This window comes from Colius striatus, chromosome 1 (genome assembly GCF_028858725.1).
Source record: "Colius striatus isolate bColStr4 chromosome 1, bColStr4.1.hap1, whole genome shotgun sequence".
NCBI classification, from domain to species: Eukaryota; Metazoa; Chordata; class Aves; order Coliiformes; family Coliidae; genus Colius; species Colius striatus.
In genome coordinates this window covers 70,780,061-70,924,239 of record NC_084759.1, presented here as the reverse complement: position 1 = coordinate 70,924,239, position 144,179 = coordinate 70,780,061, and the positions used below count along the sequence as shown (strand labels likewise).

Genomic DNA, 144,179 nt, shown 5'->3' with positions numbered 1-144,179 from the left:
AGATACTGTGCTGTAGCAGCAGCCGTTGTGCTGAAATATTTGGAATGGTTTCAAGTTGACTGAAAATAAGCTCACAGTCCAGTCTAACAGCTGTCTGCTTTGGGCATAACTTGACCAGGTACTGTACTCCTTCCTTCTGAACTTGGGAAATGCTTGTGAAAATGTTAATGGGCATTTGGAAACTTTTTTTTTTTTTTTTTAGCTTTTGTAGGTAAAAATATCTCTAGTAAGTTTTTAAAAGGCATCTCTCTCTACAACAACTTTACTCTCATACAAGCCTGTGTATAAAGAGCTTCAGGCAACTTGTTATCATGAGTCTGGCTTATACATTATGTTTATCAAATCTACAAAGTACGAATTTTCAAAATATAATTTCACAGAGTGAACAGTACCAAATTGAACTGAATTACCGTAAGACCTTTCACTGATGCCACAAATGGGTACTGTTGTTGTGGAAGGTATGTCTGAGTGTATCTAAAATTACTAATATTTTCTTCTCTGCAAACTGGGATTGTATTGGGATTTCAGTATCTTCTGAGTATTTTAACAGAAAAGTAAAGACAGATTACAAAATTTCAGTCAGTACAGGAAAATGGTGACATATGAAAGATGTGCAAGCTATATCTCCCTGGATTATTAAAATAGATGAAGAAAGAGATAGAAGCTAAATTAATTTGGGCTGGTTAAATAATGGGAGAGGGAGGAGTTTCGCTTTAAGATGAGTTCAATTCAGATAGCAAAGTGGGCAGTTTGCTTGCAGCATGGCTTAAGTGCCACTTTGGCAAGACCCAAAAGAGGTCTCCAAAAAGGCATTCTCTGAACTGTTGGTGGCTGGATCAGGCAGGCACTTGCTGCTGACCCAGCTGCCAGAGCAAGGACATGCACTGCCACGGGGTGACCTGGGTTTCCCCCTGACTTCTCAGGAAGGGGAGGAACAGGATCATCTGCTTTCACTGTCCCTCTCCCCACCCAAACTGCTAAAGTTTCTCTGACAGATTGCCATCACCTATCACTAAGGAAATGGCTTGACAGAGGATAATACCAGTCAGTGTAATAACTGTTTTCTGTGTATTACCAGCTATTTGACAGGCAGCTTCTGAGGAAACTCAGCCTTAAGCTGCAGTCAGTGCTTTGAATTAGTGTCTCATTAGCGTGAAGTACAGGCAGTTAGAGACAACAACTTACACAATTAAATTCACATATTTCCAACTCATTTATTTCAACTTTTTTGGAGGCACGTCGCATGTATTTGTAAAAGATGGCTGAGGTGTCCTCCAGTATCTTCCCCATACCAACTCAGAATGCAGCAAAGACACAAATCCAACTGCAGGAAACTAAGTCTGAGTGTCTGTAGATAGTGATGATACATCTGCATTTGTGCTTGTAAGCAAATGTTTAGAGCTGTTTGAATGCCAATTTCCTAAGCACAGAAATTTAAATTCTCCCATTGAGGCCTGTAGTGTTGACAAATAAAATGTAATGAATATTAACTAAGCTGCTAAATACTATCATTTCTGGAATACAAAATGTGAAAACAACATAATTTATAAAATTGAGATGCTCAAGATAGTTCAACCAGACATGGGATACATTTGAAAAGAATATGTTTTAAAGCCTTTGAAGCAAGATCGTTTTGCCCTTACTTCAAAGCCTTTAAGGAGTTTGTCTTGTCCTGGCAGTGAAAGAGAAAGCCTCAGAGGAAACATTACAGAAAGTTCTGCAGAGAGGGGGCAAAGAGTATCACACCCTGAAATCTGACATACAAAGAAGGAAAAGGCTCAGCTCAGAATCAAACAACAGGAGGTCAAAAATTCAGTGTCTTGTAAGGAAATGCCGTCATTGGAAAAGGAACGAAAGATATCTCTTACAAACCTGAAAGGAAACTCGGCACAGTTTGTGAAGAAGCAGTGGGCTGCTACTGTCTCTGTGATTACAGGAAAATAAATTATATTGAGGATTGGATTTTAAAAAACTCTTCTCTTCTGAACAGTAAGTATTTTTCACACAGCTGAGTTGCATAACAAAAGCGAATTATTTTGCTATTTTAAGATAAATATCTCTATACAAAAATAAGAATTCCTCTAAGAAGTGAAGAAGTGCTAGCAATAAAAAAACCCAAAACAGTAACGCCTTTACTCTTCTTCATTTAGGGTCTAATCTGAGGTGCATTGAAGTTTTACTAAACAGAGAGAGTGTTGATAGATTTTTATTAAGTTTTTTATCTATTTCTATCACAGTGATTACTAGGAAGATGCAAAAAGCCTCTCTCTCTTCATTTTGCAGGATCTGAATGCTCCAAATGTAGAAATGATTTGGCAACTAACATCTTACTGGTAAGAAAATAGTTCAGTAAATATTGTTTCATCATACTTAGATCTAAAGTGAGCAAAGTTCAATATCTTAATACTATATTATAAAAGAGTAGGGTTATTTGTGTAGAAAGTATCCTCATAAAGTGATTTTGTTTGTTTTTCTTGTTCTTCATTCTTTCATTACACAAAGGTCCCAGTCTGAGAGAGAGGATGTCAGAGGAAGTTGGTTACATTCTGTTCCCTAGATCAACTTCTGAAAAACATCATAAGCCACTAAAGCAAAATAATTTACAAGCCATCTATCATATGTAAATAACCAAGTGAGACTGCTCATAGGAAGTCTGGAAATAATCAGTAAATGAAATTTTCAATTTATGCTATTGACTTTTTCCTTTTCATTACATCTTTTCATTTTTTTAATCAAAATTTAACATAACCTATATGTCTGGGCAGGGAGTGATCTGGTCTGCAGCCAATCTTACGTGAATGGGTCTTAAGCCACTTGGAGTGGGAGTGATGAATGACCAGGCCACTGGCTTCTTTCTTTCTATATTTCAGGACATCCCTGGTCACACCCCTGATTTTTGGTCTGGTTTTGCAGTCGTCATTGACACAGCTTTCAATCATCACAAAGCCAAACATTGTCCTTCTAATGGCTGATGACCTTGGTATAGGAGATGTGGGTTGCTATGGGAATAATACTATCAGGTAAGGAAACTAAGCATAACAGTGAACAGAGCTGGTGTGTTTTTTAACATAAGACTGCAATTCCCTGCCCATATGGCCACCCAGAGGAGGGCCACAAAGATGATCTGATGGCTGGAGCACTTCTCCTCTGAAGACAGGCTGAGAGAGTTGGTGTTGTTCAGCCTGGAAAAGAGAAGGCTCTGGGGAGACCTTGTAGGAGCCTTCCAGTACACAAATGGGGCCAACAAGAGGGGAGATTTAGATTAAATATATGGGAAGAAGCTCTTCACTGTGAGAATGGTGAGGCACTGAGACAGGTTGCCCAGAGGGACTGTGGATGCTCCATGCCTGGAAGTGTTCAAGGCCAGGCTGGACAGGGCTATGAGCAACCTAATCTTATGAAAGATGTACCTGCCTATGTCAAGAGGCTTGGAACTAGATGATCTTTAAGGTCCTTTACAACCCAAACCATTATATGATTTCATACCATCATCAACCTAAGCTATCTTCATTTCCTGGAGAAATGGGAAGTTTTCCCATGGGTGTCATTAATAGTAAATATAAAGCACTACCAGGATTATCTCACAGCTTAGAGGGCATTCCCAGCCTACTCTGCAGTCCTGAGCAGCTTTATGTGGGAAATCCCTGTCCATGATGGCCCAACATTCAGAATCAATTAAGCTCTTGCATATACATAAAGAAAGAAGTGTTGTTGCCTCTTTCAACAAATCAGGCCTCACAACTTCATTTAGTTCTATTTTGCCATTCTTTCTCAGTTTCATCTCAAAATACAATATAAATCGCTGCAACAAGCTTTTACTAGGAAATACTCTCTTTTTACACCCAAGGACACAGAATTTGCCTTCTATTTGAAAACCAGTGAGCAGTATTGTCAGCTGGCTTCCTACCAGCTTGTCACTTCTATAAAGAAAACAAAAATTGGCATGATCACTTCCTTATCCGGTCCTTAGAACCTCACCTTGACAGGTAGTTGATAGGGCTTTGCATGGCCAGGCCTCCGCTTCAGCGTGGCATCATCCCCAAGAGATAAGTTCCTTTCAAAGAACAGTGGGGTACATTTTTGCACAGGACTTGGGAAACAAGAAGGAATGATTGGCTTGAAATTTATCCAGATAATGATGGTTAATGAAGAATGAAAAAAAAAAAAACCAGTATTTCCCCATGACTTGAGAAAACTAAAACAAAATTTAAAAATTAAATATGTCCTGTCCATATTCAAATAGAAGAAACTTCTCAAAATAAAGGTAAGTAAATTATTCCTCATCCCCATTCCCTTGAAGACTTTCTGAATGAAATCTGATGGTGTTGGTTGCATTTTCAGGACCCCAAACATTGATCGCCTGGCAAAGGAAGGAGTGAAACTGACCCAACACATTGCTGCAGCTCCACTTTGCACCCCCAGCAGAGCAGCTTTCCTCACTGGCAGATACCCAGTTAGATCAGGTTTGCCTTGCAAAACCAAGCAGCCTTTTAACACTGCTTTATTGCTCAAGGGAACAATGTTGTACAATGGGCACGAAAGAAGTGAGAGCATATAAATAACATTGCAACCAGAATGGAGTTAGTATAAATTGCTACATTCAAAAAAGCCATTACACAGAACATGAATAATAATAACACTTTTCTAAAGCACTAGGCACATTAATCTGTCACAAGTGACTTCTTATCAGATATTAGAAACAGTTCAGCCCTGAAGGGAGCAGAGTAGATCTATGCAGATGTGCATCCATTCCCTCCAGTCAAGGTGCAGAATAAATAGTTTACTGGAAAGCTTTGTTACCTATGTGTCAAAATACATCTGTCCTACAAAATAACAGCATGACAGCTATATTATTTTTCTCAGTTCTGTTTTTGAAGAAAAAATACTATCCTGTCAATATGCATCCCTGAGATGAAGAGATATGAAAAACAAATAGCTCTACATGGTTCTAACAGCAACTCTAATGCCTCTTCTATTGCAAATCATCTTCAGTGCCTTCATTCCCAAGGTATTTTGGAGCTGACATGTCATCCTGCTTTTATCATGACAGTTTCCACTGAGAGAGAGAGCTTGAAAATGCACGTGTGCCTATACAGACTCTGTCCCACTATAACAAGAGGGCCAGAGACGTTTAGTGCTTCCATGAAAGGTTCCGCTTCACATCATGTGTGATGGGGTTATGACAGTATGTAATGCTAAATAATGGTGTAAACTTGCAGTTGAGAAGACCGTGGTGCTAGATAGCTACTCCGTGGGTTTCAGAAGTCAAATACCAGCCATGTCACTATGCAGAGAAATCATGAGTTCCCTGGCAGCCTTATGCAAGCTGGAGTTCAAGGCTGAGAGGTGGCTGAATTCTCCCTACCCTTCTCCCTATCCTCATCCTCAGAGCAAGTGCACTTCATACAGCCTGGATGCCACTATGACATACACAATTGTGCCATTCCAAAGAAAATGTCTCAGTATGACACACAAAGAAGAATAGATGTTACATGATAAGGAAACTTAACTCTCTTAATCTTGTCCAGAGTCCTAGATTCACTTCTGAAAAAAATCAGCTTTAGGATAGACATTTAATTATAATGTCAATGAAACCAGGAAAACAGAAATTATGTTTGATAAAAGTACTTTACCAGTTATACATACCAAGATTGTTTATTACTGTATTTTTAGGAATGGATGCTACAAACAATTACCGTGTCATTTTTTGGAATGGTGGCTCAGGAGGGCTTCCGCCAAACGAAACCACTTTTGCCAAGATACTGCAGCAGCAAGGCTACAGTACAGGACTGATCGGTATGGGGACATTCTCAAAGATGGCATAGAATATGTTTCCCTTGCACATCTCAAAACATTTGTTTCAGTGAGCAACTGCTTATGCCTCTGTTGTAATATTTTTATTTCCTGATTTAAGAATATCTTGTGAGAGGAAATCCTGACTGAAAAAAAAAATCTCTTAAAAGAACAAGCACCTGATGAGGAGAACAATCTTTACTGTGGACCTGCTTTCAGGCACTGCTGTGATTGCTAAAATGCATACTGGAAAATATGTTAATATCTCTCTAATACTGCCCTATCAGGTATATGATAATTATTTCAATGCTACTTTGTAAAAACCAAAAATGTGTGCCATTTAAATATGCATGATGATGCTTTACACAGCTCAGAGCAGATTTGCAACAAAAAGGAACAGATGCTACTTGACACGATAGAGCCAGTTCATAATATCACAGGATGTGGCCTTTCAAAAACAGAAACAGAGCAATTATGTTCTCTTTAATTACAGCATGTCACTATAGTTCACTGAGATTTTGGTGCAGCCCACAAAACACCACCTCCTTCAGCTAATATGAATTATATTTTACTTCATATTTTATAGAACTAATTATTTTGTAAAGTTGTAACTTTTGGTCATGATCCAGTTTCTAACAGTTATTTATCTTAGATATGTCACAGAGTTCCACAAACAGATAAAAGTTTTCAGCTATTTTCCCTGCCTCATCTGAGTATCAAAATGACAATATCCAAAATCTATGTATGACAAAAAATATTGGCTGCACAGTTAAACTGAATTTACTAATAAAAGTGTCTGCAGGAATGGATTTGTATTCATTCAGCAGAATAATTCTAAACCATGGAGAAGAATACTAAATGAAGCCATCCAAGCTTTTGAAGTTCTTTCTTAACAAATCTTCTCCTGTTAGTTTTGTAGCAATATTATTTTAGTTGTTTTAAGCAGATCATAAAAAAGCCAATGTCTACTAGCCATGTGCTTCAGCTTGGTTTCGGCATGTAATCACTAACAAAACAATCAGATTCATCTCTGTTTTGCCAAAGGAATTGCCTTGGAGAGAGATTGTGCTGCATATCTCCTAGAAGGTACTTAGCAAAATCTGCTGGCATTTTTTTTTCCCTATGGGCATCTCAGCTAAAAATCACACTACAGGTGTCTAGAGCATTATTTGGTTTAACCAGATTGACAGATTCTGATTAATTGCACCATGGGGGATGATGGAAAGCACTGGTGGTAAGTGACATGAAAAAAACAACCATCAGAACAACTTTACATTCAAGTCATGAAGCAAGAAATCTTACCCAACAAATCTACCCACATTGCCACACCTGAATCAGCATTAAATAGTCTCACCTGAATGGTTTGTGATTGCTTTGCTCTGAGGACAATCAGTTTAATTGCAAAGTTAAATCCTGTTAACAATCTGCAGCTTGATGTGATAATGAGACTTTTATTTTGGAAATTGCAGATTCTTTCTAGTCAGAAAGCCAATGTTGTATAACATATGTCCTCAAAGATTAATTTATCTTAATTATACAATTTTGTAGAATGTTAGATGCCTTTATTGACCTCATATGAAGATTTAGGTGTTGCAATACATTGGAAGTCCACAGATAATTTAGCTACACCTTTATTTATGACCAATGCATCCCTGTATTGATTACAAACCTGTTTCATTCTATAGCTGGCTCTAAATATGTCAAGAGGTAAATTGAGTAGATATTTTGCTTGAAAGCAATTCATTCACCTAGAATAGAACTTATTCTTTCTTTATATCCAAAAAGCAAAACTTTTTCTGCTCCTACTGTAAGGCACACCGTTGAAACTTATTAGGAGTTGGCTGCTAGTATATGTGTTGCTAACATAGTGAAGCATTTGTTTAGGATAATATCCTCCTGTAAGCACACAGTTCCTTACTCCACAAGAAGAAACAGGGTTTTTTTTCAAGTAAAATTCTAGATGTTAATTTTGATCTATACAGATCTGGTATCCAATGTCTGCATTACACCAAAGGTCATAAAATGCAATTAAACTACATGTCTCTCATGACAGGTAGGTTTCAGTTGCTTGATTCAAATATTCACAAGCCTCCACGTTCAGGTCAAATGAGCTAATTTGTTATGTCTTCATGTAAGCACCTAACCAATCTGTTTAAACAGATGGGAAGGAAAGCAAAGGCATGATTTTAATATGCTTTTCACAGTAATAGTAGACACATGTTCTTAATAAAGAGCAAATAGTGTTGTAAAAAGTCAAGACATGTTCCTTTTGAGATATATGAAGACTTCAGTATTAAAAAAAAAGGTGGCTTTAACTTTTAAAAATTTGATGCAATATAAATAAGTGGTAAAAATATTTATAAAATGAAGCCTTTTACTCTCATCCAATATACAGATATTTTATTATCAGCAAAGCTCTTACATATGTACAGATCCATGAGAAATCCTGGTCACAAGTTCTTCTGGATCTGCTATTTTGTCTGTCAAACCCACTGCTAAGCCACCAGTTACTTAACTATGTTCTCCATAGCTTCCCTTTTCAGTCTGGCATCAACACGTCACCTAGTGTTGCAATAGTTCTGACATCAAGCTGTTCAAAACTTTCCAGAAACAAGTCTGCATATCACCTTGAAGGTTAAGAGACAACAGGGCAATGTTGTTTTGCCCTGTGTTTACAAATGGGCATCTTCCTTCTATTTCATACCTAATCGGTCTTCAGGAAGTCTGTACATTTTTTTGCTCGGTTCTGAAAATCCAAATTTTTCTCATTTTTAGTTCCCTTTATAGTCTTTTTCCATATTTGATCAAAGCATGAATATATGTACAGAGCACAAACAACTCTGTTGAAAATTTCTAACTTGTAGGGGTCTACTTTCATTAGTCCTTAGATATATCCCATTATATCACTACATACTCAGTACATATGTGTAGGATGAAGAAGTTATCACAATTAGGAAAGAAACCAACACTTTTTTGAGAATGTTTTTTTTATTTTTGAATGAGGAAAAGCCTGTTTTAAAATATTGCCTCTTTACATTTTAATAATCTATCTTTTCAGGAAAGTGGCATCAAGGTGTTAACTGTGAGTCCCGCAACGACCATTGTCATCACCCTTTAAATCATGGGTTTGACTACTTTTATGGGATGCCTTTTACGCTAATAAGTGACTGCCAACCAACAGAAACACCAGAGATGGACAGAGGCTTTAGAAGGAAGCTCTGGCTTTACACTCAGATGATCTGCCTCCTTACACTCACCGCTGCCCTGGGAAGACTGACCGGCTTGATTTCAGTTCGCTGGAAAACGCTGACCTGCCTTGCTGGGTTTAGTCTTCTGTTCTTTGTGTCCTGGTTCTCAAGTTATGGGTTTGTACGCTACTGGAACTGCATTATGATGAGAAACCATGATGTTACTGAGCAGCCAATGGTGACAGACAGGACTACTTCCCTTATCTTGAGAGAGTCCATTTCATTTATTGAAAGGTAAAGTGTTTCCTTTGACCACAATTTTTCTGGTTCTTGCACATCTTGCAACTTTTAAATGGCACTTACCCATGTGAAGTTTTTGTAATTGTTGTAGTATTATATAGAATGATAAGTATTATTATGCCTGTAAAATATGAATACTATTAATAATTATATCAATTATATATTATATGTTGCTTAAAAGTATCTTTTATCCTTAGCTTTGCTAAAGCTTGTAACATTTCAAAATTTCTAAGGTTTGGATTGAATATTTCTAGGCCATATTGAATAAATATATATTTCTGTCAATAAGACCCATGTTGAAGCTTTAAGATATGGCAGCTGATGGTAGAAATGCATGTGTGGGCCACTTATCATCCAGACTGATGTGAGTGCAACATCTAGAAGGTGATGAACCTGCTGTCCTCATTTGAGAAGCACAGAGGTGGCTTGCAATAACAGAAGGTGTGGCTTCAATCTGGAACTTTTCTATCTATGATTTAGTGAAAAAAAGACAGTAATTGTATATAAGCCAAACTTTATTTTATCAGGCAGATCCTAGTCAGTGAGGTTTAATACCTTACAAAGTAAGATGTTTCTGAAGTGATTTTTGAAGTAAGTGTATACACAGATGATAATACCATTTTCCATTATGATTGGCATTTACGTATGTTGCGAACCTTCCTCCCAAATAACAAAGTGTTGTTTTCTGGGTTTTTTTAGAAATAGAAACAAACCATTCCTCCTCTTTCTTTCCTTTTTACACTCCCACACCCCTCTCCTCACCACAGAGAAGTTTCTTGGGAGGAGCAGGCATGGTTTATATGGAGACAATGTGGAGGAGATGGACTGGATGGTGGGTAAGTTACCATAGCAAATAATACTGTTTCCAACTACCTAATATCTAGGTCTGAATATGTAATAAAAATGTAGTAAAAAAGAACAAGGAAGAGAATTAAAAACAAGAAGAAAAAAAGTTCCAGGCTTTTAATGAATATCAGTCAATCTTCTATGAGAATTGCTGCCTTATAGCACTGGCTTTTTACTTTGTCCTCTCTTGAACCAAATGAGGCTTTCTGTTCACTCAGGTGTTTTGGTCTAGTGTTTACCAGTTTTAACTATATCCCCTTGGCTCCCATCAAGGAGCTCTCCTGCTTTTCTTACTAAATCAGAGTTATTTAGTTTTCTGTGATTATTAAATATCAGATAATTTCAGCCTTTTATGGTCATCTCTTATCTATGTCTAAGTAGCACACATCAGAAGGTGATAAAACTGATAGGCAAATTAATTCCAGTTGTAAACCAATGGGCTATTTCTCTGTGACTACTTCATTCAGTAGAGTACTGAACATTTTTCAGCCCTATTCATTAATCCAGAAATGTTCAGAAGTGTTAATTGGCACATCCCCTGAAAGTAGATTCATGTCATTTTTTAACCTGTTTTCTGGAGGAGGAGAATTATTTATGACCCAGTCATAGCACAGGAAATTTGGTCATATTTGTAAAATGGATGAGAATCAGGTAAGCAAATAGAAAGAATCAGTTTTCAAACCTACCTGTCAAACATTTACACACCATAAATAAAATTAAGAAGATCAGGAACAGCTCAAGAACTACTTTAAAATAAAAAATAGCTATATTATTAATGTATACAATATCCAGCCAGTAATTTAATGTAAATACTGTTATCTAGACAATATAAGATAAGATAAGATGACTTTTTTTTCCCCTCATTTCTCACGTTGGCTACTGCTGACGCAGAACCTAATTTTTTTTTTGGGGGGGGGGGGGAAATCACACTTTCTCTACATATTTTTACAGCACATGGCACTTCAGCACTTACAATTCAGGCTTCTAGTATGTGACTGTGGTTCTTCCACCCCTTTGTTATAATATCAGTAACAAAAGAGTTACAGCACATTACAAATTTTGCATGCTTTTACAGACAAATTTCAACTCTAAAGAATGCTGCAATGAGCAGCCTTAGGTAGATAAGAATTTGTATTGATAAACACTCACAAGTTAAAGGCTAAAATTTATGTTGTATAAGCGATATTTTTGCTTTTAATACACATCTATTCCTATGTTTACAGGTAAGGTTATAGATGCTATTGACAGGGAAGGCTTGAAAAATACTACACTAGTTTATTTTACCTCTGATCATGGTGGATGGCTTGAAAGACAAGAAGGTAAAAGGCAACTGGGTGGCTGGAATGGAATATACAGAGGTAAGAGCTGTCAGAAATGGTGACAACCCAGCAACAACTAGTAAAATACTCAGCCCACTCTCAAAGCTTAGACCAGACTATACGCTCCAGAAGTAGCGATATTTTATCACTGAGAAGAGAATTTGTCTCATTCTAATTAGACATTTAAAAATGTAGATAGTTCTAGCCTGTACAGGTGTTCTTTATAAGCATAAATTCTCAAACTGTAATTGATTCATGAGGCAACTGATCACAAGTTTATATTTAGTAAGGTTGTGCAACTTCTCACTAAATATTAGTTGCATCTTACACCTGAACTCTTCCTTTAGCTACAATAGGTGTGTTACAAGATTATAAAAGAAAGATGAGATCTAGGCAGGGAAATCCCTTTATGCCTGAACATTTTATGCATTTTGAGTTCTCAAGGGGCAATGTGTTTCTAAAACAATGGAAAGAAGTAAGTGTGTAAGGTCACTTGAGGGGTTTGATATAGTGAACACACATTCATTGATGCTGAGGGGAAGGAGCCTAGCAGCAAAAACAAAAGGGTAAGGAAGGCACATAAAGGTAACACTAGTTTATGATAATACAATAACATTTGTCTAAATTTTCTCTTTATTTTAAATGAAACTTTTTTTGTTTTTAAATGGTAGGTGGAAAAGCTATGGGAGGCTGGGAAGGAGGAATCCGTGTCCCAGGGATATTTAGATGGTCAGGAGTGTTATCTGAAGGCAAAGTTATCGATGAACCTACAAGCCTTATGGACATTTATCCTACAGTAGTTCAGTTGGCTGGAGGGGCATTACCCCAGGACAGGTACAAACACAAATGTCTTTATGCCTCCTTCTCTGACAAAAATGTGGGAAATCTAGTTCGGAAACACATTCTGAAAGTCTCACATTTCCCTTTCCTCAAAATGTCAGAAAATCCTCTTCTTTTTTAGACACATAAAAGTTACCACTGCTGAGTTACCTCTTCTCTACATTTGAGATTCAGTGTCTACCTGCAATCTTCTACAAGCATCTCCCTCCTTCACAGTTTCCAGTTTCAGTACGAGATGTGCAGAAGCTGTACAGTTTATCGCAACTTGATGGTCTTTGCTTTTTCTCCCAGGGTAATTGATGGCAGGGATCTGATGCCTTTACTGCGAGGAGCAGCTGAGCACTCAGAGCATGAGTTCCTGTTTCATTACTGTGGTATTCACATACATGCTGTGCGGTGGCACCAGAAAGACAGTAAGTACAGAACTGGAATCACAGAATGATAGAACCATTTCATTTGGAAAAGACCTTTAGATCATCAAGTCCAACCACTAACCTAACACTGCTGATCCCACCACTAATCCACGTCCCTCAGCACCTCATCTATGCATCTTTTAAATATCTCCAGGGATAATAACTCCACTACCTCCCTGGGCAGCCTGTGCCAGTGTCTAACAACCCTCTCAATTAAAAAGTTCTTTGTAATCTCCAATCTAAACCTCTCCTGGCACAACTTGATGCTGTTTCCTCTTATCCTGTCACTCATTACTTGGGAGAAGTGACCAACTCCCACCTCACTACAATCTCCTTTCAGATAGTTGCAGGGAGTGATTAGATCTCCCTTTAATGTCCTCTTTTCCAGACTAAACAATCCCAGTTCTCTCAGCCACTCCTCATTAGACACGTTCTCCAGACCCTTCACCAGCTTTGTTGCTTCTTTCCCAAGAATTACATTCAATCTACAGGAGCACACATTTTTCTAACATGTCTTTTCTGGGATTGCAGCTTTCCAGATAGTTCCAGGTGAAAGATAGTAAAGACCTTATTAGCACTGCCTGTATTGTATAACACTGAGAGTTTGTTTGTGGTTTCAAAGGCATGTGGCATACCAAGCAGGCTACTGGAGCTCAGATGGGTCTCACCCACTTCTCTGAATGCAAGGCCTGGGGAGTCCACACTGGCCTTGTCTCATAGGGAAGTTCTTGCCTCAGCCATTTGTCCAGCCTTCTGCTACCTTAACAAGGACGCAAGCTATGGAAAACACAAATGTTTTTTTCCATGTCTTCATAAAAAAAAACAAGCGGGCAATAACTGATACTTGCTGAAAAATTCGGAGCTATTTCAAAATGTCAGAAATCATTTTACATTATTGATCTAGTTCAGTGGCACTTAATTTTAAATGAAATTACTATACTATATCAACCAATAAGTGCAGAGCTGAAGTGCAAACAGAACTGAATTCTAGGAAAATATTCACTCTCTTAATGCCTTGTGATAACCACCAGTATCCTTGCAAACCTTCTTTCTTTCTTGATAGGTGGAGCCATCTGGAAGGCTCATTACATGACCCCTGTCTTCCGTCCTCTTGGATCTGGGGGTTGTTATGACAGAGGATTTTGCCCATGTTTTGGGGAAGGTGTGAACCATCACAACCCTCCACTGCTGTTTGATCTCTCACGAGACCCTTCTGAAGCCAAACCTCTGTCAGCTGACACTGAGCCACTCTTTAACACTGTAATAAGTAAGATTGGAAGAGCCACAGAAGAGCATCGCAGGACACTGACTCCAGTCCCAGAGCAGCTCTCCGTGTACAATGTGGTGTGGAAGCCGTGGCTGCAGCCATGCTGTGGCACTTTCCCATTCTGTTGGTGTGATAAGGAAGGTGACAATAAACTTGCCGACCTATAAAGGAAAGAACTGGTTATTTCCTCAAAAGAGGGTTTTGAGTGGTTTCCTTTGGGGGTGTTGATTGGTGAGTGGGTTGGTTGGTTGGTTTAATGGAGTCTTTAAAAGACAATTGTTTCAGTGAATGGCACAGTATTTGGTAAAGGTAGCTTTAGGCTGGACACTCAGGAAGAAATCAAGACAAAATGATCTGAAGAGCATGTTTGAACTTCTGTCTGCTGACAACTGGATGAATAGTTCAAATGCACTGAAACAGGCCAAGATTAGAGCTGTAAAGTAGTGATGTATCAAAACTTAGGTTTTGTTGCTTATGAATGTATACTTAGAAGACTTTTATTCTGAATTTCTAAGTGATTCTTGGACTGAAGTCTCCCTTAATTTTGTTTTCCTTACTGGTCAAGTATATGTCTCTACAATAAATTTTTGCAGACTACTGCTTCCAAATAATTTTAAAAAAAATTTTTTGCCACATTTCCACAGAAAATCTTCTTTAAAATTAGCTTTCTTCTTTCCTTGTAGCTAGTCCTTTCAGTAGCTGATGACAGCTGATTAGCCTGGGGCTTCTGAATCACAAGAAATTGCCCAGGTGAGGTGTAAAGCTTAGAAACATGACAAGCTGAATAATGACTGAAGGATGGGACTCCCCTAATTGGGGCCAGCCACTGTTGATGGAGAACACAAAACAGAAAGAATTTTCTCTTTCCAAAGTACTCATTGCACCAAGTTCCCTAATGAGCACTGGCAAGGGCATAGTGACATTGATAGCCACAGAAGTGTCACACTGATAACCAGTTCAGTCATTCGGGCGCAGGAATGCACAGTTTACCTTGCTGTCCATATCAAAGTCATAACTGGTTCCTGCTAACAAATAGTAGGTTCACAAAACTATGAAAAAAAATGAAATCTAATTTACTGTGAAAGAAAAAATAAATGAAGAACTAAGGTATTTCTTGTTTCATGAGTTACATTTTTATCCCTATAGAGTTACTTAGATCTGTCTCTTTGCTACTGTTCTTTCTTTTCCTTCATTTCTTTCCTTCTTTGTGTTAAAATAGTTGTTCTTATTAAAGTGGCCTTGCAGGTAACACTTTTCATTATAGAATACAAGTTATATCTTTTGACATAGATACACTTAAGCTATCATATCTGAATATGTAGGCATCTGAGAACAGAATTTGCTCATTTACTCATTCACATGTTCTTTACTGTTTTCTAACTACTGTGTTAGGACCTATTTCTCTTGTTTATTTGCACTGATGAATGTTTGGTTTGGTTTTGTTTCCTCCCTTGCTTCCCACAATTCAGCCATCAGGAAATCTGTAGATAAACAAAGCCCTACAGCTTAAAGCAAACTTTTATTTTATGCTGTGACTTCATGTGTTTCACATACTTACCCAGATGCTCCATCAATGCTATTGATGAGAAAGAAACTCAGTTTTACCAAGAAAACTTCAAAAAATTAAGTGAATCCATCACTTCACATGTACTGGATTGTTACTTAATTTCCTCCTTTTCCTCTATTGTTAGGAAAATGTGTTTTATTTCTCCTTTGAATGTGTTATGTTTCCCTTGGATGTTCTTGGCTAGATTTAAAGGTTTTATCATATTCAATATGTGTTGGTTTTTTGATCTGAAAATATTACCATTTTTCAATTTTCTCAGTCATTTTTCAATGCTCAATCTGCTTCTGATTGTGGCAAGTGAGTCAGGAATTGTGTGATCAGATCTGCACTGGGGCAAAAGGGCCAGAACTAAATCCCTACTTTCTTCACCAAGTCTTTGCAGAGCGGATCCTTTCCTTCAGTCTTGGTCTGTAACTCAGGAGTTTCTTGCTGCTTCCTGTGTTGCACCATTTCCACCTAGTTCCTTCCAAGTACCTCAAAAAAATATCTTTCTCTTTAGTATTTCCAAAACTTTAATATCTGCTCCTTGATGCACGAAAGCATTTTTCCTCAGGATTGTCCTTGTCCTAATTTGAGCTGAAAGCTCCTTCCTTCCACTTTCATTTCTTTGTCCCACTCTTTGAGCTTCTACCATCTTTGATTACTTCTACCCATTACCTCTTTGGGCAGTTCTTAGTTCTTGAGGAAAATGGTGCAACTGCTACTGCTATATCCAGATAAACATAAGTCTCTAACGGTCTCCTTGAGACCTGTGCACTGAAGCTACTGATGATACAATGAATCTCACTGTATCACTATTTCGTATTTATCAAGATCTAGTTAATAAGTTCTGTATAAACATTGTATTGTATAAACATTTCTTTTGGCCTCTGGGAAATAGTATATCTACACTAAAAATCTCTACCTTTATTTCTGTCTCTCTTTGAATAAAGCTCTTATATAGAGGATTATAGCATGACACAATTGTATCTTCTTTTTAAACCACCATAAGCAACATAACCAGTAAAAAGAGGGGTCAGTGTCTCCATGGGCCTGCAAAGCTGCATGGCAAGCCAGACTGTGCAGCCATGAGTATTGGCACTGGTACAGGGTAGAACTCACAGACAGAGGAGCTGTAATCATATAATGGGGGATTAGCCAGGCTGCCAGAGTTGATATGTATATATCAATGGGGCTACTTGGCTCACCCTCTTCATTACCACAGCTATCCTGCTCTGTCCATAGAGCAGTTCTCCACACAGGCTGAGTTAACCTACAGCCTTCCTGCCTGTGGTTTATGATCTTCTACCACTCTACCACTAAAGCTCTTTCTATTGGACATAGAGGAGCTGTATTTCTAGTTTCTACTTTAAAATAGTTCTTCCTTATTCAACACTTGCTACTTATTCAGTTCTCCCCTGCAGGAGGCAGGATTAAATGCCTTGGGCCAAGTTTTTAAAGGAACTGACACCCACCAATTGCTCTGACAAGAATATGTAAGATGTGCTTTTGAAAGCCTCTCTTCAGAAGCATAGACCAGAAAGTCTGAGACAAAGAGGAATGTGCAAATAACACTCCTGCAGTAAATGAAGTTAATAAAAGATTAGGGTTGGGGTTTTTTTTTTAATGTTTTGGGGTTTTATTTTTAAAAAGTTGCCTGGTTTTCCTTTGGGGATGGCTCTTTTTTCCCTCATACCTCAAAGCTGATTTTTTTTGCTTGTTTGTTTACTTGTTTTAGCAGGGAATTCATTTGCTGGCCAGCCAGCCCTGGGGGTTGCAAGGCCAGTACTTCACTGGATAGCTTCTAGCTCAGTTCCCATGGGGCATTACTGGGAAAGAGGGTTGAAATGGGGAACTTTGTTCCACAGAGGTTTGCTTTCCATGGGCAGCCTCCTGACTCTACTATTACATCTTCCCCTGCTAACCTCTGGCTGTGGGGACAGCCTGGCCCCTGCCTGCCAGTGGAGCTGATCCACCAGGTCATCAATAGCAAAAATGTCAGAGGGAATTAGAGTATGGGTATGGGGGAAAGACAGGGAGTTTACAACAATTAACAATCTCAATTTTCCTTCCTCTCTTAGCCTTTTAAACCAAACTTGGAGGGTTAGATGGTGAGTGGTAGGTATTATGCTTTTATATTTATTGCTAGAATTACTGTGGCATACAGAAAGCATAATTTGCCTCCCAATTGCTTCCATGTGATCTTCACTGTTTCTTTAGCCACCATACTCCTAGTTGCCCCTCTTTTTGTCTCATTTGCCTTGTTTCTGTGTCCAATTTTCTACCATCATATCCTAGCCTTAAGGAAGAAGAAAAGATTTATGTTCCTAGCTGAGTAGTTTGAAGCCAGAAAGCACAGCTAGATCATTTAGATCACAGAGTGTTAATCATGATGTAAAAATGCATGAGCTAATTTAAGGCCTAGGGCCAGACCACCCCTTCTGATGTTGCTCTGAAAGCAGGGTGCTGCTGTGCAGCAGCAAGGCCAGAAAAGGGTAGCCATAATAAAGTAAAAAATTCAAGTTGCTTGCCACAAAAGTTTAGTTACTAACAATGCACTACTTTAAGTGGCAATGCAATGCTACAATCATGGTAACATAACAAGGCTTGATATTAGCTGTGTAAGAACTGTATCTCCACAATGAGCACTACTGCAGTTGACTCCCTAAGAGTGCACAATTAGAAAAAACAAAAACAAACAAACCACTGAATATCTCCCGATTCTTAGCTTCTATATCTCTTGAAAGGACATCCATTTTCTTTTTTTTTTTTTATATATCTGATGAACAGCAATAAATCTGGCCTACCAGCTGCAAGCACTGAACAAATGATTGCTCACACCAGCTGGAAGCTCTTTCTTCCTTCATTCATTTGTTACTTGCTGCTTCTCCTTGATATCTAGATGCACAGAAGCTATGGGAGAGAGAGGAAAGGAGGAAAAAAAAGGTGGGATGGTATTTTTCTCTCAGAGACATAATGTGAGCTGAAACTAGCATTTTTAATTACACTTTAACATACTGTTGAGTGTGATTAACCTGTTGTGTAGTATATTTTCATAGAGTGGAAAGCAAGTGTTTGTTTTTGGCTAACAATTAAGCAGCCACATGTCTCCACATCTTATTTGAAAGCACTTGTCCTAAAACTTGCTCCTGTTATATTTGAATAGTTGAAAGAGTTTGGAGGTTCATTTTCACTTTGTTTCAGTGTGCAAATAATTTCTTTCAGTATCTGAAGTTAGATGAGAAAGCATATTTCTTTTGCTATGTCCAATTGCTCACTTTTAGCTTAACTGACAAGAGCTTATTCTGGTTTTTTTGGTAGTTGTTGGAGCTGTACTTCTCTTAACATTCTTAAAAATGCAAAGTTCCTCTCAACTTTAGTGAATTCCCATAGTGAGTGGTGGTGTTGTCAGTCTTCTGAGGATGAAGGTGAAACATAAGGTATATTTGGCTTCAATAAATACTTTGGCCATGGGCAGGTATTTTTGAAGCAGAGGTTTGTCTTTTTTTTTTTTTTTTCTTCTGAGTAGGAATTAAAGAAGGAATAAACTCTAAACTGGGAATATATTCAATGAGTGAAATATTTGGAGGGAAGCTGCCTAGAGCCAAAACTGGAGGGTGGGGAAGGGAAATAGGGGCTAATTTTTGAGTAGTTTCAGGCTTGCAGATTGCTTTCTGTAAAACAAAGTTGAAAAACATCCTGGTGTCTGCACAAGGCAGCTGGCTAGAAAAAGCTGTATAACATTACTTGGAGTTTTTGCAAGTCCATTTGAGTTACATCCACCTAATTCATCCACTTAATAAACAAAGCAAAAGCTGATTTTGACAAATCACTTCAAGTGACTGGTTGAAGCAGCTGCAGGCTTTGTAGTATTCCTAGCTGGCCGAATGATTTGTGTTGTAACTGGAGTAATCCTTTGTTTGGAGTAAACAAATTTGGAAGGGCAGACATGTAGTATCAGCTGCAGAAGAAAGTTTTGCATAAGGTTTACAGAGACTTGAAAAGGCTTAACAAAGGGAAGTATGCCTGCATGAAGTTTCGCCAGCTAGTTCCTGCTGTTCATGGCTCTGCAGGATGTGGCCTCATTTTGCAGATATGTTTAGACTGAATTATTAGAGTCTTGTGACTTTTTGTGTGGAGGTACTAGGTTGAATAAATGATGCTTTGTACTTCTGATTGTAAATAAAATAACCTTTTTAGTTAATAATGACATTTGAACTCATTTGAAAATAAGTAGCAGCAGCAGCAGTGATGAATTGCAAGGCTGCACTTGCTATCAGCTTGAAAATAATTTGCTCAATTAGTCTTTGGGGAATTCACAGTTGCCTCCAGTGATTCTTTGCTTAGAGAGGCTTTTTCTTAAGAGTAACTTAGTATTATCACATATACTCAGAGTCCCCTTTGTTCATGCAAATTTTAATCCACCTATAGAATTAGTATTTTAAGATTACTATGGGTCTAAGGTGCCAGGCTCTTCAACAGATATAACTTCCCTGTGAAATCTTGCAGGAGAAGCAGATTTATTGAACAGAAGAGTGCTATAATCTCGTAATTCTGTAAGTCCCTGGAGTATGAAACTAGGCACAACAGTATCACCTTAGGAAGTAATTCTAAGGCAAGTACAGGCACCAAATTCTATAGCCCAGTAATGTTTTTTTTCAACATTTAACTACCTGTGACAGTGGTTTCTAACCTATCCTCAGAAGATTGTCAATAAAGCTATGGAAGCCCAACTATGGCTTATATTCATATTAAGTCTTGTAAATAAAAGTTGCATAAATAGTGGCCTGTATTTCCCTGATGTTTTGCATGTACTTGACTCATTATCAATGAATCAGCAGGGGAGTTGGACTAGATGATCTCTAAAGGTCCCTTCCAACCCCTACCATTCTATGATTAAGCAGATGTTGTAAAATCACTTACTAGTACTAGTTGCCAAATGATTTTTAGAACCATTAAATAAGTATGTAGTTAAGATGCTTGGGATATTTTCCAATAACAATATCTCCCAAGTGGAAGTCTCTGGGTAATGCCTTTGACATTACCATTTCCAGAAATAGTTGTCTAGGTAATTCTGAAAAGGTTTGCACATATATCTGTGCATGTTTGTGTTCTATGTTATTTCAATCTTACTGCTTTCACAATTTATTGATGTTTGTTTAGCAACTAAACATTGTTGCTCTCTTCCTCCATATAGCGCTGAAAGATGACCAGTTTGAGCTCTAAGTGTGGTTATTTTTTAGCCTACAGTAATGGATCTGTAAGGTGTAGGTTACCTGAGCTGGAACTTGTCCATGACCATATCCTAGTCCACAAGTAGGATTACCACAGGGATCAACAAATATCCAGCACTTAACACCATGAGAAAACAAAGTGCTAGAATGCTGCTGCAGACATTGGTAAAAGCTGGTTTTATGTTTTTCTTTCCCTTTTTTTAATGCAACAGAAAGAGATAGGGAGCATTACTGTGTACCCAACTAGGAAAGAGGAATGCCCAAGTGATTGAAATGAGCTGTCAAGGGCTACTTATTTCTAGAGTTCTTTGGAGACCTTTACCTTTCATCTCTAACTGAATGTATTAGTGCTCTGAAAAGATTCATTATAAAGTGTAACATCCTGTAACTCTTAGGAGATACAACATTGACAACCAAAACATTCCTCTTTCCTTCAAATAAGTAACCCAAGTATAGTGATAGAAGTTGCTCATACTTCTAAAGCAAGGTTTCACTACAACTCTGTAAATCGCTGTTGTAACTTCATACTAGTCTGTACAAAGAAAAACCAGCTGGAACTTCGGTCTTAATTAAATCCCCATAGCCACTGGTTACTTATTTACATTTGGGAATTCACAATCATCTTGACAGAAAGTCCTGAGTCTTGTGTTTGTCTGATAGAGGTGATGACTATTTGTTCATTCAGAATCATGGGATTGTATACAAGATATACACACCAAAACTGCAAGTCCTGCAATGATTTGCAGGAGCTTTTTTTGTTAGCCTGTTCTAGACACTTGGTACTGCCCATGTCCTGCAAAATTAGTACATCTTGTAATGATAACTCTGTCCAAGTAAAAAAAATTAATCCAGAGTTAGATTTTAAGACTATTGATTAGCAATTAAAACTCTGTTTTCTGCAGAATAAATATAGATCGTGCTGATATGCAGCTTGGTTGACATCTTGGAACAGTAATAGAGGAGATGACTTCAAGTTGAAACATTTTTAAGTTGGAAAGGGGAGTACGTTTAGGATTTTCCACTTCCCTTCCAAATATAATTAAAATTACTTTATTCACTGGAGACAAAATGTCCAGAAAATGTCAGAGCAACTTTGGAACACAATATGAATCCTCAGAGAATTTATGAGACTTAAACATTAATTTTTCTCAGCTCTTTGAACTTTTTGCTACATTTTGAAATCTGTACAACTGATTCAAGGTGAATATTCCTGGGTCAAATGAATAAAATTACAGTTTTCTCTTATGTCTTTGCTGCTTGGGCTCTAGAAAGACTACTGCAGCCTCTCTGGCTAGAGTGATCTAGGTGGTAGAGATCAAAGATATGGAATCGGTAAAGCCCTCCTTCTAACTAAAATGGGGCTAGGAAAAGAATTTTTCTATTGTTTTACGTTTCATGCTTCACATCTGCTAACAGAGGGCTCCCATCACTCTCTAACCCTTGCAAGCCATATATATGAGAAGTGGTTGTGTACCTCTTAATGGCAATGACTTCATATTTGTTCTGGAGCACATTCAGCTTGAGTGTAGCTCTGGACTCCAAACCCAATGTACTTCTGTTTCTGGCTGATGATCTTGGCATTGGAGAAATAGGTTGTTAGGGGAGCAATACCATAAGGTAAAAGATCTCTCACAGCAATATATTTAACACTTTGGAACACCCATCCTGGATAATTAAGGCTAATTACAATATAAGAAATGCACTTAATCTCTTATTCCAAAGCTCTAGTAATTGTGTATTTAATACTTGCATACATTCACAAGGATTGGGGCCTAAGTAAACTATGTATAATAAAAGAAAAAATTACTGTATTTTCAGTTTAGTTTTTAACTTCTTTATGGGAATTCTTCCCTCTCTGTCACCCATGTGTTAACTCTTCAGTCGTTCTTTAATATGACAGTTACTATTTTCTCACCTTCTCATGTATGAATCTTTTCATTCATTTTCATGCACAGTTAAGCCTTATTCTATCCACCCAGTGCTTTCCCAGAATACCTCATCCATTTGCTTCTCATGTCCTCCAAAACACTCTGACCCACATTCATGTGGACTGAGTCATGTAATTTATGACATGATTATGTGCTTTCAAAGCTAGTGATTGCATTTTTAGTTCTGAAAGAATGTAATGCAGAACTGAACGGGCATTGAGACCACATCTTGTAAACCTTCACTTATGTACTCCAAGTGGAGTACAGATGTTTTGTTGGCATGCTCTGGTTGCATCTCCCTCACATGATGATGGTGGGATTGTACAGAGAAATGGGAATGTACTCGAAGTCCCAAAGAGGTATGATACAATAGCTGGTTCCTCAAATGAGGTGAACATGCAAAGGTGTCAGGGAAACACTACTGCAGAGCACTGTCCCATCAGAGACTTTGATCAGACCTCAACAGTTTCAAGATCCATCATTCTTTTGGCAAATCTCTCTAAGATGAACTGACAAAGTTTCTACTTTTCTCTTCCCTTTGTGGGCACTTCTCCAATGGATCCCTTCACATGACTGGGCAGATAGCATAATCACTGTGTCCCTTAAGGCCAGAAGATTTGGGGCAAGCTGTGGTAAGAATAGAGGTGGCTACGGTGTATTGTGACCTAATAAAGTGTAGTCCTCTTCATTTGAGTCTGTAATTACTCTGTTATCATATAACCCAGAAAAATTCAGTGTCTTTTGATTCAGCACATTTTCTAAGCAGAGAGCAGCTTTGGCCTACTTGATCTATTTTGTAAAGCAAAAAGTTGCTTTACAGCCTTTTCATATGGAGTAGTGTCATGCCTGAGAAATCCTCTTCCCAAGTCTGGTGAACAAGGTATCTATTCACATTGTCCAAAAGTTTACTGAATCTTCCAGTAAACTTGTAATATTACGTTACAATTACTTTTCAAGTAAAGAACTGAAAGTTAGGAAGGCAATATATTAAAGCAGAGAGTAAGTCAATAGAATCACAGAATCAAGTTAGGATACTTTAATTCCCTGAACCTCATTTAATCCCCTGATCCTATGATAATCCCACCCTTATGTGCCCTTCAGCTGAGTAGCTGAGCATCTTGAAAATTTCTGTTTATCCCACAGTCATTTGGGGTTCACCCATTATGGTATGAGATTCACCTGATAAGGCATTGGTTTCACCCAGTAGCCTTGTGTATGAGGAGAATGCAACAACACTTCTTTGAGAAACAGTGACTTGCTGAATTCCCAAACAGATGCTTATGAGGTTACCTTAGGCTCCTTTCAAGTTGTCTATCTTAATGTTCTAATTTCTTTCATGCTTTAAAATCATTAGGAAAGTGGCATCAAGATGTAAACTGTGAATCCTTCAATGAGCACTGTCACCATCCTCTCAATCATGCGTTTGACTGCTTTTATGGTATGCCTTTCACGCTTCTAGATAGCTGTCAAGAAAACAAACCCCCAGAGCCAGATGTAGCCCTTCAAGCTAAGCTCTGGCTTTACAGTCAGATAATTGCCCTTGCTGCATTCACTCTCGCTACTGGAAAACTGATGGGTTTGATTTCCATCCGCTGGAAGATAATTGCCTGTTTTGCTCTGATGGGCAGCATTGTCCTCATTTCTTGGTACTACAGTTACAGCTTTGTGCAGTATTGGAACTGTATCGTGATCAAGAACCACAATACCACTGAGCAGATGATGAGGTTAGAGAGGATTGCTTCCTGTGTGCTGAAGTAGGCAGTGCCATTTATCAAAAGATAAATGATTGTCTGTAGCGTTCTTTAAAGAGTCCTGGATGTTCTGGTCATTAAAAGTACTTTTGTCCTCTAACCACTTGTATCCAAATTCTCCATTTAGAAACCTGATGCACATAAATTTTAATTGCAACTGTCTCACATTGGAAGCTACAGCAAGAGTGGTGGATTTTAACCAAATGATACATAACCATCTCACTAGCCCTGTAATCTGCAATTACTATATTTGCTTCAAGATTATCCAGCTATTTTTTACACTTCACTTTACAAGACTCATCTTGGATAAAACCTACAAAACACCTAGATAAAATGTATGTGATGTACAAAATTATTTCATGTGTCAATATCCAAACATTTTTAATCTACTCATATAGATTAAGAAGGGAGCAAAGTAAGATCATTCATTTTCTAGATTCAAGTTCTGCCTGCACAGCCTTTTGCAATACATCCGTGCATCATGATTCTTTCTATAAAATGAGGAAAAGAACTATTCTTTTCTTAAAGTTTGTGAAAACAAATATACTGAAAATTACAAATGACCACATCAGAAAAGCCACATGAATATTAAAGTATGAGACTGTATCCAGCTGCATTTAATTAAAAAGACATCAGAGTTAGGCATCTAATTTATTTAAGCACTGTGCAAATTCTATCCCTGTTTACACACAGGAATTTGAAAAGAATCTATCTGAAAAGTATCTTCCTTTCCCACATTTTATGCAAAAATAAAAATGTCAACTGTGACCAATGGGGATGCAGTAGATGTAGGTAGAATCTAGATTTAGTGTGCATGTCCATGCATAGATGAACATGAAACCTTTCAAAATATCCCAAACACACACAAAACTTTATTTATTTAATTATTTGTTTTTAAGAAAGAGGCACGGACTATTCCTCCTCTTTGTTTCCTTTTTGCATGTTCACACAACCCTCTTTACCAAGACAAAATTTATTGGGAAGAATTATCATAGTTTATATGGAGACAATGTAGAATAAATGGAATGGATTGTGGGTAAGTATTCCTCATGAAGGATTTGCTTCAGACACGTACACTTGTGAATTTTAAAGCAGGAAAATTTAGGCCAAAATATCTACAGAAATCTAAGCTATTAAGAACTTCTTATAGCCATTTGAAAATTTTATTATTGAAACATTATAAATGTGGTTTGATCTTTCTAATTGGTTAATTGGAAACTTGTCTCTCTCCTTAAACTTAAGGCATAATTCTGAATTCACTTGACAAACAAAGTTTGAAAAACCATACATTCACATACTTTGCCTCTGATTATGGAAGGCATTTGGTGGCTCAGGATGGATCTGCCCAGCTAGGTGATTGGAATGGTATTTACAAAAGGAAAACACTATGACTTTACCTGGATGTTAGAATCAGAAATAGAATTAATCTATCTGGCTGAAGTTATCAAGGTTGGAATGAGTTGCACATTTAGCTCAAAATACAGGTGACATGCAGAGGTCAAGTCTTTAATCTTCAAGTCACCTTTTCTTTCAGTAAAATCTAAGCATTAATACACATTTTCTTCACAAAGGTATCAAGAGAGACTATATCTGTAAATTATTTGATACTCTCAAGTAAAAGGCATTGTGAAAAACATGTGATAGATTCCTATACTGAACTCTCTCAGGCATGTTTTCCTCTCTCCACAGTAGGAATATTTCCTGATTCGCTTGTTTCTTTTTCTCATTATGTTCCAGAAACCATTGCTGCCCAGCAAGTCAATACAGAACAGAGTAAGGGCACATTGTTTCATGACTTGTAGCCACATATTTTTCCTTATATACATTTATCTTCCACCCAAAATCAGTGATTGGCATAAAATCCAAACTCTTTACCTACTGCTTGTCCCTTTCTGCTGTGAATCATCCTTCAACTTGGTGAGCAATGCAGTGGCTTTTCTTCAAGCCAAAAGGATACATCCATTGTATTTTCTCCAACCTACCCCAAGAGCTCTGTGTCATCAGACAGCCACATCCTGTGACCTGCCATGAACATGTCTCAATAAATGTTAAGACTTAGACTCTGTTATCACTACAAACCATCCAAGTCTTGTGCAATTTTTTTGGTTTTATTTTCATAAAATACATTTCTTCCATTCCAAAACCTTCTTGAGCTGTTCCACAGGGCATAGCATGAAATTTTGGTTCCCATGAGATGGATGCTTTTCTGCTGAGCAGTGGAAGTTGTTGGCCCTTATAAAAGGGAAGAACTTTCAGTTAGTCTGTTCATCCTCCATCTCCTTGTTTTTGCCTGAGAAGGTACTTCTCTTTGTGGAAGAAAAGACTGATTCATAAGCTTGATTGAATCTAACAAAGCCCATGTTATCCACACACTGAGTATATGAATTAAAACAGGTTTATTTGGGAGGAGTTAGGTAAATAATATCTTCATATGCCCAGCATCGGATACTTTATTAGGTTAGTTCCTGTTAGTAGCAGATGTTTTTCTGCTATTCGAAGTAAAGCTTATATCGTGTGATTTCATAGGTTCAGATTTTTTTCTTCTGAACTAAGAGATGTTACATTAAGCGTTAGGAGAATCGAGTCCAAAACTCAAAAAAGGAAGAGATGTATAAGACATATGGAAATATAGTTGTTAAGGATAAATATTTTTTAAAGGAATCCATGACTATAAAGAATCTATTTATTTTTATTATGTTTATTTACCTATTTATTAACGTAGGCTACTAATCAGTAAGTCTTATGTAGTTTTAAATATCAAGTATTTCTTTAGTCTTTTGAGTTCTTCCAGTTTCCTCTTTTCTTTTGCTGGAAAGCTCTTCAAATGCATAGAAGAACCCATGAAATGGAAGATAACAGAAGGTTGAAGCTGCTTTCTTGTTGCTGAGAACAGGTTTTCAAAGAGAGATGTATTGCTCCTATCCTCACTTGTGTTCAAATTTAAAATAGACATTGCCTCTCCCTGTCTTTCTAGGATTGTATGAGTTACATGTCACATTTTGAGGCCTTCTAAAGTATGTGTAGTCCAGTGCAAATGAAGAATCAAATCTGTTGAATAAGCAGTGAATTGTTGCATCTTTTTGTGTACATTCAAAAACAACAAGCCACGACAGAAGTTTATTTTGGTCTCTGAACTGCTGCACATTGATTAATTTCACTGCAGATGTAAAAGACATGGCAGACTGGGAAAAGAGGGATCCGTGTGCCAGGAGTATGTAGGTGGCCAGGAGTGTTACCTACAGGCACAGTTATTGATGAGCCTACAAGTCTTATGGATATTTATGCCACAAGTCTTTATCTGTCTGGAGGAATATTGCCAAAGGACAGGCAAGGAGATGTTTTCAACAGGAGAGATTGATAGAAGGACTAACTATTAAAAATGTACTGTGTTTCCTTTAATCCTGGAAGATCCTACAAATGCTACATAACCTCAGGCTTAGTTTGTGATTTTAATCCAGTGAGCAAACTCTTCCACATATACCCACATGTACGTTCATGGTCAGAGGAGTTGTTCCAGCTAAAGACCAGGTCCTAGTTCAAAACTTATATTTAGCCTCATTTAGGAAAGAAGTGGTGTCTCAGGTTGTTTTGGTACTAATTGATTTGATTTATGTCTATATATACAAATACCTTCTAAAGTCATTAAATCCACCCTTGCTCAACAGATTTCCTCAAGGTCATTTGAAAATTGCTAAATGTAAACAATTATGAGATTTGGTATTGATTTCCTCAATAAATTACTTTTTTCTGCTAGACCAAGCTCTAGATATTGTTTGTGTACTGCTAAATGGAATGAGTTGACCCAGCTATTGATAAAAAATGAATCAACAACTATCTAGAGATTCAAATATTGTCTTGGGAGTGTTCTGGCTGCTCTGAATCTATGATCAAATGATTCTCTTGTCTCAAGCTCTGGTGCAGCGAACACAAAGACAATGGTAAGTATGCAGTTCACTGTCAGGTTTGCCTTTGCCTGAATACACTTCTCCCCATTACATAAGGGTGACTGATAGGCAAAACCTGGTGCTTTTATTGTGAGGAAAAGCTCAAAAGTCAGAGCATGAGTTCCTCTTTCACTGTTGTGGATCTTACTCGCATGTAGTGTGGTGGCACCAAAAAGTGAGTATAAATGTTTGTTCCATGGTAGCTGCAAAACTACTCTTGATAGCCATCTTGCTAATTGACAAATTTATTGCATGATGGGTATTTATCTGTATTGATCTCTGAGATTCTTGAAATTATTGTGTATGACATACCAGTGACTGGCTAGCTGGATGTGTCTTACAGCAAAGAAACATTTGTAAAGTGGCAAACCTATAGGAAGTTGCAGTGAGGGAATACAGGCTGTCTACTATTACAATGGAAATTTAATGTGGCTCTCTTCATATTTCTAGTGTTTTCCATCTTCAGAGTCAGCAATCCACACAAAGAATCTGATTAGTGGTGATAGAGGTGCCAGGGTACATGACAAGAAGTCTCCTTAATAAATAGCCATGGTTCTATTGCTTGAAAGGACTCTCTATTTTCCTCTATTGTCTTCTAGTTCACAGAATCTTAGAATGGTAGGGGTTGGAAGGAACATCTAAAGATCATGTAGTTCAAATCCCTTGCTCAAGCAGGTTCACCTCGATCAGGTCACACAGGAATGTGTCTAGACAGGTTTTGAAAACCTCCACGGACAGAGACTCCACAGTCTCTGTAGGAAGCCTGTGCCAGAAGTCCCTCACCCTCACAGGAAAGAGTTTTTCCTTAAGTGGAGCTTTTTGTGTTCCAGCTTTTGTCCATTATCCCTAGTCCTATTGCTAGACACTACAGAATTAAAACGACTGCTCCATCCTCTTGACATACACCTTTTAAATACTTAATGAGGTTCCCTCTCAGACTCCTCTTCTCCAAGCCAAACAGTCCCAAGATCCTGCCACTGTTCCTCATAAAAAAGATGCTCAAGTCCCTTGGTCATCTAGTTGTGACAAAAGATTTCTTTCCTGTTGGGTGGAGTCACCTGGAAGGCTCATTACGTGACCCCTGTCTTTCATCCACTTGGTGCTGAGGCCTGTTAGAGAAAAGGAATTTTCCCATGTTTTGGGGAAGGTGTGAACTGTCACAACCCTCCACTGCTGCTTGATCTCTCACAGGACCCTTCTGAAGCCAAACCTCCGTCAGCTGACACTGAGCCCCCCTTTAACACTGTAATAAGGAAGATTGGAAGAGCCATATAAAAGCATCACAGGACACTGAGACTGGTCCCAGAGCAGCTCTCCGTGTCCAATGTGGTGTGGAAGCCGTGGCTGCAGACATACTGTGGGACATTCCCATTCTGTTGGTGTGATAAGGAAGGTGGCAGCACATAAAGTTTGTGAGATAGATGTCTGCTAACATGTCCTGTGGTGCTGAGTCATCTGCTAACAAAGATTTTGGCAAATAACTGTATCTTCCTCTCTCTGAGAAGAAAAATAAATGAAAATAATAACAATAATTAAAAAAAGGGAACACTGATCAGAGATTTTCCCCTTCCTTCTTCACCACTAGCCGAAGGTCTAACAAAATCCTCTCTGGTGTGATAAGGGACTTGAATGGAGGCTGGTTTTGCTAATTTGCTATAGAAGTATATGCCTAAACCCTGTCTAATTTATGCCTGATCAAGTAATCCTTGAATAATAATCCAAGAATTATGCAGAGAGCCTAGTGTATGGTGCTGAGCAGACATACACAGAACTCCAAATGTTTGCAGTTGTGCTCCTGTAGTCCACAAATCATGGTCATACTCTACCCAAATGTAGTAGTTTGTGTCATTATTTCATCCTATACTTTATCTCTGCAGTAATCTTGTTGAAATGTTGAGCAACATCTGAGACAGACTGATTTAGTGAGGTGTCATGGTTTATAGCAAGGAGCTGCTTTTGCTTGGTAATGGGGAGCAAGCTGCAGTGAAGACCCGGTAAAGAGTTTTTGGACTCTCCCCTGGCTCCTGGGTTCACACCCACCTCCAACCCACTAGGCCAATCTACTGCCTCTGCTATCACTGTTTAGGGGTGGGAATTTGAAGTGCTTGGCAGGAGGTGTAAGAGTGATACAAGATGGAAGCAACCATGCGGACCCCACAGTAAAAGAAAGAGGAAGGAAGGAGGAGCACCAGACCAGAGACCCCTCTGCAACCCATGGAGGGTAATGGCAAGACTGAGAGCCACTCGCAGCTCCATGTGAGTGCACCTGGACAGGTGACAGACTGTGTGAGGAGACAGCCATGGTGCAGGCCATGCTGGAGAGCCTGTGCACCGCAGAGCAGATCCACGTAAGAGGCAGAGAGGAGCTGCAGCCTTTGGGATGAACGCACATCGGAGCAGCCCATGCAGTGCTGCCATGTGTGTGAGGTACCTCACTGAGGTGCAGGGAGAACTGGTGCAGACCCCGCCTGCCCTGAGGAGAGACAGAAGGTATCAGGAATAGACTGACTGAAATCCCCATTCCCTGCCCCGCTGGGCCGTTCAGGGGTGGAGGAGATAAAAACACTGGGATCAGGACTCTGATCCCGGGAAGAGGGGAGAAGTGTGGAGAAGATGGTCTTAAAGGGATGGTCAGACTCTTCATCGTTGTACCACTCTGTGTTGTTTTATGTTGGTTGTGGTTTTGGGGTTTTATGGTTATGCTTTAGTTGGTGTTGCATTAAATTGTTTTCTGTTTTCTTCCCCAAGCTGAGTAGCCTGGTCTGTTTTGTCCTGGACCTTAAGCGGCAGTAAAGCTCTCTCTGCCCTTTGGCAATCCTCAGGTCTTTAGTACTTGAGGCTAATCATGGTCTTTTGTTCCCTGATGGGCCTGAACCACTGCATGAGGGATCATCCTTATGTTGTGAATATCTTTTTAAAGAGATCATGCAGCTTTACCCGGGTAATAATAACATATATCACAAAAAAGAAGTACACAATCTTAAAAGTCCAGTGTAACTCTGCAACAATCAGAAAAGAGAGGGAATAATATTGCTCTTCAGAAAGAGGTCCTGCTGCATACTAATTTGTTAAATAGTAATTTTATTCACTATAAGATGTTGATAAAAATGTTTTGGATTAATAGCTTGCACAGTTTCTATGTCCATTCCAGAAAAAACAAGGTTCATTTAAGTTATACTGGAATTAATGCTCATACATGGGTTTGCAAACTACAACTTGTTAAAAGGAGTCTTGTCAAGACAAGTTAAAAAATGCCAACCCACCACACCCTCCCCTAAAAGAAACTGCAAACAAAACAAAAATCCTGCAGTGATGTGACCCTAGACATGTCTTTGCACTGAGATTTGCCATGAACTTGCAGAGATTTTAAGGCCTCAAGTTTTATTAATGGCTGGGAGGTTTTGCACAAATGGATCTGTTTTGGTGATTTAAAAAATTTATTTAATTTTTTATCACCAATCTGTTTGTGATAAGTATGCTACTAAAACTCTAAAGAACTTGAGGGTTGAAGCAGGTAAATAGAAATATTGTTTAAGTTTGGTGGTTGTCCCTCTCATCCTTTCCCCCCCCCCCCGTAAGGAATACCCCTGAAAATGTTTTGCTTGCTCAGCCAGTCTAGTTGATTAATTTCCTTTTTCTCTTTTAGTCTTTTTTCGTGTGTCACATAGAAAGGATTTTACAAATTTCTATTTGTGTCATTTCAATATTTATGTTCTTCACTCTAAAAGCTTGTCAAAGGTAGAAGACTATATGAATGCTAGCGTTTGCTTTTAGTACTCAGACGTGCAAAAAAACAGCTAGAAAGTGGCAGTATAAAGCACACAATGACTCAAAGCCTGAGTTTTTCCTGGCAGAGATTCTGCCTGTATGCAGCCATGACTAAATAGCAGCTTCCTGTGCTTGGTTACGCACAGTGAAAAAAGAAGTAAGAAGAGGAAACCGTGCAGGACTCAAAATGTCGAGATAGAAATCATCTCCTTTTTACTTCATTTTTACAAAGCTCTTTTTCAGACCTAAAAAAAAAAAAAAAGTCTTTGGTTTAAAGCTTAGTTATGCTGAACATAATGAGTGATTGCAGCTGTTACCTCTGTATTGGGTCACTAATAGAGTGTTGAGGAACACGATGCAAGATCTGTGCTGGCAGAATACCTCCTCTGCCTCCAGATAGTTTTGTTATCAGGGAAAAATAAAAACCTATGGGTGTTTTGGGTTGAGTTTTGGTTTAGGGGGTTTTTTGCTTGGTTGTTTTTTAACTCATGCTAGGAGCAGCATGGGCACATCTTCAATAGTGATCATATGGTGACAAAGATATAAACAGTCTAAAAAAGCTAACAGAAAAGTTTAGTCATAATTTGGACCCAAGACAGGTGGAAATTAATACTTGCATTACTGGCAACTTTTGAAGAGCCATCTTTCCCAAGGCATGACATAATTTTTGAGAAATACTTTTTTTTCAAGAAAAACCTTTGCACCAGAAGCATCCCAAGCTGTTAAGTAATCACACAAAAGTAGTACAGTCCAACAGACACGAGTAAAAGCAGTTCAATTTGAAAACTTTTATAAAAATAACTATGTTCATAAGTACAAGGAGGACAGCAAATAAAAATTGCTTCCAACCACAATTTCCCCTGATGTGTATTACATAAAACGGATCATTTACCACCTCACTGACTCCTATTGACTTCTCTAGAAGAGTGTTAAATTCAGCATTCACTGTATTCAAGTAATCCAGAGAACTGAAATCTCAACAAATGAAGAGACAAGAGCTCTTCTAAGTATTTGCTTATTTATTATAACAGAGTTAAGTTCTGAAAGAACACACACACTAGCAGTTTTTGGGGCTGTGGGAAGAAATTGCTATTAATATATTCAGCACAGGTAGGCCTACCTTTCCTGAAAATGCAGTGAAGAAGAAAAGACAACATGACAGAAGAAAAGGGTACTACAAGCTAGTACTATTCTCCTGCCTGGAATGCTGGTAAAAGTATGGTGGGAGAAACAAAACCCGGGGGCTCTGAGTGCTGTGTTATTATTATTTATAGCATCTCTTTTGAGGCATTGAAGCAGGAAAGTGACAGGCTTTATACAAATCTGCACAGAATTAACTGGGTAGGGAATTTAGCAAAGGCAGTAGCCATGTTGTGCCAATGTTTCAAGAATAAGGACTTTGTACTCTGCCTGGAATTAAAGTAAAACTTGCACAGCATTTCCAGTTTGCTGGCAAGGATCCCAGGTGGTTTCTGTGCTGGAGACTGGGGGAAGGGAGATTAAGAGGCAAAGGCACAAGTCCCAGCCTGCTTCCTCCCATACACATGGCTTTGAATATCAGGACTGCTTAGCACACCACAGAGCAAGCGAGATTTCAGAGCAAGAAGAATAATTGAGACAAGGGTTCGTTTTCCACATTTTTAAAAGGGGTCGGTGTTTTTTAGTAGTATTGATCACTTACTGTGGTGTATTGGCTTACAGAGGGAAGTGCTAGGTGATGTTTTCTCAGATATATGTGAGTTATCTGCTGATTTTTAGAGGCTGATGTTAGATTTATGGATTAATACTTTTTTTTTCCACTGAACAGCTAAGGGAACTGTCAAGCCCGAGGACCCAGTATTGAGTTGGTGACACAGATTGCAATGTCAGTGTGAGCTCTGCTTTCAAAAGCAATCAGCCCCTAACAGAAAAACATTTATATGCATAATTAAATAGTCATGGTTTGGGATTTTTTTTAAAGTTTTATATTTCTTCTCATCCCTTAACAAGTTTAGTGGTCCTTAAATGGCTGTAATGGTCCTTAAATGGAGTGTAGGCTGAGAACATTTTCATTACAATAGTTTTAGCTTAAAACTATAGCTTACATTGCAATAGTTTTAGCTTTTACCCTGAGCCCTTTTAAACACAATGGTTTAAAAGCCTTATGAGCTCTGCCTCCATTGTTAAAGCACCATAAAGAAGTTCTCATTATAGATAAGGACCGGAGCTATTGCTAGTTCTTTCTCTCAGGTTAATGCCTTCTTGTACATTCCTGATCACCATCTTAGCTCTGTCCTATGGGGCCATAGTTCACTGAGGCTTTGGGTGAACTGCTGCCAGGCTGCCATTCTGAGGCAGTATCGCCATACAAGTAAAAATTTTGAATTCCTAGCAGTGAATCCTTTGTTTCACATTAATACAGCCTGGTTTTCAAAGCATGATATTAGGCTTCTGACTCTACACTCACAGCAAGGCCCTGCTTGAAAGAGCCAATGCATTGTGTCAGAGGGATCTTGCAGCTTACCTATTAGTTTCCAACTCAGCCAGTGGTCAGGGGGGATGAGGTCTCAGTACTGTATTTCAGGATCTTGCCAATAGAGAAGAGAAGCATCTTCAACCCTGTGGAAAATTCCACATCTAATAGAGAGCAAGCCTTTAAAAATTTATTCATTTTTATTTCCCCTCTAGTCTCAGCCATATCCAAACAAGCACCTAGATGTTACTTGGGAAATATCATCCATGAAATCCAGGTTCTGTTTGTATACTATTTGCCTGGTGAGAAGAAACATCTTTCCACTTAAACATAAGAAAAAACTATTTCACTGTGAGGATGACAGAGCAGTGGCACAGGCTGCCCAGAGGGGTTGTGGAGTCTCCTTCCTTGGAGGTCTTCAAGACCCAGCTGGATATGTCCCTATGCGACCTGATCCAGGTGAACCGTCTTCTACAGGGGGGTTGGACTAGATGATCTCTAAAGGTCCCTTCCAACCCTACCATTCTATGATTCTATGATCTGCAATGTTCTTATGTCATGTCTCAAACTTTGAAATGCATAAGGCAAGATTACACTCTGCTCTGGACAGTTTTGTTTTCCTCAGACATTCCAGGTGGATATCCCAAGCCATTCTTTGTCCAAAGCAACTAGATGTGCTATTTCAGCAAGCATAGGAAATTGCTTCCACTCATAAAATTTGGCTTTTCACAGAAAAATAAATATTTAGAAACTGAAAGGTTAGTTTTAGATTTTTAAAGTCCAGAGTTCTTAGACTTGACAGGTAGAAAAACTGGTTTGTTAAATTCATAAATGGCATCAAGCTTCTAAATCCTTTAAAAAAAATAATCATAACGATATTAACATTTCTGGACAGTTTTTAGTAACATTCAGATAGAAACATCATCTTGAATGTACTCAGTGTCATCCAGACTTAATAATGTTACAGTCCCTTTCCTGAGAATTGCACTGCAAATATTGGTTTTCAGGATGCCTTTTCTTTGAGGTACTTTCTTCCTCAAAGGCTTGGATTTGTTTCTTGGACATTAGAGATAACTTAAAGTTAAGTAAAAAAGTAAAAGTGGGATACTAGTGTTACATATCATTACTTTGCTTGTAAAATAGTGACAACTTTCCTTTTGGTAAACACCAACAGTTCTGTGCACATATGGAATCACTGACACCTTTAACACTAGTCTAAAGACATAGGCATTCAGCCTTCTTGCCAAATGCTCACAAGTTCCCCTGAAGTTACTGGCAGCTGTGTACAGGCCAGATCTTGTCAAACTGTCTGCTGTGCTCTCTGACCTTAGTTGTCCTCAGAAGTGTCCTTTCTGTCTTGCTGTGTCAGTCTGCCATGGTTTTGCCCAGCCAGCAATGAGGCACCACGACAGTCATTCGCTTGGTGCCCCCCATCCACCTCCACCCTTGTTAGGATGGTGGAGACTCCAGAGAGATGGAAGGAAGAAAAGATAAACAAGGTTGTGGATTGAGACAAGGGCAGGGAGGGCTTGCTGCCAATTACAGTTCTGGGCAAAACAGACGCCAGTACTTGACTTAGAGAGGAAAGTAGGAAAGTTTATTCTACAAGAAACAGAACAGAACAAAAAGCAAAAAGAGATCGGGACGATGACCAACCCTCCCCCATCCCTCCTTTCTTCCCGGGCCCAGCTCACTGTTCCCGATATCTCTACCTCCTCCCCCCTCAATGGCTCAGGGGGGCAGGGAATGGGGGATGTGGTCAGTCTCTCACAGATGGGCTCTGCCCCTTCTCTCTGCTCAGAGGAGGACGACTCCTTGCATTCTTCCCCTGCTCTGATATGGGTCCCTCCTACGGGTCAGAGTCCTAAACAAACTTCTCTGGTATGGCTTCTTCCCAGCAGCTGTGGCTTCTGCCAATATAGGGTCCTTCACACAGTATATGGCCTCCTCTGGGCATAGTCATTGTCCCTAGCACGGGTCTTTTACAAAATGCAAACAAATCACTGCTTCACCAGTCCTCTCCACAGGATGCAGGGAGGTCTCTGCTCCAGCACACCTCCTCCTCTCTTCCTTCACTGACCTTGGAGTCAGAGCTGGGGAGAGTTTTGAGCAACTTCTTACAGGAGACATCTTTACAGTCCCTTGCGCATTACCAGAAACGGCTTCATGTCAAACCATGACACAGTCCAACAGAGCTCTACAACCACATGTTCTGGAATGTAGGGACAGTGTAATCAAGTGTGTTGAGCCCACCTCTGCTGCAGCCAGCTGCAGGCGGTGCCAATGTGACTGCAGTAATTCAAGCCAGTTAATGATCAACCTCATAGATCAGGTCACCAGAGCTACTGGGCTCTGATCTACTGGACTTTTTTCTTTTTTCAACAGATTTTATGTGACCAACTATGTACCTGTTTCGTACAAGCGGAAGCCATGAAGATTACCAGGGAAAACAATGGTAAGAAAAAACATTTGCTGAGAGTTTTTCCAGGCTTTTAAGTGTTGTGCTTAAGAAAATGTAAACAGATCTCTCTCTTACTCCTCTCCCTCTCCAAAACTCATTGAGAATCTAAGAGCAGCTAATACAAGTTAAGATCTCTTGGTATTTCAAGGCCTTTTACCCTACTTTTACAGGACATGGAGGGTTAGAAGTGTATATCATATATAGTATAGTTAGTATGCATTTATCACACTGCAGTATCTATTAATGAACTAGCAGTTGGTGGGTATGTTCTAGCATATGTATTTTACTTCAGGTGAACATCTTTAAGCTGCCTCTTGCAAACACTTTGAACAGCTAAGACATATGCTGAAGTATTCTTAGAGTCTTCTAGGAAGATAACCAAGTTTATGAGGAACTTTCCTTGTGAGGAAAAGGTGCAGGAACTGGGACTATTTAGTCTAGAGAAGCTAGTCTAGAGAAGCTATTTAGTCTAGAGAAAATAAAACTGAGGGGGGATCTCATTAATATTTACAACTATATAAACGGTAGATGTCAGGAGGTTGGGACATCCCTTTTTTCTGGTGTATCTAGCAACAGGACAAGGGGTAATGGGATGAAGCTGGAACACAAAGAGTTCCATTTAAACATAAGAAAAAAACTATTTCACTGTGAGGATGAGGAAGTCCTGGCACAGGCTGCCCAGGGAGGTTGTGGAGTCTCCTTCCTTGAAGGTCTTCAAAATCTGCCTGGATGCATTCCTGTGTGATCTGAGCTAGGTGGACTTGCTTCTGCAGTAGGGGTTGGACTAGATGTCCCTTCCAAACCCTCCCATTCTATGATTCTATGAAGTTTAAGCCCAATGCTGTAACCTTGATTTTGCAGATGGTCTCCCAGCTGAAGGAGCACTTTCCAGTTGGTGTATATAGCACTGGATGCAGTGGGTGCAATAGTTAAGCCATTGCCATTGTGACCAGTGTGCCTCCACACCAACCATCTCTGTGCTCCTGTTCCACTCATTCCAGGAGCCTTAGCAGTAGTGTCTCACACTCCAGTATAAGGGGTGCCTCAGGAGACTTTCAAGCACCCAACCACTCTTTCTACAAGAAATACCTGCTGAGATCAGTGAAGATTTCAACAAAGAAGTGCCTATACAGAATTCCTGTGCAACTGATAAAAACAATTACTGTTTTTAGAAAACTCAAGAACTTCTGTAAATATTCGGGAGCTCCATCTGCTGGCAGTATTTGGTAGCTGTTTGCATTTAAGTCCTTATAAAACATTAAGCATAATATTTTAAAGTCTGTTGTAAAACTTGCAAAAGCTTTTATTATTCCAGGAGCTGCCTAAACATTTGGCTAATTTTATGCTTGTTTCCAAGAATTTGTGTATCAAATCCTTCAAAACCCAATATTTTACTGATACTGGCTGATGATCTTGGTATTGGAGATGTGGGCTGTTATGGCAATGATACAATCAGGTAAGAAAGTATTCTGTGAAAATAACATGATCCCTTCCTGGTGAATTTCACTGGAAAAGCATTCTGATGACAGCATTAGAAAATTCATTGTTATGGATTAGTTTATCTAGATATGCTTTTTTTTCAAAACATGTACGAAATAAAAGTTCTACAATAATTCCTACAAGAGTAATAATTATAAAGACTTACTTGAGCAACTTTCTTGGACTTCTGATTTTCAGAATATAGAGTCATAACTTTGCAAATGTGTTCCTGCACTGCATTTGTCACGCATGCACATAAGTTACATGTTTCCACAACTCCAGGGTTGAAATATCAAGGATTGATAACAACCTAATAACCCTAGCAGGCTTCTTATGAAATGGTAGCTCAGTCTGTATGATATATTTATCCTTAGTCTTTATATAGGTTGACTGATAGAATGATTTTATGTATGTCCTATGTTTAACCTACTGCAGTCTTAGAAATTGTATTGTCATCTATCTATTAGTGGAATCTTTTTCAGTGTGCTGCTCAAGCTTTTGATATAGGATAGACCTGAAATACTTTTTCTTCTTTTTTCTTTTAGTTAGTAATTAAAATATATTTATCCATGGAAAATTCATTTCTAAGGAGTCAAAGTATCTCAAAAATATGTACATAACTCAGAGCTTTCCTAGTTGATTATCCCAGTAGATAAACAGAGAGCTTTGTAAATTTGATGATGATGTCTTTGACAAAATTAGGAGATGTGGGATTCTCTGGAGGTTTTCAAAAGCTTCCTGGACACATTCCTGTATTTAGCACAAACCTGCTTTAGCAGCGGGGTTGGACTAGATGATCTCTAGAGATTCCTTCCAACCCCTACCATTCTGTGATTCTGTGATACCATGAACTTCAGTACAATACATTTTTATCCAAGATGGGATTTTCCTCTACAGGACTCCTAACATTGATGGTCTGGCAAAGGAAGGAGTGAGACTTACTCAGCACATTGCTGCAGCTGCTGTCTGCACTCCGAGCAGAGCAGCTTTCCTGACTGGCAGATACCCCATCAGATCAGGTTGGGCTTCTCTCTAATGGTTCACTGCAGTTTGTCTAGCCATTATTGCTATTAAAAGTCCCCTTAAATAAACTATTTTAAAGACTAGTTAATCTAAGGATTTGGGATCTCAGTGAGATAAGCAAAAATAAAGATGGATAGAGTAATTGATTTCTATGGGAAAATCCCCACATAAAGTAGATTTTATGTGGCTAAATGACAACACGGAAATGGATGAAAATCCAAGCAGCACAAAGCTCTCAGAGGTAAAAACATGAAGAAAATAATAAATGTGAACACTGTATGTTCAGTGGTATTAACATTATATTAAGTGTAATGTTCTGAGTATCCTGGCAAATTTTTCCACCGTGAAAGGTGCCACACTATAAGACAGTTCCCAACTATAATCTTTTAAAGCAGGTTTACTTCAGTCATTTAAATTCATGACAGAAAACTTCACCCACCACATATAGCAGTAATAATCAGTGTAGCTCCTTTGATGTGATTCAGACTTGCTAAAGGAGAAATGTAATCATGAACTATACACTTCTAGAAGTGTGTACCTCTCTGTAAGCTTTTTTTCTATAGAAAACTTCTTCCCACCCCTTTTATGTTTTTTAACATAATATTTTAGTAGAACTTTGTAAGTCATTGTCTAATGTCCTAACATAAGCATCTTAGTAGACTTGTAGACATCTCAGCATAGCTGAGGCATCTGCATTGGACTTGGAGGAGATATCATCCTGAAGGTCAATTAGAGTACCTTAGGGCATACTAAATGGCTTATAAAAGGGCAATTAAGCTTAGGCAACTACGTCTCATTCATTAGAAAGAACAATCTGAGAAAACTGAAAATCTGAAATCTTTCTTATTTTAAAGCCTGTTATTCCTCTCTAGGCATGGCATCCAGCAATCGGCAGCGAATTCTCTTTTGGAATGGGTGTTCTGGTGGGCTCCCACCAAGCGAAACTACTTTTGCCAGAATACTGCATGAGCAAGGTTACTCTACAGCACTTGTAGGTATGTTACATGTAGAGACATGTAGAGAGCATGTAGGGGAAGGAGACCTGAGGATCTTGGTGGACAGCAGGATGAGCATGAGACAGCAATGTGCCCTCATGGCCACGAAGGCCATTGGCATCCTGGGATGCATCAAGAAGAGTGTGTCCAGCAGGTCAAGGGAGATTCTTCTCACTCTCTACTCTTCCCTGGTGAGGCCTCATCTGGACTACTGTGTCCAGTTCTGGGCTCCTCAGCTCAAGAGGGACAGGGAAGTGCTGGAGAGAGTCCAGCACAGGGCCACCAAAATGATCAGGGGAATAGAACATCTTTCATATGAGGAAAGGCTGCGGGAACTGGGGCTGTTTAGTCTGGAGAAGAGGAGACTGAGGGGAGATCTTATTGATATTTATAAATATCTAAAGGGTGGGTGTCAGGAGGTTGGCACACCCCTTTTTTCTATAGTAGCTAGCAACAGGACAAGGGGTAATGGGATGAAGCTGGAAGACAAAAAGTTCCACTTAAGAAAAAACTATTTCACTGTGAGGGTGACGGAGCCCTGGCACAGGCTGCCCAGAGGGGTTGTGGAGTCTCCTTCCTTGGAGGTCTTCAAGACCTGCCTGGACATGTTCCTATGCGACCTGATCTAGGTGACCCTGCTTCTGCAGGGGGGTTGGGCTAGATGATCTCTAAAGGTCCCTTCCAACCCTTACCATTCTATGATTCCTCTCAGTGATGTCCAATGATAGGACAAGGGACAATGGGTATAAGCTGGAACATGAGAGGTTCTAAAGAAACATACAGAAAATTTCTTCACTCTGAGGGTGATGGGACACTGGAACAGGCTGCCCCGATGGGTTGTGGAGTCTCTTTCTCTGAAGACATTCAAAACCCACCTGGACAAGTTCCTGTGTGACCTAGTCTAGGTGGTCCTGCTGTGGCAGGGAGGTTGGACTAGAAGATCTTTTGAGGTTCCTTCCAAACCTTAAGATTCTGTGATTCTGTGAAAAGTGTCATGTACTTACTTGTAATTACTGTGATTCTCACACCTCTGCTCAGCTCTGGCACAATGAGGTGTTGTTCAGTCCCTAAACTTATGTCTTAGTGAGGTACAGACCTTGCAGAACCCTGTGCAAAGGAGTGAAGCTTCCCTAGCTCACTGCAGTCTGGTACAGCTTATCCAGTAAATTGCACTCATACTCACAAGTGCAGAGATGGTTAACAGCTCTCAGAAGTTATTCGTCTAAGAAATAGCCCCTAAGCCCATGGTTACAGAGTGTCTGTCCTTCAACATCAGGTTAATTACACTGCTCTGTAATATGACTTCATTAAGGGTCATTATCAGTGTATGACCTATTCTGGTATGTCCAGTTGTACTAGATAATTGGAATGGCCTATTTTTGCAACACAGAGTCAGTATTCTCCACCTTCTTCCTGAAATTTGCTCCTGGACTGTGAAGGTCAGATAAAACTTGTGTGTAAATTAGTTCATAGTTTTGCACTTAGTCATTTCTTTTGGCACAAGAGTTTCTCCAATTTCTCTCCACCAGGCTACCTATTAATAAATGGCTACTTTATCATGTGGAAAATAATAGGCACCAATTATTGCAATCCCTTTTTTTCCTATTCAGGGAGGTGTCTGAGCTGGACCATTGTTCTATGTGGAATTTTGACAGATAGGTGAGGAAAACCATCTGTTCTAAGCAGATAAAGTGACAACACAGGATTGCTCCCTGGGAGCCTCTCCCCATTCCACACCAGCTCCTCCCTTGGCTGCACCTCAGATGAAGAGAGCAGCCACCTATTAGAACCATGGGCAGACACATCCAGGAGTAATGATGTTGAAGATCTTTGTTTTATATTTTCAGGGAAGTGGCATATGGGTGTGAACTGCGAATCCCGCCATGATCACTGCCACCATCCTTTAAATCATGGCTTTGGTTATTTTTACGGCATGCCTTTTACCCTTTTGAATGAGTGTCAAGACACAGATGACCCTGAATTGGCCAAGTCTTTGCAAGATACATATTGGCTTTACACACAGATGATTACCTTTGCAGTGCTCACTCTTTTGATTGGAAAACTTAGCAACTTATTCTCAGTAAACTGGAAAATAATCGTATGTTTGGCCATCTGTGGTCTCCTGTATTTCATCTCCTGGTTCTCCAGCTATGGTTTCACCAAGTACTGGAACTGTATCCTGATGAGAAACCGTGATATCATTGAACAACCAATGAATCTAGAAAAAACTACTTCTAATATGCTGAAGGAGGCAGTTTCATTCATTGAGAGGTAATCCATAAAACTGTACTTTGGTTTAAGTATTTTTAAAACATAATGTGACTACCTCATTGAGCACCGCTAGGTTAGGCAGCTAGCGATGCTGAACTACCCATCCTGGTGCTGGCCAGTAATTTGCTGGTTTTTGGCATCCCCCTACCTGTCAGCATCCTTCATCTGGACATAGCTTGTCAGCTCTTCAGGAAAAGGAAGGCAACTTTTTTTCGTTTTGTTCACCAAACACAAAGGAGTCTTGGCCAAGGACTTGTCCTGTTCCTTCTGGCAGCAGGAACAGAAAAAATATCTCAGCCTGATGAATGGACTGTCATAGAAAGTGTCACATAATGTTTTACAAACAGGAGGGTGATAGTGAGTTTTGGTTTATTGTTGGAGGGTGTCCTTCATGTACAATACAATGAGTAACCTCAATGTGTGTTGAAAAAAACACTAAGTCGTTAAAAAGATTCACATATCAAGTCTGCACATATCCCTGAATAAGACAACACTATTTCTGTCAGGGTTTTATAAAGGAAATTGAGGGTAAAATAAATCTCTCTGTAAAACTCTGAGCAAGGAAAATCTCAGCTTTCCATGGTAACTGGCCTGGACCAACGTTAATAGGAAATGGTTCGTCTGTGAGTGCTGTGTCATACCTGCCTCCTCCATGAGGATGTCTCAGATGCTCGGTGACACTCATGTTAATTTTCAGCAAGTGACTCCTATTCTCCTTGTCTCTGAGAGTGTGTCAGTCTCTTGGCTACAAACTTTTTTATTTATTTAATGCTCTATACATAGCTAATTTAGAACAGAAAAATAAGGGTCCCACTATTATTTTGGTCTTAAGACAATCAAAATCTTTGAGGAGTATTTTAATCCCATCTCCCAAAATTTCAAAACTGAAAAGACACAAAACATTTTTAAAAATTTATTTTAGACCCCAATAATAATTTTTGAGATAGACACTACCATGCAACTGTTATATTTTGGGATAAGTGACAGTTTTCAGAGAAATTACTATTTTTTCTTTTTTTTTTTTCAGAAACAAGCATAGACCATTTCTTCTCTTTGTTTCCCTTTTACATGTTCACACTCCTCTCATTACCACAGAGAAGTTTCAGGGAAGAAGCAGACATGGACTATATGGAGATAATGTTGAGGAAATGGACTGGATGGTGGGTAAGTGGTTATCTCATAGTAAATCCTCTAATTTATTTGAAGGTGGAAAAGGAGATTAAAGAGGTGGTCACAGAGATCCTTTTTTCCATAAGATAAAAATCAGTAAATTTGTCTTGGATGCGCAATTAGCTCCAGAGACTGTCATTCCATTACCATACCTCTCTTTCTTTGTTAAGATGAAAGCCTAAACTTTTCTTGTGAGGATTTGTTCTTTTTGGTTTTTTTAATTGACATAATTCTATGCTGCAGTGTTAAATGTCATCAAATAATCAAATACAGAGTCACAGACCCATGTTGTTAATCAAAATGTATGACATTTCTCCAGCCCTAACTAGACTCAGAAGATATAACTGGTGCTGCTGCTGACTATTACATTATACAGTCATTGTTTTATTTACTTGTTCATTTTTATCAAAGAATAACTCTTGGAGCAGAAACTAGAACTCCCTCCTAGGCAGTTTCACACCATAGATTGTGTGAAGTCAGTATATCATGAAGACTCATTTAGGGCCTAAATCTAGGCTTAGAGTATCGGTTAGCGGCCAGAGTCTAGATCTACAGAGTCTTGCTCTGTAGTTCCTTTCTGATTCAATGAGAGGGAGAAGATAGAGAGGTAGGCCTTCTTTATATTTAGTCAAAAGTGAAGACCTTATTGACAAAGTATTTGCCTTCTGTTCAGGCCATGATTCAATCCCTGAACCTTTTCCTCTTCCAATAAACACGTTTATAAAATTCTACTTCGACAGGAGCCCCATTGTTTCTTATGGGTAGGCTGAGAACCTTTGTGAGATCCACTGAAACCAGAGGATTCTGCTGTGCTACTCATGCAACCTTTTGGGACCAGTCACCTTTAGGCACAAGCTACAGAAGCAGAGATGGATAGCAGAGGCCCAACGGCATAAGGAACGTGCTTTGTATAGGCAAAACAAGAAGGCTGCTAGTGAGGACAAAAGGGCTGCGTGATTAAGTAAGAGATTTGGGATCTAAGTAAGAATCAAAATGCCTAGACACAATCTAAAGTCTTTTGAGGAGCAGGTCTCTATTTTTAGGTAAGGTCAATAAGTAGTTTGACCAAGGAGACAGAGGAATTCTGTAAAAGATAAGAGGTTGAGCAAAAGATCTGATCTTAAGCTTTTTCCTTACATACTTCAGCTTTTGCTGCTGCTTCTCTTTTTGGTGAATACATTTGATGCAGAAAGTGATGAGGATAAACAATCAAAGATAAATCATATTCTGTGTAAACATTTGATGCTATCAGTACCGAAAACATTCCTTATGAAGTTATGCTTGGATTGCACTCTGTGGAATTTTCCCACTGACATCAGGAGATTTTAGTTGATAGTATGCAGCCTGATCTCAGGTTTCTGTTCAGTTCCTGGTGAGACACCACAGTTTTCTATGATTAGGAATGTATGCAGCAGTACTGCTTGAAGTTGAGTCAACATAACGAAGATAATCCTTGACTCAGAGAATTTACAGCATAAAGCTGACAGAGTATTATGAGTAGTTTGAATAAAAGTATAATTCCCTTAAATTACTTTCCAGATGGTATTATTTTTTTATTTTCCTGGTTTTATAGACACTAGAAACAAAATTTGGACACATTCAGCAGCTTTCTGTTGGGTTCATTATCCATTTCACTGTGGTAGCTCTTAACAGAACTCATTCAGGCAAAAGGAAAGATTTGGTCTTCACTGAATTTTGAGTTGAGGTCTAAAAAATCTGAATTTCTGGACATAATTACATTGTTTTGCTTTGTTTATAGGCAGGCTTCTGGATGTTATTGACAAAGAAGGCTTGAAGAATACCACATTCATTTATTTTGCATCTGATCATGGAGGATCCTTAGAAGCTCACAGAGGAAATGCTCGGTTGGGTGGATGGAATGGGATCTATAAAGGTAAAATTTTCTTAAGGTACATGCATATGACTTCCTTTTAAAAAGAAACTGATAGAATAAAATACATTCAGATAGACTATACATACTAAGCTCGATGTTGGAATGACAGCCTTGTCTTGTAGGGCTGAAGTAACTGCAGAGCATCAGCTATTCATCTTTCAGCCCTCAGACAGGATCACTTTCACCACAGCAATTCCTGACAGCTATATTGCCTAATTTACTCTTAAAGACCGTCAGTGGCTTCCCAGATAATCCAGTTTTCACTCTCTGTGCTACTGGAGGATTTTCCTGGTATTTACCTTGGATTTCCTTTCTGCAGTTTAAGCAACAGATCTTGCCCTATTCGCCAATCTACAGAGAAGAGACTCTTCCTTCCTTCCTTGCAATAGCCTGTTATTACAAGGTCATCGTGTATTTCAGTGCTGCGATGCTCCCCATCATTCATCGTTTCTTTAGACTCCAGTACACTTCTACCCACTTCTAGTTCCATGTTTCCTTTACATATTGTAAGCATTCTGTCTAGCACATAACCCAAAGCACCACTTGAAAATGTTGTAATTTCCCAGAATTATAAAATATCTCAAGTGGGAAGAGACCCATGAGGATCAAGTCCAACTCCTTGCTCCTCACAAGACTACCTAAAACTAAACCATATGACTAACAGTATTGTCCAGCTGCTCCTTGAACCGTGACAAGCTTAGTGCCAGGATCTCTTCCCTGGGAAGCCTGTTCCGGTGATCAACCTCCCTCTCAGTGAAGAATCTGTTTGAAATGTCCAATCTGAACTTCCCCTGACAGATCCAGAACACACTGATTGGAATCTCACTTGAAACATCATGCTATTTCTCACAGTAGACAATTATCTATGTCAACACTGCCAGATGGCTATTTTCTTGATATGATTCTCTAGTTTTTCATCTGTCATAGAGGTGTTTCATCTAGGCTCTCTTTCTGTGACTGGCTTGCAGCAGTGTCAACAGCTCTGTGGAAATGGAAGATTTAGAGTATTTCTTGTATGTGCTCCCTCTAGATTGCTAAGCTTCAAAAAGCCACTATGATAGCTTGGGCAGCTTGGCACTTACTGTATAATGAAGACTGAACACTGCTCCCATCACTTATTTCCCTACAGAAGATTCAGGTGTCTTGACCACGCTCAGCATCAAAATGCACTTTGTCTAGCAGTAAGCTGCTTGATGAGCCACACAAGCAATATTTGATGCAGCTGAAATCTCATCCAGGAATAGTCCTAAGTGCTGAATTAGCTTTTGGTTCTGGATGTGAAGTTTCCATACCAGTAACAGATGCAAAAAGGCCAACAGGCTCACTTGACTAGATCAGAATCTAACTTACGGAATTCACTTCTACGAGCTTAACTCAAATCCATCAGTGTCTGGAGAGGAAAGGTGGATGTGATTAGGCAGAGATTTCAATGTAAGAGGACAGTGATGAAATCGTGCCTGCTTAGAGGATATCAGTTTAGATATTAATAACAGAAATGCATCCCCATTCATATCCACAAAGAGCAGAACAGGAGACAGCTGAGTGAAACTAACTAGCAATGACTAAAAAAAATTTAAATATTCATTTTAATTCATAAATATCCACAGAACTCACGGCTGCTGTTGTTAATAGGATATTAGAAACAAGACGATGGATAAGCCATGCACATGAATAATGAGAACAGCTGCTAGTGAAAAACAAAACATGAGATGCCATTATCTTACACAGCACAAAGGTTATTGCACAAGCAGCTGGACTTGCCCTGTGTATAATCCATCTTGCCACTCCTTACAATCAAGCTCTGAGATCCTGGGCTCTCAGCTGTAGCTATGAGCACATCTCCTTCTTAGCAAAGTCTGGCACTACTTAACAAAGCCAGAGGCTGGCACAAACTACTGTTCAGCTGCTCATTTATTAGCTGAGCTAATAAGCTCGCATCAATTTGTGTTTGCCAGTTTTCCTACAACACTTTCCAGCAATGCCTTCTGATTTCTGCCCTTGATAAGGAACAACAGAGCAGAGGTGATACAGTTTCCTGAGCTTCAACATTTTGCAGTTTTTGTTTTCTACCTGGACGTTCAACTTGGAATTCTGGCTTCAAACCACATTGTTTCATAAATATCCCCATCCTTGGCATCTATAATTCATATCTGTAATTAGTTAATGATTCTCACTTTGAAATACTATTCAAAACAGTGAATGTTTTGACTTACAAAAGTGCTAATGCATGGAGGAGAGAAACTAGAGCAATGATAGAGAAACCAAGCTAAGAAAGACTATTTGGATTACCTTAAGATAACCTTCACAGAAATGTAGGTGGAAAATCTTCATCACTGCAGCATATTCAGAGCACTCCTCTCTCTACTGCACAGGTTCTGCATCCCTAGGACTGCAAACTCCTGGAGAGTAATCAAATATTATCTCAATTCCCCTCACTGCTCTCCAGAACTGAAACTCATTTTGAAATGTTTCTGCTGCCTCTGATTGTGAACTGTCTGAACAACCAAGTTGGCCTTCTGTTAATCCCCCTTCCTCAGGCACCAAGTGGGGCTGCAACCTCTATTCCATTGACATCAAGTCAGATTTTGCTTCTTATTATTAACAGACTTTTTTCTTGGGCATGTTATTAGGGAGTGTGGTGATTACTCTCAGACATTACATTAACTTAAAATTATGAGTTAGAATGTCTTCTCAGAGGGTGGAACTATTCCTCTTCTGCCAAAAATACTGCCTACTAGTGGGTTGCTTTATGTGCCACCCAAGAAAGCAATGTAAAATGAAGCTCTGCAGTTAATAATACTTATTTTTGAAGAAAAGAGTTTGCACTGTAATCACTCTACTGTTCCCTAGGATTTAGCACATTTTCATTAAAATTATTTAAGTATTCTAAAGTTTTTTAAACTTTTATTATGGATGCATAATAAACATCTGTTAACTCTCATTCTGTCTTTTTTGCTACTTTTCCCCCCTCTCTAACAGGTGGAAAAGGAATGGGAGGCTGGGAAGGAGGGATCCGTGTCCCAGGAATAGTTAGATGGCCAGGAGTGCTGCCTGCAGGGACAGTTACCAACGAACCAACAAGCCTCATGGACATTTTCCCAACAGTAGTTCAGCTGGCTGGAGGAGTAATGCCTCAGGACAGGTACAAAGGTGTCTTCATAAACCATATTTGCTTCCTTTTCTTGATTTAGACAGAAGCTGGCAATGTATGTCATGCATCCTAACAGCCACAAGTTAAATTATGTTTGTTTCTTAACCAGGCAGTTCTCTAGCTTTCTGTATAGCTTTCCCCATCTTGTCTGCTTATATGGAAAAGGCAAAGGAAAATAGTGCATTTTATCAAGGGTAATTTAGCTAATTCTGTTTTCTAACCACTAAAAGGCAAGCTGGTTGATTTGGGAGATTGGAATGACTGTAAAAAAATCAAACTAAAACAAATCCCTACAAACAAAAAACCACACACAAACAAACTAAAAGACCCTTCTTTTAATCTTTGGCTGAAAAAATCCCAGATATTCAACATAGCTTGTTGGTCCTGTTAGTTTACGAGGACAGGCCCTTTCTAGGACTAGGAAGGCCAGTTCTTCATGAGTAGGGACAGTGGAGCAAATGGCACATGGCCAGCATTTGGCTGCCAGTGACAGTGAAGTAGCATCTTCAAGAGTAAACAATTTGTAGCACCTGTGTTAGACTCCTCTAAAGAACACAAGAAAGTGTGAGTGGCTAAGCCATTTCAGTAAAAGCATGAAAGTATTGGTGGTGTGTAACTAAACCAACTGTTAGTCAATTAGGTAAGCAGCTGCTTTCTGTTTGTTTTAATGAAGCCTCAAGCTCACATTGCTATCAGTGACTAACATTTCAGGGAGAAAAATTAAAAGCCATGAGCCATGCCTTCACTATGGTTATCACTTACTCCCAGGAAAATTACAGTAAAGGTAATTTATCTCCCCAGGCAGGATGTAGGAACAAACTGTAATTGCAAAAACTGCCAGTTACTGCTAATCATTGGTCTCCACCCATCCACACAATTAAAAATCTCAGGGCTCATTAGCTAAACAGTACCTTGGTTTAGAAATGACACTTGAAAACCTAATGCTGCATACGTAGAGAGTGAGTGCTGCTCATGCTCCAGCTGCAGATTGAAATGCTGAAGCTACCTGGTGACTCCCACCCTCTCCCTCAGGGTAATCGACGGGCACACCTTGCTGCCTCTGCTGCGGGGGACAGCTCGGCACTCTGCGCATGAGTTTATGTTCCACTACTGCGGTACACTTCTGCATGCAGTGCGCTGGCACCAGAAGGATAGTGAGTACAAACATCCCTCACTCCTGTAGAACACAGGTGATGGGATGACTTCTAGTTTCCAACAGAGTATTGTGTAATAACATCCCTACATGTATCTGAAGTTGGTTAATTGCCTCAAACACAATTTGGCTTTGTTGTTAGCTGTCTGACTTTGCCTGAGATGAAGGGTTTCACTTTCTGGGCAGCACAGCTTCACGAATCTCCCTGTCCTTTCAATGTTTCTACCATTTTTGCTGTGAAAGCATTTAGGATCGGCTTTAGTGCAAGACTGAAAAAAAAGGAATGGCACAAACAATGTCTTCAGCAGTAGTTCATTTGTTTGCAAGAGCCTTCTCCTATTCATTTCATTTTGCAGCTGTGGCATTAGACAAGCTGACTGCAGCTGTAAGGCTCTCCTGAGTTTACAAGCACCCAATCTTTGCTGATGTCACCCTCCATCACCGTGTAAAAGAGAACAGGCCAGTGACTGGTAGCTATTATTCCTTCTCAGAAAAGGACAGAATTTGCGTGACCAAACACAGGTGACTGGATCTGAGACTGTCATTTTATAGTAACTGGAGAGACATAGATCCTTTCAGCATGCAATTCACCTCCTTCTGATGATTACATCTCAGCTAGATCAGCCTTTCCACTGACTAAAAAGGGAGATGAGGCTGACCATATCAGATGTAAAAATCATCCTCATGTTAAAGTTAGTTGAGAAGACTTGTACCTTCTGGGGATGGATGATATGACAGTAAGTGTAAAGCTGATGAATTTGTGGTGATGCTGTACTTTTTTTTTCTGCACATGTAGTGAAACGCAGGAGCGGATGAAGCAGGCTATGCCTACTCCTCCTCTCATCCTTTAGAAACCTGAATGAATCCCTTTAGTTTTTGTTTTGCTTTCCTGATCTGCAGAGAATTATGGACTTCTTGAGAGACCGCAATCAGATAATAGTTACAGGTACTAGGGCATTCCACCATCAGCAGCTGTTTGCTTTCAGCAAGTGTGTTGACAAGGAGCTGACTGTTCAAGGAGCACTTTGTTTGCTGATCGTGGGGTGAGATAACCTTAGGTGCCTGGTAGGAACTTCTTCTTATGTCACAGTGTGAATTGGGTCATCTTTCTCATGCCTCTTTCAATTTTCTTTAAGATACTTTCTGATGCAGTGACAGTATCAAGTATAGATAGCATCAAGTCAAGAATCTGCTTGGTCAGTGAACACTTTAAGTCTATAAAACTCAGTTGTACTGGCAAATATTTCAAAATTAACTTCTCTCTTCCTGTAGATACTCTCAGATGCATGTGTTTGTTGGGGTAATGGCTGAGAACTTTGCTGTCTTTCTTGTTGGTATGAATAAATACATACCTGAGTTGCAACACCAAACCTTTAGTCATGCTGACAGTTTAACCTTGAGGTCGGTGCCCCTGTTATCATATCGCATTTGACAGAAGCATGGCTCCTGGGCAGGAAGTCACAGTGCTCAGGTGACAGGAAGCACAGAGGACAGGGACTAAGGCTGAAATGTGAGGGCATGGTGGCACATGTTGCAGTGGAATTTTACTCTTAGGTTCTTGATCCCCAAAGATAAATCTGGGTATTTCATTCAAGGAAAAATGTGTAAGCTATACCAGCCATACAGTATCTGAGGAACTACTGCCTTCAGGCTGAGATTCAGAGCAAGTCATGCACAGCTGAAGGAGCTGTATGGTAGAAAATAAGTACAAGGGTGTTTCATAAATACAGTTCTTCCACAGAGTGGAGCATCTTCAAGCCCTCCATGGAAGGTTAGGAGTTTGGGGTTTTTTTTCTTGGGAGTCCTCATTTTCTGTTTTATCTGGAGGGAAGATGCTGATAACATTTTTCTGCCTTGTAGCTGAGTGGTAGGGCCTTCACAACCCTAGCAGGGCTGCTGCAGGTGGGCAGAACTGCTGCAGAGATGGTGCTTAGTGCAGCCATGAGCAGGTGGTCCTGGTCTCAGCACCTCACTTTGCCCCTTTGAGATGGCGGTTTGGATGACCTGTTACCACCGTGGCTATGAAATGAAGTGATCTCAGTAAGGGAACCACACTTACAGTGTTGAAAGCCAACATTCTGGCTCTCCCAACTAATTACTTATCTAAGATGACCAGGACTCAATTCCTTCCTCTGTCTGGACATAGTCAAAAATGTATCATCTCTCAGTGACACACAAATCAACCACCCTGCATCCTTGCTCTTCCTGTGGAAACTGGGCCAGTGCAGTAGTTATAAATCAAGATTAGTTGAACCAACCTCATAACTGAAGGCTTTAAGAATCAGTTGCAGCTAGAGGTTATCCCCCTCTGTCGCTGTCACAGTCTCTTTTTTATTAAGCTTCCATAATGTGATTAAAACATAGAAAAACAGATAGCAGGGGAGCAGCTCTCTCCCTGGTAAGCGCTGCAGGGAGCAGGCTGGCAATGGACCGAAATGCCTAGCGGGGGAAATGCTGCAGGCGGAGTATTGCGCAGCTGCCGACTCCCCCACATCCCGCTTCTTTGCCCTCGTCCCGCCCGAGCCCCGGCAGCGGGGGCCGGGCAGGCGGCTGTGGGCTCGAGCTGTTCGCCACAGGGCTGCGCCGCGGGGCCGCCGGGCGCCCACGCCAAGCCAAGGGGCCGCCAGGGGGCAGCCCGGCGCCGCCGCGCCGCGCTCGCCCGCTGCTTCAGGAGAGGAGGCCATAAAACATCGAATCGAATCGTCTGCCTGGGCTTCGGCTCTTCTTTTTTACATCTCGGCGTGCTGTGTATGAAAAGCCATCCGTACCTGTGGACGTGCAGAGGGAGGAGCGCGGCCAGACAGCCTGCGGGCTGCGTCCCTGAGTGCTGGAAGGGTCGGGGAGCTCCGGGCCCAGCCCGGCTGATAGCGCCCGGAGCCCTCGGAGTGCGCAGCGGCTTCATTTCTTAAGTGGTGTCACGGCTGGTGCGCAGCTGAGCCGCCGCCTACCCTCACGGCCGGAGGCTGGAGCCGACACACACCACAGGAGCCTTCACAGACAGCACCTGGCAGGAACGTGGGAGTGGCCGCTAGGAATGTCCTATTGTATCCAGTAATCAACAGACCGAGGCGTTAGAGACTGACAGTGCGAGTACAGCTCTTAGAGCTGCTACTGGAGATCAGCTCACCTGAAACAGACTGGTGCTACCCGGAGCCCATTTACCTGTTCGCATCACCTAAAGTGGAACAGCAGTCAGAAACTCAAATCTCCTATGCCTCTCAATTCATCAGTGTTCCTGGAGATCTTTTTGATTCTTTGTAAGGCATATTTTTTTCACTTCCCTAGTGAGACTGAATACATATACCATACAGAGGATGTGTTTGAAGAAGTACTTTTCAGGTTCAAGGATGGCTGTTTTCCTTGCCTCTCCTTCACTCTTGCTTTCCTAGGTTAGTAAGGTGCATCTACATGACAATTTTACTTAAGATCAGAAGTGTGCTCTTGAAGCAAACCCCTCTTAAGCACACCCACTCATTGTGCTTTCAGTTACATTGTGGAATGGTCTTGGAGATGATCATGATACTAGTTTAGATGAAGCTAAACTGTAAAATAGGTTCCAGAATCATGCCTAATAGGTTCTAATCACTAAAAAAAGGCGTAGATGGTACCAAACAAGACTTAACACCCAGTAAAACACCCCAAGATAAATACAGAATGGATTTCAAACTGTAACTGTCCTGCTCTACAGTTCAGTTTCTAATAGGACACACTGCCTGTAACATAAACAGATACAATATGCAGATGCAAGGTGTATCTTTTGTTCCTGTGAAGCCACCTGCACAGCTAGATTTCTTATGCATGCCTTTCTGTGATTTTTCCCATTGAGCCACAACTGCTCATGGCAAAGGAGTAGAAAACAATGGGATGTTCTGCATATGAAAGACTCAAATATTACCACAGGACTCAACTTTCATCCAAACCAGAATGCTCCAGAATGCTTTGCTCCAACTGCCATTACTTCTGACTGGGCTGACAGAATTTTAACAGTCTGTTTTAGCTCATTTACAAGTATATCACATTCACCATACATATTTATTGTCTGTTTACTTCTATCTCCTGGACAGGCTAGATACGAAGTCATTGTGTCACACAGGCAGGACTCATCAATTAAGCCCTTCACTGAAGCCAAAAAAATCCTTTGTGTGCTAAAGAGTCCTTTCCTCTACCTCAGCACAATAAGGCTTATTAGTGACAGTCCTTTCTTCCTGCTTGTTAAACTGATTGATTGTTACCAGATGGGTTGGAGAGATGTGTGGATTGAAGAAGCAGGTTTCCTTTCCCTTGGACATATTACATTAACATGTTGCCCTAAAATTCACACACATCCTTCAATTTCTGTTAGAGCTACTTCAGCAGCAAATTGCATATCCCACTTTTCGTCTTGGAGGTGACTGAAACCCCTGCTGCTTCCATCAGCACTGATTTCTACCACTTTTTTTCTTTTAATCCCTCTGTAACCCAGCTGTCTGCTCAGCTCACCAACCCAGGTTAATTACAATCAGCCTCACTGTATCCTTCCAAATGAACTAACAAGGGGCTGGCTCTCTCCCACTCTGCAACTCCCATAATTATTTGCAGCTGTGAAAAGTGAATGTTAAAATGCTGCAGAACGAGAACAGTTCTCCTTAGACACTGTACATTCACTTCTCTGAACTGCCCTGCAAGTGTGTAAGTTACAGGGAGTTGAGCTCAACTATTTATGCAAAAGGGAGACTGCTGAGTTTGTTTTTTCTGAACATTGATCGTATAAATTCCTATATATAGCTAGATAAGTCTACATGTCCATCTCCTATTTATCTACTCAGTTGTTGTTGTAGTAGTATCACGATAGCACTCTGACTAGAGCCAGCTAATCAGAAAAATACATATGGCCCAGACAGTATTTAGTTCACTTCTTCTAACAACTATCTATCTATGCTATTTGACTGACAGACGTCAAATCTCGTGCTTAGAGAACCCTGATATGGCAGAGGCTGCTTGCATTTTTGTCACAAGGCAAATGCTGTTTCAATCACAAAACAGGGAAAAGTAGGAGGACATGAAGCACATTCCAGCCAGCAGCAAAGCACACACCCAAACAGAGCTAAGGGATAAGTCATCAAGCAGTAAGCCCATTTCCTTTAAGAAATCCCACTTCAGCAGCTTTTCTCTCACAATTTCAGAAATGCAGATATCTAAAATCTGTAATATTTCTAACTGCAGTATGCCAAAATATTTGAGAACCCCTGAGACATCATCCCTCCACAGAAGTGCAAACGCCTAGCATAGTGGGACACGGAAATTATGAGGTGGAAATAAACAGATACGGCCAGCCAAGCAGCCAGCAACTAGACATTTAAAGCTAAACATTTTTTTTGTTTTAATATCTGTTATTTGTTCCCTCTCACCTTTTAAAAAAAGTGTTAAAATTTCATTTACTAACAAAATACGTTCTAGCAGGAGTGACATGACAGAGACAGAAGACTAAAGTTGCAGACTTCCATGCATGATGAACAGCTCCAGGGACAACAGAGGAAGGAAGGTCCAGCTGATTCCGTTGAACCAAAAAGAAAATGCCACGTAGGGACAATGCAGTTGTCAGCTATTCATGCTTAATGTTGCAGAAGTGGTTTCAAGTGTTAAAGATACCGCTTCTCCTCTCCCTTTTTCAGCCATAGTATCTAATTGCCGTCTTCTTTTTTGAGCATCTCTGAGTGCACTGTAGTGCCTTCTAAACTCAGGGTGGGCAATAGGGGAAAAAAGGATGAGAGAAGGAAGATGAAAATCTCATGTGTAACTGCATTCAGATTTAGTCCTAATAATTTGTCATTTCTTCATTACAAGTTACAGATCTGTGCTTTTCCAGCAGGCAGTACAATCACTTGATAAAGTACAAGCTCTAAAGCTGCAAACCAGTTGCCTCCATTGTTAACTAAAAAACTGCACTCCAGAGTTTACTGTTCTCGTGGCCTGCATTTACCACATTTGAAAGTGTGCTGGCAAGTGACCATGGAAATGAGCTGTTACCAGTTTCTGCCCAGGTGCTCTTTGTGGCACAGATGTAGAGAGCCAAGACAAGAACCACTAACCAGTACCTGTACATAGAAATCTGAGTCAACATTGTCCATTTCCTCCCCCCCCCACCAAGAGGCACGTAGAGAAAATAAGCGGAGATTCCCTCTGCACCCAAAATATTAGACCTAAAGATCCACATAGTGCAGATGTACCCATAGCCCAAGTGTGCCCATGAGCCATGAAAACCATTCTGAATTCCTGCCAGTTCCCGAAAGAGCCTTTCACCTGTATGTGACAAACATGACATAGGCTTGCCCTAGGACCAACAAAGTAGGTCCCTTAAAACATAAGCACACCTTTCAGAGACCTCCCCTGGCTCCTGATGCCATTAAGCTGTCCAATTGTGCTGTTTCTGTGACAGGTGGCACCATATGGAAAGCTCATTATGCTACTCCAGTATTCCATCCGGAAGCCTCTGGGGCCTGTTTTGGAAGAGGAATTTGCCCATGTTTTGGAGAAGGTGTAAACCATCATGACCCTCCTCTGCTCTTTGACCTCTCTCAAGATCCTTCGGAAGCAAATCCTCTATCAGCTGACATAGAGCCCTTGTTTGACACTGTAACAAGGAGAATAGGAAAAGCTGTAGAAGAGCATCGCAAGACGCTGACTCCAGTCCCACAGCAGCTGTCTCCCTACAATAATATTTGGAAGCCATGGCTGCAGCCGTGCTGTGGCACTTTCCCGCTCTGCTGGTGTGATGAAGAAAACAGCAAAGCTGATGGCACACATTAATACCAAAATCAAAGTACTGATAGCTTTAAAAAAGCAGATAGTTTTCACATTGATGTGACTACAGTCCTACAGAGATATGGGTGAAATCATGCTGGAATAACTGGAAGAGACGTTATTGATGCTTTTAATTCAGCCTTACTCACAGAAATTGAATAAGCCTGTAGTTTAAACAAAAAATTAAAAATGCTTGAAAAATATTCCACCTATGGGTCACCTATATAATCTATCCCTCAAGTGCACAATTGTCCCAAATAAATGAAGAACTCCTTTCTTTTGTGATTTTCAGTTCAAGTAAATGATGAATGATAAAAAAGCCAACCTTAGTTGCAGCTGTTTGTACAGGTAAGACACTTGTTAAGGCAACAGGACTGAGTCCAAGGGGAGACATAGAATCATAGAATTATTTCAGTTGGAAGATAGTTTTAAGATCATGGAGTCCAGCCTTTGTCCCAGCCCTATCAGCCCGAGACCATTTCCCTAAGTGCAACAGCCAACCATCTCTTAAACACGTCCAGGGACGGTGACTCCACCAGCTCCCTGGGCAGCCCGTTCCAATGCCTGACAACCCTTTCAGTAAATAAATTCCTCCTCATATCCAGCCTGAGCCTCCCCTGGCGTAACTTGAGGCTGTTTCCTCTTGTTCTATTGCTTGTTACTAGGCTGAACAGACCAATACCCTGCCTTGCTACAAGTTCCTTTCAGGTAGTTGTAGAGAACGATAAGGTCTCCCCTGAGCCTTTTTTTCTCCAGGCTAAACAGATCCCTCAGCTGTTCCTCACAGGAGATGTGCTCCAAATCCTTTACTAGCTTGGTAGCTAGTAAACTATTCAGGCCTTATTTTTTTGATTTAAAAAAAAAACAAACCCTGTCCTGTGTTTAAAAACACAATTGCACATTTAATTTGGAAGCATACCAAAACATATCAACCTCTAAGAAATAAACACCTACTAATCACAGTGATTTTTTTTTTTGCCTCATCTGCACTGTCATGTATCTATCATGTAAGAATTCCCAGTAAAAACTGAGCTGACAAGTACATTTCAAAAATTAGGTAGCTAAACTTACCAAGCTCTGCAACAAAGTATAATAGCTATTCCGAAATGCTAAACCACAGCATTTCCTACTGACATGCATTTTCCACCTTAAGTCATCTCACTTGTGAGAGCATTGAAAATCATCACCCACCTGCCTTGACAAGATAGCTCCCAAACTACACAATCTGCAAGACCGATTCGTAACTTGCACGTCCCGCTTGAGTGACGGCACTTCTGATTGCATAAATGCTACTATGCCCCATGAAACCAGGCTTTTTGTTTTGTGTGACAGCACCATGTTACCAGCAGGAGGTGTTAAAAAAATTCACCGCACAGACAAATCACTTTAGTGTACAGGTCATCTTCTCCAAGCCAAACTAGTGTCAGCACTCAGTAGAGTCATTAGGGAAAGGAAGGGAATTAAAGTATCTAATCCTCTCTCACTGCCCTCAGATTAAATAAATTCGTCTCTCAATATATAATCCCAACCAGGCCCTTTCAGGGCTTTATGTCAAATTAGATTTTTAACCAGAGGTTCCTGCATTTTATGCTTCAAAAAAATTACACCGTGTGCCAGAGACTCAGACACTTAACTTCTAAGCCTTCCTGGACACTGTATACTCACTCCTACCACACAGCTAAAGGTCACCAATGTTTCAAGAGTAACAAGTGGCAGTAAAAGCAGCACATCAGGTGCTTCAGGTGACTTCTTTCCTTAAAGCTAGCCAGTTCTAGCCAGTTCAGGACAACGTTGTCCATGTGTCTTTTTTTTTTTTTTTGCCTTTTAAGAACAGGAGGAGGCAGTTGATAATCCCAGAACAGTGCACAGCTCTCAGCTCCTGAGCTGTAACAGCAGGTCCAAGCCCTTTCTCTAGCCTCAGGACAAAGCAATGTGTGCCTGGACTATGCACCTTTTGCAGTGTTTTCAGGCAAGCTCCTGACTTATACTTCTGCCGTGGTATCAGTGTGATAAGTCACTGTTTTATTTTTGCTCTAAGAAGCACAGGTTGTGACCGTGATGCTGCACCAAAAGCAAGTCTCTGAGAAGCTGGGCAGGCACTTCTTCAGGTTATTTCCTGTTTTGCCTTTCCTCTAGGTCACCAAGCAAGTTATGTGAAAATTATTCCACATAAATCAAAGGGCTAATCTGACAGTGAACTGACAGGACACATCAATGTCAGACTTGACAGAAGTATCTAAAAATACATTTGTCCTTACTGCTTGATAGCATTTAAATCCACATCAGCACTGCTTAGAACTTGTCAGAAGATTTGACATTTTTCTGTGGCTGACATAGATTGAAACCAGAACAGCTGCATTCTGCTGGATTCATGCAGAAAGAAAAGAACAGAAAAGAACATGCATTTTAGAGCCCATTTGGCTGATTAAGAGATGGAGGAGAAATTTTATTGCTCAATGGAGGAGCAAAGCCAAAAGCTGTTCTCAGGAGTCAAGCTGGTCACTTCAGTAACATCTACATTGTCAGTTAAGCGTAAGCACAAGCTTTTTCTCAGTTCACCTCACTGCCCTCCTCACTTGCCCACCCCATTTATACACGAGAACATGTCCAGTCACAGACTAGGCCATGGTTAGAGTGTTTACCAGTGGATAGGAAGGAGTTCAAGCACCCATGCAGCATGTAAGCATAGGTTCAAGCTCCTGTTGACAGATTAGGAAGCCCAGTAGTACATCAGCAAAACCCCTGATCTCCATCTGTGAGCACAGCGTGAACACTTTCAACCCAAGTTTAAAGCCAGGCTAAGAGCTAACAACATGAGCAGAGTGCATTTGGATTGGCTTATACTATGTCCATCATATGCAAGCCTGCCCTTCACCTCACAGGAAAAACATCACCCCATATAAAAGTAAACATTAAACATTTGTGCAACACTTCACTCTTCTGAAAGGTAAATTTGCTAAACTCTCTCATATAGAGTCAGAGGCTAAGGTCTCGCATGAATATACGTCCTGCCTTCCTGATACCCAAGCACAGATAATTTCATCTTGGATGATATCTATGGAAAGCTAGAGGACTTTTGGGCGGGGTGGGGGGAAGGTAACAGGCCTGGCAGTATACAGTAACTGGCTTTTCACAGAACCATAGAATGGTAGGAGTCGGAAAGGACCTCTAGAGATCATCCCATCCAACTCCCCTGCTACAGCAGGTTCACAGAAATCATTTTGCAACGGAACACATCCCGATGAGTTTGAAAACCTTCAGAGGAGACTACACACCCTCCCTGGAGAGCCTGTGCCAGGGCTCCCTCACCCTCACAGGAAAGAAGATTTTCCTTAAGTGGAACTTTTTGTGTTCCACTACCCCCAGTAGTATCACTGTACACTACAGAAAAAAGTGTTACCTCATCCACTTGACATAGACATTTTAAGTACTTGTGTTAATGAAACTCCCCCCTCAGTTTTCTCTTCTCTAGACTAAACAGCCCCAGTTCCCGCAGCCTTTCCTCATAAGGAAGATGCTTCAGTGCCCTGATCATCTTGGTGGCCCTGTGCTGGACTGTCTTTAAAAGTTCCCTCTCTCACTTGAGCTGGGGAACCACTAGTGTCAAGTAACTGTCAGAGACCTCAAACAAGTGTAGCGAAATGGGCCTTTCCAATATTGAGAGAGAGGAATAGGGCAGACTGCCCGCACAGAGGTAATCTGCAGAGAGTTAGGAGAAAAAAGCAATGGGAAATCACTGAGCAGGATACACAATGTCAGTTCAAAATACATGAGGAGAGAAGGCTATTCTCAGTTCTAAATTCCTATCATTGTCTAAGGCTAAATCTATTTTAGAAGACGCAGATTTGGAGGAGACAGTGGTAAGCAGGGGAGTTATCTATTTTACCCGCTTCCTGCAGCTCCTAGTCATGGAGTGGTGCAGATCTATCTGTATGCACTCTAACCAGAACACACAAGCTCTGCATAAGCTATTATCTCGATCTCCTGGGAAACATATATCCCCCACAATGCAGGTGAACCCAATATTACACTTAGGAATTGTCTTGGTGCACACTTCCACATAAAATACACCAATAGGTAAAAAACCAGGTTATAAAAAATTGTTTGCATTTGAATAATACTGAAATAAACAAACCCCTGTGAGGTACCCAGGTTTGCTTAAAATATATCAATATAAGAATAAAAGCTAAATTATATGCTTTCTCCCTCTTTTTCTCACGGTCTCTCCCTTCACGGAAGGGGCCAAGCATCACATAAAATGGTCTGTTGGGAAAACCTGAGGCAACTTGCACATCTCCAAGCCAGTGTTAACCACAAGAAAATGTTCCTACACATGGTTAGACGTAGATACCAGGCAGAAGGAAGCATTCCCTGTAACAGATAAAAGTTTGTTTTTACAGAAAGTGCTGAACCGTATAAATGGTTGACCTTCATGTTTTATGAAGATGACTTCTACTTAAACAGTTTGACCTTTATTAAGTTACATTTATAATAACTGCATTAGACTGACTCAATGAAGTAATTGTCAGGTCTTACAGCAGTGAGACAACAAGCTTCTAAGGGACCTCACTTCACCATGTTCAGATATCCCCTTCTGGGACCCAAGTGCATGGATCACAAGATTCTATCACTTGAAGATGCAAAATAATTGTGTAATAGATAAACTGAGAATGGCAATTTAAGATCAAAGTTTATCCTGCTTTAAATTCACGAGGATTCTATTTGAGAAGCATTTACATAAATGACCAAAAAAATGAGTAAATATCAGAAAAACACTTTTGCTCTCTGCCAGACTGTAGGTTAAAATACACTCATATATCTATATATATATATATAGTGTTGAACTGAATAAAATACTGAAGGATTTTTCCCTTCCAACCCCTACCATTCTATGATTCTATGATTGTAATGTTACATGTGAACAACTCTCTAAAAATAAAATTCATGAAAAAACTAGTTTCTTTTTGAATTACCATACCACTGCACTATTACGATTTTTTGAAAGCAAGGAAAAAAAACCTCTAACCTCACATGTGTGAGATATATGGGGATAGAGAAGGTTCCAAATAACTCTGCCATTTGTCTGAAAGCTGTGAAGTTAAAGTTTTGGAAACACACAACTCCAAAAAAAAAAAAGGGGGGAGGGGATTGGAAAAAAAAAAAAATCTTTAAACTTAACAAAACATAAAACAGGTACAGTTTTGTCCCAAGTGTTTAATACCATGAGAAGGCTTAGAAAATTCTATTTCTCTAAAATAAAGACACTCACCTGTTTCTGATATTACATATCTAAAGGAAAACCACCTATATTTACCATGGTGCAGAACACTGTACAGTACAATAAAAGGAAACACTTTTCCAATGCAGTTAACATCATGCCATTCTTAAGTGGAATAAGTGTTAAGATAATCACTAGTCAGAGGCAATCTCTCTTGGAATTTTCTTTTTCTATCCAGTTTGTTGAAGTTGAAAAGGTTCTGACAACAAAGTAAAATTCAAGAGAAATCCTTGGAACTGTATTTTTTCCCCTATTCCTAGTACATCATTGTCAGTCTTCTAACATTTTTTATAATGTTGATATTAATTACTTATAATTTTATTAAGTATCTCTGCTATAATTATGGCATGCAGTTGTTAAAAGCTCAAAGTTTATACCAGGACTCAACATATTGCTTGAGTGTCATCCCTTTTAACTGTCAGCACCAGAGAAACTTTTATGAGCCAGACAAAATGAATAGAATTTCAGCTGAAGCCCTTTTTAACCAATATGCTGAAAATGCAGAATGTTTCAATAACTAGCACCAACTTACATCTGGTTTTGCAGGCTATTTAAGAATTGACTGCTCATTTAATCTCACCTATAGGGCTGATCTAAAAAATGGAAAAAACAAAAACATTATCACAGAAATAAAATCCAAAAATGATGAAGAAAAATCTCAGCAGGAAAATATATAAATCAAATATATAAAACTTTTTTTTTCCATATACTGACTTAAAAACCTTTATACAAAGATAAAAAACACTAGAGATGCGAATTAAGAGAACAGGCCCATCTCATGTTATTTTCAAAGTCATAGGAAAGAAAGTAAGTTTAGATTAGAAAACCACCAGACTCAGATCCACTAAGGAATATATAGACATGCTGCAGACTTCTTTCTGTGGAACAAGTAGATGGTTTCAGAAGCATGCAAATGTATAAAGCTGCCTGCTACTAACCCAGACTCCCATTCGTAGACAAAAAAAATCAAGAGAAAATAATAACTAGGCATTTTTTTCAGATACCAGCCTTACAAAACAACTGATGTGAGCAGATTGAACTAGAGAGACAAAAGAAAATTTTGTTGTTTCCCACAAACAACCCAGTTGGAAAGGTCCTGACAAGACACCAGGCAGCAAATAAAGTGGTATTTCAAGAACTACAATGTCCTTTTCCTGCAGGCTAGGAAAGTCCAGTAGCCCACATGTCTAATATTTTCAAGAATTTTTCTTGTGGTACACCCACACTATTCCCATTTATACATGAAGAGCACCCAATAAAATTGTTCTAGGGCAAATAAAATTACCCTCTAAGCCTAGCTGTAAATAACTCTAAGCACATGACAGATGAAGAATCAGCATGTTTTGTTTTAAATGCAAGTGATGCTGTTTAAATAAAATACAGAATCTGCCACACAGCAACAGGTCACAGTCTTGCCTTTCAAAATCCTGACAGCTGTTTTTCTGATCATCAGGGTTTAAACAAAACTGATAACACTCTCAGTTACACACACAGAGGCACGAACAGAACAGCTGGTAAAAGTTCTTCAGTGGTTCCTATTTTACCATGCCATTTTTTTTCCCTTTACATTTCATTGAGTTTATTATTCTACAGCACCTTCCAAATAGCTTAAAAGTCAAAACATATCTTGTTTAGGGAGAAATGCTGCCACCACAAAGCCTGTATTTCTTAACTTCCTTTAATCTAAAAATACCTGGGGTTACACCACACTTGAATGTGGAAGAAATTACAGGTAAAGCTTGCTGCACCGTTTTTTCTAAGTCATGTTTTGACTTGGCAAACCTCAGCCCTGTGGTTCATGGCAACATGCAGCCCATAACATCCTCCAGACCTGCTTGTGGCCCCAAGATTTCAGTATGATGATATCTGTAAAAGCAGAGAATGCTGCCCAGAGCACAGCACTTACAAATTCTGGATCCGCTTGGGAGATTCTTCCTTCTCACACTTTGGTGACGATGGTACCATGATGGAATCCACTGTGACACTACATTACTTGCAATTAGTTCAACACATTCTGTGTTAAAACAGTTCACAAAAACTCTGCCAGAGTTTTTAGCCACAGCTATACTTATATAGCTACTGTTGTGCTAAGAGATCCTGAAGCTTTTAATTATGTATGTCTGTAGGAATAGTTATAACAACTCACATTTTTTAATTCTGCTCAGGTAGTATTGCTAATGTCTCAAAAGCAATTTAATAAAATTTAAAAAACATATAAAGTAACCAGTCAGTCACAAACAATACTCTCTGGCCCAACACAAACAACGTGTAACCCCGCCATCATCTGATACACACATCACTTCATATGTCCTTTCCATTTCTGCTTTATTTCTGTGACATTCATGTACTACATTTCTTTACAAAACATTGTATAATCCACACACAGTAGCATTTGACATGTTAGCACTTTTAAATATATTCCATGACAGTTCCTTTTACTACTTTCATATGGCTATTTTAAAACCTTTTCTTTACTGATTTCATGTCAGTATTTTTTCTCCCATCATCTATTTAATGTGCCCAGTAAGATCCAGCAGTTACTATAAAAATTACAGTCGTCCAAAGCGTGAGTTCACATTGTTGACTACAGTTTTATATAGTCTTCAAAAACTGTTTGAAAGAGATGAGCAATAATGCTTATAAAACAGAAACCTCTCTCAGAAGTGCACTAAGAAACAAGAATAACCAGCAGATCAAATACCACAGGAGTAAGAGTAGACTACAGCTGCTCCGATTTGCACATAGGGCTGCACTGGGCCACACACAACAAGAGGCAGAACATACCTCCCTGTGTTAACATGTGAAGGTTACCTGCCCAGGAAAGGCAGGCTATCAAGGGTCCCTTTATGATCAATGGAGCAACTTGAGAAGAATCACCTAGACATTTAGACCTCTCTCTTGTTGGCTTAAGAGACTCTGAACATCTAACTTGAACTAGAAGCTGGAGTTCAGAGGAGCCAGCAGAGATTCCCAGATTATTCTTATATTATCCTATGAGTGTTTGGAATAAATGACAAATAAAGGACTAGATAAAATCAGAAATACCCCACAAAAGTAAAAGCAAATCCACTACTGTGATTGTGTAATTCTATAATACTCAAAGACAGGTATTCTTCCTTTAAGGGACCTTTTGTCTCTTTCATTCTTTTCCTTATTTGTGCAAGTTATTCCCTATATACTCCATCTTTTTTGGTGGAAGAAAAAGAAACAGAAGTTCCTTCCCTCCCACCCTGCTGCCTCTCCACTGGCATCTATGGCAATCCCGCTGACGCATAACATTACATTGCTGCTTTTTAAACAGATTTCTCAAGTTATTTCATTGGCTGTAACATAATTGGTGACATAACAAGACTGAAATATGTTTCAAGTCCTGCGTCAACACTGCAGAATTCTTACTTTAATACTGAGCAGCATTACAAATAAGTGTGTTAGGTCTGTTATCATATTAACATGCCTGTCCAGCTCCTTTCTTTCAAAATGTTTCTTTTTCCTTGCTTGTTAAGACAATTTTGCTAAGATTAGTTAATTCAAATATCCAAATTCACAAAGCAATCTCTCTTAAGTAGCCTCAAGATAATGGAGTCTCATCAGTAGATTTTTCTGGAACTACACTCTACAGATTTATTAGTTCCCACACACAGCTATTGTTTAAAAGATGTTAAAAGGGCCTGTTTACTAAAACAAGTGCCAACTGTGTTTCCAGTTGCAGTCAAGCTGCCTGCAATGTGGGGCCACTATGCTAAAGGAGAAGAATGCCTCTGTCAGCTCGCAGTCTGAATTACTGTAAACAAATCGATACAGAGCACCAGAAGGTTTACACTCTAGTGTCAGCATTTCTTCCTCTGAATATGCAATTGAATATGCACTATTAAAAAACTCCAGTTATTCTATAGCAACAATACAAAAGGTTAACATACATGATCAGTCTATGTTTAGAATTACACCACTTTTCATCACTTCAGTGATGAATCTGAGTAGCTTCCTATAAACAGGCATAACATCCACTATTGATCTCAGACATAGTCTGAATTTCTTCTAACCCTAAATACAGCTAAATTAAAAAGGTTTGTTGCAGACTGCTATGAGGGCAGCATTTCATCTCCTCACTATTTTCTCATATGGAACTCTACACTAGGGATGCCCTTGAAAATATTAATTTGCTTTGAAGAATAAGGTTTTCATGTTAATAGTTTTATAGTATCTTCTAAAATTACTTGTGAAATAATATCAATTTGTGAAATAATCTCTACTCCCAACATATTTCATGCTCATGACGGTTTCTGCAGAATGCTATGAGGAGGAGAAGGGAAGAGTGATAAATATGAGAGTTCAAACTCAGAAGGTATCATTCGTTGTACTTCAGAAGGCACTATGGGAGGAGAATGAAGATGAGACAAGTGTAACTAAAGATAAGGCACACTTAACAGTTAAAAAACCCCAAGAGTCTGTATCTGTTAATCTTCCCCTAAAATACACAAGGATCCAAATCTACCTGTTTAACTTTGGTGTCAAACTATGAAGGTAGATAAGTATTCAAGAAGAAATATATTGTCATGGCCATTACAGTACGCTCCATCTTAATGTAAAAATGCATCCAATTTCTTTTTGATATGTTCAAAAGCATCTTTCCCCATATAGTCCATGCGCCCTTCCTCCCATTTTCTCCGTTCATCTTCTGGACTTGGTTCTTCTGGTTTGAAGTGAATTGACAGCTCTGAAACAGAATGTGCAATCTCATTCTGTGGGAAGGAGCAAAACAGTGGGAAAATGGTTACTGGGTTGTTCTCATTTCAGTGCTGTGAAATTAAACCTTAAATATCAAGCTTCTGTTTCCCAGTTAAAACAATAAAACACACAGTATTCAAATATTCATTCTTGTTTTGGTAGCGTGATCTCATTTTCCCCATGCTTTTAGTATTTGTCATATCATTTTTGCACACACCAAACAACTATTTTGCTTGTCTTAACTCATGCCTTGGCATACTCATCAACAACACAATGAGAATAATTCAAACATGGCTTGTTCAGAATAGAATATCTCCTACAATGTGTGACCATGTATCTGTGCAAATTTTTACTTCAACAGGTTTTCACGTGAACATAAGTTCCTAGAATTTTTGGACATTTGTTTTCTCTGATCTCCAGTGAGATCAGTAATATATTATACAAAGTAATTCAAATTATTGACACTATTCATTATACTGATAACTAGTTCTTTTTGAATGATGGTCCAAAACTGTGAATCTTGGTTCACCGTAACAAATGTGCACAAATGTAAGACACATAATTAGTGATAATTTCAACCATATAAAAGAAAAACTGTGTCCATGATTGACCAATACCGGTAAAACTGAAACATTACAACAATTAAAACCACTAATAAAGATGAAATATAACAAAGACTAATCAAGGCAGCTACTGAAAACCTGCTTTCAGTACTGCTCCAAGAGTTGAAATCAACGAGAACAGCCTTCCAGTGAACCCTTTGCAAATACAATATGAAAATGTTTCAGAATAGAACTTTATGGACAGGTATCAGCAGCTTAAACTGCATAAGTGCCACAGAATATCCATTACATCTACTGATCTGAGGCAGATAAAACAGAGGCGCACAAGACCTGCACCTTCAGACAAAGTAAGGTGTTTATTTCAAACACCCAACACGATGCCAAATGCTTAAGCAGCTGCATCCTTTCATTTCTATCTCCACCCAGGTTCTGCTCTGTACATAACTTTAAACATGAATAATTCTCTGAAGAGCATGCTTCCTCCCTATATATGCAATTATGCAACAATATTTGGCATTTAAGTTTCAAGCTTTGTATAAACATAACTGCAGTTATGCATGAAGATTCCTTTCTTTACCATTGGCAAGCCTCATCAACAGCTTTGGATGCCATTAACAAGAAGACAGAAATAACTATGTTTTTAGAAATGAAGAATTTTAGCTAGTGTCCAAATAATCTTGGCTGCATGAGAGCTACAGTTCACTAGAATTTTGTTTCTCAGTCTTCAAGAATTTCACTAAGTGCTTCAAAACGATACAAAAGGCCTTGTTAGGAAAATGGCTGTGTTGTGTACCTTACAAGACATTGCACTTGAGCAGTGCAAAGTCAGAAAGGTAAGGCTAGTAGCTTAGGGTCTTATGCCTGACTCATTGTACATTCAGTTTTCACTTGCTTTGAAACATCACCTTGGCAGGTAAAAAAACCCAACAAAACAGAAAAAACAAAAAAATCCAAGCTCCACACAGCTTTGCTTGGATTGGAGAGATGAAATCAACACCATGCATTTTTTCACATGGGGGCTAGCACAGTAAAATATACATTAGAAAATTAGAAGTTTTAAAAAGAAAACTAGGAGGGGTCATATCCCAGTATTGGAAGCAGTTAAAGAATTACGTAGCTGAATGATTAAAGAATTTATTTGCACATTGCAACATAATTAGTTGAGATTTCACAAAATGATGTCCACAGCAGACATGCATGCAATTATCAACAGATGTACAATGCAGAAAGCTACATGTACCAGTTCTGAGGTTTCCTGAAGCTCTGGATGAAACATAAGTTGTTCTGAAGGTCTGTCAGGCTCAGAGAGATGGACGTTAGAACGGCTTTGTTCAACTTCACATACAGGTTGCTAAAATACAGCCACTGACGTTTTATTAGGAGAACATTTTTTCATAGTTTCCTTACCAAAAGAATTCATACAATGGAAATCGATTTCAGTCTTGGTGTGGGAAAAAGCAGTGGATGGGAGGAAAAGGAATGAAACACTTCATCATCGAGTATAAAATTCATCTCACCCAGCTTTAGCTATCAAAATGGCATTGAATCCAAGATCCTACTATAATCAATCTAGGATAAGTACCTCCACAGGGCAGCTCATCTCATCCTAAAATAGGTTCAAGAGTAGCTGTCATTCTTCAGTGATTACAGAAGAAGCCTGAAAAGCTTACTTACAGTAGATGCCCACTATTCACAAACTTCATCAAGAAAAATCTCATTTTAGGATAACAGCTTGCTTTTCATATACATAGAATGGAGAACATAACAATATATTCCAAAACACAAGTGAAACAGATTGCCCAAAATGTTTGCCTTTGCCAGGTATCAAACTATATATGAGAAAACATCCTGAAGTATTTGCCACCAAAAACAAAACAATTCCACAAGACTACTGAAGCTAAGCAACAAAAAGTGGAATGATGATGTTCCTAAGTAAGAAGAGAATCAAGTTAACAATTTCTGATTAGTATGATCTTCTGATAAAGCAATCCTAGTAATTAAAAAATAAAGTAAATTTAAATTTGAATGACACTACTTTAAGTAAACATTATGACTTTTTTTTTCAAGAAACAAACATCTTGAAAACGTGTCCCTGTTTTGGTCTGAGCATTTCAGATGAGTCAGATGTATGAGACACACAAGATATAACAACTTCTGAAAATAAAAATAATTTATGGAGCTGGAATGTTTGCAATTTTCCTTCACCCTCTCCACACTCAGGGTGGAAAAGAAAGGAAGGAAAACTACAGTTTTATTTTATGGAGTAACTATTGTCTAAAGAGATGAAGCACTGGATATAATAAAAACTGTTTTCATCTAACTAGAGAGTAAACCACAAGTTACAATAGCAAATGACATTAGAACATTAATTTGATTTTCTCCCAGTTGTACTTTCCTGTAGCATGGCTACATCATATCATACAATGCATAATGACTTACAGGTGCAGAAACACTGAGTTGTTATAGCCAAATCAATTCCTGCATTAAATAAGGGGAGTCAGTGCAATAAAAACCCCCAAATACAAGAAGAGTGATAAAGGATCCAGGACCCATACAATGATTCTCAGTGTTCTTTTAAGATACTCCTTGTTGCTCAAATCACAAAAATCTGAGGAACATTTTTCCACATCAACACTCATGGGGAAAAAAACAATCTAGAGAGGAACGATACAGGATTCTAGTTTTAAAAATATTAACAAGAGTATTAATATGCAAAAGATTAATTTAGTAACAGAATTTTTTAAAATAACACCCTTTCTAAAGTACTTAACAACTTTCAGTAAGTAATCTTTTCAGAAAATTCAATGCAAACTTTTTCAACCTCCAGACACAATCATCTATGCAAGACTACAGATTAAAGAAAATAGATACTCTTCAGACTGTTTCTGATGCTAGCAAGAAAATTCAACAGCTACAGCTAAATGGAAGAAGAGATAATCTTCCAGATCAGAAGCATAATTTAAAAAATCTCTTTCTAGTGTATCACTTTACTTTGCTACTGTATATGGTCGTATACAACATACTCACAGCTTTGAAAGCGGGTTCCTCAGGTGAACACGCTGTGGGATACACTTCATGTGTGTGCTCTGGAAGCACAGGCATTTGCGGCGAATTGGCCATGTAAGGATTGACCTTTTTCAGTGTAATTTCAACTCCCTTGAAAGCGTGCTAACAAAAACAAGAACATCTCACCACTGAAACACAATTTTGTCAATATTACTATCTCATTTACAACAGTATCACTTCCTTACAGGGATCTCAGGATTAAAGGAATAAATTAACTAACTAAGTTTGTGGTCCTGGATTGGTGGATGTTGAAGTTCAGATTTTGCACTTTAAGTATGGCAGCACTACCAGGACGTAAATCTAACAGGTATTCCCCCATCTATGTTGCAGTGACTAAAGTATTTATTTACTGCATAATTTCTTAAAGAATGTTAAAGAATGAGATCAAAAGCTACCCATTCCTTCCTTTTCTAAAGAATTTGTCCTAAGTCTAAAGAATCGAATTCCTGAGGCGTGGTGGCAGTTGTCCAGCCAATCTTATGGGACTATGCAATTAGTTTAATGATGGTAATGGTCTAATATTAAAGAAAAAACAAATTGAACACATTTACATATGAATAAAAGTTATCTAAATTGTCATGTCAGGATACAAAATTAAAAATCATATTTCTCCTACTCGTTATTTTATGCTGTTGGTCTCCAATAAATCACCTCTTTATCAACAGGTTTTTTTTCTATTCATGGAAACCATGCATTACTGCCGTACTTTTGACAAAAAAAATGTGTGAAAAGCTCAGTAAATGCTTGAAGACATACAAGTACTCAATATAAGACACTAAATGCAATTCACACTGCCTTTGCAAATCCGATTTATCTGTTATGGCCCTCATAAAACAAGTTATAATGCAATTCTGAAAAGGTAGATTTTACTATAGTTCAAGAGCTAGTTTGATGGTCTACATCAACCTATCTCTAAAAGTATGTTGTTTTCACAGCCAGATTATCACCTTCTCTGGCTAATTTGTATCATACCTTATGTTTAATTTTCAGAATCTATACACATACATTTTCATACAAACTCTTCATCAATTAAGAAGGGGGCTGGGGAAAAGCTCTGCAAAGCCCACAGTACCGAAAATCCTTCCTAAAGTGCTAGCTTAAATGCATCTAGAAATAATCAGTGTAATCAACAAATAAGATGTATTTTCCTGTAATTTCTTCCTCTAGCAAAAACATATCCATCAGAATTTTTGTGGTGATTCTAGCATATTCCCACTACTTCCCTATTAGTTACCTTGCATTCCTCCGATTCTGACTCTTCCATCTCTTGAAGTTTTAACAAAGGCAAGATACTGGCACTGTATATATTCCACCAGAGGGCAAGAAATGACAGCTGATGAAAAGATCCAGAAGTGGTGGCATCCTGCATAACTCTCTTTGTTTGAAGGTTGTATTTGTAGTTCCAGGGCTTTGTTGATCCCAAGAAGTGTATAACTTTGGCATCTCTACCAAAACTGGGAAGATTAAGCATACAAGTCTATACATTAAAGATATATATTTTTTAGCCTTTATAAACTGCTAAAGAAGCATGCCTACTCTCACTAGTGAGGTAATTTCCACATTTTGCCACAGCAACACTTTCAGTGTGAGTGTGTATTTAGTATTTTTTTAATCTTATCAATTTAAAGTATCTCGTCGGGCATAGAGAAACCAAGAGGCTGCATTGCCATTTGCTTCCAGATACCAGTTCCAGTAGATCATGAAAGAAAATGACAGCCTCTTGCAGCAGCATTTCCAGTTTTCCTGCTTACTCTGTTTACACACAAATAAACATCATTTCAAACACTGAATAAAAAAAAAATGCTTATTACATATTAAAAATTACTAATAAAGATATCATCCGAAGTTCACCTTCCAGTAAGAGCATTTTGTGCAACTGGAGGAGTAACTCATGACAACGTAAATCCAACAAGCCTTCTGCCAGAAAAGTTTCCTAACTTCATCGTCTGAAGTCATATAATTGCTAGCACAAATTTTATTTCACAGAGAAACTAAGCAATGATTTAAAAAAAAAAAAATTAATAACCCAACAATCAAACAACTGTTTCCCATAAAACTGACTGGAAAAGAAGGAAAAAACATTAAAAGCAAAGATGTCAGAACCTAATGCTAAAGTTATCTATGTCTTTTCAGATACAAGAAAAGTTTCTCTGAAACAATGGACAAGACAATGTAGCCAACTCGGGGACTCTGTGTCCAGACTGGAGACATTCATCTTGCATTTGAGCTTCTACTGCATGAATTTTACATAACCCTATTTCTGACTGCTGTAATTTATAATCAACAGAATATGCTATTATTATTCTCTCTTACAATAGAATGTTTGTGAACAAACTACTGAAGTTTACAGTCAGTCAGGTCTTGTTACCACTTACTGATTGAAAGCAGGAACATAGGTGTATACAGCACTGCTGCTTAAGTTATAGAGGAAAGGTAAGTGTTTGCCAATATCTGCTGTTGCCCAATTGCTGAAGAAGCTGTTCAACAAGCCTTGATCACCCCCTAAAGAATATAGAAAACAGTATCACCATATTTATGATTGTGCTCACATTTATGTAAAAATTTCACATCCAAGGATGGGAGTGAGACTGGTGTGTTCATGGGACTGCAACTTGGACTTGACAATACGGTTATGTGAGCAGGTAGAAGTGAATAATACCTGATCCACTCTGATGCAAGTTCAGTGTAAATGGAGTCCTATTGTAATATATGAGGAAAGGAGTAGGAGAGGGTTTTGGTCTCCCTCAGAGCAGAAGACTGAAGATCAGCTGTATTTCTCTCTCCTAAACCAGACAGCAAAATTAAAACTTACTGAGGAAGGCTCAGACACAATGTCTTTCTGGGAAGCACAGTCCACAATTAAGTCAAAGGGTTTTAAATACAGTTTCAGAGGCAAAGGTCTGCACCTTACATTTTTGCAGAGGCACAACTACCTAAAGTACAGAGAACTCCTGCCTCCCTCCATGCTGCCAGAAAGCTATGGAAAAAGAGCTTGCTGACAAGCAATCTAATGTCTTGCACTTCATCCCTTCTGCCTTGACCCTTACCATCAAAGCTGCCATGTTCAGCAGCAAACTGCAGCAGTAGGTTGTAAGTTTTCAAAGAAGGTCGGAACACAAATACACCACTGTTAAAGCAGTCAGGCCAGCCAGAATCAGGGGCTGCTGAAAACTCTTCTCTATCAAACAGTTCATCAACATTGCAAAGCACCTTAGAGAGAGAGAATAAAAAAGAAAAAAAGTTAGAGCAAATGCTTTTCTAGAACATGAGCAACTAAATCAGTACAAACAGAGCAAATTGCTAGTTTGGACAACTATATAGTTTGCAGAGCAGAGAAGCAGTGGCAATGCAAAACATGCTAGAGGTGAAAACCTCTATTTTTACTATAATAAGGTAACACTGATTGTGGTTCTCCACGATCTCTCGAGAAAAAGTATAAACTCTGTGAAATTGCTTCCTGAACCTTGGAGATGCTCCAGAAAGCCGAATACCATAACGTACCATGAAAAGACACAATTTATTTCTTCCTTAGCTCACCTCCCCAGAGTCCACTATTCTCAGTAACTGCAACAGAGCTGAATGAAAGCTGTGAATCCAAACAATTTGAATTAGCAACAGACTGACTAATAGAACCACAGAACAGTTGGGTTGGAAGGGACCTTAAAGATTGTTCCACTCAACCAGGCTGCTCAAAGCCCCATTCAGCCTGGCCCTGAACACTTCCTGACATGAGGCATCCACAGCCTCGCTGGGTAATCTGTTCCAGTGTCTCACCACCTCCAGAGCAAAGAACTAGCAGAAAAACTATCTCTTGTTACCAGTTTTCTAATCTAACTTAAAATCGGAGGTTTGGTTTGGCTTTGGCTTTTAAGCTTCACAAAGAAGTGGGAAAAATCAATCAGGTTACATCCAAGGTCACTTTCAAAGTTGGTAGAAAGATAGTCATGCAGTCACTAAAAGTCTAGACTCTACCCACAACTGTGCTTCTGTGAAAAGCAGCAGAAAAATTTTTTTAGGAGAAAGATTATACCATTGATTTTAAACCAAAACCAAATATTTGCCTTCTTCCTCTAATGTAAAGCAGGAAATCATCAGCTTTCCCACATCACCCCTGAAAAGAAGAATGTCATTTAGTTTCTAATTCCAATATAATCCTAATAAATTAAAATGCATCCCAGTCTTCTGAAATGAGCCATGTAAGTGCAGGGGAAGACCGACACATTATTTTCCCTATCAAAATTATGGCTATTTTAATCTCTATATCTCAAAAAAATATATTTAAATATATATATATATATTTCTGTGGCTATATTCTTGTTTTTCTCCATTTTAAAGCTGGCCTGCCTTCCTCACCAGAATATTCGGAATGAAAGTAGATGACAGAGATCTATTTAAAACATTTTTCAGAAACCCATTTTCATAGAGTGCGTTTGTGAGGTGTTTTGAGGACAGTCCTGAGGTTACTCTGAAAACAGGATTTATTTCTATGCAGTGGGGAAAACTGTAAGCATTAACCAAAAATGTGCTGCTTTTCATATATACCAAAAAACCTCCAAGGTTCTATATATAATATTATTAGAAATAGATCCAAAATCATGAACCTGCTTTAGCAGGAAGGTTGGGCTAGATGATCTCTATAGGTCCCTTCCAGCCCCTACCATTCTGTGATTCTGTGTGATTCTGTGATCTCCTCCAGCCTTGTGACTACCAGTAGTTCAGGTCACTCCACAGGCCAGCAGGCTGCCTGACAAGGAAACACCCCACACTCTGAGTAGCTCTTTAAGACAGACATAACATTTCCATGGTTCCAACTCCACTCACCAAAGTGTCAGCATCCATGAAGACACATTTGCTATAATGAGTAAGAGTCCAACAGTGAAGCTTAGTGAAGGTTACACCCAGCTCTGGCCTCTGCATCACAGATAAATGGACTGAGTCAGCACTGTCCAGCACATCCACCTCAATGACTTCGTCAAACACACTGTGGAGGACAGACCTACCAGAGCAAGCAGTGGAGAGAAAGAAGGGAATTTACAGATCTTCATGTGAGGTCACTTCTGTCATGAAAACAGCAACACACAGTACCATGTGATGATGACAGTAACAAAGATTAGACCGATTGGTTAAAATGAGAAGTCAGAAGTGAAAAGGCCTTGCAATCAGTGTGCTGAAGTGACAGCTGTCCATCAGGCCTTCAACCATGGTCTCTTCCATTATGTGGAGACAAACTCAAGAGCTACAGGTGCTGTAAGGAGGAGAAACCAATCCTTACTTTACTTAACCTCCTATAGAAGCACCAACAGAATTTGAAGTAGGTTTCTTCATACATAACTGTGCAGGATGGACATCACCATATGGTGTACCCTGTACATTGCACTGGCAGCACAGTCCTTTGCACCTATTATGCTCAAGTACACACAAATTCAAAACTTCATCTTTTAAAACAGACAATATATACTTGCTCACTACTACAAATCCTCTCAAATGAGACTTTTAGGAAGACATCTTTTTTCTGTGCATATTTCTCATGTGAATTTTATAGGCAATACCAAAGTATGTAATCTCCCTTCAAGACACAAGAAAAGAGTCTTTTAAGCACAGCTTATTTAGTTACATTACACTACTAACTACAAAGTCCTAGATGTCAAACATAGAAAAAACCCTGTGGTGATAACCTACATTTTAGAGTCATTAGCTTCTCCCTGGCTGATCTTCAAGGGACAGGAGTTAACTGGGAAAGAACTAAGAGTAGCTACAGATTTTCATAAACATAGTTCATTGATGTACTTTTAAAAAGGTGCTACTCTTGAATAAAAAATACATTATAGATCTTTTCCCCCCACTGAATGGAGATGAAAGGTTATAGTGTTCTGACAAAATCCATACTTTAAAATATCTGTAAAAACAGAAGTCTGTATATCTAATCACAGCAAAAATGGGAAAATATGTTTCTTGAGGCAAAAGCATTGGAAATACTTCCACATGGCATATATAAATCTAGAGTTCTTCCTAAGCCACAGTAGAACTAACATTGTAAATAGCTCTGGCATGCTGTGTTCCTTCTAAGAAGCAACACAGTCCTACAAACAACAGGGCTTGAGTTCAAGAGATCTCATGAGATTTCTGTACACACAGTTCTGTGGTGTCTGTATGTCACAACTCAATTTGGGAAGTGATTTTTTATTAATAAAAAGAGGGGAAAATAAACTAGTTTCTTATGATAGGTTGTGCAGCAATACTTTAAGAAGATTATTCATCTGAAACCAAGCCCCTAAGGTTTTTGGAGAGTTATGATGACACAGGTAATTATGTATCTTGCTCTTTCTAAAAAACAAACACTTGGGTAAAAAAACAGTAGTGATTTTATTTCGGATCGAAAGCAGGACACCAAAAACTTACTTTACAAACTTTCAGCTTATGTTCCCAATTATAAATTTAAGACAACTGTCAGCCACAAGGTCTACATCTGTAAGTGAATTCTTATTAGGTTTACAATCTTATCATGGATGTTATTTGGGACTCTTCTCAGAAATCGCTACTCAAGGGGGAATTTCTAGACATAACACTGTGAAATCCACAGGAAGCCTATTAAAATCTTTCACACTGTTGTTTATTCTTCCAAAAATGCATGAATACTTACCTCATCCCACTGGAAACCTCTGGTGTAATTAGCACTACCAGTTTTCTAGATGTTGTATGGTTCCTCAATGACTGTCCGAGAACCAGAGCACCTTGACAGTACACATCATCGGTAGCAAGGGTCACAAAGGCTTGATCTGTTACTGTGAGTAAATATTCAGAAGAGTCACTTTACAGCTTTAACATAAGCTCTTTAAGCAGGTTCCTTCTTCCTCCAGCTAACCATCAGGCTGCAGCTTATAGCAATCTGCAGTCCTTGTGATAAGCAATTTTCTCTCCCAAACTCCCCCAGAAGACATAACTGAAGAGAAAATCCAGTGAATGCAACTGCAGAATTTAGGTTTCTGAATGTTGTTATTTTTTGTTTGCCCAATTTACATAATAACAGGTACCAAGGTTTTGGAGTAGCCTTAAACAAATAATTCCCTAAGTTTTGTTGTCTAAATATAATGTCAATCAAAAAAGTCAATATGTAAATATTTAGATTTTACATTTAACTAACATAGTATAATACAACTGATAAGGAAAACATTTCTGTTTATACAGTGATAAAAGCAAAAGAAAAAAAACAGGATGTTAAGTATTAGCCAGAAACATCCTTCATTCCGTAACCTCACTGGATCAACCCAACAGGTAATAATTACTCTTTGCTCTGGAGGTGGCTGAAGAAATGCATAGAAAATGCTGCTGAGATACCTCCGAGAAGCTAAGGATCCCTATCTCGAGTAATTCCAAGAAAATTGTGCTCTTCATTGTCAAAAAACACATGGGGAAAAAGTTGCAACAAACAAAGTAAGTTACATTCCTGCACAAGAGCAGACACAATGTACTTTGTACAGACAGGACAGGCCTGTGGCAGTATCACCAGGGGCTGCTTCTTCCACTCTGCCCTCTAACAGAGCCACTGCTATCAGGGTTCTCCTGGGTGGAGACAGAACCTACAGTTCAGTAAGGTGAAGTGCATCCTCAGAGCTGAAGGGAGACCTCAGCTTTCTAGGCTGCAAAATTAACCAGACCAAGACGAGTTGGTCACAGAGATGCGGGAAATTCCATTCTGCTGTACAGAGCTTCAATAAATACTGCGTTGAACAACTTGTTTAAAACCACCATCATCTTAAGGGACAAGCAATTATGTTAAATAAATTAAAACAACGAAACAATAACAACAACATAAACACCCTGTCATACAGTTTCCAGGCTCTGTGAGAGACACTAGGAAAGAATCTCACAGAACTAGTTGCAAAGAACCCAAGAAATGACCTCATGGCTGCCTCAGCCAGCGGCTGTGAAAATGCGCAATTTCAAACTTTTAACTTAACATGAAGTATGCAATGAAGTATGAATGGTGCTAGTGACAAGCATCTTTCATGTCCTCCAAAACCAGAGCAAAGCACAGATTCACTGGTGTGCTGCTCTGTCCTCCCCTTTTTGCTCTACCTTTCATTCATCTCCAGTCAGACCTGAATTTGAATGAAGTACATACACCTTATGTTAGCTGACATTGCAACAGATCCCTGAACTTCAGGAGAATCCTCATAGTGTAAAACTTGGCAAAAAAAAATTGAATCATGCATCCAAACTTAAAAGAGTTTGCAGATCCCTCAGCTAAACAAACTCCAAAAACATTTTCAATCACAATTTCCAGAAGAAGAAAATGAAAAAAGGATCTTTCAAGTCTCCCATTATTATAACAGCTCAAGCGAGTTATGAGTGTTCCAGAAAATAATGAGTAAGGAGTAGCTCACACAGAGTGCTTTAAAAGGACAGCTGTGGAAGTAAACTTCTCCCATTGCAATTTTCCAAAAGTTTAAATGAATAAATATAAGCAGAAAACAACACAAAAACCATAAAAACATGAAGACTTACTTTAGCAATGAAATTATTCTCAAAAGACAAAGAGGCAACAAAGAAAAGCACTTTTGTGTTAAGCATCTTCAGCCAAATAAAGGTAATAAAACAACTACTGAGAGGAATGTGGGAGGTAAGTTCATACAAAAAGTAAACTGTGAAATGAGGGGGAGTTTAAATATTAAAATGCTGGTTTAAATAATAACCACAAAACTGAACACTTAAGCTTCTTACTGCTTCTGCAAATTCTTTTAGCTACAGAATCTTTACTTAAGTAATACATCTAAAAATACATAAGCTACTCATCAAACAGTCTGGCAAGCTGGTATGGCAAATTACCACATCCTACATATGCTTTCATGCCCTGTACCTTTGAGGCAAAAGCTGTGGTCAGAACTACAAGGAAGTAAACCGTCAAAGAAAAACAGCTTCTAAGAAACTCTTTGTTAATACATCATGCAGAGAAGAATCCAATTGTCTGTTTCGCAAATTACATATAGGATACACGGGATGGCCTTCTTAATAGACTGAATAATTACAGAGATAATTAAATACATAATCAAACTATTGGTTGATGCCATGCAACATCAAAATATTTCTAGTGCAAAGACAGACGCATGTTCTACCTTTTTGAAGTCATACAGAGGTATCACTAATCTGTTAAGGATCCATAGGGGGTTTAAAATCAAATTTATCACTATTTTTTCTATGATTTGTGTAATCTCTGTTTTCAAGTAAGAACCATTACTTGTCTTGCCTTGTTTATGCTCTTTGGAACATTGTCCCTATAAGTAAATGGTTTATTTTTTATAGCTAAACACTAAGGATCAGACTTTCACATAAACTTGTGAAAGTAAATCATTGACCTGAAAACTCCCATTTAACTGAAATCAAGGACAGCTCTGCATTAAATCTAATGTGCACAGGGTTTCACTCAGAGGCTTTAAGCTGAAAAAGATTTGATCTTTTAAGTTTGAAAGCCAAAGGTGGAGGTATTTAAAATTTACTTCAACTGTTCATTTTTTTTAAGTGTCAAATGCACCATCATGCATAACAGTCAGGGTGATTTTACATGAAACTTATTCGTTTTTTAGTCAAGATCACCAACTTCTTGTGCTACTAACTCATAGCAACAATACCTCTGACACTGCCAGAAGCAAATGTCTTCAACAGGCCTGAAAGACAGTTCCAGGGCAGCTAAAAGCCTTACTTAGAATGCCCACCAGCAAGCAGACAGGGTGGTTTTTGCTTTGATGTTCAAAGAAAAAAGAGAGAGGGGATGAAAAAATGGCAGGTCCTCACTGAGAATCGGGAGTGGCTCACACTGAATGAACCATATGCACCTGCCAGCATCAAGACAACTTTAAGCAGAGTAAGGGTTTTTTCCCTAATCCACTAGATATAGCTTCCAAAATATATTTCAGTCTTTCTTATGACAGACAGAGAAAGGATAAATGTGCTCCACCTGTGGCTCTTAGAGTAACAACTGAAGTTGCCCAATACATAATGGCAATAGGAAACCAGAAACTCATATGCTACAACTTTCCCGTGAACATACTCTAAATAACACATTGTCATCTCATGCATAAAAATGAGAGCAGATAAATCAACAGCTAAAAGCCTCCAACAGGCTGATTAGTTCCCCGGTATATACTGCCACTTGGTACCATCTGTTGGTCTTTCTTCACCTCCCCCCTTCTACTTCAGACACAATCTGCAGGACAGACAGGCTGGACCTGCACTCGCTGAGCCCAAAGCACCTTTCTGAAATCCTGAGCAACAATGATGTAATATAGCTCTAAATTGCATCATGTTTTCTAACAACAATTTTGTTACTCCCCCCTCTCACACATAGTCCTCTATGCATCCTCCTCCAGAAGCACATCTCAGTGAAGCTGTGTTAGACTACTGAAAAGATAAAGCCACAGGCCTTTTCACTTCTCTGACCTAGCACAACCGTATCAGAAGCATTTGGAACAGAAAGCTCTGCTTCATCTGACACCCAGAACCTTAAAAGCAGCGAAGATGCCAGACAATAACTTAGGTCAGACTATCAGAATTTACCATGAAAGTTTTTAGTAAAGAGGCAGTTCATGCCCATGTAAACAGGTGACAGCTGGCTATTTTAATTCCCCTACTTCCTCCATTGGCAGTCAATAGCAGAAACATTATATTACTGATGAAGGTGGCACAATCAACACTACTCAGACTTTTCTAAGAGGGACTATAAATTGACATTTGACAGCATGCAGTATTTCTCTTGGTCTAATGGATTTCCACCTGATCCAAAACCAGTTTATCTCTTAGTCTTTATTAAAACAATACTGAATTTTAGTAGACAGGATAACTGTTACCTTGGACTTGTTTCTCATTTTATGTAGCCTTTATCATATACCTTTCAGTTAAGAAAGTTAAGTTACATTCTGCTTCAAGATGCTGCAATTTTGTTAGTCAACAGACAGAATAATCAAATGTAACAATATCAATAACAACATAGAAATAACCATAATACATAGAACCCAAAACCAGCAACATACCAGTTTGAAAAAAAAAAATAGTAATCATTGCTTAAACTATCCAGAGACAGCAGAGGACCTGACACATAGCAAGTTACATAGCAAGTTTCCAGTCTTTCAACTGCCTTTCAAAAAAAAACTCAAAACAAACCACAATCTTTCCAACTATTTAATAGACAGAGTCCCTTTCTGCTTCTTCCCCCAGTGCTGAGGTACCAATATACATTAATTCAAACTCAGGGTCCTCCATGCCAAATGCCCAATCAAGTGACACCCTTCACATTGTTCAACCAACCTGACTTTGGGGGACTGCCAATCAACTTCTTCATCAGTTTTGAGAGCCCAATCAAGTTACAAAACAGTACCTGCACGTGCCTCATGCTGTTAGCCCTAAACTAGTTCCTCATGGCTTTACAGATAACGGAATAAAACAATGCTGCTGCTAAGTAAGATAGGATGGGAGAAAGGTTTCTCTGAACGTGCCTCAGCCTGAGGAAGCCCACCCTGACCTGTCACCCCACACACCTAGCAGGAAAGCACACAGAGGCCAACCTGGACGCACAGGCAGAATGCATAAATCAGTTTAGCTCTTTCATCCAGTCGAACAGTTTAAACCCTACTCTGAGCCTGCTAACTACAGCACATTACCCTTCTGATAACGAAACTGCAGAGACCCTTGCCCTCAGCGGGGTGGGAGGAGGTGGAAAGCGCCGGGGGGGAGCGGCCTGCCCTCCTGCGCCGCCCTACCATCCTCGAGAGGCCGCTAAACATGGGCGAGGCGCGAATGCTGCGAAACGCGACGGCACCCCCCCTCCATCGAGCCCGGGGTACTCACCGGACATCCTGCGGCAGGCGGGTCCAGTTGGGCAGGTGACAGGGGCAGGGGCACGGCTCAGGCCCAGGGCGCCGACCGCTGCCGCCGCCTCACCTGCTCGCGGCGGGCCCGGTAAATCCCGGCAAAATGGGATTAGCCTCTTTCCTGCTGAAGACAGTGGTAGGTGAATTATATTCGCAAGGAGTCTTGCGCAGCAGCAGCAACAGCAGCGAAGTGGCATTAGAGGCAGAGGCCATTTGGGAGGGTTGGCACGACCTAGCCCGCCCCGCCGTTCCCGGCGCTGGCTTTACTGAGAAGGGGCCATCTTCCTCTCGGCTCCTGTCCCACCGTGCGCCCCCGCAGCGCCCCGTCCTGACGCCGCCCGCTTGCACCATGCACCCGGCGCCCCCACGCACCCGGCGCCCCCACGCGCGGCGCCCCTCGACGCGCGGCGGCAGCTCCTCACTGCGGCGCGGCGCTCCCGCCTCATTGGCCGCCACGCGGCAGCGCCCACTCCGCCTGCCCGGCGCGGGTGGCGGCGCCCCGCGGAGTGTCTCGTCATGGTGGGGATTGGGGGGGACCTTCGGCTTCCTTCCTTTCCCTCCCGTCCCGTCCCGTCCCCTGAGCTGCTCCCGGGGGCTGTGGGTTTCAGCGAGTCTTCCAGAGATCCTCCTTCAGGAGGCTCCTCTTGGGACAGCGGTCCGGCAGGCTGCCTGCCCTGTACCCGCTGGGCGCTCGGGAAGAAGAGGGGCCCCCGCACTACCACCGTCTTTTCCAGGCTCCCGGGCGAGGGACGCCAGCCGATCCCAGCGGGGCTGCGCCGCGCTTCCGGCCGACACCGAAGTGAAGAGTAATCCCTGTAGAAGGGACGGAGGAGCGCCTGGCCTGCCGCCGGCGCGGGGAGTTGCGGCCTGCGGGGGACTGAGGGAACGGGGGGCGTGTGGGCCGCGTCCCACCACCCGCGCGTCATCCGCACCCCATACACCTCTCTGCAACACAGCTTCTACACACATACGTACCTGTGCAGGGAGGGAGGGCAAGGATGAAATGCTGGGGGAGACTCTACCGTGCAGGCCGTTGGGGAAATCATCAGCACCTTGATGGTGAAGATGGCAGTGTGGAAAAAAGGGTATTTGAGGACGAGAAGGGTGACTGCAGGGTGGCGCACGGTAACCTAGATACATGGGATTCACCACGAGTTAAGGGAGCCTGCTTTGTAACTTTTCTGTGGATACCATAACCCCAACGGACGGGTACATCGAGTCTGGTAACATGTCACCCAGATAAAGAGATATTTTTGGAGAGCTTGTGCTCTTCCAAGGGCTACAGAGATTTTCATACATATATATACACAGATTCACACAGTGTGTCTCTGCAAGTTAGTTTTTTAAGGCTCACCTTGTTGAGTAGAGGCATCTATGAGTCAAACAGTTTTGTGAGCATTTGTCACTGCTTAGCAGAGGACAGCAATTTAAGACTATGTGCCACTGAAGAAAATACACAGATCTTTGAAAATTAAAACTTTATCTCCAACAATTTGCAAGTGGTCACTCCAAGCTGCTGCATTTTGTCTCACACACACTGGGAGTATCCTAAAGGTTCACCTGGCAGAGGTGTTTAAGGAAGGAAGAACATAGATGCATAGGAAATGAAGTTTTATTTACCCTGGAGAAGCAAAATTCTCAGGAAGTGGGGTCGTCATCTGCCTACATAGGTCAGTTAAAAAATGTCCCTATGAATAGCAAGATTGTAGACATTTTTACTGGCAGCTGGGGGACATACAATCAACAAAAGCATTTTCTTGGTAATAAAAGCAGTGTCTACATGTAGACGATTTTCTGTTTCATGTGCAACTATTTCACAATATAATAGACTCAAAATGTCAGAGACAATAATGCAAGCTAGAGCTCTGCTGTTCTAATAATAGCTAGTTTATATTCCTTCCTTCCTAAATATGTTAGACCTTTCTACATAAACCCACAATTATCTGAAATAATAATAGTAACATCATTACTAAAATAATAAAATAATATTAAATAATTAAAAATAATTTTTTAAAAGATAATTTAAAAAAAGGATTCTTAAGATGGTGGGATTTTTTTTTTCCCTTAATGCCTTTTATTTGAATCCTTTCATTCTTTTCCCTAGCAAGACATAAATGAATTTGTGTCTAAAAGGTATCATCCAGCATATATCCCAGAAAGGAACAGGCAAAACAAATAAAAGTCAGATCATCTTAGTTAAACACAGTAAGTGTTTATTGAAACTTTTCAAGATAAAGAAGCAAAATATATATTTTTACTGTTAAATAAACAACTGAAGCGTTAACCACAAAATATTTTTACATTTCATTAATCAAATCTTTACGTGGCAAAATTGCACATCCATCTGTTTTAACAATCAACATGGAAAATTAGTATTTTAAATATCAAGTGTCATTGGAAACCATATTAAAAATATGTTACCACACATAAGCTCATTCGTTTATGTATTGTCAAGGTGTTTCCATATTTAAACTGATGAACATTATCATTTCTTATTTTCAGGATCAAAACAGATTATGGTAATCTCAGCATCTGGTAGATACCTGTTTCAAATGTAATTCAGATAGAATGGTATTTTATTAAAAGAATACCTTTTTTTCAGTTGATGCCTTTCAACAGTTTAATAAACCCGTAATTGTGTTTACTTCCATCTCCTTGGAATTTTGGAAAAAAAAAAGCACGCTTCCACATAAAATGAAGAGAAAACCACATAGATTTCTCCTACACTCTAAAAAGATAGCTAAAATGGTATTGCAGAACTATGTGAGTAAGCTACTAGTTTTGCTAGCTTTCATCTGCATTTCATTCATTTCCTAGTGTTTTGAGTCAGCTAAATGGAGGCAGGGAGACTGGAAAAGTGTTAGTTTTTGAGGATAGATTTGTCTACATAAAGATGTTTGCTAGGACAGCAAGGTGGGTGGGGAACAAGCAAAAGGATGAAACAGCCTTACTAGCAAAAATGGATAAACCCTACCTCCCCACATGCGTGAAGTTTGTGAACGTATATTTTATAGAACAAAGTGTCACAGACTCTTTCTAAATGATTCTGAAAACTTTTTATCTATTTTCTCTTGACGGAACTTATGAATAATATGATTCCTAAAAAAAACAAAAAACCCAGCCTGGCAGATTAAGGCCTTTAAAGGCTCTTACAACAGGACCTAAGTTTTCAAGAAGAAAAGCAAAATTTACATTAAATTCCAGTTCCTGAGAAGAACTAAACACCAGTTCCATAATAAATAAATAAATAAAGAAAATCAGCATGTGTTCTTCTCTTTTTTTTTTTAAACAGTGGTTCATCAATGTACATATTCTTTTCAGACTGTATTTTAGAATTAAGAGTGAATTTTCTATGTATATAGCTCCTTTCACCTTGCTAGAAGTCAGACATGAATACAAAGTAAAGGCATTAAAATTCTTTATCCGTTATAGAGCTTTAAATTTTCCTTGAACGCCATAGACAGTGCAGAAACCCAACATATATGAGTGGAAATAGCAACTTTCTATTCTATCAAAAGGATGAAGTATTTTGAAAGGGTTAAGTTAATTTTGGAAACAGGGCCCAAAAAATTGTCTGATGACTTAAATACTCACAAACAAAAATCTCCCTATTTTCAGCTTAGATTACATTTGATTTCTTTGTTGTTTCAAATAACTTCTGAATCAAAATGTGTATCCAAGCCTTTATGAATGCAGGTTGGATAGTTCAGTAGCATCCCTGCATGTTTTAAGCACGTTTTTGATGAAGTAAAGCTCAAGGTGAAAGAGTGATGTCAGGTAAAAGAGACCAACATTTTAGTGTCTCAACAAAACATTAATTGGAAGACGATTTTCTTTTGTTAGAATGATAAAATAGGAAAAAATTGTCAGATCTATGGGTTGAATGTCACCAGCTGAAAGAGCTTGTGATCAGAGGGCAACTCTTCTTTCAGCAGTTTACACTGTAGCCCCACCTGAAAAATAAAGAATGAACAGTCAGTATTTACACCACAGATGCCCTTTGAAAGGTTTTTTGGGCTTGTTTTTTCTTCCAGTCTTTTTGAAGCAGCATATGGGAACCTTGTATCCTCAGAGATGTATAGAAGCTTTCCTAATTTGTCTCACTCCCTATCTCCAGAGGTCCATGTGATCACTGACCTGGTGCTATAGTTACACTCCATAGAAACAGAGGAAAATAAGTAACTATCAGGACCCTGAGGGCACAAATGGCCCTCTCAGCCATGACCAGTCTCCCCAGTGCATCTCAGGCCATGCTCCGGCTGGATCTGCCCTGTGTAACCCTTCCCAAGCCTTTCCCTGCTGCCCACCATGGCACCCCCAGGCTGAGGCTTTCTGAAACACCAGAGGATCACAGATCTCTCAGAAATGCTTACAAAACTTTTTCACACATCTCCTGCATTTCACTTATGTCTTGGTCATTAGTCCCATTATGGAAGAAATAATGTGAAACAGAGGTTTAAATTGACCTCTATGGAAACTAAGAGCCAGGCTGTTCCTAAAGAGCCAGAAGCAAAGGGCAGCACCAGGCCAGCCCGAGCCATTGCCTCCCCTGTGATGAGCATGCATAGAGGGACGGTGATGGCAAATGACCCTCATGGATGGGCCAGCCAGGAAATCCAACCAGGTATCTTGACTCATAGCCAAGAAAGACATGTGGAGGATATGGCCCAGGTTGGATCAGGAGGCCTACCCAGGCCAGCGGGCACATGAGGTGCTCCAGGTTAGGCTGATCTGGGCCACATAGGCTGGTTTCCACACATAGAGCCATGACAGTCAGTCAGCTCTGCAGTGGCAGAGATCTCACATCATGTAATGTCCTTCATAAAGTGGAATACATCTGTTATATATGTAGGGGCACATTATGGCTTCCTGTACTTGTTCTTGATGAAGAATATTTATTACCAGTACCTCTCATGGACCAGCGAGTTTGTTCAAGACAAAATTTTCAAATGCACTCATCCCTGACCTATATCTGCCCTCACTGAAATTATTTGTAAAATTCCCATCTACTTCAACTCAGAAAGTGAGAAATAGATTTGGTCTTACCCTGTGGTTTGAAACAAAGTTTCTTGTTCTTGTAAGCAGAGAAGGCTGCTATTGATCCAACAACTAATATTACAAAAGCAGAAATTACAGGAGATGTAACTCCAGCTATTAATCCTGAATCTGTGGGAAAAAGAGAGAGATTTTTCTCAGAGGCACTAAAATGATTTCACTTAAGCATATCATCTACTAAGGTGTGCTTTTGCCAAACGTGAGAATTGTGTGGTGAAACATTGAAAATTCAGTAAGTAGAATTAAGCAGAAAACTGAAAATTATGTTACAACTGGTGTAAGAATGGTGTCTTAAAGCCTAATGTATTATATACTTTTATAAGGCTAATATTTTCTTACTCTTTTATGGTATTAGAAACAAATTATAGAATAAATTATTTACTCTACCTGTGTTTCCTCCATGATTGAAATGATGGTCCTCTTCTCCTGGAATAGAGAGTGAAGTTTCATCAAGAAATGTCATTCATATTGTTTTCAGAACAAAGTATTTATTTAGTAAAGTGTGATTTCTTGCAGAAGGTGAAAGAAGGCAGCTGGGCAGGACTATGAGAAAAGAGCACCCCTTCTCATCCCGACTGACAGGTGCACTGGACAGAGGAATAACCATCTAACCTCCTGACTTTTTTTTTTTTTGAGAAGAATATTATCTTATTAAAAAAGGGTAATGCTTATCAGTTTATATCAAGCCGATTCCCAAAGGAGTGAGAGGCCAGTACACCCTGACAATCAGGTGATTTATCAGTAATTTAAGTCAAGGTCACAGGACTGATGCATCTGCTTTCAATTATCAGCAGGACCTCCTTACTTTGGAACTGTCCTAGCTACTGTCCTAGTGTTCCTGTATATGCCAGAAAGTTACAAAATGTTTAGAAATATGTTTCGAGTTTCAGACTCATAGCCATCGTTTGTGGAAAAGGATAACTAATCTAAATAAAAATAACAGACTCTTTTCCTGGACCTTCAGTGACAAATAGATTACTATTAAAGCAAAACCAGACGGTTATGAGTTGCAAGTATTAGGGAGAAGCTGCAAGAATTGGCAAATACTACCTGTTACATGTGGTGGTAAAGGCTTCCCATCAATGAGATCTGAGTCATCAAAACCACCTGCAAGATAAAGATTAGGATTTCTGTTTCAAAATTATCTGAACAATGGTAACCCCTTCAGCTCCCTTGTGCAGTCTTTTTGTAATGTTCTAGGAAAGGGTAAGTGGCCTTTTAAATCCCAATTTGAATATGGTGGATGGGTCAGGTATCTTGCACAGAATGGTCACTTGTTCAAATTCACCTGGAAGCTGGAGTACTGAAACTGTTGGTATCTACCTGTTCTGCATCTGTATTGTCACCTGTGGGAATTGAGGGTTTGGGCTCTCAATAGCACAAATTTTTATATAATAGGGACATTTCAAATCCCAGTGGTTCCTGGAGCAGGAAGTCCGTTTTTTCTTTTCCACTAGAGACTCCATAAGCACCTGTCCACAGCTCACCCCTACAATCATATGAGAAGTAAATATGGGATACATAGAGGTACTGGGATAAACGTGACACCTGCAGTTTAAGTGAGTGTCTGAGACAACACTCAAAAGCAATTGTGTCTTGCATCAATCTCCCCAGTCCCATCTGTCATATGCCCTGGGGCCATCTCAGCTGCACACCTCGGTGTGAATTTGGACATAGGCTTATCTATACCCTCTGGATAGACATCAAATTTAAATCATAGCATGGTTTAGTGTACATATACCCAAAATAAAAAGGCAAAACAGAGGACTGTTAGTCTCATGTCACTTGGGAGTCTATGGCCCATATTTTGGACAGAGAGAAAAGTTTTAGGGCAGCAACAGAACATCTTTCCAAACAGTGGGTCCAGAACAATGATTACAGGGATTTGGAAGGAAGGAAGGATAAAAGCTATTAAAAAAAGAAATAAGAGAGTAAACTCTTCAAAATACCTACTGCGAACAACTCATAGTGCTAAATTTTCTTAGGAGGAAATATTCTTACCAGAATTACTGTAGCTTCCTGGTCGTGGTGGGAGAGGTGGATATAAAGGTTGTCGTGGGATGTCACCTAGTAATAATTAATACTGTTAGATGATTGGATAGGAAAAAATGAGAGCTGTAAATAATGAGAAGGAGACCCTGAGATTTTATAACTATTTTGAATTTGTCCTCCAGTGAATTAAGAAAAGGACCTTGTCACCAGTTAAAAAGTCTCCAACACTGTATCAACAAATAGCTAGCTGCTGAAACTAATTATAAAATGAAAAGGGAATATTTTCAAAGTTAAAACAAGAAGAATTAACAAAAATGTTGAAGAGAAGTATTTCATGTATCTCCGGCAAGCGCTAACGTTGTTTAATGCTGACAGATGGGAAGAAGAGTATGTTACTGTAGGTGTCAGTGGTGCAGTTACGCAGAGCTAACAGAGAAACTGGTGTTCTGAGCTGGGCAGGAGGCAACAGATTCTCCTTGTGCCATCAGCAGGTATTACTGAGATCTGGAGATTAGTTTCATCCAACATGCTGAATTCATCTAACTTAGCATGATGAATTTTCTACTCTTGAACAGGGCAAAATGAACTTAGACTTCAGCTTTGTTGTTTAACACGTTATGCTCGTATTTGTCCTTAATTTTTGCCAAAGTATTGTGAAGAGATGTATTAAGTAGAGTGGGAGGTCTTATGACTGGTAGTAGTTTCCAAATTGTATGCATGGTGCTGGATTAGCAAGAGCTAACTCAGGTCAAAAGCTGCCAAAGTTAATGTCCAGAGCTGTTTCTCTGTATATACAGAGTTGGTCTCTTCTTGCTGTCCTCTCTCCAACCAGTTCAATCTCATATTTAACTGTTCTCATAGCCAGACAATGAATTTAGCTCTGAATAAATCAGTTAGGTCACAAATAAATACTGTTTTCTTTCCTTCTTAATCTTTCTTTCACCTTCAATACAAGCCCTTTTATCATGTTTTCTTCTTGCCTAGCTGCTAAATATAATGTGTTTGTTTGTAACACTTAGGTCCTGATTCAGCAAATTATTTAGATATATGCTTAACTTCTGGCAAATGTAGCCTGCTGCAGTCAATGGATTTTAGGTAGAGTCTTAAAGCTTTGCTGAATCAGACTTTGCCCAATTAATTCTATTCAAAAGAAGAAACTTATTCTGTTCCAGAGCTGTGTGTAACGAACTAAGACTCACCATGGCACAAAACCAGAAAACTAATGATCCTGTTACTCATTTCTTTTGTGATGCTGCACTTAGTCATCTTGAAGCATGAGAAAATACATTCTATGGCATAGCTAGTGAAAAAATGTCTTCAGAGCTGTTGATAATGAGCTATATGTGATTAATCCCATTATACCATGTTTGAGTATCAATTAAGAACCTGTACTTCAAATGGATCAAAGAAAAAATGACAGAAACATTGTTTACCATCCTCTGAAAGAAAAGTTGGGTACTTAGGGTATTCATTATTGCTTTAATCAACATACTAAACCCATCCTCTCATAAAAATACTCATTAAAATCTTGCAGGAATGAAACAGTACAGGCAGGAAGAAATGCAATTAATAACATGGGAATTCTAAACAAAATTAGATTCAGCTTTTTAAAGTGTGTACTAACATATCATTCAAACACAAGCATGAAATGCCACAGGGGAACCTGGGAATGCGGAAAGCCCTGGACATGGGAAAGAACGCAAAATGTATGACAGTGACTCAAACATGAGTAAATCAGACTAATGTGATAGAGTCATAATTCAGAGATTCTGTGCAATGGGCTCAGAAGTGATTTTTCTTTTGTGAAAACTTGATTCAAGTGGAATTTTAATCTTTGATTCAACACTACCTGCACTTTAGATAATTTCAGTGTGCAAGAACCTTTCTAGACTGTTTCACATCCTTAGTGTACCCCAAACACACTAACCAAAAGGTGGTGTAAAAATTTCCGAAGTCAAGGACTTCATATGTCTACACAGCTCAGCTCAGTATGGTGAACACTTGCTGGGTCAGGTCTGAATGTTATAGAAATACCTGGAAGTTATAGCATGTTATAACAGCTTGCCTGCTTCAAGCTTAAGCTATGCCATGTCTGTCAGTGCTCACCTTAGAAACATTCTTTCCTATATTTCTAATTTGGGATCAGCAAAGCTACAAGCAGTTCACCAATTGTAATTACTTCAGTCACCACGTTCCTCCTGCAGTCTTGAAATCTCTTTTAGATGGACTTCAGAAAAAGACTATAAAAAAACTCCAGCCATTATGTTTGAGAAGAGTACTCACCCCCACCAAGAGCATCTCCTAAATGCAGGTCATTGTCTAAAAATGGAAATGAGGAAATACAGAGAAATGAGTTACAACTCTTGATGGAAGTGAAATGTTAGTTTTAACAGAAAATGTACAACAGAATGTTTGGAAAGAAACTTTTTTCAGGTCAGTCCCACAAATTCAACTAAGACATTAAAGTTTTCTTGAAAAATAATTTAATATTTGTGCACACATTAATTGAAAAATGATACAGTATTTTCTACTCAAAATAGGAAAGATTTTTTCACACTTTAAATAGGCTCAGAAGGAATCTCATAGTGGAATCAAGATCAATACCTTTTTAATATATCTGCAGGAATGTGAATAAAATTCATTTTTTAAAAACCTTAAAATTTACCTATCTTGTAAATATACTTATTTATTAAAATGCATGTCTGTGATTAAAACTGGTATATGCCTAATTTGTTGAGCTGCAGAAAACTGAATACTCATTTCAAGAAGAAGTACTGTGAAATAATAAATCCACTTGGGTGCAGAGAATTGAACCAACAAATTTATGTAAAGGTCATGGTGCCATAAAAAATTTAGCTTCAAGCAATCATGCGCATCTGTGTGAGGCTGGGTGACAGCCTGTTTTAATTTGGCTGAACTATAAAGTTTTTAAAGTACACTTCAATGTCTGCAAGTGCAGTTAGGCAGTGGATCAACAGACTATGACTCTTCCCCCAGCACTGTACATGTCTTGCTGTTATCTGGATGGGCTTTTCCATCCAGTAAACAATTTATCCATGAGCTGCAGATGCCTGAACAAGAGAACTCAATTTCTAAGGTGTAGGCGTGGATATGAGCATGTGGGTGGTATTTTGGGGTGTGTGTGGAATGATGGTGAGCTTTGAAATGGTGCCGAGTAATAGACAGAAATACATTAGATGGTCGTCACTACTGCAAGAATCCCTTTCTTGCTTCTTACATATGTTGAATACCAGAATGAATCAGAGGAAAAGGGACAACAAAATCCACTTGAATTTTGATAAAAATACTTATTGGCACAGAAAATTAGACACTCAAATACATCTTCTTTTTCATTATAATTTTGTCAGAATTCTCAAAACCCAGGAAAATCCATTCAAATACATCACCATGCAAAACTTTGCTTTCTTTATACCCAGAGAGAGTGGGAAGCTGCCTTTACACGGCATCTAGTCTCATTTGAGTAACAAATCAGAAATGCTTTGATGTCACCAGGAAATCTGGCAGGAATATAATCAAATTCATACTACATGCCTCGGTTTGTTCTTGTCAGGTGTCGAATCCTGTCTGTGTCTGGCCAGCAGAGTTACATTTCAAAAATACTTGTACCTGTCAAATGCTAAGACTGTAAGAAGAAATAAATTGCAAACTGGATGAAATTTATTATTGAGGTGAAGAATTCAGGTAAAAGGCAGGGTTCTACTCTTGAGGATTCACACAGAGATTTATGGCAGAAGTGCTAAGGCTGATATGAGTGAAATACAAATGGAAGTATGTGTGTCTGTAGGAGTCAGAAAAAACCAGCAGAGCAAAGGATTAAAAGAACATACTATAAAGGTCAGCCTTCCCAGCAGTAAAAATGAGGAATGTGTTTTTTCTGTCAAAACCAGCATGCTTGTGCTCCGATGAGACAACAGCATAGACAGCTTGTCAGCAGAGGAAAAACAGAAGGGCATTCCAAAGCGAAAGGTTGCATCATATCACCTATTACAGTACTTTTCCTGTTTGCCCACCCAGAAAATAGACTGTAGATGTAGTTCTGTGTATCCTAAATAAGCAAAACCAGATAGTGGGCAGCAACCTGGCCTAGGGTTCAGAGATGCTGAATTAAGCAAGTTTATGACACAAAGGACCTCTCCATAATAGCTGATGACTCCTAAAGGGCACGAAAGATCTGCACATAAACTAGATTGTCATTTCTGATCAAGAACCACAGAGAAAGGATAAGAAGTCAGTAGCTGGCATACCTTGTCCCATGTTGCACATGATACTCACCAGACCACCTAAGCACACACGTCTCGGTGAACATGAGTATGTGGGTTTGAACATACGTCTAAATTAAATCAATGGCAGGATGACTGTGAGTGGGTAAAATCAAGTTATCTAGAGATTTTGTAAAGAAACATCACCTCACCTCCCATTAATTTTTGTATTGAATTGTGTTACACTAGATGGGAGGTTCTTACAGTAGAGTTTCAACTCAGGCAGAGGTGTGTGGGAAATGATGCCCAGAGGACATGGCCTGTAGAGTAATTAACCTCAGCTGAACCAAAATCATCATCTCAGCCAGACTAATTTCTCAATGATACTGGTCGAAGGAGACATTGAGGAAATCACAAGATTAAGAAGCATCAGGCAGATGCTAGGACGTACTTTTGAATCACCTTTCTGCACTTTCCAAATCCAGTAAATGATTTTTAACATTGATGGTTTATTTAAAAAAACCCACAAAAAACAACAACAAAAAAAAATGAAACCAAAACACAGTTTTAACTGCTTTTAAACTCTCTGAAATCTTCTTCAATGCTGAAGGAGTTTCCAAAATGGTCTGGAAAACATGGAGTTCTTCATTCCCAAGAATTAATGCAATTGATTCAGATAGGGCAGATAATAATCTGATGGTGTTATCTCAGATTTAAGAGTCATGAGAAATCAAATTGCTTCCACCTGACTAAGTCAGCTTCACTGTAGATATTGGCATCCCTAGGTTACCTTTACACATGACAGGCATCCTCGTGTGAAGAGGACAGACTCTTTTAGGGCATGAATCATGTAACCTACTTGAAATGTGTATATTAGGATGAGAACAAACCCACATCTATAGTGATATGAACTATTCCTAGACATGCAGATTTCTCTCCACTGACGTTAAAGGAAGTCAGGACAGTTAGCTAGGTAGAGGGCAGTGGTTTAGCAGTACTTTACAACAGACACTTCTAATCCAGGCCAAACACAAGTTTTCTTTGAGAAATGAAGTGAGAAGGAAGAATGAAACCATTACAGGATTTAGTAGCTGCCACATTCACAAATTGCTGCCATTATTTGTTCAAATAGTGAGCCAGAGAATCATGTGGAAAATGTAACCATTCTTGTGTACCTAAAGACTTCTTGAAATGTCTATCCAAAAAAGACTTAAAGTTGTTGTGTGGACTAATGTTATTTATCACCTTGCTTCAAGCATTTTGTTTGATAGACAGTAATTTCTTTCAATGAAATTTAGTTGAAAAACCTCAATGTTATCATAGAATATTTCATCAGAAATGCATGCATGGTTTTGTTGTTGTCCAGGGTTTGTGTTTTTCAGCAATAATGAGTGTTTATTGGAAATAATCATTTGTCATCTTTGGGACTATAGCTAAAAACTTTTAATTCTCTCACTGCTCACAGCCTTTTTTCCTTCAGGAAAGAAAATGCCATCACTGATTAGTCATGCTCTAAAGCTTTACTGGAAGCAGTAAAGATGTGTAATTGATAATTGTCAAAAAAAACCACTTTACATACAGAAGAGAGCTAGTGTTCATACAAATGATCTCAGCTACGATAGATTAGCTGGTATGATCAAGAACCCCATGGGAGACAGTTTCTACATATCTAAAACCAGTTATGATCCCTTGTCTTCATTACTCACTCAGCACAGGCCTTGTTGGTCTTCTGATCACTGTAGGCTTCCTGGTAATTATATCATCTGTGGGACCAATAAACAATAACGGCTTAAACTTTTTCAACTTAACAAAAGAAGGTTAAAAGCTGCATTCAAGAAATCTTTTTGTACAGCAGCAGAGGCTAAAGATAAGGGATATGTTTTCAAAGCATTTTGTTGTTTTATTGTAAAGAATATTTCAATTTTATGACAGAAACACTGAAATCTAGCATTTCTCAGTTCTGTATATCTTTAACTTAAGTAGTAGCCACTTCATATTTCAGTCCTCAAGGAAAAGGACTTAAGATTTATTATTGAGTCTAAATGCCATCATAAAATAAAGATAGGAGATTTACTCACCTGGGTGATCAAGAGCATCAGCTAAATCAAAATCACGTTGACCTAGAAGGAAGGTGACAGAAAGAAAGAGACAAAGTCAGTGGGCAGGTTTCCATGACCTCCAAGTCTAAGGGCTCTGGACAAAGCCAGAACACCAGTAAGAGGCAAAAGAAAAATCTGTCCATACACTGTTGTCCCTTCACAGTGCAATCCTGAATCACCATGTGATTTGGGCTCATGTAATTCAAAGAAGCTATTTGTTCAGTGCAAAGAGAAGCCTCTCTCAAATTATCCTTATCCAGCCACTATGCAAACATGCCTTTGAAGAACACAGACTGCCTGTTACAGAGCACAAGGACTATTGCTGGGAAATGGCTGAAAGTAGCATTCAGCACAGTGCTTTCAAACCACAATCATTAGGTGAGAATTTTTACTGTCTTCATTATTATTTTACTAGCTTAGCTGCAGAGCAGCTTTACTGGCAAGCTCACCTTGTGATCATTTGTAACATGAATCAACTCCTTTTTTTTTCTTCTTTTTTATTCTTCCAGTAGTAATATGTGCCAGCAGTAAAAGTTATAAAGATGTGTTTACCTGATTTTGTTTCTGCTGTACCTTAAAAAATCTGAAAGAGGAGAAAAGAACCTTTCCTGCTCTGTTAGATGACAATAATGTTATTAATTGTCACAGTAGGACAATTAGCAGTCTGATGTTTGAAGTTAGTAGGTAAAGCTAGAAAATGTTTAAAAGATATAAACTGAGGCATACGACTTTGAATCAAACACACACAGTTATTCATGTGAGTTCTACTTTCCATTTTCTACAATCTGCTACTTTCCCTTTAACACAAAGCCCTCATGAAACATCCCATGGCAGAGCATGTATTCATCAGTTTTCATCCAGATGGAAATTTCATCGTCCTTGCGTTTGCACATCAAATACAAGATCAGCCTGCAACAAACCCACAAAAAGTCACAACGCGCCATGGCTTTCCTAAGCAGAAATGTTTTACTGTGCTCTATCAAATCACCCTCTTGATCTATGTCTGTTTATTATTTCATCTAAAAAGCCTTAGCACCTAACTTGTCAATGAAGTGGTTTTCTTGGTAAGTTGTGAACACTCCACAGCAAAAAAGGCATCCGTGTTCAAAGCAAGGAAGCTCAGGAACAGAGAGAGACAGATAGAGGTTCTCCAGTGTGACAGCACTCCAAGTTCAGCTCAGCCCTCTCTTCTCGACAGGTGCTGTCCATCTTCCTGTCATTCTTCACATTCATCACTGTTCCTAAATGATAGCTCTTGCCTGTGTCAAAGAGCTCCTGGAAAGATCAATTATCAGTGGTAAAACCCAGTTTGATCCTCAAATAACAATCAGCACAAGAACATGAAGTAGAAATGTTTTGATTCCCACGAGGATTTTCACATAAATGTATGAACTTAATTATAGCTGGTGTCTGACAGGAAAGATAAAATGAGGCTGGTATGCAAAATAGTAAATTCATTCTAAAGCAAAAATTGGCCCTATAAAATATTATGAGAAACCCATGTTTGGAAAGCAAAAGCAGGTAACAGCATAAGGCTTTCCCAGCAATGTTATTAGAGTACCATTTTATCTCTTATCATTTGAACTGATCTTGGAACATCACCTTGTCCAACAAGCTCTCTTTCCCTGTCTATTCTGCCAGCCTTGACAAGCCCAGTAACCTCTGGACTGGGTCTTTAGATTGACAAAAGTCCAAGATTCTGACAGGTTCTTTTTCCTTCTTCTTTTTTTTTTTTTTTTTTTAATATGAATCCATTAAATACTTAAATACATCAAATTGACCAATGGCTTCCTCAGAAGACATTCTCTGCTGAAGCCCTGAGGTCACAACCAACCCTTACTGTCCCTGAGCCCCTGCCTGTGGGCTGTCACAGACATGCTGCTACACAGCCAAGGGATCATTTGATCCCAATACAGACCCCTACCTGCAGGCTGACATCTTGGCATTGCCTGGCCTTATATGGTCAAATTATGCTTTTCTGAAGCATTTCTTCAGTGCCATCAATATGAGGAACTTAAGTTTGAGTGTCCTTTGGTTTTGTCCTCTGGATAATTCTTTATTCTGAGTGCTGAAGGAGGCTGTCTGACCTGAGCCCTGCTGCTGCAGGATATGGCTGGCAGGGCTCAAACCATTTCTTATCACAGTGAGTCATCAGAAATAATTTTGGAACACCAAAGGAGCCAAACCAACTCCTCAGTTCCAGGACTTGATGTGTAGGAACTAATGATATGAAAAGCAGCTACCAAAGTCCTAGTGCTGTAAAGACAACATGACAAAAATCTTCTCGTGAAGGATGGCTCTGGGAAACTTCCAGGTACAGCATTTTTTTGAAGTTTGGGAAAGGAAAATAGATAGGAAGAGGAATCTTATCAAAGGGGATTATGGAATTCAAGTAAGATGATGCAGATGCTTCCAATTGCATGAGAAACAAAGCAAAACAGCATACTGAAACAGTTACTAACATCTGCCCTTCTCCTGGACAACACTGATGCTTCCCTCTCTTTTTGTATGTCTGCTCTGTATTGAAAAAATGGGAAAACACATGAGGTGTTTTTTTGAGACAGCAATGGAGGAATAGAAGACAACAATATAAGTTTTCAAAAAAGAAGAAAGAAGCCTGACAATCTCCTGCAGAAATTATTCAAATTAATCTTTTAAAATTATTTCTGATGATAAACCAAGTAATAAAATGTCTGATTGGGAGTAAGACAGGAACCTACATTGAAATCTCTTTGGCTGTGTAAATATAAACTTTGGCAGATGAGCAGATTGTATGTGGACATTTGTGCAGCATGGTAAATAATATTCCAATAAACCAAAAGATTGCTTGGACTTCCATCTTGACTTCCTCTGATAATAACATCAAATGACCGCAAGGAGAAAGATTTTGTGGAGTAGAATTTTAAATGCTCATTTTCATATCTGAGACTGATCCTCGACATTGTAAAAATCTAATTTGGGAGGATAACAGATGGTTAAATAGCTGAACAGCCCAGGTTTCATTTGCAAAATGGTGGGTCTAAAAACAAAAATACGTTAGAGACTCAGAGAATATTTAGCTCAATAGGAACTGCAGTCACTTCAGAGAGCTCTGAAGATAAATTACAAGGTAAGTACAGTACTCAGGCTTCTTCATAGAACAAATAGACTGAAAAAAAGAATATTTTTCCACATATTAAAATGGTTTCTTATTTTTAGGCTAGTTTCCATAACAGAAACAGCTGGAAATATACTGATGAAAATAAGGATGAAATAAATTTTTGTGGGGAGAAAAGAACTCTGTTCCTTTGGGGTTTTTTTATTTGCTTGGGGGTTTTATGTATGTTTGTGTGATTGCTGTTGTTTGTTTGCATTTGGTTTTTTTTTAACCTGGATAAAGTTACGAAGAGATTTAGCTATGCAGGAGATACTCTCTCTGTTATCTCTGTTATTACTGCTTTGGGCTTGTATGCTATTTCTTGGCACCACTTCTAGACTTTCTTCTGGGTATATTCTTGTTTCTACAAAGAAATAAAATGATTACAACAGTGGCTTTTGTTGGGTGGTCCACAATGATTCAATACAGAGAATCTGAGAAAATCCTTATAAGGTTCTGGCTGACACCACAGAGCAGTCCTTATCTGCAAATGAGAAACTGCTAAGCTACAAAAGGAAGGCTTCCAGATGTATATATGGCTTGTATTATGAAAGGCCCTGGTTTAATTATGTTTATACTAGCTGCTCAAACATCTATACAAAAAAACTATACTAAGAGTAGGACTTTTACTGACACTGCCAGCCATGATTGGAATGTAATCCCCTCCTCCCCACCCAACTCACATAGCTGTGCCAGTAATAATATGAACTGTAGACCTTGCTGTCATAGCTAACAGCAGACTGCTCTGAAGCAGCCAAACAGGGGAAAATAGACTCCATAAAGCCAAGCATCAAAAGGTTAAATTTCAAAGGTATTAGATTTAGTTTTACAGGCATGATTCTTGTGGGTAGGATGTTTGCTTTCATTATTCCCATACTTTCTATGGGCCTTTTCAATATCATGTGTGGAAGGCTGGTGATGCAAAATCCATTTACGCTGCTATGGAGACTGTTATCACAAGGGTCTGAGGCTCCACAGTTTTTGAGGAGTATTTATGAGGAAGAAGGCTGGATTCTGCAGGTGAATATTAGCTGTTCATCATTATGACTATAGTCAGAAGTTTTCTGACAAAAGGCTACCATGGCATCCCTCTGCAATTTTTAATCTCCAGAAAGAGGCTCAGTCCTGCACTGTATCCACATGAATGCAGCTTGTGGCCATTAAAACGACACACATTTAAATAAAACAGTATGAATATTGTTAAATGAAAGTCAGACTATGCGGCAAATGAAATGAACTCCTCGGGCATTTAATAGGCATACCCCAGGATTAAAAAGGAACCTAAAATCCTTGAGAAAATGTACTTATATTAGTATATAAATGCCTGTGGACAAATACATGCATGCACATATGTGTTAGACAAACCCTTTTGTCATTAATGTGATTAAATTAATGGGCTTTGAGTGGATTGCCAGCAGGCTTATGATTGGAATGAGATTGCCTGTGTTACAAATAAATTAGAAGCAACTAACTTAAAAATGTGAGCTAGACAGAAAGGGAAAATAAGTTGATTTCCCATTATTTAAAAGCAAGAAGGAAAATGTTTTCTCCGGTATAATAAAATAAGAATTGTTTTGTGAATACAATGAGCTTAAAACATGACAAAGCTGGCAGAAGCTGAGGAGGAAGAGGGTGAGTCACAAATGAGAACAAAAATTTTCTAAAAAGGAATAATATGTTACTGAAATTGTTCCTGGAACTCACTTCATGTTCTTTTTAGCTGAAGAGTGTCCTTTTTAGCTGGTGAGTTATTCTTTGTATAGATCATTTCTGTTTATTATACAATCATGAGACATATTTCTCCTGTAATGAGAAACTAGGATGTATTCTCCCAGGTATGTGATTAAGAACATACTCATTTAGTGGTACAGCTTTATTCAGGAACAAGCTATGTTTGTTTATAAGGAAATTACTCATGTGAGAAATACTCTGTCAGAGCGTAAAGGTTTACACCTCAGAGTGGACACTTTGGACAAAATCTCAATGAGCGGGAACCATTTCTTTGATGTAATACTCTCATAATCCATATTTCCTGATGACTCCCTGAAGTCAGGGTGGGAAATGAGTATGCTTTCAAATCTGTAATTAAGATCTAAGCTCTAATCTATAGACCACAGCATATGGACCTGATTAATGGCTTCATGTTTTCTTCTAGGCTGCTTCTGTTTATAGTTTCAATTCAAGGGAGATTAAAAAGACTCTCTCACTTATTCACACAAGAACGCATTTAAATAATTACCAGCAAATAAGATGCACTAATAAAGGGAGAGAGGAAGTCCTGCTTTTGGTCTGTGAAGCATGGTCTCATCAAACATGAAAGAAAATCTTCTAGTTTGATGGTGTTTGCTTTGCTGTGGACAAACAACATCTGTTCAAAGGTAGCTGCTGTTCTTTATGATGTGACATTCCCTGCACACAGAAAATAAAACACATATAATTTTCTATATTTTGCTTCAGAGTGAGTGCAGAAGAAGTTGGTGTGTGCTCTAAAATGACAGGCAGAGCAAAGGAGCTGGGCTATCTGATGAAACAGTACCATATGTCTGCATATCTTACTGAAACTCAGATTTTCAGCCTTGTGTCATGAAGAAGTAGACATTGGGCCACAGCATGGGCTGTTGAAACAAAGCTTCTCACTGTCTTTCTGTGGTTCCTGAAGCTGTCAACGATATTCAGCCATTTGGCTTGAAGGTGTCAGGCTTAATGATGGCCATGTTACATAAGAACTGTACAAGTAGATTGGCTCTAACAGGAGACCTACATGAGTGTTTCCACTGAAATTCTACAGTTTTGCACAAGGAACAGCTGTGTTGGGCTCTCGAAGTGACTACTCACTGCCAAAGTACCAGTTGGCTGACTCACACGTTTCCCAGATGGTAGTTTAGAGACAACAGAGGAAACTGAAGACAACGCAGGAGGTCAAGGAGATGCCAGGCACTGCTATTTCTGTTGCTTACAGAGTCTTTTGATGTTCCTCCTCCCACCTTCATCCCAAGTACACTGGTAAAATACATGCAAGACACCTTTAGCTTTTCAATGTGGGTAGCATAGGTCTCAGTAGTGCTGTTCTGTAACCTCACACGGAGTTTAATTTGTTTCAGAGATTCTATTGTATAACTAATCCTGTGCCCCCTGAAGTCACAGTAGCACATCAGCATAATTATACTGCTTCCAAGGGGGTTAGTAATACTGCCAACTCAAAATGGATGATCAAGGTGTTTCATACACGTTCTTTGTTTATGTGTTTATGATGAAAGACAGGAAAGAAGCAAGGCCGGCATCTTCTTTCTTTCATGACATTAAGAATGTTTTTTTCTAGAAAAGAATAATGATGGAAAGAATGTCTAGACATCAGCATGCAGGTCTGTTCAGCAATAAATTCTCTACAGAGCGTCAAGAGCTACCTCTCATCTCATTTGGACTAAATGAGAAAAGCAATCAGGCTGCCTCTGCAGAGCTGAAAGAAAACTTGCACATGCTGCTGGAGTGCACTGAGAAGCCTCTCTGAATGACCCTGGGCAAAAGGCGATGGAGCATCAGTTGATGTCTGAACTTCAAAAGCAAGAGATTCAGAGGAGGATCTGGTAGCTTAGCCTTTGGAGGGAACAGAAATCAAAGATCTTGGCCTGCAGAATGCTCTGCAAATCTGGGTTGGATTTGTGAACAGAAAAGCCAGCTTTCTTTTTGGTACCATTATACTCAGGGAACAAAATGGTCTGCACAATCACTGTGAATAGAAACATCTGGCTTGTATCTCAATTTCTTCACCTCACAGATGGCAACCTGCAATGCAGAGTTGCAGTTTTGATGTTATATAAATTGTGGTCTGCGAGGCTCTGTTGCTGTGAGCTCAGGACTGTTCTTAGTGTGAAGTGTGTGTCCCTGGTTCTTCCACCACTAATGTTACAAGACCTGGGACATAAGGAAGGACTTTGCTTTAATTGGTCTGCTAATCTTACTGTCTACTCTGGCCTTTGTTTTCATTTAACCTATAACATTGTTGCTCTTAAAAATATATTGCTGAGACTTAGCTTTTATGATGAACTACCCAGGAGTTAAAAAATGCACTGCTGGGCAAAGCTTATATGGTGGAAGTGAGACATATCTCCATAACCCGTTCAAGACCTTTCTTTCAACTAGGATGACCTATTTGCCTTCATGAGATGCTATGCTACAGATCAAAATTTAGGTAGTATTTTCCCATAACATTCATAGTTCATTCCTCCTGTGAAAAAGAAGGAAGACTCTGACATTAAAGAAGATGAAAACAACCTGAATCTCTTTTCTCATAACCATGAGGCAAAATGCCACAGAAAGGCACATTTTTATTGACTTTGAATCTTGAAGGAATGATGACAAGAATTTACTTATTAATTACCCTCAGCAGGATGGAAAAAGATTGACAATTGCTGATGGAAATGAGGGGAAAATACATAATGAAAGCCAGCAGTTTGGGCACTGCTATCAGGCTTGCAATATGACAGCAGTATTTGAGAAGCAAACCCAAAAAGCTGAGTAACCACGTGGGTGGTTAGTTCATCCCAAGCTCTGATGTTGCAACAGGTCTGCTGTTGTTCACATTTCAACTGGTTCTGGTACGTCTACTTATCCAACTGCAATCACTCCCTTGGATGATAGTGCTGAAATGCCTACAGATGATAGCAGCTCTGGTATTGGGAGTGAAATAGTTTTGGCACCCAGCAACAAGAGAATTCATTGTCTGATATGTACCTGTTGATACTGCCAGTGCTTCAGTACGTACTCAGGGACCTCACACAGAGCAACAGCAAGAACTGGAGCTTGATGGAGCATTATAAGAAGTGGAGGACTGTGGCTTTCACCTCTCCCATTCTGTTTTTTAATTCCAGTGAAAACTACATTATTCATAAAATTAAGTCACATAGTGTCTCAGATCCAAACAGGTTTGTAATTTTCTCCTCATAAAGTGCCTAGCTAATTAACTGAGAGGACAATTAGTTTTGAGTCAACATCTCTGTAAACCTTAGCTGGACACTGGTACATGGTTTACTGGCTAGCAATAAATGCTGTTCCTTTTACCTACATATAATGCAGTACCCAAAGGAGAAAACCTAATGTATCTTAAATCAACCTTTTCACTCTTTGTTACTGACTAAACATGTGATCTATCAGTTGATAGACTGCAGATACAAAGATTACATTTATGCTGAGAATCTGAGGAGGACTTCTGAGCAGTCGAGTCTGAGTGATAGTCTCATCTGCTTTCTAGCTCCATATAGGAGAGCCCTCAGGTTGCACTGCTTCTCCACTGCAGGTACTCACATAGGTGCACAGGCCACAGGTCAGACAAGCTGCAGTAACTGACATGGTTCGTGGTAGCACAAACTTCAGTGGATGAAGTTTCTATGAAGCTGCTTTCATTTAGGTTGGGCTAAAAGCCCAGACAATTAGTTGCTGCATCTCAGCTTAAGTGGAAGACTTCAAGTAACCTGCCTAAGCTTGCAAATAAAAAAAAAGCCAAAGAGTGTGCATAAAAGTATGGAAGACTGCAGGTAGCATATAGGTTTCTGAACTGTATGAGGTCTTGCTTTCCTTGTGCAGTATGGTCTTTGGTTATGCCATGCTTCTGTTGAGATTTGTTCACCAAGCTAATCTAACCAACTAACTGAAGAGAGAAGGACATCAAGGAAACACTACGTGGAATGAGCAGAGACGTGATCTGGCCTGCCCATGGTGGCATGGTAGTTTCCAAAAGCTATCACAGATGGTTACATCTTAGACCACAGAATCATAGAATGGTAGGAGTTGGAAGGGACCTCTAGAGATCATCTAGCTTGACCCCCTGCTAAATCAGGTTCACCTTGATCAAGTCACACAGGAATATGTCCAGGCAGGTTTTGAAATCCTCCAGAGAAGGAGGCTCCACAACCTCCCTGGGCAGCCTGTGCCAGGGCTCCCTCACCCTCACAGGAGAGAAGTTTCTCCTTATTTTCAAGTAGAACTTTCTGTGTTTCACTTTGTGTCCAAGATAAGAACTAAAGCTGCATATGAAAAGGTGAATCATGCCATAGACATTCCTATCATAAGGACTCAGACCAGCTTCTCACCAACATGGTCAAGCCATGCTTATATCACGTCTTATTTAGGACTGAAAAGTGGTTCCTCTAAATATCCCTGGTAAATATTTGATGATAAAATTCAGTGGCTATTGCCATAGACTTATAATAATTCATTTTGCTTCTCAGAGTGTATTAGTTTCCATAGTCATAAGACTATGCCCAAAGCAGGTTTCTGTAATCACTTCATCCCCCGAGCAGGATCTGACCTGTCTGTAAATTATCACATGTATAAAACAAGAACTGTTAGGTTTGCTGTCCTTGTAATTAAAGTGATGGAGTATATGGAAACTGTCTTGCCCATGCTCAGTTCGTATGAACAGAAATATTCAAAATCAGAGAGTCATCCAGAACAAGAAATTCTGCATGCCAATGGTGAAACATCGTGTGAATCACCACAGTTCACAATGTACTACGGGACAGGCCATCACAGTCTTACTGCTCTGCTGTTTCTATTCCACGTTACAGCTGAAGGCCTCTAAATCATTCCTCATTTGTTAAAATGGAACTATGGCACTAATTTAAGGAAAGGATTTTTCACTGTGCATCATTGCAAGATCTCTTAGGGACTTCAGTTAAATCAAGGGTGGTGGAATGATGAACAGTGGAAACTATTTTGGAACTCGTGGTTGATGATTGATTTCTTCCTGCAGTTAAATACTGCACTACAAGTTTTCTAAGTAATGCTAATATACAAAAAAAGAATAGGTTACAGGTACACTACATGGCAGATGCAGATGGGGATTATCCTGTTAGGTTTGATATCAAAAACCTTCTTAGTAAAAAAAGAATAGGTACAAAATGTATTCAATTCTTGCTTAATCCTGCAATAAAAACAATGCTTGTGTGTGGATATTACATGTTCAGGAATATGTTGTCTTAGGTTAATAAACTATTAATTTATAATTAGTAAACATGAGCACCAATATGAAAGCAAAAGCATCTTCAAACTGAATCAGAATTTTGTCTTTACAATGCAACTAATATGTTTCAGAATATCAATAGCCAAGAAAAGCCCTAAAATCGTGAAATTAGTATTTCACTAAGGGATCTCTTTGGAAACTTTAAGTTCCCTTGGAAGCTCTCATTTTACAGCTTTCATTTAAAAAGTTTATACTCAAGTTCAAGCTTGTGAATAATTTTAGGGGAGCAACAACACTAAAGAGAAAATAAGAAGTTATAACAAACAAGCTCCAACTAGCATAGCTATTATGAGCAATCATCTGAAAGAGAAATAACACCAGCAAGCATTTCTAAATAAACAAGCATATTTTTTAGAGGTTGGTGTTTAGGTTTTGGTTTGGGTTCTTTTTTTTATTTTACTTTTAATAACCATGCCCTAAAAATAAGCCAAGGCAAAGGTCACTTACCTCTTACATGAACTAGAAGAACGCCAAGGCACAAAAGAAAGATACTTCCGAGTTTCCCCATGGTCTTCTATGTAGTGCCTTGATTGCACTGGTTGTTTTTTTCCAAGCAATGATGGTAGAAGGTTGCAACCGCAGCGCCAAGGTTTCAGGGAGATGTTTAGAATCAGCAGCTCTGTCCAAAGAGTTCTTTCACCATCACACTCAAGCAACCACGGCAGAGAGAGAAGTCCTTAAAAACGTCTTCCAGTATAAAAGAAGTAACAAAAGCAAACCACCCGGCTACGGCCAAGCTGTGAGCAGCACTGTAGGTGCCACCCACTCTCTAAGAAGTCTATTTATCACTCAGGCAGGGAGCGTGGAGAGACGAGGAACCAGCGGCTGCACCCAATGAGGAAAGAGCCAGTGCGCTCTGAATCCGCATTCTTCCCAGAGGGAAAGCCAACCTGTTTGACATCCTCGCCTTCAAAGCAGGGTGTGGTGCTGTGCGAGCTCAAGTAGCTTGTGAGAGGAGACTGGCCTTCTCTGAAACATGCTTGAAAAAGATGTCAGATATAAGCTGTCCTCAAAGTGCTGCTTCCCTGCTCAGTTTTTGGCTGAGCAACAATTGCTGATAAAGGCAATCCTGTCAGTCCTTACCGCTCTCTCAAGCCACTCTGTTAGGGAAGTGGAGGCCAAGAGTCTGCTTTGCAGAGACTTGGGAATTGTCAACAGAGCAATGACAAAATCCCCTAATTTATAAAGGAAAAGTGTGATGTTGGACTACTGAACCAAAGCCTGCTTGGCTCCCCAGTGGATGCTTATCTTTGCAAGGTAAACACTGTCTGTTTTGATTTTTTCCATTTATCTGGATGTATTTTTAAATACAAATATCCATGCATACTTATGCCTGCACACTTGTCTCCTGAACTGAACTGCCACTGTCACAGCAGTGCTCGGCGCCAGCCAGGAGACTGGTGTGCATCCTCCCCTTAGCTGGGGGGTAAGCTGCAGGTGCTTTTGTCAGGATTGTTTTGACTAAGACAGCAAATAGACTCAGGGTTCTGCTGCCATTAACAGCCAATCTGTACACTCGTAGTGTAGCTGGATGATCCAGTCTGATATGGGGCACAGGTTGGCCTCAATCGCAGCTCTGTTAACTAGAACATACAATGCAGTGTGTGCACTGCATTCCTGCTTTACACAAACTACAAAACAAATATTAAAAATAGCAACATAAACTGGACTGATAGAATCTGGTGATATTGGATCTTCAAGAAACCTGATGTCCAAGTAGGTCAGCTCCTAGATCTTCTGCCCTGTACTCCCATCCTCATTTGAACCACCAGAATAGTTTATAAAGGCCTGGCTTCTTGTATCACACGGCTTAAGTATTTTTAGGCCAGAAGTAGAAGCCCTAAAGCTCAATTTATATATCATCGTTCCACTTTTCAGGGCAAATTGCTCAATCTCATGAGTTAAGGACATTTAAGTTTAAGAAGCAATTTTGTCAGCCAGTTGAAACAAGAATTATACCATGACATGAGCAATCCCATAAGCCCACGGTTTATTTTTTTTTTTCCAGAATAACATAAGCAGGCACATATGTACTAATCTTCATATCAGTGATTAATTTGCCTGAAGGGAATAGGAAAGCTAGCAAGACTATGTACTAGACCCAGGCAAGTCCAAGCAGCTCACAAACATCCAGTAGCTTTACTTCAAAACAGTTGCTCTCACAAGTGAAGTCTTTCCAAAATGTGTTATACCATTCGCCTGCTGGTATTGGTTCATTGGGGTATTGAATGGGCCAAAATTAAGTTTGAAGATGATGCATCCCTCATTTAGCTCTTCTAAAGCTAACTACTGCTCTATGTCATTAAATAAAAGCAATCCAAAGGTGGCACAGGAAGGAGCAATCCCAGTGTTGGAATCAGGATATCTTGAATACCTATCCCATTTCTGTTCTTGGGGTCATTGCAGGAACTTCTTAATCTCACTCCCTGTCAAAGATGTCCAACAGTTTGCCCAAGATATTAAGTAAACAATATTATATGTTTTTAAAAAATAAATCGAAATTGTAGATTTATCACTTTGAGAAAACATTTACTCTTTTTTTTTTTTTAAATTTAAAAGTAAAACAAAATTCTGACTAATATTCACCTAGCAAGGTGGATGACTTGCCTAATTATATTTTTTTAATTGTTCTTTCGAGAAACAACACGTCTATTTAAGAAATAGCAAGTGAATGGAGAAATGGAGCCAGTGTGTCTGTCTGTTCTGTTCATCATATACCTTTAGCTCATCAAACCTCTTTTAGATGATACAAGCTAAAGAGAAGACCAGGACAGTCACAACTCACCATAGTTGCAGTGTCATTCTTCCTGTGGGCAGAGGTTGGACATTGCTTTCTTTGGCATTGGTGATCTGCTGTATGAAACTATTGAAAATGAAAGAACCAAATTATACACTAGAACTACTGAGGAAAGCCATTCATATGCTACAGTATTCATCTTGTGTCATAAAACTTGAAGTATTTTGCCTTCCTTGATTCAATCTTTACAGCCTTGGCCAGTCCCTGGGAAGCCCGGTCCAGCAAGGATAGTAGGATGGCCAGGACAGCATAGGACTTGCCCTGGGTGGATAAGGAAGAGGTTAAAGACTTGTTGGCCAAGCTTAAGGTTCATAAGTCAATGAGTTCTGATGGGATGCATCAGAGAGTGCTGAGGAAGCTGGCTGATGTGATTGCTAAGCCTCTCTCCATCATTTTTGAACAATCATGGAGGACAGGTGAGGTGCCTGAGGACTGGAGAAAGGCCAATGTTACTCCAGTCTTCAAAAAGGGCAAGAAGGACGACCTTGGAAACTACAGGCCGGTCAGCCTCACATCCATCCCTGGGAAGGTGATTGAACAATTCATCCTGAATGTTGTCACTAAACATATGAAGGAAAAAAGTTTATCAGGAGGAGTCAACATGGATTCACCAAACGGAAATGCTGTTGACCAACCTGATAGCCTTCTATGAGTGCAAAACCAGCTGGCTAGACAAGGGGAGAGCAGAGGATGTCATCTGTCTTGACTTCAGCAAGGCTTTTGACACTGTCACAGAATCACAGAATTTTAAGGGTTGGAAGGGACCTCAAAAGATAGAATCATAGAATTGATTCAGCTAGAAGAGACCTTTAAGATCGAGTCCAGCCTTTGTCCCAGCTCTATCAACCACTAGACCATTTCCCTAAGTGCAATATCCACCCGTCTCTTAAACGTCTCCAGGCATGGTGACTCTACCAATTCCCTGGGCAGCCCATTCCAATGTCTGACAGTCCTTTCAGTAAAGAAATTCCTCCTCATGTCCAGCCTGAATCATCTAGTCCAACCCCCCTGTCAGAGCATGAGTACCTAGAAAAGACATTAAGACCTGGAAAAGACAGTAATTTTTCATCCCATTGCTACTGGCTGGCTTCCTTCTGAAACGATTGAAGCATGTGTAAGAAATAAACCTGAACTGCTAATGGAGCAGGAAAACAAATTCCATTTGAAGACGGCTTCTCTGCTAGAGAACGAAATTTTTTGTATTTTTACAGGTACTAAAAAGTAAAATACATAAACATTTCCTTCTTTTTTTTAAAATTTATTTTTAGAAAAATCACAATGTTGATAAGAGGTTTTAATAAGTAATTTTTAGGCTTGCAAAAGTTGAAGAAAGACTCAAGAGTTTGGTTAGCTAAAAGCTAGCTCCAGCTTCTCCTGCCGTTCTATCCCTAACACTGGCTTATTTCTGTTTTCTTTACACTTGGCGTTGATATGAGATACCTGTTTAGTCATGCAGGCAAGTACATTTCATTTCTTTGTATTTACATCAATCAAATGTTTATATAAAAATCACTTTTCCACCCTTAAAACACACTTAAAAAGTTTTCGCACTTTTATATATATGCAGACATGGGGCAAAGAGAGGTTTACAAATTAATTTCATGACAAAATACTACAATCTGTGTAAAGCTTTGTTGCAAGCTAAGAAACATGTACAAGAAATTCTTAAATGAATTATCCTTGGCTTACATTCATATTTGAATGCACAGATACATTTAGATGTTAAATATCCAAACTCATAATGACTTCTAAGATGTTCCATGAAATGTCATATTTCTGTAGAATTTTGCCAGGTGTCTGAAGCACATCAGTAAGACATGTACTGTAAAACCACATGAAAATTGGAAATTATTAGAAAAAAAGCCAACAGAACTGGTCAGACTATTCTTTTTAGACAGAATCAATTACTATTCTAGACTCAATCTGTTATGAATTGCAGATTTCCACATTTCTACAGATCCTTGAAACCTCCCTGTGGCTTTCAGGAACCACAGCAAAGTTCACAAACTCTTTCGGTTGAGGATGCAGTCGTAAGTCCTCATCACAATGGCAGTCCTTCACAAGTCCAAAAGCATTCTTCACATATATGCTATTTATAGTGTTCAACGGATGCCTGCAGAACGAGGCCGGTCAGTCTTGCTCTTGTGAACTTTCAAATTGTCCTACTGTGTCTGCCTTAAGTGCATAGGATAAGCCTTCTCAATTCAACACTATTTTTTGTGAAGTTTTTGCTTAAGGAAGCCTGAAGATGTTGATCCCCTCTCCCCAGTACTTCACTCACAACTATTTAGACAACTGCCAAACATGAATCTCACCAAATATATAAAATACAATTACAGGTTCTGGTTTGAAAATCAGGCTTTCTCATATCTAACCAGCTCAGCACTTGCTAAGCAGGAAGAGACAGAAAGGATGAAGTGAACATCAGTTTGGATGTTCTGAATCTGTACCAGACAGATGTAATGAAAAAAAATGCAAAAACAAAACTAAATTTTTGTCACTTGGATGCTCAAGAACAAGTTTCTCTTCTCTGGTGGCTGACCCAGGCAGCTACACAGACTGTTTGATCAGCACCCGCACCCAGATCCATTGTCCACATGCAGTGAGCCACTGGCTTTCAGGTGCCCACACCAAATACCAAGTTGTTTGGTTGGTACACTCACTGCATACAGGACATTAATTTTTATTTTTTTTTTGCACTGCCTGAAAGCAAAGGCATAACAAAACACTAATTGTTTATTGTTTTTTGAGAAGTAAAGTTAAACATACTGAATGCACTTGAGACACACCCGTTTGACACAGGAGTACAGGAAAGAATGTAAAGGCAGAACATACTTCAACACTCCTGTCATTAAGGCCATATACTGGTGTGCAACAATGCTTCACAGGGCTAACCATACAGACATACTCAGGTATAAGTCACACTCCCAGAGGTGTTTCAAACAAGAACTGTTTTCTCTTACAACTTCAGACTCTGTTGTTTACATTACGTTTTTTCCCCCCTTTTTTTTTTCCTCTCTTTTTTTTTTTTTACTTCAGGCAGAATGCAGGCTCTCTGTCCAGTTTCAATGATCTGCTCTTCATCGTATTTTCTTTCATTTAGTTCTCCAGAAGTGTGCGCTGAACTAAAAAAAAAAACAACTCACGATTAGTACACTAAGTTAATATACGTTGAAACCTATGCATTACAATGGAACAGTCTATATGGACAAGAGAGGTTTTCCAAAGGCATTTCAAACTGTGGGATAAATTCAGGTCACCACAGGCTTGACTGAGAAGCCAGTATCCTGCATATCAAGGGATATTACATCTCAGTTTTCTCATTCAAATAACCACATCCTGCTAGATCCCTGTAGCTACCTACACCTGCAGTATAACTCAACATGCAGTTTCAGACTTGCAGTTTTGCAGATGCAAAACCAAAAATGGAGTACAACCTGCACAGCTGACAGAGAAACTGGGTTATTGAAAGAAAGAGCTTGTCTAGGCTGTCTACACTTTCAGGAAGTCACAGATAAGTCTACATACAATATAAAAGATGCAAATCTATCCTGCTTAATGCAAGACTGCTTCTGACTAGAAGCCACATAGGTACATCGACACTATATTCTCAAAAGTAGAGGTAATGTCTGCTGACCCCCAGAACTTAGGCCAGCAGCACCATGGTGACCATGGTTGCCCAGTTCCACAGTGTCACCATTATAGAAAGGTTTATTATTTGATGATTCTTTCATACAAGAATCATCCTCTGTTCACCACAGTGTTTTAGTTAAAACAACATGCTAGTGAGTTCAGTCCTCCTTGTCTCCAGTGTAGTTTCACCTCTGCCCAAACAACATTAACATTTTTAACAGACATTCTTAGAGGTCTGTTTAGAGTTGTTAGTCAAAAAAGTTATCAGATTCCAATCAGATGCAACAGACAGTAATAAAACATCTGTCAGTTACTTGCAGTTATCACACTAACAGAGCAGGCTTGTATTTTCATAAATGTCTTCAATATTTTGCAGAGAAAATGAAATTCTTTACTTTCTCTAAGCTCCTGTATTTCAAGGACTCCCCAAGGCAATTAACCAATCTGTTCAAAGAATAAATTCTCGAGACGCCATATTATCAGAACTGAAATCTTGATTCAGTTCTTAGCTGTCGTGGTAGTTACTTTATTTATATTTAAAAAAAACAAAAGTTACATAAGTAATTTTCTCCACAATGTTACATGTCAATAGAGTGCATTTAACAGGATCCTTATAAAAAAGTTGATCTTCTGTCTAGACTCTTCTCTTACCAGGTGGCTCAGATTGTGCTCCTCGATGGCTTTCCATATTCACATTCTCTTCATCTGCTGGGAAACAAGCAGATATTTAGCATTCAAATTCTCTTACCTTCAAACTTAATTAATAAAGATAATTTGAGAGAAGAAACAGCACTGAAGAAACTGGACTGATAGTGAGCAAGTTGCTCTTGTGTTGCCTACATGTTAATTTTAATGTGTGGCAGATATTACTCAGTTTCCAAACTTCCCAAATTATGAAACAGCAGTGTCTGGCTGGATGCTCTATCATCTCCATTCAACAATCAGTTTGAAAAATGAGAAAGGACCTAACCAAAGTTTCTGCACCACCTATCAATGATGGTACCCCCAAAACTGTCTGATCTAAGTTACATATTATTTAGGTGGAAAGGAAGCAGAGAGTAAGCACTAGATGACTGCAGAATAAAGTTGGGTATGAACATTTGGCTAGCTGTCAGAAAACTAGTATGTCAGCAAGCATCTTGTGAAGACACAAAAGCAAGATTAGAAAAATCAGAAATTATACTTTTCAGCATGAAAATAGTCTCTAATCCCCAACCTCCATTCAATTTTCCATAAGTAAATGTTCCTTTGTAGTTGCTCCTGCTTACTTTGTAGCAGGAAGTGCTTTTAAGAAATGCAAAGCCTTAAGTTTGTCTGCTTCTAAAAGTCTAAATTTTGGGTGAGGTATTCTTCAGACACCCTGTTTTAAATGACTGGTATGAGAAGTTCCTCCCTATGAACACAAATTCACTGTGCTATTAAAACTACCTTATGCTTAAGATTGGTTTCTAGCCCTAATATAAATACAAACTCACATCTCTCTAGATATTAGAAAACAAAAGTCATTTAGTCCTTACCGCTTTGTTTGAAACAGAGTTTCTTCTTCTGGTAAGCAATGAAACTAGATACTGCTCCAACTACAGTAGCAAGCACAGCACTTACAATTCCAGCTATTGCTCCCTGAGATGCTGGGGAAAAAAAAAGTAATTTTAAAAAGAGGGTTTTATATGTTTTTCAGAATTGAAAGCAATGTTAAATTTCTATTTTCTCAAAGTAAATCCTGTGAACACTCTAAAACCCAATAAACTGGAATTATTACATTAAACTGCAGCAATCAACACTTTCTGAATAATGAAAAGTGAACCCTCTAATTTTATAACCATTGATTTCTTAGCAATGCTTATTGTTAAACAACTTAAGCATGCCTGTTACAAGTTCTAATTAAAAAAGCTACCTTTTCCTAGCCAAACCTGTTGTATGCATGCAATAACTGCAATAGCATCTCTGAGACCTAAACATTTTTTTCATGGTTTGCAACACAGAGACAATAATTATCAAAGCAGAGCTTGAAAGTATGAATTCTAGATTCCACAGAAGTTTTTAAGCTGAAACCCACTACCTGCTTTCTAGCAAAATGTTATCAATACATACATTAAAAAAACCCAACCAAACAAAAAACAAGCTTCAGACATGCAGACATCATCATGCACATGAATTTATGCATTTACCCTCAGTTCCTTCATCATTACTTGGACCTGATCCCCTTCGTTCTGTAAAAATGAACAAAAGGTTTAGATTTTACAAGTCCAAGAAACTTTCTGTCAGTTAACAAGGCAAAATTACAAGCCATCTATCATATCCATACAGTGTGAAGCTCTAGCATTCAAACTTTCATCATAGAATCATAGAATGGTAGTGTTAGAAGGGATCTTTAGAGATCATCTAGTCCAACTTTCTCTTTTCAAAGCACAGATCATGGTGGTGTCAACCTCAGCCTTGGGTGCTCAACACTTCTACAAAATGAGCGTAGCACTCCTGTAAAATCTAGTCTAATCCACTTGCCCACCACCACAAAATATTCAGTGGAGAGGAACAGTATGTCATTTCAGGGTAGCATTCAATTATATTTCCAAGGAACAAACTATATTTTCCTAAAATCCCAGTCTAGTTTACTAAATATCTTTGCAATTTTCTTAGCAAAATAAAGACAGAAGTTCTGTAAATACTATCCTTATTTGTCACTATGCAACCACCGAAGAAGAAACCCGTGAGGATAAAAATACCACACAAGTCTCAATAGATGCTTCTTGCACCTGCCAATATTCAAGTTACTGCCCCAAGGAATCCTGGAAGGTGAAAGCTTCCCAAAAAAATTAGCTTCAGTAATTTCTGTCTAGGACAAGTCTGTGAAGAAGTCAGTAAGCAGTGACACTTCTCAACACCACATCAAGATACTAAAGCTAAGTCTGATCTAGAAACAGTAAAGTTGCACTAATTGTACACAGGGATGACTAACCCCATCTTAGAATGACCATTATTGCAGCTTGGTCCCAATGCCCATCTCTGTTTTGAGCCATGCTGTAACAATTAGACAAGACAGATCGCTCAAAAAGGTTTAGTAAGATATGAAATGGTTTTGTACTGCTCAAAGTAGATATACCCTACATCACTTGGAATTGTAAGAAACAATTTATTCTGTGGTGCAGATGAAATATTTGAGAGCACAAGGTGGACCCTGTTTTGGCTCACCCCTGGGCTTCCTAACCACAAGAACTAAAAGAAACTGAGAGTATGTCACAGAAGATCTGAAAGCAACACCTGGATGCCTTTAAGAACGACATTCATGGGGAATTTTGAAATAAGTACCACAGCTACGTCTCAGTTTTAAACCCCATCTTTCTTAGTATAACCATAAAAATCACTGAATCTTTTACCTTTAGTTTATCTTGGTTCTTAAATATCTGGGGGTGGGGGGGGTGGGGAGCAGGTGTTGGCAGACACAGAACAAATTGCTTCTGAGTGATAGGTATGCTCTTAAGTTTCAGGTACCAGAACCAAAGGTCTTAAGGTCTTACAGACTAGATCATGTTAACCAGCATGTGAGTAAACTTTTCTCAGAAGCTCAGGTGGCCATAGGATCAATGTGAAGCACAACCTGCTTTCTTACCATTGCTGCCACTGCCACCGCCTCCTCCTTTGGGTGAGTCATCAAGTAAATCTGAATCCTCAATTTTGCCTATAGAAAACAAAAATAATATTATCTTACATGTTTTAAGTCCTGTGAAAATACACCTGAAGGCACATAATGACATGGAAATTTTCCCTAGATTATTCAGCTGAGTTTGTGGTGCTTTAGGCTCAGGTGTCACGATCACATATACATGTTTGCATTTCAAAAGTTGTCTCAATCTCAAGTCTATTCAGATCAGCACTACACAGTTCGATAGCAGCACTGCTGCCTCTGGACTTCCTGAACAACTGAGGGAAATCAGTGTCCAAGAGCAGGTAGAACTGCACAAATCCTAGGCTAAGCAAGCAAGAAGCCCTGTATGATACTTAACTGGAAGAGCCCAAGTCTCACTATCCTGTCAAAGCAGAGAAAGAATGTGGACAGGAAAGGACCATTTCTTTTAAAAGCTGCAGTTGTGAATGTTTCTTCAGGCTTGGATTTCTAAGTAAAACTAGTCTTTTGAACCTGTACAACATAGTAGTTAGAGACAGAAAAGAGTTTAACATGTCCAGTGACTGCAGTATTTGCATGATATGGGAAGATTAAAATCTAATTCTCTCCTCTGATTTACTGCAGGACATTGAACCAGTCCCTCTCCATTTCCACCAGACCCCACCTTGTGGGGCCTGAGTTCCCTTCCGTCACTGTGCAGCCAAATGAATCTTTATGCAAAGCAAACCTGTTTCAAGCAGCAAAACTAAAAGCACTGCATCAGAAGACGTTTTAGTTGGGTCATAAAAGCACTGTACTGAGGCATGAAAGACCTAAATTCAAATATCTGCTGTAAATCAGGCAGGAGAATGAACAAGAACCAGGGCTTGCATTCCAAGTAAGGACTCTTTACCACTACATTCATGCATAATGGCATCACCACACCTGCATCCATCTGAATCTGGTTTTTCCTGAATTAGGCAAAGACAGAGAAGACCTCTAAAGCACAACAGGCAGGGAAGAACATGTATTTTAAGTGTCTCTTTCAAATACAAAATAATAGTATTTCTTAACTGTGCCTATATAAAAAAAAATAATCATTTAACTTTAAGCTTTGTCTTTAATTGAGATGCTTTAAAAATACAGATCACAGGTATTTCTTACTTTTTAGCACATCTAGCAGGGACTCAGTTTGTAAAGATGAAAGGACCCAATCTAATACACGAGTGCTCCACCAAAAGCAGTCAAGCACAGCACTGCCCCAAGCACAAACACTTTATCCCATATTTCCTCCTCTCCACATCACCCTGCTTTTAAGTGAAAGTATCTCCACAGGTTTGTTATGGAATTTCAAGACTGCTGCAAACCTTATTTGCAAGACATTTTTTCCTTCAGTCCTCTGTGCTTATCCTTTGCAACATCTGATATATATAGCAGCCAATTAACAAGAAGTTAAACAGAAGTTTAACTGAGATAGTAAAACCATGCAACGATTCAGGAGTTTGAACTAGAAGCCTTACCACTATCTTTAGGATGTCCAGATGGATTTTGCTTGGGGTTATCTACACACAAAAGAGAGATTTAGGGGGAAAAAAAGAGAAAAATGTTAAGATACCAAAAGCAGACTACAATACAGTAACTTTGAAAAGGACTAGGAAAGATTAAGAAATACTTTTCTACTGTTGAGAAATTCAATCCTACCAGTGTCTCTAGGGTTTGCAGGCGGACCTGGCTTGGGGTCATCTGTAGACAGAATTACAATAAAGTGAGCAAAGAGTGAAGAGACTGAAAGCAGAGAATATAGCAACCTTGAAAGACTATCTGACCTAAAAAATGGTATGAAACCTTCCCCTTATCATTTACTTTCTTTATTTGTTTATTTCAGATCAAACACCGTAACACAATTGACAGCCTTTCTGTGACATTAGCTTGTACATCAGATGCTTGCTATGACTGAACCTATACAGAAGAACTCACTAAGTTTTATGCAGCATTTTAGCTTGCACATCTGGTTTCAAATGCTGAACTTCTTTAAATTTTTCTAATCAAGTACAGACTACTTGGATGTTTCCTCTTTAAAAAATACCAGGTTTTAACCAATATAAAGGTCACTATCTCAGTAAAAAAAAGACAAAGACAAATACACATGATAAAGCTAGCAATATGGTCCCTACAATAACACTTCAGCTTGCCACCAAATAGGAGAGTAAGAGATCTTAGTAATTATCTCTGTACTGCTTGGCCCAGTCTTTGTTGCCCACATCAAATTAACACACCAGGAGTGAAAACTGTGTTTTCACCAACAGCTGAAGCAAGTTAGCTTTGTCTGTATGTTGCTTCCTTTGATGTTGTGTGGCCTTGTCTGCCTCCAGCTCTAGCACAAGTCAGATCAAGTCTCCTTAGGCTCTCTACATATTCAAAGTCAAGAGGCAGGCACCTCCAGAGGGCAATTTAAGACCCCAACTTAGGCTTGCCATCCAATAAAGGATTCTCTCTCTTCACTTACCCGAACCATCTGGCTCATTCAGCCAACTGTCCCTCAATTTAGCCAATTCTGTTTTCAAAACTGTTAGCAGTTGGAAACAGACTGCTTTAAGAGCGACAAAACTTTAAAGGGCTAAATCTATCAGAGCAGCAAACAGTGCTACAGTCCTACAACAGCATGCCCTGTGTTAGGAAATCTGTCTATACTAAAATGGGTCTAATGATAGTACTCAAAAAGCTGCTGAGCACTATCTGCCTAACTGGATGCACTTTTTATGGGCTGAGTGAAAACAATACTGCAATTTCTACTGCTGCCCTCACTGCAGAGCTGAAGTACATTAGAAAGAATACTTTCCCTCATATTATTTCAAACAGATTAATGTTTCCTTGTGCTACTAAAATCACTTCCTGGAAAGGATGAGATTACTTCAGATTTAAAAACTACTGCCTTAAGTAATAGTTTATGGAATTAGTGCCATCTAGTGAGACACAGCAATGAAACAAGTAGGACTTGGCTAAGAAATGAAATATACACAGTTTTTATTTTCCAGACCCTTAAAAATGAAGGTAAATAAACACAACTAGACTGATTTATTTTTTCCTGTAATTCATTACCTTAATCAACTCAGTGCTCTTATTGTTTTTAGGCAATAATGGATGGATAGATGTTGCAGCAAGTACAACTGGGCAGTATCCAAGAAAACATACTTACTTGGGGAAAAAGCATCTTCTAAGTTGAAATCATCTATAAAAGAAAGAAGGGAAGTTTTAAAGATAATGCAAAATCTGAACTAGTTTTAGACTATTTTTTACACAAAGTACATCTCACAATGTTTTCACCAAGAATATAACGGCACGCTCATTCCACAGTGGCCCACAGAAGAGCACCACAGAGTTTCCGTGCATTATCTGACGTGCTACATGCTGCTTTTGGTGATTATGGTACACGTCAAGGGCCAGTTCAAGGTGAGCAAACTCAAAACATGCAGATTTAAAGCAAACAGAAGAGATTCTCACAGGGTCTTTAAACTTGTGAATGTACAAAGTAAATTTGTAAAACCAGTAGCAAAGACTGTAAAATACAGAAAACCTTTTGCTATTAGCAAACTGCTTTGCTTTACAGAAATATCACAACTCTGTGTGCCATTAAATTAAATATTTCAGGCCCTCAAATATATATGTGCAACTACACTTGACTTCACAGTAAAAGGCATTAAAAGCCAATAAGATCTCACTGAAATCTGGTGCTGGTGTCTTCCGAGGTGGAGGAGGCTTCGTTGCTTCTCCTGTCAGGGATGGTTAGAATAGGAAAAAAAAAAAGGTTTAAATACTATTCAATACACTATTCAGAAGATTTATGAAAGACAAAGGTAAGTCTATGCCTATACAGTGAAAAATATAGGTCTATACAGCAAGACATTTTCCCCTTAAGAGGAATTTCTGAGTGTTCCCAAAGACAAACTTCAGTTCTATACAGTCAGTATTTTGACATATGTTTAGCTGAATTGTTCTACTGGGGTTTAAACAAACTGTATGCAGGGGTGTCATGCTTGGTCATGCAGTGATACTTGGAAACAAACAAGTCAAAAGAGCAGCTACTGTCTTCCCATCTACCTCCCAAAATTTGCAAAGGTATAATAATTACCAAGTGCATCGCCTAAGTTGAAGTCATCATAATCGCCTGTAAAAGATGAAAGCAACAGTAAGAATACAATTTTTTTCTTACTCAAAAGCAACACTTATTACAGTCATAAACATATCTTTGATCCATCTTGAGGTATGTGTCAGACTAGAAGAATATTTTGAGATGGGGCTGAAGACAGATATTCTCTGTTTTTCCAGACCACTATCCAGACAGACATGTCTTCAGAAAAAAAGGCAACAGCACTTAAAACTATCCCTATAGAAAGGATCTGGAAGGATAGAACAAACGTATTCCTACAGTCAATATAATGCACTTAATCCTTTATTCTTGCCACTGCTTTTGCATGCTTTCTTAGTGCCATTCACAGCATATTCCTTCCCAGACTTCTTTCCACTGAACCACAAAGTAAGCAGGAGCACAGATCCAATTCACAAGAATGTACAAGATTCAGGGGTGAAGAAGAGTTTTGGAGCACAAAGGCTGGTATAAGAGTTATACAATCAGGTAATGGATTTAATACTTTGGCAGTAAAAATTTATTTTCCCGGGTTTATAAGACATCGCTTTTCCCCTAAAAAAGGTTAACAGTATGAAGGTTTTTAAGTTGTTAGTCCAACTGATCATAAGTAGTCTCTCCAACTTCCTAAAAGATAGCTAAATGCAGCTGTCAACACTATGGGCTCTCCATCCACTCCAGGTATATTAAATTCCATTTTTAACCCTTAGGAAAAGAACTTTCTCTCTTGCTGTATTATATGAGTTACTAGAGCTACTGCTGCTTACCCAACCAACTGCAAACACACTAACTCAATATATTCATGATACAAACTTGATTCACAGCATGAATATAGCAGTGTGATCTCAGCAGCAGAGGCTTGTAAGACAAATTGACAGCTGAAACAACCACTTGGGATATTTCTGATAGCTCATCATTCCTACTTCCACTGAAGCATGGAAAAAGAAAAAAGCTGATACCAGATAGTTAAGCAAAAAACATCCACATATATTACTTAAGCCCTAAAGAAGCTGGAAAACTTTTTTCTATCTAATGAGTATCAAGCCAGCCACAGTAAACTTAATTCTAGACAGAGCTACCTTAATTCAGAAGATACACACGGAAAACATTTATGTCTCTATTTTTTCATCTAAGAACATAGCTGCAGAAGAAGAATCAGAACTGGCTACTGCAAAGTCTGAACAGAGGAACAGAAAATAAACATCAAAAGCAAACCACATGCAGAATGTTCCTTCTGCTTGCATGACAGATCAAGTCACGAGTCTAGTATGATGAATGACAGCTGCTCATATAATCCATCACATCTTTCATCTCAACTGAGGTAAAAATTGAAAACTCTTTTTCTTCTCAGATAACTGCACTAATAATGGGGAAAAAAAAAAAATCAAAGGCAAGCTTGCAGTTTCTTGAAAACATCCTTCAAAATGTCCAACTGAATTACTACAGCAGAATCAAAAATCTAAAGTCTAAGCAGTGATTCCCATAGTGTGACATTTGAACTGAGTACCACCTTGCTGACAGACAAGTAGGGAGGTAGCACTGCCTAGTCTGTGACAGGTGCCTTCATGGAAACACATTTATTATGGTGCGCCAGGAAATTGCATTTAGAACCTCCTGGATAAAGTCATTAAGAAGAGATCTTGGATAGAAGCAAGAAGATACTTTACTTGGTGTTTTTCACTCCAGAGAGAGATCGTAAGCTCTTTTAGATACTTAGCTCATGAAAAACTGTTTCACGTAATGCCAAATATTTGCAGGTTATTTATCTGAAGACTACACCATCTTGCAATACAATCTTAGAAACCTCAGGAAAATAAGCAGTTGCTAAGAAATGAATGTCAGTTGCCTCTGAAGTTACCCCTAGACTACTAGAAATTCAAAGAGGCATTTGCATAGTCAGTCTTCAAACTTGAATTCTGATTTGTTTGTTATCTCAAATACACAGATCATTCAGGCTACAGCTGTCCCGAGAGGAATGGCTAAGACAGGACCCAATCAGATATTTGCTTGTCTAACTCACTAATTTCACTCCAAGATGGCAGGCAGAAGAATATGCTGAGGAGATACACTCCCCAAAATATTCTACTAGAATAGCAACCAGAGGATGGACCACCACCATCTGTTAACATCATCTGTCTTAAGGTTAACAATACATCACACTGAGTGAATGTCATATTGTTGAATATATTTCAAGAGCACTAATTCTTTTTTTGAAAGAGTGGCAGAAGGAAAAACAAGCACATATACTCAACATTATGTTTCGGTACAGTCAAAGTTTTACTTGAGGCAGAAAAGAGGCTATCTGAAGAGTCTTCCACTGCTACCATGGAACTTACTCCGAGAACTTTGAATGGTTCTAGCTGCAGTGGTTTCCCTCAAGAGGAGAAAACTGGGGTAAATGAGTGTGCGTTCAGTGACACTGCTACTTTAAGGGATTGTTTTCACATGTGATCTTCATGGAGAATTAATTCAGTACAAGATTGCTGACTGCCAGTCTCACATAAGACATGCCTTGAGAGAACAAGAAACAAATTTGAGAGTTAATAAAAGAAAAAGGGACATGATTCTGCCCCTCTGGTGTACTGCATCAGCTCTAGGGCCCCCACTGTAAGAAGTACATGGACCTACTGGAACAAGAGCAGAGGAGGGCCATGAAGGTGAGGAGGGTCATGAAGGTAATCAGAGGGCTGGAGCACCTCTCCTCTGAAGACAGGCTGAGAGTTGGGGTTGTTCAGCCTGGAGAAGAGAAAGCTCTGGGGAGACCTCATAGCAGCCTTCCAGTACCCAAAAGAAGCCAACAAGAAAGCTGGAGAGGGACGTTTTACAATGGCACGTAGCAATAGGCCATGAGGTAAAGGCTTTAAACTGAAAGAATGTAGATTTTGATTAGATATTAGAAAGAAACTCTTCCTTGGGGCAGTGGTGAGGCACTGGAACAAATTGTCCAGAGAGGCTGTGGATGCCTCATGCCTGGAAGTGTTCAAGGCCAGGCTGGATGGGGCTTTGAGCAGCCTGGTCTAGTGGAAGGTATCCCTGCCCATGGCCAGGGAGTTGGAACTGCAAGTTACAATTCTATAAAAAAACCCCATTCTATATTGTCTGGAATTATTCAGTAGTCTGCAACCACAACTCTGTTTTCCAAGCATGCAGCAAGATGTCAGGCTCTTCAAATAGATTATCTCAATAAAGCACCAAAAAATGTCAAAATGCGGCTTATGAAACTCTTTGCAATAAACTGCACTCTGAAGTACTGGTGTACTGCATTCCAATGCAAAGTCTCGTTGTTTTTCCACTGTTCATGACAAGACTTCATGTCTTTAAAGCATTTGCTTTTACGTCTGTATTCACTTAGCTTTTGGTATGGTGGGTCCAACTACAGTTCAGTTACTTATCCTGAAAGGAGAGAGGTTCAATACCAGGGATTCAACTGTTTCCAGGGAAGAAACACTCAGACAACAGAGATAAAGCTAGAGAACTAGAATAAAGGTGGCAATAGGATCCAAGAAGAAAAAGTCTGAAAGAATATGCTTTACTCCCTACAGGTTTCAGGAGCACCCAGAATAACTAAACTTATGAGCATTTTCTTACTTTAAGTAAAGATAATTGCAAATAAAGCAGATATATTGCATATAAAGCACAATAAAGCAGGTATTTCTAGCTCCTAAGGGCGTGAGCAGATTCAAAAAAATTTCAAAGTGTCTACACTTTTCCTGTGCCTGTAGCTCAAACACCAGAATGTCAAGAGACGGGTCTTCAGCAGGTTGTCCCCAGTAACCTGCATAGTCTGTGTCAGATGAGGAAAAAACAGCAGGTAAAACAAAAGAGCAAAAATTTTAGCTTTTGAAAAGCTGAAGAGCTAGAGGGCATTCAAGAGAGTCAAGTAACTATGCAAATAAGAGTTCTTTGCAAAGACTCATCACCGCTCTCCGATACTTACTGCTGCGGTACTAGATTACTCATATTTACATTCCACTGAAGAAGCCAACATGAGGTTTGGATAGTTCCTCCATTAGTCACATGTATGGCAACACACCAAGAAAGGAAACTTGTGATTAATCACATAACTTTCTGACTTGAGCAACAGACTGCTTGATTTTCTTCTAAAAATGCTGGTGCTTGCCCTCCTTCTCCCTCTCTCCCTACCCCTCTCCCTTCCCAGTGCCCTGCATGCTGCTGCTGATCCTTTAGTTGTAGGCCTACAGTTCAGCTGGCTTGTCCCTGCCCCACTGCTGGACGTTACATGACACTCTGTCAGTAGCTGACTAACTTAAAATCATAGAATCCTGAGTATCTTGAGTTGCAGAGGACCTTGCTCCTCATAGGACTAACTAAAGCCAATCATATTACTAAAAGCATAGTTCAGACATTCTTTGAGCTCTGATAGGCTTGTTTCTGTGACCACTTCCCTGGAATTCCTATTCCAATGACCAGCCACTCCCACGGGGAAGAATTTTTTCCTATATATCCAGTTTGAACTGCTCATGATGCATCTTCATTCTGTTATCTTCTGTCCTATCACCAGCCACCAGAGAGAGCACCTCCTTTTCTAATATCCCCTAGAGGAAGCTGTAGACAGTGATGAGATCACCCCTCAGCCTTCTCTTCTCCAGGCGGAACAAATCTCAGCCGCTCCTGATAAGCCCTTGAAGCCTTTGACCAGCTTGGTTACCTTCCTTTGGACACACTCTAATAGCTTAATAGAACCAGAGAATACTTTAGTTTGGAAAAGATCCTTAAGATCATTGTGTCCAACCATTTGACGTCCTTACACTGAGGCGCCCAAAACAACTCCCCTCCCTCAACTGACCAGTGATGCTATGCTTGACGCACCTCGGAGTATGGTTGGCCCTCTTAGCTGGCACAGCACACTGTTGACTCATGTTCAACTTGCCATTAACCCAAGTTCACAGATCTCTTTCCTTGGGGCTGCTCTCCAACCTCTTGACCCCCAGATTGTATGTATAATCAGGATTATCCCATCACAGGTGCAGAATCTGACACTTGTTAAGTTTCGTATGGTTGGTGATTCCCCAATTTGGGTCTATCTTGTTGCCAAGCCACTCACTTTCACAAAGTCCACAAAAATCTTGAACTTGAAGAGGTCTCTCATCTTCTACAGTTTACATGAAGCAGCTCTCTTAGTGTCAAGGATGCTGGTAGCCACAAGGACATAAACTCTTGGGCAACCATGCAAAAAGCAGTTTCTCTAACTTCCAGAAGGGAAACTGGATTATATACTCCATTGGCTTGTTTTCCATCCCCTTGAGGAGCTGGAAACACGAAGAGTAGAAATATTCAACATCTAACCATAACAGAAGCTACAGAAAATACAAGAAGGCCAACATTTTGAAACCTGCTCATGAAACACTTTAAATAACAGAGAAAACCTATCACATCCCTTACAATTGCTTTTTAAGCTTATCAGCACTTGATTTGAACCCAGGTTTTGCCCCACCAGCATTAGTTATCTACAAGAAAAGACTTCTATTGCTTATCTCGCATTCTGACAGTTATTTTTCAACATGTCACAAACACACTAAACCAAGAGAAGTAATTTAATCATTAAAAAAAAAAAAAATGAGAGAAAGGTGAGTTTGTTCTCCACACCCTGCTGTAAGAACTGCCTTTCTAAGATTTTAAATGGAGAACCTGGAGCATGAAAACTAGTTCCTGTATGTGGAAGAACATACTTAAAACTGTGTTCCTCCTGTCAGTCAGGAAAGAGGTTTTCAGGCAAGATCCCTCCGCATCAGGCAATGCAGATGGGATGTTTACTTCCACTGCCAAGCAGCAGTTTATAATTAGCCCTGCCTGGAGCCTCATGAAATTAAATCCCACACAGTTGTTTTCAAACTCTATTCCCCTTATAAGTACCCACTATCGACATTGCTTTTCAAGTTTAATTTCTCTGCAGAGCAAGAGAAAACAAAAGGCTTTGCATAAGGTTCCATTTAGAAGAATGAAGCCCCTTCCTACCTAAAATAAATATAACCCAAACACAAATAACAACTGCAAATCAGCCAAAAGAAACATAGACAATTTTTTACATCTGGGGAGTGTCTGCTTTCTGCACATCTGGAGTGTTCCCTAATGTATCTGAAAGGAATAAAGTCAACTAAGCCTCTGCTGCAACCAATAAAAAGATTTTTCTGTTCAAAAAGATGCATTAAGATTACCCTAATAGCTATCATATTTAATTTCAGTACAGTGATCCAAAAGCTACTTCCTTGAAAACTTATTTTATTCCTACTAATCTTTAAAATGCAATACAGAAAAAAAATAGGCAACTAGTCTGTGATTTATTTGAATATGTGAATTACTACCTATTCACTCGATCCAAAAATGTTGATTTAATATTTTTAAAAGCCTACAAGGTCACATTTTGACTCAGAACTATTTACTTAAGTAACTGTAGTCAAGTGAGGGTTTTTAACAGAACATGGTAAAATATGTCATTTACAAGGAAAGAAAATGCCATATTTTGAAGCACAGTTTTGCTTATCTAAATTTTCCCATGCACCAGTCAACTGATATTGCCTGTTTGAGCTGTAAAAACTAGGAAAATGCAATTGGGTTCTTAACATTAGCTATAAGCAGAATTTTCCAGGGAGGATTTGATACTGGAATAAGAAGACACAATGAATAACTCTAAATCAGCAGAAAGCACACAGAAGAACTAAGTCAACCACAAAGCTAGAGAACTAACATGATGGCAACAGTTGTGCCAAATGATGAGCTGCTTATTCAGAAATGAGAAGGGATAAAAGAGAACTATGCAATAGTTAACAAGGATCTAAGTATTCCTATGAATCACTTCAACCGAGTAGAGAAAATAAAAGCAATTATTTGGCATCTTAATCCCAACCTGTCCAGTGACGAGTTATCTACCACAGTCTGGTCGTTTTCTTACAGTTTGTAAATCTGCACATCCATAACTCATGTGATTGTTTTCCCTTGAAGCAATGGTTTGGATGCTTGGTGATTCTCTTCTGGTTACAACCCTCGGTGGCGAATCAATATCAAACATCAAACAGCAGAGCTACAGGTCCAAGATCTCCCCAAGCCTGAACAAGCTCCCAAAGCACTGTCACTAACAGCAACTTGGAAAGAGAAAGTATTTTCCATGCTTTGGGGAAAGTTGGCTCTTGCAGAGAGTACTTCCCCCACATATTCAAAACACTTAAAACCCAGTTGACCACAGTCCTGGATAACCGTCAGCGACTGACCCTACTGAAGCATGGGATGGGACTGGAAGGTCTCCAGAGATGTCCTCCAGCCTCAGCACCCTGTACTTCTGTGACTTGGACCAGTTCTAGTCACTGGACTAAATCCCACATGCTACAAAACTCATAACTACAAATAAAGTAAATCACTCTTGACTCTCTGCAATAAGAACTGAAATACTTTGCCCTGTGTTTTGAAGCTTGTAAGCAGAAACCTAAGCTACACTAACAAAAGCTGGCTGAAGAACATTCGGGTGACAGAAGCATGACATTGGCAACAAGAAATTGTAAGATTAAGTTTTGGATGTGCTGGGATAGGAAGCTGGAAGAGAGGTAATGGGCTTCACAAAAAAATAAGGGTGCTGAAACCAGGTAGTAACAAATAAAAAGATATTGGACAAATGGATTTGATTTACACTCATTTCTTCTTACCTGTAACTTCAGGAGGGCCTGAACATGCTCCAAGACTGTAGATGCCTTACACTATGCTTACTGTTATTTCACTTAAGTACTTCGTCTCACCAAGCATAAATGCATTACTAAAATTAGTGAGTGTTTTCATAAAGTATTACCTAGAAAGCAAATACTAAGTTTCTTTTCACGTCGGTTCAGGGACTAAGGCAAAATATGACTAGCAGACAGAAGCATTGTCTTGTCTGCATTCACGTGTAGCAAACTCTTGACAACAGCTGTAGGTGATTGATTAAATATTGCCAAGTCTTACATTATTTAAAGCCTGCAGGTTGATCCTTGCACCTTTAAGTACTAGGCACACTTAAATTCAGGTAACTGTTCTTGAGTGTTTGGTACTCTTCCTCATAGCACCTCTGTGGCCATTGCTGCCATTGCCCTTTCTTGCATCAACAGAGCACCTGGGGAAGCCAGCCCTGTCCTTCTGGCCCTGAGGCAGGCAAGGAGTATCCCCTGCCTCCCTCCCCAGGTATAAAGTGCCAGAGCAATCACCAGTCTCCCGGGGAGCGCAAGGGGCCAAGACACCTCTGCTCTCCACCATCTCCAACCTATGCTGAGGTTGGACTGGGAGCAGTCTTAGGAAAATCTGTTCTCAAATCTCATCAAGATCAAGCAGGCGTTCAGACATTTTTGAAATTCTATCTTGACATAAGAAATGTCAATAAATTTTTTATAAGCGTAAGAACCCAAAATCCTTTAATGACATGTTGCTTACCCTCTGCAAGTTTACGCTGCTTGATAGACAGGACTTTAAGCTTTCACAAAGCTGATGAGCCTTACAGCTACTACTCACAAAGCTGAAATTTCCAGAACCAGGTCCATTCTTGCCACAAGGATCAAGTTTACTCATTACAAAAGTTCATTTCCCAAACTATTACATCAATCAGTCTTTATAGCATGAAAGTACATTAACTTTGCTAATATATCTTAGTTCACATTATACATTGCAATGTAGAGAGGTAGAATTTTATTGGAGACTTTGGTGTGGTTCACGTTTAAGTAAAAGAAATCAAAGGACTGCCCAGACCTGTAATTAAGACTTTTATTTCTTGGAGGCTTGAAGCTGTCTATAAAGGGTAAAAGATATAACTTAACAACCAAGACAACACTAGCATCCTAGCACCTGTGACACTTCTTTGAAATCCTCCTGGTGTCAGCTGGCATCATGGAAAAGTAACTACATAAAGACTAACTCTATGAAGATCTGGATCAATAAACAGGAACCAGAATGCCCCAGAAATATTAGTGTTTTGCAAAGTTTTACTGTGATTAGTAATCAGTAGTGTGAGGGTTAGTGACTAGTCAAATCATGTTGTACATGAACATTTGAAAGCTACAAGAGCCTTGTGTAAAACTACATTGGGGGTGCTCGAATTTGGCTAGGGCATCTCCTGTACATGAAAAAATAGTCTACCCTGGGAATTCTGTATTTTGCATCCTAGTCTCTTTCCTCAGTCAAAGGTCAAAGCCTGTATGTCAGCACCTCTCCCTCTTCCAGAGTCAAGGAATTTCATTACTTCTCCAGGATTTCTACATTAACACCTAGTAACAGCTTCAGCAGTTCTTGGCAAAAACCTTTCCGCAGTTGACTGACATCTGTGAAAGCTCTTGCTCTGAAGCTCGTACTTCAAAACAGTGGGCGTACCACCAGCAGTCAAAACTATATTTTTAAAACCGTGGATCAATATATACATTGATAGCACTAAGATGGACACCAGAGGAGACAGTGGGGCTGGGAAAGGGCACACATTTAAGGCTATTTGAACATTCAGTGTTCTGACACTCATGACCCTCAGTTTTATGAATGTTAAGCCTCACTGGGATAACAACCCAAATAGCAGACAGCAAAAAAATTTGTCAGTTAAATACACTGGAAAGATTACAATGGTGTATAATCAAAAGATTAGTCTTTAATTTAAGAAAATTGTTTCATCCAAGCAGGTTGCAAACTCTTCAGTATTATGTAATTTCATAAAATCATTGGTTCTCCTGAAAGTAAATACAACTGACATCACGTAACCTAAGGCTATTTTATCATCAGAAGATGTACTTGTATTCAGATAAATAACACTCTCCTCTCTTTGCACTGAAAACCTCTATATGCTTCTGTACAATTCAGTACTCTGCCCAGCCTTGTGCGGAGAAAGAGAGAAGTGTTTTCAGCACAACTTTGCAACATTTAGAGCCATGACTTCAAGACTCATGCGCTTTTTCTGCTCATATCAATTCAGTAAAATACTTTACACATCAATAAAGTGTGGAAACGGATAGATTGGAGGCTTCCTTCCCCAGCAAATGGCTAGGAAACACGAGCATTTGGGTTTTTTCTCTGCATCTTCATTTGCTCGCACTGTGTCTCTGGTAGCTTCTTGGACTGGGGAAGGGAGGGAGAGAAGAAAAGTACTCCCAAGGTGAGTACAGCAGCGAGGCTCATCTCCAGAAAGGTTAAGGAGGTCTGCACTAGATGAAAAATGGTAGCATATTAGCACAAGGAAATATTGAGAAACTAAGATTTGTGATCTGGCCAATAGTGAAATAAAAGGTCCAAAAACTCAACAGTTAAGAGTGCTAAATAATTCTCACTTTGATCAAGCAAAAAGAACTTAAATTACAATTTATGATGAAGTAGTAAATGGAGCTTGGCCATTCATTTAGAAATTCCTTCTTTAAAATAAAACTTAGTTGAAAGACACGCTTGCAATGTGCACAGAACTAGGTCTATACTCTAATTTTTACAGCAGTAGACCAAAATAGTGGTTCATAGTAGGCAGGGTTGTTTAATGTCTGCTAATACTTTTATGTGGACAATTCATTTCACAGCCTGTTTCTTTTACTTTCCTTGCCAGAAGTCTTATCAGTTCAATTGAGTTTGTGTACTGATAGCAAAATCCAAACAAAATCTGCAACCTAGTCAGACACATTAACTGAATGGTAAAATTGACTTTGCTTTTTGAGACTTTTTATCATCATAGTTTGTTCAGCTACGGCTAAAAGGATTCTTCAGTCTTTTCAGTCTGCATACTTAAAAATAGTTACTACAGATTTTGGTAAAAGAGGAAGACTTTGGGTTTTACAATGAGGGTTTCCTGTGGGAGGGCAGGCACAGAGGAAACCAGATCCAGTACAGTGATTCAACTCATATTTTAGTACATTGCTCTGAAAACAAATTGGCTCTGGCACCAATCACTTCATTTTAACCCAAAATCTATTGTTCTGCTTAAATATCACGTTTCAGTAGCACCAGTGACACTTTTCTTCCTACAGGTATTTACTATGGAGCAACTGAGACACAGTTGCATTAAGTGACAACTCAGTGAGCCAGGACTTTGCAGCTTGTGCTCCATTGCACCACACCAGCACTGGTTTGGAAATGTGCAGACTATCTTCAGCCATAGGACATGTAATGTGACAACAGCCTGCTTCTCTGAGCTATGAGAAACATTGCAGGAGAAGGCTCATTTTTTCTACTTCAACTAACTTTGCATCATGTGTGCAAAATTACTACTTAAAAAGTAGTTCTGAAAGACAGCCTTGCACAGAGATACTGCATGCACCAAGGTCAGAATGACTAGTTTTAGTGGTCCAAACCAGAAAGATAAAAACTTAAATAGATTATAACCCAACTAAATGGCAGCCTCTTAGATAAGTGTCAAGCCAGAAATGCTTGACATAAGTTTTGTCAGATGAGGGCTTATTTTTTGTTTCTCATTTTAAAAAAGGATCGGTGCGTTTATTTTCTTTCAATCCTTCATTGTGGTTACTTGAGGAACAGATAAACCTCCCTTTTATACAATGGCTACGTTCTTAGGAGTTCCAACGTGTTTGTGCACTCAGGAAAACATCTGGAATGCGTTCAGTGTGAGACCATATGCACTTCTAGTTCAAGTGCATCTTGACAAAGTACTTCTATCCAGCCATATTTAGACAAAAACTGCTATGAAGAATTCTCTGTATCTGCCCTAAGAAACACTGTCACTACCCCCACTCTGATTCTGTATCACCTTCTAATGTAAACTGGATTTTACATTCCAGTGTTATCACTTGCAGGCAGACATTACACATGCCAGACTTTGATCTGCACTGTTTACTCATTTTGTATACTACCACAGGAAATGATAAGAATGGATGGAAGAATTGTCCTCAGGACAGGTAAGAATTGTAAGCAGAAGAGAGCTGTACCTGGGTATAGAGCTGGCAGTGGAGACACTGACAAAGATGCAATAGCAACACCCGAGGGAAAGAAGTAGAAGTAGCAATGTGCAGGGGAAAGGAAGGAGTAGAAGCAGTAGTGTGCAGGGGAGAGGAAGGAGACAGAGTTGGAGAGGTCTGGATGCAAAGAAAATGTCAGCTTGCTATGACCACAAGCTTCAGAATCACAGTTCTTACATGAAGTTTTAGGGGGAAAAAAGGTCCACATCTCTACTTAGTTAGCATGATAAAAATAAAGATACAAATACTGAAAAGGCTGGCCTTATCCAAAAGCTTTCGATATAGGCTTCCCCCAACCCTTCCCCCAAACCTTATCCCGAATCTTCTTGTTTCTAAATTTAACAAGGACTTGTGTGACACCACAGCTGTCTATTTTGTCCAGTAGTATCAGCTCTAATAAAAACTCTATCCTAGCTGACACATTTGCCTCACTTATTTTTAATCCACCACATCAAGCTACTATTGCTATCACTACTAGCCCCTTTCCTCTGCACAGAGGTTCAATTATTTCTCTCCAAATCACAGGGAACAAACAAGTAATGGTAAAATATAACTCTAAATGCTGTAACCCCATTTGTTTCCCAGATAGAAAAGGTTTAGGGTGTAGTACTTCCGTGGAAGTAACAAAAATAGTAATACTACCAATACTACGAAGTATAACTAGACAGGAATTTGTTGTCCTGGAAATATCAGAGTTTAACAATTTTCTTACTTTATTTTTCCTTCAGAATACTGGACTTATTCACAAACAGAAAAGATGCAAATAATATTTTCTGTAGTTAAGTAAATAAACATACAAAGACTTTTGTAATTAAAATCTGATTTTACCAATTAAATCAATGGATGTTTAATCAAAACAAATTTCTCTTTCATGGAAAGATTAACTTGTACATCAGGTCACAACATTTACTTGATAAAAGAATAACTGCTATCCTCAAAACAAAGTTCGATTTTACCTGGATTAAAACTATTTGGCTTTAAGTGAAATAAGCTTTGCGGATGCTTTACACATCAAAAAAAACCATTACCGTTTATTGTGAAAAACTTTGAAGAAACAAAAGATCCAGTGGGAGTTTTACGGCACTCAATCTATGAGGAAAGTAGAGTGGACTTAACATCTGCAGTTAATTAACAGCTGCCTCAGTCAGGAGGTTTTCCTTTTGCAAGTACAGTTAAAGATGTCATTTCTTAGATGTTTGTAGTATGTGGATTCCCCATGTGACTGAAATCTGTATAAAGGAAACCAACTGTATTTGTTACACAGATAATGATGTGTGATGAGATCTGACTTAAAATGCAAATGTTTTCTTTTAAAATTATCATCTTCCTAAATTATGTTAGAATGATTCCTGAATTTGACATGTTAATCATATATTTTAAAGGAACCTTTCTACATTCAGAAAAAGTATTATAAACAGGCCTTATGCCATGAAGAACTGAGTTCTTGGACTGTCACAGGAATTTGCCTTGTGACTTTTTGGACTTAGTAGAAAATCTTCTGGATCCCATCCCTCTAGGCTCTGCAGACACATCAAATGCAGAGACTAAACCAGTTTAAAAGGAGTTTGTGATCAATATCACTGCAGTAATTTCTATTTTCAACAAGTGAAAAATGCGCTTTTCTGTCACAAGCAGGGAAAATCTTTCCTAAACTAGAATTAGCAAGCACATAAAGAAAGGAAGACTTTTTTAATGAAAAAGCAAACTAAAATTTGCTTTTATGAACTAAAATCAGCTTTTATGATATGAACGAACCTTCCAAACACTGTTTTTCACACTGTAGGTCCCCAGCACGCAGAAAAGCTGCCTTAGCGCTGTTGCTGCCACTGTGCTTTGCGAGGTGGCACAGAGACTTCCCGCAGCAGCTGGTAAGATAGAGACAAGCTGGAACACTGTTCCTCTGTATTGGGAATAACCTTCAGGGTCTAGGTAGCAAGGGCTGATAACACGGTGAGACCCTTGTTGACCAAGAAAGGACCTACCATGCTGCAGGGAGTATGACATAGGGTTAACAGCAAGGCCAGAGATAATACCAAGATTCTGTCAAGAGAAGGGAAAATCTTGGGGAAAAATCCCTAGAAAGAATGAGAATTTTGCATGTTCCTGTCATAGATGCTGGGACTTAAGGATTATCCTGAACAGAAAAAGAGAGGATATGACTAAGTTGAATGGAAGGCCCTTCAGAGATGCAGCATTACCAGTGGAGGAGCTATGAGCACAGGGCAGAGTTGGAGCTCAGTTCAACCGTTGCCTTCTCCTGCCCCAGCCTCTGGACAACATACTATTATGACAGTCCACCTGACTTCACGACACTGGGAGTGACCTGGTGCTGGCCTCATAGCAGGTGCAGATATATAAATTTGCTGGTCTGTCTTGCTAAGGTGGCCAGGTACCACTTGGCCTCATCTATGTTGTGCCCTAATGGATACTGGTGCTCAGTGCACCCTGTTGCCCTTGTGTTGCAGTGATGAATGAGTACTTACTCACAAAGCGGGAAGGATACATGCCTACCTGTAGCAGATGGGAGCCTCCAACTGAATAGACAAGATTAGTAGCCCTTACCTGTTACCACAACTCCTACTGCCTCTGCCCACCTTGGGTTAGACTTCCTTGACCACTGTAGATGGACAGATGAGACAGAGAGGCGCTGGGCTTTTGGTATAGGCAGTGTACTTTATACAGTAGAGAACTCATTACAGGACTCTTACAGACCCCAACAATGCTGCATGCACTCGGATAGGTCCAGTTTTCTTCCCTCAGCAACATGAATAATTTGCTGAAAGAGGTATTGAACTAAGGGGATGAAAAGATTTAAAAATTTAATTAGTAAATGATTCCCTGGAAAAAACCCTAATAAACTCACAAGAGAAAGAGGACTTTGAAACACATTTACATTACAACAGTCCTGTTTGGCCTGTCCAGAAGCATACCGGAGAACAGCGGTTTACGCGAGCCATCAGAGCTTTGAATGACGTAGCTGCTGCATCTGTAATTCCAGGAATGCTGAAGCTCTTGCATGAGCCAGAAGCCAAAAAATACACCTAATATCTTACAATTGACACAACAAATGCTTTCCTTCCTGTTCCTTTAAATGAAAAAAAGATAGACTCTAATTGCCTTCATCTGGAATGGTGCACAACATGTCTGGAACTGGCTTTTGCAACGGGGAAAAACACAGCCCTACCAGCTCCCAAGGCATCATCCACTAAACTTTAAAGCACTGTATCTCTATTTTTTCCACAGCACTGATGAGGTATTGATTAGAGGAAAAACTTTCAAAGCAGGACCAAGTAACAGGCAACAAGTAATCTTTTTCTTTTCCCCAACTAGAATATATTAATCCATGGCCAACAAATCAACAATATGAGGAAGGTTGAACTGCTCTGGCCACAAAATGCCCCATCATATGTTGAGCTATATGCTCAAAAGAGCCAGTGGTGTTTGTTTACTGATGCATCCCCCTCTGCAGGGAAAGATGTCACGTGCAAAGCGACAAGAGATTGCCATCAGTTTTCAACAGGAATGGCCTTTGGAGTCATCCTGGAATGTACTTAGAAGCATCAGTGACCCTGAGTATACAGAGACACAAACTCCCGAGAGATCACTGTTGCTGTACAGAAATGGCTCAGAGATTGGCATCATGATAACCAGCAGCAGTGAGGAAAACTACTTTAAGCAGCAGAAGAATGGAAAGCAATACAACAGCTACTCAGAGATTTATCTACTCGAACACAAGTTGTTAATGCATGTATCTGAAATTCAAAGGCAGTTCAAAGCACATAATAATAAGGCTGACCAGTTAGCTCAAGTTGCCAGCACACATTTAGGGTGTGAGCACAAAGGAAAGATATTTTTAGTCAGGTAGGTGCATGAAACTGCTACTCATGTATTGGGGGCAGAGAACACAGCTTAGACTTGCCTCATGAAGCCATAGTGCAAGCAGCTAGGCAGTGAGAGATCTGCAGAATAAGACACACATGGAAAATATGATTGATAAATCAGTGTGACAGGAGAAAGGGAAGTTTGGAGAAGCCTGGTAAGTAGATGGGCCCCTTTCTCTTCAGCAATATCAGCAGGTGCTGTGTCCTAACAGTGGCAAAGCTAGAGATGGATCGCTAGAAAATTTCCTACTTGTAAAGAAAATGTAGGCAGCACCCTAGATGGAACAGACATCTTTGTTGGCATGACAGAATGTAGCCTTGGCCAGACTCAGATAGCAACAGTCATTTCAAAACCACAGATGTCCAAGAATGAGGGGAAGATTGTGGAGCAGAGTGGTTGTATCATATTCCCTCTAATCCCAAGGCATCTGGAAAGATACAATGGCTTACTTGAAATCATGCTCCAGGGAAATCAGCATCTCATCTCTATGAAGCTGAGGGGAGCTAGTTAATATAAAAGTAGGAATCCCTCATAGCACTCCTGCAGAAGACTGTTTACTCCAACTTCAGCTGACTGACAAAGTACCAACCAGCCCTGAGGGGTCACCAGAACTTACACACAAGTTTGTGTTTATCCTTCTGCAGTAACTGAAATCCCTAAGAAAGGAGTCCTTTATCCCTCAAGGACCAGGACTTATCTACAAGGTGTTCTTTGGAAAAGTGTTAAGAAAATTAAATAGGTGCTGTTACGTGTGATAAATAATCTTATTTTACTTCATAAACTATGCTATGTGTTTTGGAGACATAAGATGTATGTCTTCGCAGGCAAGACATATGTCTAATAGTTCCTAGGTACATGTTGCTCAACAATGTATAGGGTATGAACTGGGCGTGAACTCAGGTTTCAGCAGCAGAAGGCTGAAGACTTCCCTGTCTGGGAAGAGGCAATGAACTGCTCTGTGCCACTTACAGTCATGCCGTGTTGGCACCAAGACTGATGGTACACACCAAACCTTCAACAGGTAAGAGGAGCACAAAGTATTCCTGCTTGAAAATACATAAGAGTGAGCATCAGCCAGTGGGGATAGGAAACACATAAAGAGATGTTCTGAGACACAGAGGAGAGAGATTGTCGAGGGGACATGTGGCTGGGCAGGAGAGGTTCCATGCCAACAGGGTGCATCTCAGAGGGATTGCAGCTATGAACCATCCACATCAGGACAAGGACACTCCTGAGAGACTTCAGCTGTGGACCACTCACCAGGACCACCCACATCAGAGTATTGACAACCATTGAAGGACCATAAGCAACTCTCACCAAGGTAGGGATACAGAGAAGCAAAGAAGAATTAGCAGGAAGCAAGGAGAAGCAGCAGAAAGGATCCACTAGGCATATGACCTTCCTGCTCTGCCTCACCAAATTAGCAAAGGATGAGCTGAGCACAATCTGCAGTGAAAATCAGGGAGGTTGAGAAGGGGTGGGTAGCAGTGTGTGGCTTAGGCTGAAATTAGGGAATGGGAGGATCTTAGGGGTTTGACTGATTGTTTTCTTTCTCTCAGTTCCCAAATCCATGACTCGAAGTTTGTGTTACCTGGCAGTAAACTACTTTATGGAAAAGTTCCCTGAGACTGTTTTGCTTGTAACATTCTCTCAAAACACTTTTGCTACACTCCAAAGAGTAGGTTCACATGCCAGAGCATGGAAAAGCAGTTTGGCTGAAAGAAAGAGGCTTCCCCCTGGCAAGATGATCTTAACTGATGACTACTATTATTATTGCATTTCACTAAAACAGCTGTTGCCTGATGAAATACAAGTTGATTGTAGTGAGAGATTCAAGACAGCAAGAGTTAAAGCAGAGTCCCTTCTGAAGTGCAGGCGACCCCATCACATGTACCAGAGAAACATCAGGAAAATACTGAAAATGGTCTTGGCTGGTCAGCAGTAGGCTGAGTCACGCTAAACTCTTGCCAAGTTAAATCACTTTAACTCGGGAGAGCTTAAGCATTGTTGCAGTGATGTCATTTCAATGTAGCAGCGCAGCAGACATTTTGTATAAACAACAACACATTAAAAAACCCCACACCTCTTAGCCATTTCAAATTAGAGGAAATAGAAAGGTGGAGACACGTGCCACACTTTTCAAATCCCTCCAGCCATGTGCGCACGCTCGTGCTGCTACTAAAATTGTTCAGCTGAAAGAAAGCTGTGTGGTGGTTGTTTTGTTTTTTAAAATCTGATTTACAAAAAAAAAAAAAAGAAAAAAAAAAGGCAAACAACACCCAAGCCCCCAAAGCAGAGATTAGTGTGTCCCTGCCCCATCTGAAAGCTTCATCTAATAGATTACAGACAGGCTCATTTCCCTGTCTTTCATCCAACCAGTATTTTTTCCTCAACACTGACTTGCCTCAAGAAGAAGTCAGGGGCACAAATGTTTCCTTCTCTTTGCTTCTAGCTCTACAATTACAGCAGTCCTATCTGTTGTTCACCTTAGGCTACTGATCTTGCAACACAGATACTTCAGCTTCAAGCACATATTTTGCTCACCTCCCTGTGTTCTCCACCACGTGTTCCTTGCGGCAACTGTGTTTCATTCAACAAGTTCTACTGAGTTCTTGCAAAGGATACTTAAAGCATATATTCCAAATTCCTGAGCTGAGATACTCAATAAGCAGACAGTTTTTCATGCCTTGATGTCTCTACAGTAGATGAGGGAGACTTTTGAGCCTCATGTCTGCATACAGTAGAGACATGTATGGACTTTTCCTGTTTAATTCTTCTCTGCTGTGCTCTTCATACAAATTGTACAAAATATCTGCTCCCTAATACTTTTTTGTTGCTGTTGCATTTTGAAAACCAGACACCTAAAACTGGATGCTGGGCTAACCTGGCAGGTTTGCAGATGTAAGATGGCTGAGCTACCTCACAGCCAACCCAAGCAGGAAGCCTCCCCGCCCTCTTCTTCCCTGCCCCCACCCCATCTCCACTCGCAGATGCTCAGCTCTGCCACTCCCTTGCACTGGTTCCAAAGGCTCCGGCACTCAGCAGACACTGCAGAGCAAACTCAATGTGCCCAATTAGTCATTTGCCGACTTATCAAGCTGAATCATCTCAGCACAGGCCCTGATGGGCACCAGACCAAACACTGCAGGAGAGAAATGGAAAGATCCCACTCCTCAGCAGGGGAAAGCTATCCAATCAAGTCTAGAAATTGATGATTGAAAAAGCCACATTCAACCTTCCTCTGGATCCAGCCCCAAAGATATCTAAATGCCAGCTTTCCCTGACTTGAAGAGCTCACACTTGGCAAATGAGACAACACATGAATACTAGTTTAAGCTAAAAACTGCAAGCTCTTTTTTTAAAGCAAGCTCAAATAAGAAAGTTCATTCTTGCTTAACACATTCAAATCCTCATGATATGTTGAATATTGTTGTACGATACATTTTTTTTACACTAAATTTTTTACTAAAATGGATGATCCCGTAAGTTCTCAGCCTGGAGGCATGGACTCATCCACTTGGATCTTGAAAGCATGCAAACTCCAGTGAAATCAGTCCTCCAAAACATTGCACAATAGCTGAACTGCTCATAAGGTAACATCCTTAACTTCCTATAGCAGTTCTGCAAATTCAGACTATGGACAGTCTACTGACAATTAAGTGAAAATTTTCAAAGTACATAATTCAGGGTTTGCCTACATTTTAATTTAAGTGCACTATCACAAATCTGGAGAGACCCAGCTTCCCCAGGCTGACATTCTCCACAATTTTTGGATTCTCCCATGGTTTGCTTAAAGAAAAAGTGTATAAACTGATTATAACTTATCTACTTGGTTTATATTACTGACATCAAGCAGTACCCAGATAAATTAACCAGCCTTTTAAAAGGAATCTGTTAAAAATGTAGCATCAATTTCCTCAGAATTAAAACCAAAACTCATGAAGGCATTTTTTGTACACTTTCCCTCTGGTGAAGCAGAAACCAGACAGACTTTCTTCACCTCTAAACTTAATGGTAGAAAGTTTAGAAAGACTATTTTTGAGTGACTCCTTATAGTTCCATATCTTAAGAGCATCACACCAAAGATCTTGCTGTCTATGATTGTGAGAACTGCTTGCAGAGATAAATTAGTGAGTTTTCAACATAAATAGTAAGATCATATCTAAATGTTAGCATGTTGCTAGTTTTAAAGGTGGTTACTGCAAAGTTGGACTATTTTTTTTCCAAGAGCTCAGCTTTCCTGACCAGCAGTTAAGACCACAATAAGGCCACAGTAGAAGAACTGAATTCAAACAGACTTCGTGCCAAACTGCTTATTTGGCATTCTGCATGCAGTACCTACGGCTTTCAGTCAAAGCCAGGAACAATTCTTTTTCCTCTGCTCTTACAGCGAGGAGAAGTTTTGCAGTGGTACTTTTACAAAACACCTGAAGGATAACACCTAGGCATATCACATAGCAGGTTTATTGACATAGTTAAAAAAAAAAAAACCCAAAACTTATAAATAAGTCATATAAATGGGAAATGACAATTTGTACTGCATATTCTAGTTTAGAAGTCGTCCTCCTGAAAAAATAAAAGCAGAACCCAATACTTTGGTACTGGGAACTTTTGCTACTTTTCTCCCCCACTCAGACTGCTTCCTTATATCAAACAGCAGCATGCTGTTACACACACACCGTTTTGATCAGGGCTCAAGAAAATCATCCCCAACACACATTGAAACCACAATAAGCTTCTCAGAAAGTCACCCTGCAGTTTTGCCATAACGAAGCATTTCTTAAAAAGCTATTGTGTGACAGCACACCTTCTGGTGAGTAACTATCCGATGTCCTGCAATTGCTGTAACTCCACTTTCTTTCCTAAAATGGAAGCTGAGCTCCGTCGGAGCCTCCCACCGCCCGGAAACCCCCTCCAAGCCCTCCTTCGAGGACACCCCTGCACCCAAGGGCCCTACTAGGGCGGGTACCACATATGCGCCGAAGAGATTGAAAACAAGACAGGGTTTCCAGCGCGGGAGAGCGCAGAAATCTCGGTAATACTTTTCCAGTTAGTTAAAAGGAAAACAAAACAAACCAAAAACACTATACAAACAACCTAGAAAAAGAGCCGGAGGAAAGTGCCTCGTCTCGTCTCCCTGCCCCGGACAGACACGAGCAACCTGCGCCCGGCGACCCGCCCGGCTCCCTCCTGAGCTCCCCTCGCCCTCGGGGCCGCTCTGCCGACGCCCCGCGCCTCCGAGCGACAGCGCTCAGGCCCCTACCCATCGGACAGCGGGCCAGGGAGCGGTCCCTTCCCAAGCCCGAAGAGGCAGCGGAGGTCCGCGGCCGCCCGTTCCTCCTCACCTCTGACAGAGCCCAAGAGGGTTACGAGCACCGCCACAGGAAGGAGACTACAGTGCCACATGGCCACCCGTCTCACACGCCGCACGCTCACTGACAGCCGCACCCGGCACCCACCGCTACCGCTCCCGGCCGGCCAGAGAGCGGCACCGCCCCGCCGGGCTTGGGTGAGCCGCCTGGAACACGCCCCGGCAGCCGCGCCCTCCGGACGGGCGCTGCTCCCCCGCCGCGGCGTGACCAGGGAGACGGGGCGGGCCAGGGGATCCGATCCGGCCCGGCCCGGCCCGGCCCGGTCCCGCCCCGGCCCGGCCCGGTCCCGCCCCGCCCCGCCCCGCCCCGCCCCGCCGCCCAGCGCTGCCCCTCGCAGGGAGCAACCTTTCTGCCCGCCGGCGGTGACGGCAGCTGAGGGAAGCGGGCCTTTCCACGGCGCGACCAGGGGCCGCGGCTCTCGGCAGGGCGGCCGTTATCTGGCGGTGGCGGCCATCCGCGCCATTGCCGCGCCCTGCCGTAGCCTCGTTCCCCGGCGGGCTGGAGGCGGTGGGCCAGGGCGGGGAGACGGGTTTCTCGTGTGGGCCGGGCCGAGTCCTTCCGACTCCGATGAACTGAGGAAAGGGGAGTTTCGAGAACGTTGCTCAACCCTCCCCGCTGCTGTGCAGGCTGCCTGCGAGCAAAGGCAGCCACTGCAGCAAGGAGCCTCGAGGCTCTGTTTTCTGGACGAAGTGAACTCCGGGGCTTAAGCAATGGACATAAACAGTAGAAACATGTTCTTAGACCATTGCTGTCTCTTCACTCAGGCAGTCACTTTTCCAGCTTTTCCTCAGAAAAAAAAAAAAAAAAGCTACCTGATGCTAAACATGACAGGATACCTGATAATCTTGCCCGTAAAAGCTGGTCAGACAAGAGTATCAGTGTAAAAGCTTTGAGTTTTACATTTGTGAGTGATGCCACACTAGGCCAACTGCTGATGAGTGCAAATGTGCAGTACAGCACTGAGTTTTCTTAAACAGTTTTGCTGGTATGGGGAAATGAATGCTGAAGATCCTGTCTTCATGGAAGTACTTTTCTAATTCCTACTCCATATCAGTCTGTTTCAGTTGAGGGCTGGTCAGTCCCCACCCAGGTGCTGTCATATCAGCCCTAAAGCACTGCTGCTGCTGCCAGCTGGGGTGGGAACAGCCTCAATGCAGTTGTACTGAGCCTTGCTCAGGAGCACATACAGCAAGAACACATCTACCAAATCCTGGTTTTCCACTCACCAAATACATACTGATTATTGACTGGATAAGAAGTAGGTCAGTGATGCACAATGTGTGATTTGGAAGGTAACTGGAGATGTGTGGCTGACTTGGATTCACCAACCATAGGCCTAAACCTTCATCAGAGACCTTTATGCCTCTTCTTTAGCATTTGGAAGACCTTGCCAGCTGGAAAAGTGGAAAGTCATGGAGTCAGTGAACTGGTTGTCACCAGTTCATAAATTGATGGTTAAACATTTTCCTCCTTGACAGTTCCTAGTCAAGTAATTTTTAGATTTAATCTGAGGCAAAAAAGAGTTTAACTGTAGCAATAAACTTAAATGCTCTTAATCTTTAAATTGTGCAGTATTTTAAATTAAGGATAAGCTTTTCCATTAAAATGTCTGAGTTTTGCAATTGTAGTACTGTAGTCAACTTTATGTTGCTGTTAGTACCTTCCTTTTTTTTTCCGGACTCCAAGCCTAAAAGATAAGATTGAATATATGCACGTGCATTGTGTAATCTAGCACTATGGATCTAGTTGTTAATACTATGTGCATATACACAGGAAATTATTAACCTTGCTCCAAGGATGTCCTTTAACAGAGTGTTTGTTTATAGTTGTTACTAAGCAACTAAGAAGCTGCTGTCTTGATAGAAAGAACAAGAATCAGTACTCCTCAGAGCACTGCACACAGTAATCACATCCTTACAAACTATTTTTTTTCCCTCAGAGATTTCAGAACTAACAGAATTACCACATTCAATCAACTCACCTGATAGCTTACTGTTTCCAAAATTAGTCTGTCAAAGTTACTGTCTTCAGAGGTGGTAAAATCAGCCTCCTGTGAGATAACTGCACTTTGCATTAGTTTCCACTTGGTTTGGTCCTTGAGGCAGGAGTACAATTTACTGGTGCTAGCAATTTTATGGCTGATAATTTTCTCAGATTTTTGAAAATCAAGTAGGTTTTTTTTTCAATCTTATTAAACTTTTGATCTGACGATCTCACTGACATCCTGTGAAAATTAATTTATTTTTGGTTACCAGGTCTTCTATGTGTGATACTCTGATTAGAAAAAAAAAACAAATCAAACCAAAACAGGCTTTGTCATTTCACATGTAAAGCCAATTCTTCTGTAAAATATAATTTTGTACTAGGACTGGTTATCTGATTGTGTGAGTAATATGCATAATGCAAAGCCTACTTCTTCTGATAGCACCTGTCTTTGCCCTGCTCAACCTCACAGAATTGTGGAGTCACAGAATCACAGGATGGTAGAGTTTGGAAGGGACATCTTAGAGATCATCTAGTCCAACCCCTGTGCAGAAGCAGGTCCACCTAGATCAAGTCACATAGGAACATGTCCGGGCAGGTGTATGAAAACCTCCAGAGAAAGAGACTTCACACTCTCCCAAGTGCTCCATCACCCTCACAGTGAAATAGTTTTTCCTTATATTTAAGTGGAATTTTTCGTGCTCCAGCTTTTGTCCATTACCCCTTATCCTATCACTGGACACTGCAGAAAAAAGTGTCGCTCCATCCTCTTGACATACACCTTTTAAACACTTGTAAGTATTAATGAGCTCCCCCCCCCCCCCCCCCCTCCCCCAAGTCTCCTCCAAGCTGAGCAGTTCCAGATCCCACAGCCTTTCCTCATAA

General features: G+C 39.6%; 5 protein-coding genes and 1 pseudogene across 10 annotated transcripts in view; 3 read left to right on the top strand and 3 right to left on the bottom strand.

Moving 5' to 3' along the window:
• The window catches only part of LOC104563784 (arylsulfatase D), a 16,450-nt gene extending 18 nt beyond the window's left edge, over positions 1–16,432 (top strand). The window contains exons 1-12 of one of the 5 annotated variants that reach the window (XM_061998556.1): positions 1–118; positions 1,680–1,989; positions 2,284–2,333; positions 2,871–3,020; positions 4,342–4,463; positions 5,674–5,796; positions 8,852–9,275; positions 9,981–10,117; positions 11,351–11,485; positions 12,118–12,280; positions 12,578–12,699; positions 13,763–16,432. The exon at positions 1–118 is cut by the window's left edge and continues 18 nt beyond it. In XM_061998556.1, the coding sequence (XP_061854540.1) occupies positions 2,308–2,333; positions 2,871–3,020; positions 4,342–4,463; positions 5,674–5,796; positions 8,852–9,275; positions 9,981–10,117; positions 11,351–11,485; positions 12,118–12,280; positions 12,578–12,699; positions 13,763–14,133 (1,773 nt within the window). In that variant the 5' untranslated portion in view covers positions 1–118; positions 1,680–1,989; positions 2,284–2,307 and the 3' untranslated portion in view covers positions 14,134–16,432. Of the gene's footprint in view, positions 119–1,679; positions 1,990–2,283; positions 2,334–2,870; positions 3,021–4,341; positions 4,464–4,863; positions 5,009–5,673; positions 5,797–8,851; positions 9,276–9,980; positions 10,118–11,350; positions 11,486–12,117; positions 12,281–12,577; positions 12,700–13,762 lie in introns of those variants that run through there. The other 4 variants (XM_010210346.2, XM_061998571.1, XM_061998581.1 and 1 more) reach the window with 4 other exon arrangements.
• Positions 16,433–22,984: 6,552 nt separating this feature from the next.
• LOC104563785 (arylsulfatase D-like) lies at positions 22,985–25,816 on the top strand (annotated as a pseudogene).
• An 11,175-nt stretch (positions 25,817–36,991) lies between these two features.
• On the top strand, positions 36,992–56,972 carry LOC104549283 (arylsulfatase D). Its single transcript, XM_061999079.1, has 10 exons — positions 36,992–37,044; positions 38,366–38,506; positions 39,427–39,548; positions 40,425–40,547; positions 42,395–42,818; positions 43,846–43,982; positions 45,748–45,882; positions 48,862–49,024; positions 50,066–50,187; positions 56,602–56,972. Exons 1-10 carry the CDS (start codon positions 36,992–36,994, stop codon positions 56,970–56,972), a joined length of 1,791 nt encoding a protein of 596 aa, XP_061855063.1.
• A 7,528-nt stretch (positions 56,973–64,500) lies between these two features.
• On the bottom strand, positions 64,501–82,851 carry GYG2 (glycogenin 2). Of its 2 annotated transcripts, XM_061988535.1 has the most exons (9): positions 82,437–82,851; positions 77,239–77,380; positions 75,420–75,594; positions 73,646–73,808; positions 72,974–73,100; positions 71,833–72,052; positions 70,560–70,700; positions 68,773–68,883; positions 64,501–66,983 (listed from the first exon to the last, which is right to left on the bottom strand). In XM_061988535.1, the coding sequence occupies exons 1-9, from the start codon at positions 82,654–82,656 to the stop codon at positions 66,822–66,824; spliced, it is 1,461 nt and encodes a 486-aa protein (XP_061844519.1). In that variant the 5' UTR covers positions 82,657–82,851; the 3' UTR covers positions 64,501–66,821. The 2 variants fall into 2 exon arrangements, with proteins under 2 accessions (XP_061844519.1, XP_061844520.1); XM_061988536.1 differs by lacking the exon at positions 68,773–68,883.
• Positions 82,852–86,180: 3,329 nt separating this feature from the next.
• Positions 86,181–106,505, bottom strand: XG (Xg glycoprotein (Xg blood group)). Its single transcript, XM_061988534.1, has 9 exons — positions 106,427–106,505; positions 95,805–95,846; positions 95,433–95,489; positions 91,790–91,825; positions 89,516–89,581; positions 88,565–88,621; positions 87,902–87,940; positions 87,506–87,625; positions 86,181–86,412 (listed from the first exon to the last, which is right to left on the bottom strand). The coding sequence occupies exons 1-9, from the start codon at positions 106,485–106,487 to the stop codon at positions 86,396–86,398; spliced, it is 495 nt and encodes a 164-aa protein (XP_061844518.1). The 5' UTR covers positions 106,488–106,505; the 3' UTR covers positions 86,181–86,395.
• A 3,550-nt stretch (positions 106,506–110,055) lies between these two features.
• CD99 (CD99 molecule (Xg blood group)) lies at positions 110,056–141,594 on the bottom strand. Its single transcript, XM_061998600.1, has 11 exons — positions 141,285–141,594; positions 120,140–120,175; positions 119,730–119,780; positions 119,207–119,239; positions 117,712–117,753; positions 117,531–117,572; positions 116,017–116,085; positions 114,578–114,619; positions 113,927–114,037; positions 113,061–113,114; positions 110,056–111,901 (listed from the first exon to the last, which is right to left on the bottom strand). Exons 1-11 carry the CDS (start codon positions 141,343–141,345, stop codon positions 111,876–111,878), a joined length of 567 nt encoding a protein of 188 aa, XP_061854584.1. The 5' UTR covers positions 141,346–141,594; the 3' UTR covers positions 110,056–111,875.
• Positions 141,595–144,179: the final 2,585 nt, after the last annotated feature.

Coding starts and splice junctions, on each gene's coding strand:
- LOC104549283 (XM_061999079.1), top strand. CDS start 36,992: ATGTACCTGTTTCGTACAAGCGGAAGCCATGAAGATTACCAGGGAAAA. Junction 38,507..39,426: donor TATGGCAATGATACAATCAG/GTAAGAAAGTAT, acceptor TTTCCTCTACAG/GACTCCTAACATTGATGGTC. Junction 39,549..40,424: donor CAGATACCCCATCAGATCAG/GTTGGGCTTCTC, acceptor ATTCCTCTCTAG/GCATGGCATCCAGCAATCGG.
- GYG2 (XM_061988535.1), bottom strand. CDS start 82,656: ATGCCACTTCGCTGCTGTTGCTGCTGCTGCGCAAGACTCCTTGCGAAT. Junction 77,381..82,436: donor CGCCTGCCGCAGGATGTCCG/GTGAGTACCCCG, acceptor ATTTACTCACAG/TAACAGATCAAGCCTTTGTG. Junction 68,884..70,559: donor AGGAACCCGCTTTCAAAGCT/GTGAGTATGTTG, acceptor GCTGTATTTTAG/CAACCTGTATGTGAAGTTGA.
- XG (XM_061988534.1), bottom strand. CDS start 106,487: ATGGGGAAACTCGGAAGTATCTTTCTTTTGTGCCTTGGCGTTCTTCTA. Junction 87,941..88,564: donor TTTACCACCACATGTAACAG/GTAGTATTTGCC, acceptor TCTCTATTCCAG/GAGAAGAGGACCATCATTTC. Junction 87,626..87,901: donor CAATCATGGAGGAAACACAG/GTAGAGTAAATA, acceptor TTTTTCCCACAG/ATTCAGGATTAATAGCTGGA.
- CD99 (XM_061998600.1), bottom strand. CDS start 141,345: ATGTGGCACTGTAGTCTCCTTCCTGTGGCGGTGCTCGTAACCCTCTTG. Junction 119,781..120,139: donor CAACTTAGGCGATGCACTTG/GTAATTATTATA, acceptor CATCCCTGACAG/GAGAAGCAACGAAGCCTCCT. Junction 116,086..117,530: donor TGGACATCCTAAAGATAGTG/GTAAGGCTTCTA, acceptor TGTTTTCTATAG/GCAAAATTGAGGATTCAGAT.